The following is a 144,179-nucleotide window of genomic DNA, read 5'->3' as shown; positions in this document are numbered from 1 at the left end:
ACTCCACATGACAGTGTTACACTATCCTACTGCACAGAAACTTGCATTCAAGGATTCTTCTCAGCAGCTCTGGAAATTCTTACTGGAAAGATGACCCATGTTAAGTTCAAAATTATTTTAGAGGTCAGAGTCAAGGACAAATGCCTCACTATTGACTGCAGATCCTGGGCTAGTGTATTAACATATCAGTGGCAGACTTCCTCAAATTCCTTGTGGCATTATTGTACTCACTGAATGCTTGCTGCACAAGTATGTGGAGCCATCATCCATGTTATTTGCAGATAGCCCTTGTCCCTCAATAGGCCTTACCTGTAGTGATTATACATACGGAATATGTGGTCAATGGCAAAGTAAAGTCTCTCACAGCTGCAACAAAAGTTCCCTACAAAGAGTTAGCAATCCCTGGCAGGAATCTGCCCTTTTCCAATGGCTGTTGCTGAGATTGGTCGGATCCTGGGTACTTAGCCACTGTGATGCCATCAGATGATTTGACCACCCAGTTACAGAAAAGAATACTCAAAACCTGGGTAGCAATTTAAATTAACCTTTAAACATTTAACAGTGCCCTACTAAGCTTAGTTAGACAAATATGATTAAAGTAGAAGTTGAAATGTAAATAAATATTCTTCCTTAAATTTAAAATGTTCACATAAGAAAACTATGACTGAGGTCATTTAAAATGCATGTCGTCCTCATTCAATGCAGCTTAAGGTTTTCCAGATACTTTCCAGTGGATACAAAACAGTGAGTCCAAGACATTGTAATCATAAGCTGCTCTGGTTTATCACACTCCAAATTCACATGAGTTCATGTGATTTTTGGTTGACAGTGGTAGAAGAGGTTGCAAACAGCTCACTGCATTGAGGTATGCTGGATCAATGGCAGCAACTTCAAGATCTCCCTGCCAACCTATATGCTAACTTATAGTTAGTTGCTTGAGAAATGGCAAAAGACATGAATAGTTTCATTATCATTCCAAATGCAAAATCACCTTTTGTTCGTCCGTTTTATACGTTAAATTTTAAATATGTTAAAGAAAGAGAGCAAGGTTTTAGGTGGTATGATTCCTTAGAATCCCTGCTAAGACATCTTGAAATGAGATTATGTATTACACATTGGTCAGGGAGCCCACAAAGATTGACCAGATTTCCCACAGCAAATTCAGAAAAAAGCCCAGGCAAATTGGTTGCGAAGTAGTCACTTCTTGGGGGATTCCACTGCTTTTCTGTGAAAGTGACTGCGGAGGCAGACATTGGGTTGGGTGCAAAAGGACAATACCCAAATGTCTAATCCGCCCACAGAGTTGATTAAACTTGGCCGAGCCTTCTGCCTTGAGCCTACTTTTAAATTCTAGATCAAATCAGTAAGACGTGAAGGAGTGATGCCGAAGACAGTCACTTGGTTCAGGCATATTTATATGATAACTTAAATTTCTCTTCATTCTGTTGCAGACCACATGACAATTTAGTTGAACTTATATTGCCTTTACAACAACTGAACCCTCAAATTACAAGGAGTGAGCAACCCCTGCCAAATCTCAATTGGAAAAACTGTCTGGATTCAAAGCTTTGCTATTTTTAGACAATCTAGGCTGTAGCTAAAGAACAGAGCAAGGATAGATTGAAAACATGACAATCAGTTTGATTATTAACTCACCATTTATTAACAGTGCAATAAATGCAAAACATTGCAACCATAAGCTGGCATGGTGCAAAACAGAAAAGCTCAGAGTGTCGTTAAACAAGCATTTGGACTATATCATTGATCCTAATTTTATATTTCATGAAGGTGGTTGTGCACTGCAGCAAAATAATGTCACAGTTCATTTTTTTCTCAAAAAATAAGAACAAAGATTAACCAATATTACTTGATTATCAAAGAGGGGTCATGCCTTGCTATACCATGTGACTGTCACCCAAAAAGTACATGGGGGACCAGTTTAGATAGAAATGTATAATGAGGCAATGGCTAATTTTGTCAAATGTATTGAGTGTGAAGTTTAAGCAGTTTCTTCAATCACAAAGCTTCATTGATTTTTAGTCCAAAATATCCTTCTATTTTTCAGTGCAGTTAATCTTTGAAATTTGAGTTTTTCAATTAATTTTTTATCTTCTGTGGTTGAAGTTTTTTCAGTAATGTACCACTACATGGACTTTTTACTGGGCCACATATATATTCACTTATTAAGATCAAAGAAAACAATATAAAAACCATTGACCATCGCAGGGTGGCTGTAAGAGTGATGAAATGCACATTGGACATTGCTGCCACCCAGGAATATAGCAGCTACTGTGTTCTCCATGTGTTCCAGTTCCTTAGAAGAACCGTGCTTTCGTATATAGGATCTATGAGCATTTAGAGAATCATGGACTGATTACGGACAGTCAGCATTGATTTGTGAAGGGAAGATCTTGCCTCACTAGCCTGATAGGGTTCCTTGAGGAGGAAGATTGATGAGGGTAGTGCAGTAGATGTGGTGTACATGGATTTTAGTAAGGCGTTTGACAAGGGTCCACATGGTAGGCTTCTTCAGAAGGTCAGAGGGCGGGGATGCAGGGAGACGACCGTGTGGATTCAGAATTGGTTTGCCTGCAGAAAGCCGAAGGTTGTGGTGGAGGGATTGCATTTGGATTGGAGGGCTGTGCCGAGTGGTGTCCCACAAGGATCGGTTCTGGGACCTCTACTTTTCGTGATATTTATTAATGACTTAGATGAGGGGGTGGAAGGGTGGGTTAGCAAGTTTGCAGACACAAAGATCGGTGGTGCTGTGGATAGTGTGGAGGGCTGTCGAAGCTTACAGAGGGATATTGATAGGATGCAGAGCTGGGCTGACAAGTGGCAGATGGAGTTCAATCTGGAGAAGTGTGAGGTAGTACACTTTGGAAGAACAAACTCCAAGGCGGAGTACAAGGTAAATGGCAGGATTCTGGGCAGTGTAGAGGAGCAGAGGGATCTGGGGGTTCATATCCACAGATCACCGAAAGTTGCCACACAGGTGGATTGGGTAGTTAAGAAAGCTTATGGGATGTTAGCTTTCATAAGTCATGGGATCGAGTTTAAGAGCCACGAAGTAATGATGCAGCTTTACAAAACTCTGGTTAGACCACACTTAGAGTACTGTGTCCAGTTCTGGTTGCCTCATTATAGGAAGGATGTGGAGGCATTGGAAAGGGTGCAGAGGAGATTTACCAGGATGCTGCCTGGATTAGAGAGTATGGATTATGAGGAGAGACTAAAGGAGCTAGGGCTTTACTCATTGGAGAGAAGGAAGATGAGGGGAGACATGATAGAAGTATACAAAATATTAAGAGGAACAGATAGAGTGGACAGCCAGCGCCTCTTTCCCAGGGCACCAATGTTCAATACAAGAGGACATGGCTTTAAGGTAATGGGTGGGAAGTTCAAGGGAGACGTCAGAGGGAGGTTTTTCACCCAGAGAATGGTTGGTGCATGGAATGTGCTGCCTGGGGTGGTGGTGGAGGCTGATATGTTGGGCAAGTTCAAGAGATTGTTAGATAAGCATATGGAGGAATTTAAGATAGAAGGATATGTGGGAGGAAGGGGTTAGATAGTCTTAGGAGTGGTTTGAAGGTTGGCACAACATGATGGGCCAAAGGGCCTGTATTGTGCTGTATTGTTCTATGGTTCTATATTTTAATACAATATATCCATATTCACTCATTGTAACAATCAACATTGCATAACTGAAGGTTGATGAGCTTGAATGCTAATGACACCTTAATGATAGTGCCATTGTTTTAGAAGTATAAATTACATTAAAGCTTTTATTTAAATCTTAGCAAATCTTTAAGCAGTTTTTGACCTAATAAGCAGACACTGAAAATAGAGAAGTCCCTCTGGACAAGGAATTTCCCTAACTCAGATGACCATAGTATATATCAACTCAAATGTCCCAATACACCCACAAGTGTTGTGATTAAAGGTCAGTCATTTGTTTGGTTCTAAATCATCAGGCTCCACTCTGATCTGTAAACAACCTCCACAGCTATTGAGCCACCACACCAGCAGGAGTGAGAGTAATTTAAATTTCTTACCGATACAGTCATGTCCTTAACATTTCTGATTTAACCCAATTGTATTGATTATATTGGTTACTTTCTTATCAATGTGCTGTATTGGTACATGCTGGGGATTCACCTCTGCCTAACAATGAAAAACAAAGAGTGAAGTTTGCTGTTTCATATGCCTATTGTTAATCACTTGCCTGTTTATCCATTTATTTGCCTGCCACTTAAAAAGCAAATGATAAAATGTTCTAACAGAATGCTGAATTTGCAGCAACTGCACCAGAAGTCATTTGAAATGAAGCATGAGAACCTACCATGTAAGTGTGCAGTGAGCAGAGTTTGGCTATTTCAGTTTTTGTAGTTCTCCACGGTGACTGGGATAGAGAACAGGTTTCCTCAACATGCCTGAATAGCAATGTCTCAGACAAATCATGAGGTCAAATCAAGTGGGCTTGGATATCTGCAGCCTCCTTGAAGGAAGTTGACACTGCCGGTCCTACTGCTCTGCAATACCCACAGCTGTCACCATCATCCTCAACGTCATTGTCCCTGGATGCTTTGAGGGATCTGCCAGGGACATATCCAGAATCTGCCAGTCTAAAAAGGGAAAATACAGGTTGTTGATGGCTTGTTGTCAAAATCTGCATTAATGTCATTCAGAATGAAAAGGCACTCAGCTTTGCTCACCTGGATGCATGACACTGGATGTAGCCATCCAAGCACCCCAGGACAATTGGTAGTATATACCAACTGCTAGGGCTTCATCTCCTTCAATGTGCCTCTATGAATCTGATTGACAGCCCTGTCAGAAACCTGAGCACTGAATTTCAACAACATTGCCAGATATTAAAAAAGAATGCTAGAAATATTCAGCAGGCCATGCAGCATCCATGGAGAGAGAAAGGGAGTTAATGTTTCAGGTCGATGACAAGGTTAAAAGGTCACCAATCTGAAATATTCATTCTGTTTCTCTCTCCACAGAAGCTGCCTGATCTGCTCGGATTTCCGGCTTCTCTTGTTCTTATATAAAGTTTCCAGAAGCTGCAGATTTTTGCTTTTTGAGTACTGCAATGAATGCCAGATCTCTACCAGATGTCTTTCTGGTGCATGAACAGATGTGGCAAAGTTGTGCCACACATAGCAGACTATGCTAAGCTCTGCACATCTGATGGCTAGGTACTGTAAGGTGCCCCTGAAGTGATGCAGGCAACAAGAACTCATTTTCTGGAGACCTATGGGCTTTTCCACCACAATTCTGGTGCTTGAATGACTCTCGTTGTATCTATGGTCAGCATCTGTAGTTGAAGAGCATGCTGTGGGAATAGCCAGGGAAGCCAGATGGACCTTGTCCCCAGCATCCAGTCCTTCCCTTCACGTCACTGAAAATATCCATCAGTGCGTACTCCCTCAGAGGAATCATGTGTGCCTTCAAGAAACATGGAATTCTAATCTGCAAGTATTGAAAAAAGTGTGATCTAGGCAAATTGTATTTGTTAGACAATTGTTCAAAAGATGAAAAACAGTTATCAGTGAATAGATCACGAAAACATACTATTCCCTTCCTTTTCCATATGGAGAAAGCTGAGTCAACTCTGGATGGATGAAAGAAAAAATTAGATTGAATGGGACTTGACAGATTAAATTTATTCAATCCAAAAAATTTACATAATTGAAACCATATTCGTATTGTATGTTTAACAATTGGGTTAATCATGTGTTTACTTAATTTGGTAAGTGCAAAAGGGAGTGAAACTCCTAAAATAACAAATACAATTTGCCTAGATCACACTTTTTTTGATATTTGCAGATTAGAGATTTTTTAAAAGCTACTATACCCTCTTTTCCGACATCTTACAAAACTGAAACTACGGAAAAAATTTTAGGTCTTAGTCCTTATCAGAAGGGCTTGATAGCAATAATCTATGACTTAATTATGAAAATATGTCCAGAATCACTGGACAAAATTAAGAATGAATGGGAAAGTGAACTCCAGGCACCTTTACCTACAGAGGCTTAGAAGAAAATTCTTCATTTAGTTAATACATCTTCAATGTGTGCCAGACATTCATTGATACAGTTTAAGGTAGTTCACAGGGCCCATATGTCCAAAGATAAGCTAGCTCGTTTTTATAACCATATACATCCTATATGTGATAGATGTAAATCGAATGTAGCTTCTTTGGCACATATGTTTTGGTCCTGTCCTCTTTTGGAAAAATATTGGAAAGACATTTTTAATATTATTTCAAATGTATTGAGGATTGATTTACAACCTCACCCTATCACTGCAATTTTTGGATTACCAAGGATAGAGTCTGGCCATCTATCTGCTTCCGCTAACCGTATGATTGCTTTTGTTACATTAATGGCCAAACAATCCATTTTGCTTAAGTGGAAGGATCCAATACCCCCTACTACTTTTCAATGGTTCTCTCAAACTATATCATGTTTAAACTTGAAAAAAATTAGGAGTGGTACTGTTGATCCTTCGCTTAAATTTGAAGATATTTGGAGTCCATTTATTCAATATTTTCACATGATGTAGATCCCTTTTCAATAAATTTCCAACTTAGAGGAGCGGAATTGACAACATAATATTGCTCTGTTTCTACTGAGAAATTTTAGTCCAGTCTTTTTGTTTTCTTTTTTTTTGTTTGTTTTTTAAAATTTTTCTGTTTAGTTTAGTTTAGTTTATATTGTTTATACTTTTTCTTATTGACTTGGGTTTTTTTTTTCTCTTTCTTTTTTTAAATTTATATAATAAATCTTTTCTCTTCCTTTCTTTTATATTATATTCATTTACTAAGAGATCGTTGGATCTACAGATTTTTTTATATCTTATTGTTCTATATGATTATCTATGCATGATTGTGTATCCAGATCTCTTTGTATTACATGTACAACATTGATGCTATATATTAATCTGTATTAATTTGAAAACTAATAAAAGATTGAAAAAGAAAGAAACATGGAATTCATCTTGAGGAAGTTCATCTCATGTTCTACAATGACACATTCAGGGTGAGGAAACATTTCCTATTGATAAAAAGGTCTGAATCATAAAGATGAGCCCTCATAGGCATATGTATGTAGTCCAGGAATATTGGCAAATCACACTGGCGTTATTGAACCTGGTCCTAACCCCATCACTGCTTTGCTGTGTACGTTCTGCAAATGTTTATGGGGTCAGCTCATTTAAATACTCACTGCCGGTTCAGAGGTACAAGTGCAGGAGGATGTTGTGTGCTGACAGCAGAGGGGTTGTGGGTGCTGAGTGATCTTGTGGCTTAGAGTGCAGCCTTTAAAAAGCAAGGTCTAGACGAAGCAAAAAAACAAACTGCTGGAGGAACTCAGCAGGTCAAGCAGCATCTATGGAGGGAAAATGATGGTGGAGTTTCTGTTCTCTGATCTATATTTCCTTCTTTTTCCTATCTCTTCTTGCCAATTGTTGCTTCTTGAATATTTATATATTTCTCCTTTCTCGTTCAACTGACACTAACAGGTTTATTTCCTGGGCTCATCTCTTTCCTCGCATAATTGTATGATTACTTTCCTGTTCAACCATTTTGCCAGTACATTACCACACAGCATGTTCAGGTGTAGCCTCTCCATGTGGATCACTGGCTCCATCTACCTATCATCCTTCACCCTCCACCCCTGCGGTCCACCAATCATCTCTGTCCCCTGTCTCACCACTCACTCCCTCTCCTCTGTATACTGGCTACCTCCTCTCTCCTGATGCAGTGTTTTCAACCATGAAATGTCCACAATTCCTTTGCCCATGGATGCTGTTCGATCCACTGACTTCCCCAGCAGATTGTTGGTTTCTCCCAAGACTGGTTCCTGGGTCTTATTGATAATTGGGGTGAATTGCCAGGATCTGTCATGACACGGGGACAGCTGGCCACGTTCCATGAGTCAGTTAGCCTTCTGGCAACATTAGCATCTGCCTCGGAAAAGTTCTCCAAGAAGAGGGTGGAAGAAAAGAAGGTCAGGCACTAGCATCACGTAACAGTTTTTAGTGTGGGTAATCCACCCCTCCTGGCCCCACATTAAGATAACAGGAAAGATTCTGCTGGGGAGGTCTGCAATGTTGGTCGAGTTTTCTATTTCCTATTTATAGGCAGTCTGATCCATATTTTCCCCCTTTCCTATCTTTTGTTCCTAAATTTTCTTGCTTCTTGAACATTTTGATATATTTCTCCTTCCTCTTTCAACTGTCACTGACAGGTTTACTTCCTGGACATCATTTTTTTCCTCACGTAATTGTATGATTACTTTCCTGTTCGACCATTTTGCCAGTACATTACCACACAGCATGTTCAGATGTAGCCTCTCCATGTGGATCAGCTCCCATCTGTTCAAGAGCTGGTGCCAATGCTTAGAAAAGTCAGATCCCTTTTCCTTCTATCATGCCATTAGTGATGCACAGATTTCTAATTTTCCTAATCTTTCTCATTCTCGCTCTTGGCACTAAAATTATTCCTGAGATTTTCACCCACGAAATCTTGCTCATAAAAATCTTTATTCACTTCCTCTATTTTATCCAGAATTTCACGCTTTTCTTTATTGACATGGAATAAACTGATGGTTTGCTCTCCCTTCTCTTGCAAAATCGCTTGGAGTTTATGTAAAGCATCCTTTGCATTCGGGAACCAAAAAATGTACCTTGGTCTGTCTCTCCCATGCTATAGAATGAATGGCCCTTCCACTTATTGAATCCTTATCCCTGCAACATTACCAGCTATGTTACTAAGTTCCCCCTTAAGCCATCTGTTGATTGTTGATACCATTAATATTTATTTCATATCTTTACCCGATGTCCTCATGTATTCCGTATCAAGCTAAAAGCTTCAAATCAGTTGACAGCATAAACTGCTCTGGGCTCTCTTGTTCTAATCTTTCTGTTTCTCTCTGCCCTTCAGCTATTCACTTATTCTTTTCTCTCTACCTCTCTTCCAAATCTCTGACAACCAAGAGTTCAAGGACGTTGGTGTCCCTAATGTACCACATGGTCTCCATTCCTCTCTTGTGAACGAGCAGTGGGAGTTAACGTGACTTTCCACCGACCAGGTGCAGACCTATTGCTCACTATTCCCTTATCCTATACCTACAATTCATCAGCACTTTTTCCAGAGCTGAGCTTTTCATGTTTTGGTTGTTCTCTATAGTTGTATATGATAACAGGTTGCACCTAATGCCACTTTCATATCAGTTTTAAAGTTACGAAAATAAACAAAGTCTAATTTTGGGAGAAATGGAAAGGTGACTTTCCATATCATGCTATGTGCAGTCTTGATTTAAAAAATAGTTTGTGACAGTGTGTCGTTCACTGAACTAGTGAAAGGGTGATCGAATGAGAAGTTAAAAGGATTGTAAGGCTTCCATGACTCATCAGTGTGAATGATGTCGGTTAAAATCAGCAGGCACACCGTCCCTGCTCTGCTTGTGAGTTGGTCCCAGAGGCTGGACTGACTGTGACTCTTCTGGGAAAGAAGAGAACCAGTGCACCCCACAGTGGAAGGATTGAGAATGCAGAAAGAACCAGCTGCAAGCTCCCAGCAAAGGCATTTCCATGCACAGCACAGGATTCAGGGATAACCTGATTCTGTTCAAGACTCTGCAAAATAAAAAAACATATTTTCCAACTCTAGTTAGTTAGATGCAGTGACACAGTAAATCAGCAATCGCAGGGCAGTAAAAAATGGTTTGTGCTTGTAGAGATGCACAAGAGGGCACTTGTCACAACATTAGAACCATATTCTGCAGAGAAATATAACATGAGTACCTAAACATATCAGTTACTTGTTCCATAATATTTTCACATTGTGATGCTTTGCAGCATGTGAATAGGGCATCTTCGTCAATGGTTTCATTGTAGATGTGCAAAGTGGTGGAACTATTCTGCAGGTTGAGGAACATCTGTAGATGGAGAAACAGAGCTGATGTTTCAAGTCAATGATCTGGATTGGGAAAAGTTAAAGATTAAACAGTTACAGAAAGAGCAGGAAGAATTAAACAAAAGCTCCGCTTGTGCTGATGGAATCCCTACATGGCATCCTTGTGCTCTGGAAACATGACTTGTTGTTGAAGGTCACCAGCTGACAGTGCTGCCCATCGCTGTCATTGCTGAAACTAATATTTTGGTGCGGCCCTAATCACCAACATAGATCCCCTTAGTCTTCACTCAAAGGATAGGGAATGAGGAACCCTCTCCCCCAAAGGTCAAGGTTTGCCTGAGGCTAAGTTTCAAGGCAGGGATTTTTGCAGAGTAAGAATATTGAGGAGGTTGGAACAATTGTTAACAAAAGAAAGCACCAGGACAGAAAAAAACAAACACTGACATACAGATCAGTTATAGGGAAATGTTCTTTTCATAGATCCATGGAAATCTATAACATGGAAGGAGGTCTTGTGCATTCTTTCTGTGCTGGCTTTTTGAAAGAGCGGTTGTACTTAACCCTACATCACCATAGAGGTAAACCTCCTATGCACCCTCTTGAAACCTTTATATGTTTTTTTGTGCTCAGAGTTTTCCACAAGAGGTGAGGCAGCAATGATTTATAATATTTTATTTTTTTAATTAACTGACCTCCTCCCACCCCCCCCTCCCCATACACCAGGCTGGTATTTCAATCTTTAATTCATACTCTCTTGAGATGCAGATCCTCTTTATCAGTGCAGAAGCAATAAAATTACTTTTTTACTTCAACATTGAGGTTATAGTGGGCATGATGAATTCAGTCAGTGTAATTTCACACGTGGATAGAATGTTAAATAAATGGGCAGTGAATGCCTCATTCAGAAGAGACTGATGCATGACTATCCCAGCAGTGACATTGTTAAAGCTATTGACAGTGGTTCTGAAAATCCTAGGAGTCCCATTCCTCTCTTCTGTCTCTATGGCCTATGGATAATTTTTCCTCATGCCTATCCTGTTGCTTTTTGAAAGCCTGGACTGACTATTTCCAGCACCCAACAGGCATTGAGTTCTAAGGCTCAACCACTCTCTACATAAAATATTTTCTCTCCACACATCATTTTCTTATTTTGTCCATCACTTTACTTCTGTGTCCTGGTTCTGGGACCATTCCCAATGGGAACACTTTTTCACCACTCACCTTTCTAAATGTATCTTTGGCATCTCAACCAAATCTCCTCTCAATCCTCAATCTCTGTTGCTCCAGACAGAACAACCTACAACCTAGCTTCTCTAGTCTTCTATTCTAATCTTGAAGCCAAAATGTTTTGTCCCATTCTCATGAATCTTTCCTGCATCCTTTCTATCATCCTCACCTTCTTCCTACAGTCAGGACTTCAGAAATGATATGTGTGTGTGTGTGTGTGTGTGTGTGTGTGTGTGTGTGTGTGTGTGTGTGTGTGTGTCTGTCTGTCTGTCTGTCTGTCTGTCTGTTTCTGTGTGTGTCTGAGTGTGTGTCTATGTGTGAGTGTGAGTAAGAGAGAGAGGGAAAGAGTAAGATTGGTGTAGTTGGGAGTTTAATGAGAAGATCTCATGAGGTAAATTTTATGGCCAATTAGAACTTTGTGCTTTGTAAAAAGTGCTGCTGGGACTGAACTGTGCTTTCTCATATGAGTGTGTGTGTTTTGTGTGAACTTACTGGGAACAAAATAATCAAGTCTAAGATATTAGATATTGAGAGAACAAGCATAACAATTCAGATACAATACGTCCTCGCTGACAACAAAGTCTGATAAATTTTCCTGCTTCCTTATTGTGTTTCTCTTATTTTCTCAAGCTTGGAGTTCAGTTTTTACCTGACACCAGTATCAGGTTCATCTCACTAAATTTTTGCAAGCCTGAAGGGTGGCTGTTGAAAAATAATAGATTGTGAATGCCTTGTCAAGAATAAACAGCAAGGACTTGGTGGGAACAGGAAACAGTGGGTTGATGTAATAGTGTTGGACTGCAATCAGAAAAAGCCTTTTCCTGATAGGAACGGCTTGAAGATTAACACAAGTCACGTGGCGGCAAACCCAGTGCTGACACAAAGCCTTTGCTGCAACCCTCTTGCTGAATCCCACTCTGCTCTAATAGCACCAGGATTGCAGCCAACTTTTCCTCATTTTTGAAAGTTATCTCGAATTTTGTATTTTACTATTAAATGTTGATGCTTGTAAGCACTGACAGTATTATTCAGCGATGGATTTCCACTGAACTGCCATATTCTCCTGTTGTTAATGTTGTTTATAGTGTAAGTGCTCCACGTGTCATGTAGAAAAAGAAATTAATTACACGTTAACATTATCTTAAATTCACTCAAGAGAGGGAGAAAATGTATATTTTGTTTGCTACTAGATTGCAGGTTTGAAATAAGGTTTCAAAAAATATTATTGAAACTAAAGTTAATTGGCATTGTTGCAGACTTGAAATGTTAATTGTTTCTCTTTGCACAAATCTGCCTGACTTGCTGAGTTTTTTCCAATATTTGTCTTTATTTCAGATTTTAGGCATCTGCAGTTTTTTTGATTTTCAACAATGTGCAGGTTTGCTTCATTTTTCCATAGTGTTTCACACCTCTTCTATGTTGATACCATAGAGTCTTAGAGACATAGAGCATAGAAACAGGTCCTTCAACCACTATTTCCATGCTAACCATCAAGTACCTATGTGTTCTAATCCCATTTACCAGCACTTGGCCCGTAGCTTTCAATGTTTTGGTGATTCAAGTGGTCAAGCAATTCAAGCAAAATTGTGGGTATCTTCCAATCCTTTGCAGTTTAGTTGAAATGCCATCTCTCAGCTGTACATATACTAACTTTGGGTGGAGATCCACATGGTTTACTTATTTATAATGTCATTAGTTGGGGGAATCACATCTAAATTTCTATTATGTATTCATAATGAGCAAGTGTCCTTCCAGAATGCAGAAATCTGACTCTTCTGCTCCCATTGATGTTGGCATCTATTTTACTTTGCTCAGGTTGTTTTCATTTTTCATTGGAAGGGAACATCCAGGCCAGGTCTGCTTCACCTGGAGCCACTAGAGAGCAATCAGCAACACAACACCTAACTGCTATCCTTATCCCAGTCACATTGAAGGTCATTGTAACAATCCCACCTCCCTGGATAAGATCAAATGGGAGCAAACATACCGCCATTCTGTTTCTCTTGGTAGATCATGGAATGCTTTGCATAATCAGTGATCTCAACTTCCCCTTCCCACCACCTTCCAATCCAAAATATAACGTTCTAATTGAATTGTGTGTTGGCTTTACACTTTGAGCCAAATTCCATCAGGCAGTGAAATTGTCCTCAGTGATCAAAAACTATCAACCTGTCGGTAGACAATGCCTTTAGTTTGGGTATCAAGCAAGCAAGATCAATTTATTTTCTTTCCTTTGATAGTATTAAAAAGTCCTTCATTTGTCCTTTCAATGCAAATCATTCAGCCTATACAAGAAAGGGTATAGTTTATTATGAGCATATTGGAGAAAAATATTTTCGAGGAATTTCCATGGATAGTCAAGCCTGAGATACACTATGCAAGCTGGTTTTCCATCAGTTTAATGAAGTTATGGCTGCTAATCAGAATTTGCATTTATCTTGTTCATTGCCTGATCGTTGAGTGAACCGACTAGATTCAGAGCCATTGAATTATATTTGAATTCTCTACTCAAGAGGACCGTAGAGACTTGGTGCTGAGTATATTCAAGAAAGAGATCAATAGATACTTAGACATTCAATGAATTGAGGGATATTGGGTTTGTTCAGGAAAGTAGAGCTGAGCTAAAAGATTAGCCATGAACTTATTAAATAGTGGAACAGGCAGTAGAGAGATGAATGACCTACTCTTGCTTCTATTTCTTATGTTATCATAGGGAGATGCAACATGCAAATAGGTCTTTCATCCCATTTCATGATAGTGCAGCGGTTAGTGTAACGCTATTACAGCACCAGCAACCGGGGTTCAATTCCGGCCGCTGTCTGTAAGGAGTTTGTACGTTCTCCCTGTGACTGTGTGGGTTTCTTCCGGGTGCTCCGGTTTCCTCCCACATTCCAAAGACATACGGGTTAGGAAGTTGTGGGCGTGCTATGTTTGCGCCGGAAACGTGGCGACACCTGCAGGCTGCCCCCAGAACACTCTATGGAAAAGATGCATTTCACTGTGTGTTTCGATGTACATGTGACTAATAAAGATATCTTATCTTAACCATCAAAAACCCACTTACACTGATCTCTATTTAACCCTTTTTATTCTGCCCACATTCCAATCAACTCCCCCTAGATTCTACAAACTAGGGGAAATTTACAGTGGCCAATTAAGCTTTAGCTCACAGGTTGTTGAAACGTGGGAGGAAACTTGGACCACCCTAAGGAAACCAATGTGGTCACTGGGAGAAGGTGCAAACTCCACACAGACAGCTCCAGAGATCAGCCTTGAACCCTGGTCACTGGGGCTTGTGAGCCTGCGACTCTGATAACTGTGCCACATCTTTTCTTTATATTTGTCACCACTGTTGCAGTTGATAAATACTGAGAGATGTAATCACAGTTACTGGGAGAAGGTTGGGATCTAGTTATGTTTGGGTCACATATTTAGAAGACCAATGGAATTGTGCATTAATGAATATTTTACTATTTACACACTACAGGACTTCGCAAATTACTTATCAGAAGTGATCTGACTGCAACCCAAGGACTGTGGAGGATAGTCGAGGGATCAGAAACATAGCTGCAACCTGGAGGCAAAATAGAATAGCCAGTGAGATAGAACATAGAACAGTACAGCACAGAAAAGGCCCTTCGGCCCACACTTTTGAGCCTACATGGCTAATCTCTCCTACCTACAGAATGCCCATATCCCTCTCTTTTCCTTTCATTCATGTGCCCATCCAAGCCTCTCTGAAAAGCCCCCAATGAATTTGCCTCCACCACCCTATCAGGCAATGCATTCCAGGCATCCACCACTCTCTGAGTAAAAAACATACCCCTCATGTCTGCTCTGAACCTACCCCCTCTCACCTTAAATGCATGCCCTCTGGTATTACATCGCTCAATAATGGGAAAAAGATATTGCTTGTCCACCTGTCTATGCCCCTCATAATTTTATACACTTCCAACAGATCACCCCTCAGCCTCTGCCACTCCAGAGAAAAGAGCCCAAGTTTGTCCAGCCTCTCCTGATAGCACATACTCTCTAATCCAGGCAGCACCCTCGTAAACCTCCTCTGCACCCTCAGCATCCTTCCTATAGTGAGGTGACCAGAATTGCACGCAATACTCTAAATGCGGCCTAAACAGAGTTCTATAGAGATGAGAGCAACATTTTGTTTCAAAGCAAAAAGAATTTTCTTCTTACTTGATTCAGCCTCCTTATGACCATGCACTTAGTGCTCTTTCATGGGCCCAACTTTGTTGCCAGCCCTGTGGCCTCTCTGCCAATAGATAGTTATGACTGAACCATTAGATAATGCACAGGATGAACCATCAGAACTATTGCAAACTGTTTTATTTTCTGTAAAAGAAGATTGCCAAATGTTCTTCTAAGCAATGTGGTTGAAAATCTCATCAGAAATAAATTTCAACCATTGCCCCATTATTGATATCTCATGGATGAGCTGAAGCCAGGGACATGAATTTCTCCCACACCAAAAACTCCAGACTTATTAAAGACTAATGTTAATTCTCTCAGAAAAATCCACAAAATTGATTAAAACTACAGTGTCCTTGGGCTTTATGCGAACAAGTCTCTAGGCCATAATCTTTAATCTTTTAAATCACTTGCAGTTATGTGTGACTTACATTTACTAAAATGAAAGATTTACAGTCAGATTACATTACTGGTCAATTCTATTACAAATGGAGTGACAGATGTCCGACACATCATCAAGCACGTAGTCTTGGGTGTGCACTTGAAATGTCACATGCTTTCTAATCTTGACAAATCCCCCTCAATTTCACATATGCATTATATATCCTCAATGTGCATTTCCTGAGTTACAGCTTCTGTTTCCTGGTGAGGAAGGGCTGGTGACCCTGATCACTAACCACACTCCTTTGCGCAGCAGGGTGTTCATAGCCTAATGTCCTTCTGATGTACATTTGAAAATGTCATCTCCTGAAAGAGTGATGGGCTTGGCCTGAGGTTCCAGCTGCACAGGAACTGGTGGTAACGTCTTTGCCTGTTAGAATCTGGGCAAAGGGAAATAAGTCCAAAAGGAAGTGTGACAGGATATTCCACATAGGAAGCTGGATGAATGAACTGTCAGCCTATCAGGTAACAAGATTATCACCAGACTTAGCACGTCATCGTAAGTCCAGTCATTTTTATGGAACAGTGTGAGGCAGAGGGAAGGAGCCCGAGATCAATCACTTTGTAAACCACTGCATTTCTGTGATTTTCCGATGTCAGCTTAACAGCCACTAAATTACATAAAACCCAGCAGGGCTTTGAAAGGAAATTTCAATGTTCTGCATCTCTGTTTCTATTTAACACTTTCTTAGCCATCAATTTGCAAACTTTGTTTTCAGAAGGTTGTCAAGATGGTTTATGTTTTGTAGTTTTTTAAACATATTTGTAGACTGGATGTTAGACTTGAGAAACTGGATCAATTATTGGCCATTTGCTGACCAGTAGTTGCACAGAAACAAATTTTACCTGGATTAGATCATGGTAGTGATCATTTGGGGTTGAAATCATGATCAGTGCAAAATTCATCTGAGTATTTCCAGTCATGATCCACCCATTTCCAAATCTTCCTGGCATAAATTGATGTTCAAAGGTGCACACTGAACTGTCGTAGAGCAGCCTTCATAAAACTAAATGTTTGCTTTTCTCATTATTGGAAGGGAGACTCATAGAACATATGACATGGAACACTACAGCACAGGAACGATATCCATGCCAACCATGAGTCCAATTTAAACTAAACTCATCCACTTGCACATGATTCATATCCTGCCATTCCCTTCATATTCATGTGCCTGTCTAAATGCCTCTTGATCGCCACTATTGTGTCTGTTTTCCCCATCATCCTTAGTTGTGCATTCCAGGCACTTATCACTTCTGGCCCAGCACATCCCCTTTAAATTTTCCGCCTCTCATCTTAAAGCTATACCCTCTAGTATTTGACATTTCTACACTAAGATAAAGACCTAACTGGGCAGCTTCACAAATGACTGCCGGCAGCTCTGATAATTAATAGACAGTGAGCTCTCCAATAGTTAGTTGCTGAGACTCTCGTTCCATGGCTGTCTCAGTAGTGACACTGCTGACAGCACTCAGTTACTGAAAGGGTCACTTATGGACACCAGTGGCCACTTAGGGTGGATTGGGGACTTTGGCCAGTGTACAAGGGCACACCCATATTCAAAGAGTCTATTCTAAGACACCACCTCCTGCTTTGTTGTGGTATGTTGCAGATTCTACTGTCTCAGCAACAGGAGACAGCAGCAGGTGTAGTAGGAAGCGAAGCAAGGACATCTGGAGCCTGAGGGCCATGGGGCAGAGCCTGAGAACAGCAGAAACACTAGGTGCAGGATGATGCTGGCAGGTACCAGGAAGATGGGCCTGGTTAGCATCCAGAGACTCTTCCCTCACCTGAACGGAGGAAGCAGGCATTGACCTGATGAAGGAATACCTGACGGAAGGATGCTTCTCTGCACGCTCCCATCATTACCAATCACATGATAAGCCAATAATCAAACAGGGAAGCCCAAATAGCACATAATATCTTTCACATGCTGCTTTGCAATCCAAGGGCCCTGATCATAAATGGTTCAATCCTGAACTCAGGTGCTATCTGTGTGGAGTTTGCACGTTCTCCTTGTGATTGCATGTTTTTTTTTTCTCCCAGTTCTCTGGTTTCCTCCCACATCCCAAAGATGTGGATTTTGGCAGATTAATTGGTCACTGTAACTAGAGTACAGGTGAGTGGTAGAATCTAGGGGACTTAATGAGACTGCGGGGTGAATGGCAGAGACAGGTACAATTACAACATTTAAAAGGCATTTAAACAGGTACATGGATAGGAAAGATTTAGAGGGATATTGGCCACATGTGGGAAAATGGGACTAGCTCAAGTAGACAACTTGGTCAGCATGGATGAGTTGGGCCAAAGGGCCTGTTTCTATGCTGTATAACTCCATGACACTATGACTCTAATAAAACAACTAAGATGAATGTAGGATGATTGTAAATGGGTGGCGTAGACTTATTGAGCCAAAGGGCCTGTTTCTGTGGTTTATGACTATGACTCTATGGCATCAATGAATGACCTAGTGACTTAAGTTGCTAGCTACAAGTATTTCAATTTATCTAAAGACCACCACAACATATCTTGTCAGGAAATAAAATATACTTCCCCATTGCTCCACTGAGTGGGATTTCTCACCCCTGGAGAAGTTCAAAAATAGGTACCAAAAGTAAGTGAAATCTAATTGATAGGTATATCAAAAGTCGAAAGTCGAGTTTATTGTCATATGCACAAGTACACGTACGCACAGGTGCAATGAAAACCTCACTTCCAGCAGCTCCACAGGCACATAGCACCAGATACAGAACATTCACGGGGAAAACATAAATTAAGCATAAATTATACACAATTTTTACAAGAACACAATTAGAACAAAAAAAATGAAGTCCATTGTAGTGCAAAGTGGTTAAAGTGGTCTGATACTGCTATAGTTTAAAACTGGTGAAACACAGAGATATAACATTTCAAATGTTGTCAGCCAACACTCCAACAAATATAGTTCTGTAATAAGGTGGGAAATAGAAAATCCTAAATGTGCCTGATGGTGCTGATTGCCTGTGCCTCTATCCTCCCATGTGTGCTTCCATCTACTTCAACAAAACTAATGGAGTGGCTCTCACATACACTTAGCCCTAATGAGCAAAGGAATATTTCTTCATAGTAACGTACAGCAACTCCTTAATCAAAGTCAAAGTCAAGTTTATTGTCATATGCACAAGTACATGTATGCACAGGTGCAATGGAAAACTTACTTGCAGCAGCATCACGGGCACATAGTATCATATAAGCAGCATTCATAAAAATAATTAAACATAAATTAAACTATTTTTACAAGAAAGAACACAATTAGAACAAAAAACACCAAAGTCCATTTTAGTGCAAAGTGGTCAAATTCACACCGTTCATAGTTGTCATACTGTTGCTGAACTCTAGTGATTAGGGTTGTGCCAGTGGGTTCAAGAACTGAACGTTTGAAGGGGAGTGGCTGTTCTTGAACCTGATGGCGTGGGAATTCAGGCTTCTGTACCTGAATATCTGTATCATTCAATCCATTGCCAACCCCAGCCAAGAAAATGGACCTCCCATTTTTGGTGTCCACAATGGGCACTATATTTTGCCCTAACACCAAATCAGGTGTCACCACAAAAAATTATTGAATTAGCACAACCTCAAATGAAAACATTACTACTGTATTATTCCCCCATTCAAAAGCATTGGATGCCATTCACAGAAGGCAGTAAGCATCCATCCCATTCACACACTACCCTCTGTAAAGGGGGGTCAGTGCTGTTTAAATTCCACAGAGGTTCCCCTGGAAATTAGGCAAATTGGTGGTGGGGAAGGTGGGATGGGGGAGTGGAAATGATGAAGGGAAATAGAAGGACTGGATGGTAAAATCATTAGGGCAGAAAGTGTCGAGGGAGAGAGATAAGAAATCACAGCAGGGAGAGGATTAAGCAGGTAATTGGACTCCAACAGTGTGGAGAAGGGGAGAAAGAATAGAGTTCTGGAAGGAAAAAATAAGTTCTGTGGGGCAAGACCAGGCTGAAACACTGAGTCTATTTGACAGCTATGCCTGTGCATTTTGGGGAGGAGGTGGAAGTGGGTCACGTAGCATGGAGTAACTATGAGACTGGAAGCTATTGGAAGAACATTTCCAGAGAAAATGAGGTCAGTAAGGGCCTAGGAGCCATTGATTCCCCAATTTGATGATGATTTCTACCACACATTTACCTCAAAGTTTTAAATGACTCAAGAGTTTGACCTTGGAATAACAAATCCACCCACAGAAGGTATAGACATTTCCATGCATGTCAGCTGCCTGAGATTTCTTTTCCTTGCCCTTTTCCTGTCTCTTTGTTTCTCTTTGATTGCAGAGTGCTTCTCCTCAAAGTGGGCCACTGCCTGACGGAGGATGTGGCACCATTAATGCCGATAGCTGGCTTGCTCCTCCCAGCCTGTGATATTTATATCTATTTTCTTAAGATACGCCTTTAGCAGGTCTTTGTAGCATTTCTTCTGACAACCAAGGGATGTCTAATCGTGGGTGAGCTGGAACCAGAGGAGGAAACATGAATCCTGTTTCAACTGGAAGGACTGCTTGGGTCCATGGATGGTGGGAAAGTGTGATGTAAGAGGATATGTGGCATCTCCTGTGGTTGCATATGAAAATGCTAGAAAGCAGGGGAGTGGTTTGTAGGGCCAGGAGGGTGAATCAGTGCTTTATAAAAGCAGTGGTCCTTTTGAAATACTGAAATAAAACATAGAACATAGAACACTACAGCACAGTACAGGCCATTCAGCCCACAATGTTGTGCCGACATTTTATCCTGCTCTAAGTTCTATCTAACCCTTCCCTCCCACATAGCCCTTCATCTTTCTATCATTCATGTGGCTATCTAAGAGTCTCTTAAGTGTCCCTAATGTATCTGCCTCCACCATCTCTGCCGGCAATGCATTCCACGCACCCGCCACTCTGTGTAAAAAAACTTACCTCTGACATCCCCCCTATACCTTCCTCCAATCACCTTAAAATTATGCCCCCTCATATTAGCCATTTTCGCCCTGGGTAAAGGTCTCTGACTGTCCATTCGATCTATACCTCTTATCATCTTGTACACCTCTATCAAGTCACCTCTCATCCTCTTTCTCTCCAAAGAGAAAAGCCCTAGCTCGCTCAACCTATCCTCATAAGACATAAGAAATGGAAGTGGTGGAATCCTTTGGAAGCTGGCAGAAATTGCAAAGATTGATTCATTGAATGGTTTAGAAGATGAGGACCAAGGGAACTTTGTCCTTGCTCTGTCCAGGGGTAGAGGGATGCGAGCAGATGTGTGGGAAATAGATGAGACATGGTCAAAGGCTCTGACTGGTGTGTCTATGAACCACTGCACCATTATATTGATGCCCAACATCAGCCTGAGGAAAAAGCATCTCATCTTCTATCTGGACATGCTGTAACCTTCCAGACTCAATATCATATTCTACAGCTTCATGTAACTTGCTTTCTTTGTTTCAGAATGGGCATTTCTGCTGTAAGTCATCGATCTATGAAACTGACTCAGTTTCTCTCTCTCCATTAGCACAAACTGACCTGTTCTTGATGTGTGGTTGATAGACCATCGTGCTTTATCATTCTTTGAGGAGTCTAGGAATAATGGCTGCATTATCTGTCAGTCACAAGCAATGATATCCCATCAGAAATGTTCCCCTGTTGAGGCACTTGCTCATTGGATCCTGTGCTGAATGTCATGGTCAATATAAGCTCTTCAGTTTGAAAGCGGTGTCCAATGAGGTAAGCCATCTCAGCCCTGTGAGGGCTGTCCTTTAAAGGTAATTAGTGGTAGATCATATTCAAGGCCTGAAGCAGGTTGTTCGAGCACTTTTGTCTTCTTCATTTTAAGGGAGAATCCAAGGTTTGGTAAGTTTGTGGTGAAGATCCAGTGTGACCAGCAAGTCATTCAGAGTAGGCGTGAGAATGACACAGTCATTGACATACTGAATATTTAAATAGATGGCTTGGAGACTCCAGTCTGCATGCAGAGACACTGATGACGAAAGAGACATCCATCCATTCTGTACTGGACATTATTTGTAATTAGGAAGTGGTATTCAATGAGGGGAAAAAAATGAAAGGATTGAACCACTAACATAACCTTGTTTAGCCCAAATTTGGATGATGACTGAGTCCAACTACAGATCATTGCAGAGAACAGTGGTAGTCATTTGGTTTGGAAGAGGCCTTGGGACCTAAATAGGTTTTGGTGAGCAGTCAAATCTGGTCAGCAGCTTCTGCACAGCTTCATAACTTTGTTCCCAACATTTTTCCTGGATTTGGCAGGTAACAAAGATTAGGGCAACCTGAAACTGCATGGAGATTCCTGCAGGATTTCTTTGGCAAAGAGAGGCAATCAGTTTAAAAGGATACAAGCAAGGACTTTTCCACTGTAGAAGTAATACTTCAATCATCTCTACAATCTGGCTTATCTCCTTTTGTAAATATTGTAACAATGTTGGCATTTGTCAAGTCCTCATTGTATCAAATTTAATGCAAAAGTTGTGGAACTTCATTACATTTTTTTTAATATATCTCCAACCTTGTAGACTTCATCTGCTGTGCAACTTCAAAGGCATTGTTGTTCTTGGATTGAATTATGCATTGTCTTACTGCTCTGACGATGATGGGTATCGGTGTTGGCAAGAGACTTTCTTTCACAGTTCAATAGTGGCATTTGTCACCATTAACTCACATTTCAGGAGGGACCTAAAATGGCTCCTTCCATCTGTTTTGATATCTTTGCTATCTTAAGGAGCATCAGCTCATCTTTGAGTTGGAGTGTTGTGGGGCCATGGAAAATGTAGGCTGTAAAAGGTAAACAGTGTTTTGATGATTACCCAATAGATAACCAAAAAGTTCCTTTGAGTAAGTAGATGTTAGAGTTAAACATCCTTTAAGACAAAGAAAGCACAAATGGGACTGTGTGCAGGAAAATAACCAAGGGTTGTTTGAGCAGCAGTAATTAAGGTACAAAAAGAATGATGTTGCAAGGCAAAAGGAGGTAATAATGATAAATCTGCTAGTCTTATTAATGATTTTGTAACTGTATTGCGTGCAGTCTGGAACAAAATCACAAATAAAATAAAAATAAGGTTTTCATTTTGCAACAATCCTTCCCCTAATGTAACTTAAGATAGAAATGTTGCAGATTTTAAAAAGACACATTTTAATTAATTGAATTTTCATTTGATTGCTGGCTTTTAAATACAAGCAAAACATACAGCAACAGGGCAGATTTTAGTGTTATAGATTGGAATTTGAAGGACAGCACTCAAACTACTTAGAGTATTTTGGTTCAAGCCCAATTCTAGGATGTGACTGCATAGTAAAGACCCACACTTGAATACAATATGGAAATCCAAGATACATCTTTTCATATGAGATAGAACCCGAGGCTTCACCAGATTAGAGCAGAAAGCTCACCTGGCCAATAAAAAAAACATGCAATTCACTCACTGTATAAGGATCTTTGTTGTAAACAAATTGATCTTCATATTTGCCCGGGCAATAGTCATGGTTATATTACAAAGAGAAATTCATTAATTATTAAACAGGCTCAAAGTTAAATTTCAAATTTTTTCCTAATGTTGTTTTTAATACCACAAGATTTCAAATATAAAATATATGTTTGGATTCAGCCAATAAACTTCAAGTCATTATTAGGTTAAGGCGAGTTTCTTGTTCTGTGTCTAGGGATGTGGGTCACACAAGCTGCATCCTCTGACTAATTTGCCACACCTCTGTGTTTTGTTATGCTTCACCGTTTGCAAGGTTTCTTACGCTGGAAAGGAAATCTCAAAGGAAACTGCTAAAGGACTGGTTGCCACTTGCAAACTTTCAGATGACATTGACACTCTGAACCTTCATGCAAGCTTCCTGATTCTCATCTGGGCAGATACCAATGCTGCTCTGGGTGGTTATGTGCTGAGTATGTGTGTGTGTTCAGAGGTTATATAGTTTAAGGTGTCTGCTATGTGTTCAGCACTGCTTTATGTTCTGGAGGTGTTAAAATTCATGAGAATCACACCTGCTTTCTCTGCTAACATCAGCAGCAAATGATAGAACAAGATGAAACAACAACACATTGAAGACGTGAGATCTCCTTCTCTCCCACCCTCCATCTGTACATGAACCCAATTCCTTCGAGACAAGCCTGACAGCACACTTCAACCGAGATGGGATGTGAAGATGAAAAGTGTAACACATATATCAGTAAAATCCTGCAGAACGTTTTTTCTATTAATGCAGTTCAGCACTCCTGATATGCAACTCACAATGTTTATAATTGAGTCAGCTTCTACTGCACAGGAAAACTGATTTTATGTACAGAGTAACATCAAAATGACTATTATTTACCTTCTGTTCAATTTAATTCTCAAAAATGTCTGTTACAAGGAGAAAAATAACACCAGCTGCCATGACATGGGGACTGCCCGAAAATTCAATAGCATTACACAATCTAATTGAAAATTACCTTACTCACGATGGGAGAACAATGATATCCTTTCCAGGTGATTCTCTGTCCACAGAGATTTTAAATGGGTACTTCCTGTTATGAGTCACTCTCGTGACCTCGGTGAAATTTCCATGTCAGGGGCACAAGGCATGACCTAATTGTCATTGCAAGAGTCCTTTTGGAGTATTCCAGGGGAACGTGGTCCATGCTGGGCATTGCCAGTACAACGGGCTCTTACTCCTGCACCACTGACCTGCTAGGCCTGCAGGAAAGCAAAATGCTTGCCTTCATGACCATCACAACTCTCTCCCCAATAAATTTATCCCCTGACCACTCAGGTTACCAGGAGGGCCCTGACTATCCCAACCATTCCCACCCAAAGCCACAATCCTCTGCATAGCTGATCAACTGGTCTTTAAACACTGCCTTCCACCACCACTCACAACATTGCAGATGCAATTCCTTCCTCCCTTCCCTGCACAACATTACATGTGCACTTACCCCTTTCCATCCCATAACATTGTTGGAGCCATTTCACCCTGCCTCCCAACCATCCCATCCCAATCCCTCCCATCCACCTCCACAGCTTTGCTGATGCAATCCTGCCATCACACCCAAATCCCCAACAGCAATATAGGACTCAACAATATTCAAGCATGAGCTCGTAAGTGCCAGGTAACAGAGACACAAGCAACTACGGATGCCCACCATCGGTAGTATATACAGAGGGTGCTGCCTCAAGAAGGCAACATCCATCATCAAAGATCCCCACCATCCGGTGCATGCCATCTTCTCGCAGTGACCATCGGGTAGGAGGTGCAGAAGCCTGAAGTCCCGCACCACCAGGTTCAAGAACAGCTACTTCCTTTCAACAATTTGGTTCTTGAACCAACCAGTGAAACTCTAATCACTACAGTTTAGCAACACTATGACCACTTTCATCACTTTGCACTAAAATGGACTTTGTTTATTTGTTTTAATTGTTTCTTTCTTGTAAAAATTGAGTATAATTTATGTTTAAATTATATTTTTCTTGTGAATGCTGCTTATATGATCCTATGTGCTTGTGGTGCTGCACCAGTACATGCATGTGCTTGTGTGTATGACAATAAACTCGACATTGACTTTGACTTTGGAATCTGACAGGGGCAACCTTTTAGTTACAGATGGTGATGAGGCTGCAATTTGCACTGCTGGGGGCTAAGCCAACGTGGTGGGTAGGCAAGAGGAATAAAGGTTTATCTGATTAGGATGGGAATAAAGGGGTCAGACTACTGCTGATGTGGAGAACTGGCAGAATGAATTAAACAGATTCTTTCTGTGTTGGAATTTCTTCTTAATTCTATGTAAAAAAAAAGATATCTTTATTAGTTACATGTACATTGAAACACACAGTGAAATGCATCTTTTGTGTAGAGTGTTCTGGGGGCAGCTTGCAAGTGTCGCCATGCTTCCAACACCAACATAGCATGCCCACGACTTCCTAACCTGTACGTCTACCGGAGCACCCAGAGGAAACCCATGCGGACACAGGGAGAACATACAAACTCCTTACAGACAGTGGCCAGAATCAAACCCAGGTTGCTGGCGCTGTAATAGCGTTACGCTAACCGCTACACTGTCGTGCCAAGACATAGTGAAACAAGATGTACAGGCTTCTCAGGACTGTGAAAGTGGAAAACACCAAAAGATCCAGGCACAGGTTTGCATAAGCCTCTTGTTTCATTTGTCCAAATAGAAAACGGGTCCCAATTATTCCCTTTCTTGAAATAAAGGGCAGGCACAGTAGTGTAGCGGTTAGCTTAACACTTTACAGCACCAGTGACCCGGGTTCAAATCCCACCACTGTCTGTAAGGAGTTTGTATGTTCTCCCCGTGTCTGCGTGGGTTTCCTCCGGGTGCCCCGGTTTCCTCCCACATTCCAAAGACGTACAGGTTAGGAAGTTGTGGGCATGCCATGTTGGCGCCAGAAGCGTGGCGACACTTGCGGGCTGCCCCAGAACACTCTACGCAAAAGATGTATTTCACTGTGTGTTTCGATGTACATGTGACTAATAAAGATATCTTAAAGGACAGGGGAGTGTTTTGCTTCCTTAGAACAGACACCTTCTACCAGGATTAATGGCTTCTCCCAATTGACTGGCACTGTGCTTAGAGTGGAGTGAATCACAATCAGTAGTGTAACTACAGGAACCACACGCTGATCCTAATCCTGAAAACTAAATTGCATCTCTGGTGAAAGTTCCTAGAGGACACAGCTATATAACTACAAGGGTTAATCACACTTTTAGGTCATTTGCCATCCTGCGACTCTCAAGAAAAGTAGGTTGCATTAAACAGCACATCTAATGTAGTAAAATGCACCTAGTTGTTGCACAGTGATGTGATCAAGTGAAAAGCATCCCCTTCCTATATCGCTGCTAGATTGAAATCATTAGAATCAGAATCAGATTTATTATCACTGACATATATGATGTGAAATTTGTTGTTCTGCGGCAGCAGTACAGTGCAAAGATATAAAATTACCATAAATTACAAAAATAAACAAATAATGCAAAACAAAAAGGAATAACGAGGTAGTGTTCACACATTCAGAAATCTGATGGCAGAGGGGAAGAAGTGTTTCTGAATCATTAAGTGTGGATCTTCAGGCTCCTGTACCTCCTCCCTGATGGCAGTAATGAGAAGAGGACATGTCTCTGATGGTGAGGGTCCTTAGTGATAAATGCCGCCTTCTTGAGGCACTGCCTCTGGAAGATGTCCTTGATGGTGGGGAGGGTTGTGCCCATGATGGAGTTGGCTGAGTCTATAACCCTCTGCAGCCTCTTGTGATCCTGTGCATTGGAGCCTTCATACTAGGCTGTGATACAACCAGTCAGAATGCTCTCCACCACATAGAAATCTATTGAAATTTCTAAGAGTCTTTGGTGACATACCTAATCTCCTCAAACTCCTAACAAAGTAGAGCCACTGGCGTGATTACTTCATGATTGCATCAATGTGTTGGGCCCAAGACAGATCCTCAGAGATGTTGACACCCAGGAACATGAAGCTGTTCACCCTTTCCACTGCTGACCCCTCAATGAGGACCACTCAATGTTTTCTCCCATCTTCCCCTTCCTGAAGTATCTTCATGTACCTACACTTGTGCTCACATTTGCTCATATATCCAAAGAATTTCAAACCTCTGGAAGTCACTATCTCCCTCATTATTTCATCCTTATTTCTTTCCATCAGCTAATCCTTATTTCCTGATTTTCTTAAATTAACTTTTGTGATCTGCAGTTTGGGTTCTGACCCTTTCAGTCTGATTCCTCAGCAAAGTATGCTTATTTCAGCATCATTGCACATAGATAAAAATTTACTTTTAAAAAAACACCGAGAACAACAAGGTGGCTAAGAGTTGAAATTCACAATAAGGCTACTGAGATTAGAAGTAAACAATGAGCTGCACTGACCATTGTAGAGTGAACACTGCTGTTTATTCCCAAGCCTGGTGCTTTTGTCTCATTCTTCAAGGAAGCGCCAACAGTTCTATGTGGAGATATTGCTGTTTCCACATAGATGTGCCAGTCAGTTTGGGGTTCCTATGTACACATGCGCAAACCACAAGTCCCAAACTTTCCAATGGAAGTTTGACAGGACTTCCTGACTCCATTCTACAGCTGAACTCCACAAGGAGTCAATCAAGCATACTGCACTCGGTGTTCACAATGTGGTTTCTTCTGCATTGGAGAGAACCAAACATAGACCGGGTGATCACTTGGCAGAGCAATTGGGTTCATCTCTGTTGCCTGTCACTTTAGTTTTCTATTCCACTGAGACCTATCTGCGTATGGCCTCCTTCACTATTATAATGAGACCCAACACAAGCTTAAGGAACAGCACCTCATATTCCGTCTGAGCATTCTGCAGCCTTCCAGACTCAAAACTAAATTCAGGTCATTCATATTCTTCATTTACTTCAGAAATGGCTGGTAGATCATTTATCTATCGTTCATCTATCTGTAAAATTGACCTGTAATACTGATGTAATATTGATTCGTAATATATAGCCTGATCAGTTGAGTATTTCCTGCAATTTCTGTTTTCATTTTAGATTTCAAACATCTGCAGTTTTCTTATTTTAATGTTGTCTCAGTTTATTTCTTTCCACTGGCATTGCCTGACTGCTGTGCATTTTCTACACTTCTGTGTTTGCAGCTTTTGTGTTCTCTCTCTCTATGATTGCCCTCATTAACCTATCAACCAGATAACTTAATCAATCCTCGCTCTATCCAGCACAGATACTCCCTTTGTTTTATCCATCCACATACCGCACCCCCACCACATCCTCTCTGCAAATTAAGTTTTCACTTTTTCCCAGTTTTGACAAAGGGTCTTCATCCTGAGACATTAACTCCGTTTCTTCGTCCACAGATGCTGCCTGACCTGACGAGCGTTTCTGGCATTTTCTGGTTTTGTTTCGGATTTCCAGCAGCTGCAGGTTTCGCTTCTATTTTCCTAGATGAAGTATCTGATGGAAATGGGAATCTCAACCATCTGAGCCAGACAAAATCAATCTGAACAAGAACATTTGGGCATCAAGGGCTCTGGCTCTATCCCTCTGGTGGAATGTTTTGTGGCAGCGTTATGATGAGTTTTAGCCAGGTCTCCATATTCATTGTGTAAACCTAACAAGAAGGATCATTGGCCAAGAACTCATCAGGCCAGTGGTTTAATCCACCATGCTAATTGTTTATGGAATTAATCTCTGCTGAGTTCTGTACGGTTCCTGATCAGCAGGGCAGCAGACAAGTTGGAACAGATCACTTTTTGGAACTCTTAAAAGGTACTTAATTGGTCTAAGAGCTATTGCAAAAAGCTGAAGAGCTGCCAACTCACTATCACCCACTTTGTGCAAGAACGCTCAATCAGTATCTCCCCGATGAATCAGAATAAAGAACTAATACAAAAAAATCAACAAAAACACTCCCTTGGGAGCTAAAGAATTCAGTAAACAAAAGACAGTCAGCTGCAAATGGGTGATTTTTTGAAAAATATCAGAGAGAAACTCAATGAACAACATTATTATAATGGTAGAAAGCCTGTAATTAACCATCTGGTGCAAAAATGACCTATAAGAGACACAGGAAGAAACAAAGCTTATTAATTATGCACAAGATTACTTCTATAATTCTTGCTTTTGCTTTATTATTATAGCTTTTCACTATTACATTTCTTTGACAACAGAAAGAAATTTAATGTTTAAGACCTCAATAAAGTAAATTTTCTGGTCATGAGAAATAATGACCCTAGAATTGTGCACACAATGTTGGGACAAATTTGCATCAACAGTAGGGAATTGTATCGTTCAGTTCTTTACTGAGCTGAATCCAGCTCACAAAATTTTCATGGGGAGCTCATTTGTTTATTTATTAGACGATCTAGTATAAAGGCTGTGTTAAGAAAAAGTAATGTGAATATTTGATAGTTCCGGTGCTACTTCTGGCTTTAGATTACAATATTGTTAAAACAGTTATGTGAGGAGGATTAATAATGTGGCTGCTAATTTTAGAGTATGTGGAGTCCTCCGGTGTTAGGGTAGCCAAGTAAAAGAAGGGAAGTGGCTAATACATTGCCTTGCCTGCTCTGATCAGGCTTGCAACTAGTTTGTGTTTCTCAGGGTTTTAGGATTTGTGTTTAGTATCAACTGACTTCATATGGCACAAAATACGATTTTCTTATTACCAGCATGACGCACATTGACCCAGATATGCTCAATGTTACCTTTCATTCTGGAAAACACCAGTTGCTTAAAAGTGCTCTGTAATCCACAGGATTGATCCAATCCAGTTACTCACAAGAACAATCAGGGTTTTCTCAACCATTTTCTCTAAAACTGTGCTGTCTCAAACTGCAAAACTTGTCCTCACTGAGATCTATGACCTCAAGTACAACCTCAGACCTTTGCCTTGATTAGTTACTGCTAATCTCTGTCACATCTCACAGTTTGCTGGGCACTGTTGCTTTAGAATGGTTACCCAAGTTCTATTATGCAGGAAAGGAGACATCACCTTTTTTTCCCTTCAGCCCACAGGACGGGTAGAGGGGACATAGGTATTGAGGGCTTTTTGCAAGTGCAGGTATTCATAAACTGTTCTCCTGTCCTTGCAGAGACCTCCTAAGCAACCTCTAACTAGGAGTACCTGGCTGTATCGCTGCAGGGTTTCTGTGTCCCCCCTGTAGGTATGTTCTTCACCAGCCTGTCCAGATACCTCTGATTTTAGAGGCTCCCACCTACCTCCTCCCAGCTTTGAAGCATGAGCAGTGCTTGTATTATGGCATGTCCATTTAGGAGCTGCCTACAATAATTGCACCTGATAGGCTGTGTGCTGACAACAGTGGGAACCTGCAACACATCAATAGGGAAAGCCATGTTGAAATCAACAATATCAGTTTCATCCTAGCCTTACACAGGAAAATCTGGCACATTGTTCTGTGAACCTTGCAATTGAAGTTCCATTTGTGCAAAACAACATCAGGGTAACCTGCAATAGTGCTTTAATAGCAAAAAATTGGCTTTAAACAATTTCTAGGTCCCTCTCGCTTCACACCTGACCTATTTAGTTTGATAAACAAGTAACTCATACCATTCTGCATTCCTGAAACTGTCTCCAATATGTCTGATTTCCATATGCGTGTAATCGTTCTCTGTCCTCCAATAAGTGTTCACTTCGCCTATTCCATTTTGAGCATGGTGCCAACTCCATAAAGAAATTTATAGCATTTCTGCTGTGTTCCCGGACAAACCATGAGAAATGCATTTCCCTCTCTTTAACAATCCATTTTAAACTCCTAGACCTCAATTTCCAGCTGTATATTACTATGCTTTTAACATTTTTTCAAAATCTTTCCAATCAATAATTCTCTGATCTTTTCTCTCATTCTCACAGAGACTATTGGCTCAACCTTCCACCGATAGTCACATCCATTTATCAATAGTTCTTGAACAGCATCTTACTTTAATTAGTTTGTTCCTCACACTTCTAAACTGTCGATGGGTTTTGTTTCCTCTTTTCTTGCTGCTACAGTTATTAAAACCAAATCTTGGCATCATCTGATCATCGTTCTTTAGCATTTTGACTTGGACTAACGGCCTTTAATCTCTGTCTTGGTTTCTAGAAAAAAGGCAATGTTATACAAAGCTAAATTACAAATGTTTTTCTTATTTCTTGTTGCAGTTCTCCAGAACTGGTAGAAGTCACACATGTACAAGCCTCACACAATCTATTTCTGGTATTTGAAAGGATAATTTTTTAAATTCCACTGCTTCTCTAACCACCTACATATTTTCACTAATTGTTGAAGTAGTCATCACACCCTCAACTGTGTTTCAGGTTGCAAAGAAAACAGTCCTGCTCGGTCTCTTTGCCAAAGCCTTCACTTTACAGCATAGGCATGGCTTCCCACAGATGGTATTCAGTCACATTTTAAAGATTATTTTATGCTCAAATCCCGACAGATGCCGCTGGGACAAGTTCTGAAGCAATGCCCATGAAAATTTTGTTTTTGTTCATTTTTCTGCTTACTCTAAGTGATTGTTCTTAAACTAGTTCCAGCTTCAGCCCCTTGGCTTTACATCTGCAAAAGGTTTTAATGATATTCATTGATGTTACAAAATTCTATGAACATAATTTAAAATACTTGTTTTAAATCATTTGGTTTGACTGGCAAGCCATCTAAATTCTCGTGACAGTACAAACTGAACAAAGATAAGCATTTACTGAAACAAGGAAACATAAGTTTACATACCCTGCTATGTTTTTAATCCCACAAAAGGACAAGGTTCAGGGTAAAGTCATTAACCATTGCTTGTATTTTCAAACAGAATACATCTGCTTGCCATGGTTCGAAGGTCACTTCATCTATCTTAGCCCCGCAACATTAAGCAGCAGTTTAAGAATCCATCTGTGTTTGCATTCTGAGGATAAATTCTGCACTGCAGACGTAATTTATACACTGGTCAAAGCAAGGTACTGGGAACTCAATCACCCATGAAAGTTACAGCACATGAATGAGATTTTTACAGCTTCTCAGGAGACCAGCTACTTCAAAAGAAAATTTTATATATTACGCATACATGGTTCTGTTTCATCTGGAGCTTTTTAGTGCAGATAATATTTTGGATAGTATCAATAAGGTTTTCCAAAAGAGACACCTGGGAGAAATAAATCACGAGCAACAGATGACTGCTTTCGTATGTTAACACAAGAAGAAGTGGTTATGGAGTCATGGTAACTGCTCAGCCATCACTCTAGTCATCAAGATGTTTTGTCAAGTGTTATTCATTTGCTATGGATTCAATCATAGCAGCACAATTCAATCATGGACCACAGGCCTATGTTATAGCTGTTGCTTATCTCTGTCACATGGCTCCTCTTTTGTTGGTAGTGTTTGTGCAGTAATTGTTTTTCCTGCTGCTGTCACTAGTTCCAAGGTTGTTCGCTCTGTGTCTAGTAAACTTTGCTACAAACAACGCTAGTCCCACCATCACTACTGAGTGAACACATACTTAATTACATATGAAGCACCTTTAGACCCCTCTATGGCTATCAAGGGCACTAATTAAATGTAAAGTCTTTTGTAATGCCGTTGATAAACAGAAAATGCCGGAAACGCTCATTAACAGCTTATGACATGGCAGCCTCAGTCCTATCCTATCAGAGATATTTCTTTTGTCCTATCCATACTTCTCCCACCTTTTCCATAGCTTAAATCTTACCTGTTTTTTTCTCTTTCTCAGTTTTAACAAAAGATTTTTGATCAAAATGTTAACTCTGGTTTTCTTTCCACAAATGCTATTGGACCTGCTGAGTTTTTCAACACTTTCTGTTTTTATCTCATGAAATACCATTCAGACTTCTGTTAGAATGGTGAGACCTGGGAAGCCCAGCAAACTCATTGTAGTGTTGTTGGAATACATTGGAAATGTTACCTTCCCTCTTGAAGGAGATTATGCAAAGCATACCCACTCATCTGAGTTTATCTTGGAATTGTGTTAGTTTCCGAATGTAATCACATTTCTGCTAAATAAAACCTTATATCCTCACCAAAACCCCATTCACCTTCAGACTTGATGACAAAAAGGTTTGTAAGGTAAGGGATGCTGAGTTCCTTAACATAAAGGCATAGGGAAGCGGCTTGGTGTTGTAATTCTAGCTGTTTAATATTAAACAAGGGCAATTGGATCAGTTCTGAAGAAACTCAATGACCTGACATGTTAACTTGTTTCTCTCTCCACAGATGCGCCTCACCTGCTGAATATTTCCAGCATTTTCTGTTTTTTTTGTTAGATTAGTTATCCTTTATATCTCGGTCAAATTTCTATCCCACTGTAACAGCTCCCAAGGAGAAGACACTGGCTTGCTTTAAAACTTGCTGCTGGGTGCAAGTAGCTGCACATCATAGTGCAATATGCAATTACAGTTGGCATTGGATGTCAGAGAATGGGGCATGCAAAAAGCAAATACACTCCAACATTTGAAATTGTACTGCAATCAAATAGTTTGATGATTGATATGGGTCAGGGTGGAAGATTTAAGTGTTCTTCTGAACCAAACTATACCTGGAGTTGGGGCTGTAGACTGGAGTTGGGGGTGGGTCTTAATATGGGCTAAAGTTTGAGGAAGGGAATGGAAATGAACCAGGGATTCGATTCAAGGAATTAGGAAAGTCCAGTGCAATCTGAAGATCAGGGACTGTATTCAGGTCAGGGGAAGGTGGGGTTGAGAATTATGGTCTACATATGGACCTCAGGACTTTGTCGGATAAGAGGGAATGGAGAAAGTGGCCTCCATTGTTGGGAGGAGTTGGGGGAGGAACAGTGCAGCACAAGGAAAGGCCAGAAGATTGAAAGATAATCCAGTGGTCCTGGTTGTCCCAAGGGTAACGAAGGACAGTTGCTCACAGGCCAACTTGTGTTAGCCCACAATTCACCAAAAGGAGAGTTACACAGAGAATGTCGCCATTTTGTGTGACACTGACATGGGTGACATCAGGGACATAAGGGTAACTCATGCCAGGAAACACCAGCTGAATTACCAGCATGATGCACATTGACCCAGATATGCTCATTATCACCTTTCATTCTGGAAAACACCAGTTGCTTAAAAGTACTATGCAATTGGATTTCTAGGCAAAAATATTTTAAATCAGCTTATCTGCAAGATATCAGCCAACATCCTGCCAAAGTCAGCGGCTGGCAGTTGAAATCCAGGTGGGTGGCACTGAAGAAAGGTTTGGTTCCATCAAGTAATCACAAGTTACAGGAGGATCAAATAGGAGAGAAAAGGAGGGAAACCCAGATTAGGGGTTTCTCCTGGAGAGCCTAATGTTCCTGGTTCAAGGAAATAAAATGTTTTGATGACTGTGAAAAGCCCCTACATCCCACAGTTGTGGTGAATTCACTGCTCAGGCTGGGTTAAATTGCATCTGAGGTTCTAACAACTTTTGGGGTTTGAAATAGAATGCATTCAAGGCATTTATGTCTAGTGCTGCCAGGATCATATGAAGTAAAGGATAGCTTAGATTTCACACTGAGCATTGTGAAAACTTAAAGTGGAAGGTAGTCAGGATTTACTGCATTGGCATATTTAAGAGGGTGTTGAACTGAAGCACAGAGAATATTTTGATAGAGGGAGTCAAGAAGTATCATTGCACATCATTCTTGAACCATGAGATTCTCCAGATCAGCTGCAATGGCCCCCTATGCATTCCACTGTTTCTATTTATAAAAAAATTACTATGCAGGAATACAGGCAGAGGTTTACTTAGAGTGATTAAAAAAAACAATATTTATGCTCTTTTAAAACCCCAAATCCTTTCAGGCTGCATGCACCATTTAGTCTGGAGCTCTTATTTGCATTAGAATACCTCAGTTCTGCTGCCTTATATTGGTTTAGTTGTAAATATGGTAATCATACAACGAAGGATGACAAAGCCCATAAATATAAACTTAAAATGTGTTGAATTTAAGATAAACATAAAGGGAACAAAGTGCATGGAGATAGCAAAGGGTTTAAATGGAAGTGCTGGAGTCGATAATGAACAGCAGGCACTTTGGCTTGATTCCTCTGTCTAATGATGTACTGCAGGACTGATAAGGCTTTCAATGTTTTTAATCAGCTGGCTCTGTATAGAATCATGGAAATACCAGTTCTAAACCAAGCAGGAGAGACACAATGGGAATTAATCAGTGATACCAAGTGATGTTGACATGCAGAGGGTTGCCACATAACATCGAGAGTCAATGACATAATGTACTCAAGACAATTTTTGGAAGTATGATGGTCGGCAAGATTGTCTGAAGCAAAACTAAGAGAAAGGGCACCCCAGGGACCTGCAACAACTGAGATAAGCAAAGCAAGCTGATGTGTTTCAGACATCGCCATGTGTAACACACACAAGCACTATGTGTCATTCAGCAAATGGCACAGCACAGCACAGCATGAAAGATCAAGCCTTGACAAGAAGAGAGTGATTCAGATATGGAAAAATACAGAACCACAGAAATCTATTCCATTCAATTAGCCAATATTATTAGAGAAAGTTAAAAGGAAAATTGAAAAAGTGAAAATTACTGTTGTCACTGTTAATGTGCAATTGCTCATATTATTTAAATAGTGAATGGTTGTGTTCATGCCCAGCTGTAATTTTGGTGAGATGCAGTTTTCTATCACAAAATTATTTTCTGATCTGTGGACAGTGTCCAACTCTAGAGCATTTCAATAACAGGCTGAAATTATTTTGCACTTATGTTATGGCAGCATTTGAAACGCAGCCAATATTCAAATCATCAATGGCCAAAAGGAAACATTCCATTAACAATATTCATACATATACAATATGGAGTGATTGTAACTTGGGTCAAACAGGGAGATTATCATTCCCCCCAAGGATTCATATGTCTGAGTGTCAAAAAGGCTAAAGATTAGAACAAAACCTATTAAGACTCCCCTTTTGGTCATTATCTAGTCACTCATACTGGAAAATATAAATGTACAGATATCAGGAGAGAAAAGGACCAGACCTGGCTGTTATGGCACCGATAGCCAAAGAAGGCCCCCCTAAACTATCTCTAACCTTATAGACAAATGTACTTGAGAATCTCTGCTGCTGAAACCAAGCACAGGAGGGTGAAGTAGGAGGAAAGCTCTATAAAATGCCCAAGCTTCTTTAAGCTTTTGAAAGACTTTAATTTACAGGAAATTTGAAATTAACTGCTTTGGTGATTATGATTGATCACTTTCTCAATAACTTGAATTGCAGCGTTATTTATAAGACAAGCCAAAAAAGATGTAAAACTAGAAAGGAATTCAGCATAGCAACTTAGTTCAGTCTGGAATTGCAAGAACGAGTAGCAACAAAGCATTGAATCCAACGCACTGACACACATTCATTATCTGCAAAGGGTGGCACAGTGGCACAACCAGTAGAATCACTGTCTCACAGGACTAGGGACCTGGGTTCAATCCTGACCTTGGGTCCTTCTTACGTGGAGTTTGCTCATTCTCACTTTGACTGCTCTGGTTTCCTCCCACATCCCAAAGGCATGCAGCTTGGCAGGTTAATTGGTCACTGCAAGTTGCCCCTGGTGTGTAGATGAGTCTAACAGTCTAGGGGGAGTTCATGGGAAAACAGGGTTAAAAAAAAAGAGGATTAGTGTGCCTGATAATTGATGAAAAAGTGGGGAGAATAAAAAATGGGATTAATGGAGGATTCATGTAAGTGGGTGGTTGATGGTTGGCATGGACTTGTTGGGCTGAAAGAACCATTCCTGTACTATATCTCTGAGTCCATGAGCAAAGCAAACAAACTTTAAAGGGAACCTCTTGAAGCATGAATGGAATGCTAACAAAAATTGGAAGTGTTACTCTAATAACTATCCAAGAATGACAATTATTTTGTAACAGGTAAAATGTTGTATTATTCATTTCCTTGGTACTTTAAACATGTTCTTCCACCCAATACCTAGAGAGATAGAATTTGAGCACGTTTTTAAGAAAAAACAAGTTCTTGACCCTGTCACTGGCTCACCCCATTCTGTTTCTATTAAGAGGGAAAATTAAAGTTTAGTCAGAGGAATTTTTTCTGAATTTTGTCTTGAAAATAAAAACTATTTGCCTCCCATTCAAGCATGCCAGCTACGAATTTGGAAGTACTTAATTCCTATGAAATCAACATATAATAAAATTAATTATGGGGGAGGGGGAGGGGGAGGTGAGCAGGAACTGAGCTCCAAGATTTTGTTCCAGAATGTGAAGACTGCAACTATTCCTGCAATTGTCTTCCATCGTTGATACTGTTAGGAGTCTCAGGAGCAGGACATGGATCTAGGTTGCATCAGTGCCACAATAATTTCATACCTACTGTCCATCTGCCCAGACACCATGGAATGCAGAATGTATTTACCTTTGATAGGGTTTCCAAAAAATCCCACTATCCCCCAAGAAGTCCCCATGAAATCCCTGTATGAGGCAACAGGCAAAAAGTTTTAATTAGTCAGTCTTTGATTCTTCAGTGTTTTCCCCTCACCTTTGATTCTCCTCGTAAGACTCAACTTCGTCCACTAAATACTAGCATGCGCCAGCTCTCAAAATTGCTTTGCATCCTGACTTAAACAGGAAACCTAGGAATTGAAAAGGGAGTTTCACTCCTTGCTCTGCAGTCCAATGTTACTGATCTTCCAAGAGTCAGGCAGAGAATCGATTCCTGGAAATCACAGAAACTGCAAGCTCCTACTGGCATTTTCCAAAGGGATCGGTCAGACACAAAACAATAACAACAATGATATCAACTCATATTATGCCTAAGCATGGGAAAAGATTCCACAGTATTTCACAGAAACATTAGTGTATGGGTGAGTGGTAGAATCTGGGGGGAATTGTTGGGAATGAAGGGAAAATAAAATGGGATTTGTGTAGGTTTAGTGTAAATAAGTGGTTAATGGTCAGCACACAGTCAGTGGACCAAGGGATCGGTTTCATGTACTGTGTTGGTCAATGACTCTATCCTTTACAGCCCATATGTACTTTCAAAGTGTGGTCCTAAATGTAGGAAATACTTTAGCCGATTTTTGCATGGATAGATCTCACAGGGAGCATACTGATATATACCAAGGAATCTGTTTTTTTTAATGATATTGACTGAAGGTTAAATGTTGATCAGAATGCCAGGGTTAAATCTCCTACATCATTGAAAAATTGTCGTGGGATCTTCTACATCCACTTGACACCATTCAGGACCTTAGTTTAGTAACCAAAAGCCAGCACCTCCACCAAGCAGCACTCAGTCAGTACTGCAACAGAGTATCAGCATAGATTTTATATTCAATCCTCAGCAAGAGGATTTGAAACTACAAATTTTTGACTCAATAATCAGTTAGTTAAGAATCCTACTGAACCCAATGTAATTGGGGGCACATGCCATTTAATTTCATTTAAGAACATAAGAGTTTTTGGCATCAGCAAAAGCTCTTAACAAGCCTGACATTTATTAAAACTTCTATAAAAACTTTATTTATACAGCACGGTAACAAGGCCCAACGAGCTCACACCGCCCAATTACACCCAAGTTAACCTTTTAACCCGTACGTCTTTGGAATGTGGGAGGAAACCAGAGCACCCAGAGGAAACCTACGCAGTCACAGGGAGAATGTACAAACTCCTTACAGACAGCGGCAGGAATTGAACCCCGATTGCTGGCGCTGTAATAGCGTTACGCTAACCACTATGCTACCGTGCCACCCCAATAAATCTTTGATAAATCTTTCTTAATAGATTTGACACAGGCATCTTTAGTTGAGCTCTCAACTGAAATGGGAGTGTACTAAGATAGATTACAAATGAGACATTATAGAGAAAGGAAATTGTTGCTGTCCATCAAAACACTCATGTTCAAGGTGCAGCAACGAACACCATTGATTATCCTTCCCATTGCTGCACCATTGCATAATGATAGTATCCTGGGTTAGTGAGATTAATGGACTGAGACAGATTTAGTAAAATCAGAAAATTAACTGAATGTTATATAAAACTTCCAACCTGCTTGTCTCAAATTCTAATTTCAAAATAAACATTAAAAATGTATTCTAAAATGGACAAAAGACTTCTCAGATTGAAAATTAACTTAAATGCAGTTCTGTGCAATTGCAAAATTTAACAGAATCTATTCTGTAATAATGGAGTCACTTCAATACCCTATTAATATTGCAAAGTATGTTGTTTGCTACACTTATGTCAAAAATGAGCCTGTTTTTGGATTTGCTTTCCTGTTAGATTCAAAACTCTTATTGATTCTTTATTCCATTTTTCTTTATCAGCAAAATGCAAGATAGCACTGGAGCATAGCAACTCATTGCAAGCTGCTCTCTGCAGATCTACTCATTACCCACCACTTCCACAAAGCAATAACATCTTCAGAGTTATGCTGACTTTTTTTTACCCATTTCTTCTAAATTACAGCTAATTCTTCACCAGCTAGTTCCAATACTTATCTTTAAATTTGTAGATAAACTCTCATCTAATTTGTTACAAGAATCTGGATAAGACTATTCTTATGATTAAAGATCATAGGAGCAATTGCAAATTTGGCCAGGTTTTGGATGCAGGAGACATGCAAGCAAATGTGAAACAGCCTAAATTTCAGGCCTCATTTGTATTTGACTAGTGAGCACTTCAACCATTGCATTGGCAGGATCGCCAGCAGGGATCTGGAAACTAATTTAAAGCACCCAATGGAAGGTTTCATTCCCACCAGATTTTGCAGCAGAAGCATCCCACTCACAAACTGCCAAAAAATAGGTAGTTGGTGTCTGCAACCCACTAAGTTAACTTAAATGAGACCAAATATCATAGCATACCAAGCTCAGAGGTCACTCCTCATGCCTACTTTGTAGGGAATGCAAAAAAAAAGGCCTGAAAATCAACAGAAGAAAGGATCATAATGGCCCTGATATTTTCTGTGTGCAAGAGGAAATGTAACTATATGGGTGGAGGACTCATAAATACCAGACAGGATCCTACCAGATTCTTTTAGTCAACTTCCACATGGCAGTAAGAGAGTGGAGAGACTGGGAAAAGAGGTGGAAGGTGGTTTCAGATGGCAGTAAAAGAGGGAGGAAGTCAAAAAGAGGAGGACAGATCACCAAGAGGTAGCAACCAGGAAATCAGAGGCTGCAGGTTGGTGTGCCTACCAAGGAGAGATTGCAGACGTGAGATCATAAGGAGGAGCAATGAGGAGCAGGCAAGACCACAAGAAAGATTGTTCACAGAAGTGGGATTGGAATGAGACGAGATCATGGGGAGGAGGCAGCAGGATGGGGTAGTCAATGTGGCAGGTTTGCTTGAGAATTCAAGGGAAACACTCTGCTTCTCCTCAACCATAAGCAATGCAAAAAAAAAAAGTTAACAACTTATTTGTGGTTTTCCTTGGTGTTTCCTGAATTCCATTATCATACCAATGAAGGCAGTTGGTCAAGGATTAAATCTAGCCACTACAAGCATGATTACCAAGCCCCATTTTTATGAGCTGCTTTTCAGATGACTAATTTTGTTCTTTCTTTGAAGATGTTAATCCAACGCCCACTAAATCTAAATCTTTTGCAGTAACTTCTTAGGTGCAGACTGGCTGAAGTTCTAATTATTTAAGAATGTGGTTTTAGTTACAGCCTTTCAAAATAATTTGCAAGTTTTTTTTTCTTTCAACTGTAGCTACATAGCATTGGATTCTAATCTGGGGAGTATTTCCTCAGCAATCTGGAACTTAATGATAGCAATATTAAATACCATTGAAGAGTGTCATTAAAATGATCTCAAAGGACCCTGTTTTTCTTGTGGGGTTTAAAGTATATATTCTCTAACATGGGATTAAAGGCAGGTAGTAATTATATAAATGAAGTTGTAATTTCTCCTAACATATTAATTACATAAGTAGGTTGGATTTTTTTTCTCTTAGTCCATAGAAAAGAGTCAGTTGTTGACAACACAGGCAAAGTTGCAAATGTTGAAGAAATGAAGTAAGAATAATAAACACCACAGATTGTAATATCGTTGGACATCATTTAGAAGCAAGGTGAGTGGGATTTTCCACTATCCACCATAGATGATCAATGGTTTCATCACCAGTCTTTATCACAAAAAATACTAGCCTTTTCTCTTTCAGATGTTGTTTTGGGAGTAGGTGTGTATTTTCAGCAATTACTGATTTTATTTCCAAACAGATTTAAAATTCAGTGCCTCTTACCAATGTTTCTTTAATAGCATTACTGTTGCTCAATAGTAATAAACTGCCTTTTGAAATAATTTACATGAGTGATTACACAACCCTGAGAAATCTCAACATTGATATTTATTTTGATATTTATTTATTAGTACATCGAAACACACAGTGAAATGTGTCTTTTTGCGTTACTGAGAATGTGCTGGGGGCAGCCCGCAAGTGTCACCACTCTTCCGGTGCCAAAATAGCATGCCCACAGCTCCTAACCCGTACGTCTTTGGAATGTGGGAGGAAACTGGAGCACCCGAAAGAAACCCATGCAGACACGGGGAGAACGTGCAATCTCCTTACAGACAGCAGCCAGAATTGAACCCAGGTCACTGGTGCTGTAATACTGTTACGCTAACCGCTACACTACCATGCTGCCTCAGTCCCCTTCTAGCAGAAGTACCTTTGTAGAGATCAGATAGCAGTTCCAGCTCTAGGAAACCCCACTACAACATGTGACCAGGTCCTGTTGGAAGCAGCAGTTGTTCAGTGAACCCTCACTGATGTTCCAGAAAGAATTTGCTGGATTGGCAGTTTCCATAGGATTTTCAGCAATATCACATTTTTGATTGTATCGTTCATGATTTTCAATATGATATAAAGGCTTGTCATGATTTTTACTAAGGCAATTTCCATCAAATGAATATATAATACATGATATAAAATTAATGTGTCATGTTTCTAAATACAAGATTCTCTTGTTCAACTCCCTACTGAGCACAAGCTTTGTCAATCATCACATTAATAAAGTAAGTACCATAAAAATGAAAGAACCAGATATAGGCTTCCTCCATTTGTGAGGATTGTTTACTAAAGGAGGATAGTATCCCCTTAGTAACTGAGTCACCTCCTTGTTAATTTGTTCTCCTTTTTGTTGAATATTACCTTTTTTTCATTATTTGTGTTTTTAAAGGAAAAAGATGCGTGGCTCTGAAAGGGAACTATCTCTGCTTCAATCCTGAACACACTTTATTTCCATCAGCCAAATGAAAGTTAGCTATTGATTAAGGCACTGCTGACACTAGATTATCTGGAGAATGGCAATCAATGAACTTGACTTCATGATGTATCAGCAATGGCATTTCGTTTAACTAAATTCTTTTCAGTAGTTCATAAATCAGGACAGAAGTTCAAGTGTCCTGACCTAGTAACATGCTTATCAAAAGCAATAACTACTTGTATAAACTGAACCCCACACACTGAGATCAATATCCTCTTTCATCATGCAGAAAACTGTGTCTCACGCCATCACCCATTTTGTCGGAAGAAAGTGTATTGCAACATCTCTTTGTTGTGGATACAATGAACATTCCATTATATTTTATATTTGAATCAGAGGCAAAAGTCTGATTAGAGGGCTGCAGGCTACGCACATTGCATTGAGTAGTTTGGCAGCCTTTAATACAAAAAAGACATGATGGAGCATTAAGTATAGTCATTAGTGAAAAAAAATTAAAACCAAATGTGATCTTAAAACTTTAATATCAGAGCTTTTACATCTTGAATAGACTCCTGGGGTAAGATATTTAAGAGGAGTTAAGACTGCAGTTCTGGTAAATTAGATGACTATGTTTGTTATGTACCTACTGTACCTTTAAGACTTCACCATAGGTAATGGCATATGCTCCTGAGCAATATTTTTCTGCTTGTGTCAAAGGAATGAATTGTAAAACAGTACCTTGGCACAAATTAAAAAGAGTTCTAATAGACTTTGTAATGCCATAGGAACATAATTGGGAGATATTTGGCTTTTGCTGACCTTAAGACCCTTCAGGCTACAGGCTCCAGCTGCAACAAAAACAAATTCCATTCATATAGCACCTCTACTGGGTCGAGGAAAAATCCAGAGACTTCACAGTTATTCAGAGGGATTCATATTCCTGAGATGTGATTTATCACATTGCTTCCATGTGGAGCTTGGTGAATCAGCCAAAGTGTATCCAAAGTTGAAATGTTAGCTCAAATTTTCCATCTGGAAGCAGAGTACAATCCGCATGCAACTGTTCAGAAGCTTGGGATTCTTGTTCAAGTCCAAACCTGCATGAATACTCCTCTCCTCAGCTCGTGAGGTGTTGGAATTGGATGGGTTCCAAGTTTTAATTAGGAAAGTTGAATGGATGCAATGTCTCTGAAAATTATGGAGCTAGATCAGATGGCAACGTCAGAGTGAGGGGACTGGGCAGAGCCTATTTGAAAAGTGGGGAGTTGGGAAGTGTGGCAACAGAATTAATGATTCAGGTCAATGAATTGAACATGAATTCTGATGAAAGGTGGTCAACCTGTGACGTTAACTCTCGTTTCTCACTCTATAGATGCTGCCTGACCTGCAAAGTGTCTTCAGAATTTTCTGTTCCAGATTTGCAACATTTGCAGACTTTTGCTTAGAGTCACCTCATCTACTCCTCATCATAGTGGATTTCATGTTGTCGACACCTTTTTAGTTAAACTTTTCACCTGAATTTCCTCTTGACTTTATTAGGATTATTTTACATTTATATCTCCAAGTTCTGATCTCCCTGGCAACTGAAAACATCTGCTCTACATTTATCCTATCAAACTCTTGCATCAAGACCTCTACCAGTCCATTCTGTCTTCTCCACAAAAGAACCAAAGCATGCATAATCTTTCCAAATAACTCACACACAACTCACCACCAACACACAGATCCATGACCATTCTTCACAAATTATTGAGAGCAAGAAGAGAAAGCCTTAAGTTAGAGAAACAAGATTGATGATATTTTTCTAATAGTGCTTCCCTTGGAAATGGTGAATGTTTTTATCAACTGTGAGGGATTCTGGTTAATTTGAATCTCTATTAAAAAGGGAAAATAAATAACATGTAGGGTTTTTTTTTGGAGGGCAGCACCTGAGGCACCAGTCTCTTCACTGCATCTAATCTTCCCACAGGTCCAGTACTGTACTCCTTCTGGAGTTGATCATCTTCACAGAGATTCTGAACCTTTAACGTTGGACACTGAAGCTTCAAAGTTTTAAAGAGAAAGTGGGAGATAAGAAGCCTCATGAGTTTAGGGACAACACAGAGGGCAAAGGCCTCATGGTCTAGGGATAGTGGGACACAGAGGGCTCCTGGATTTAAATGCAGTTGTAGTGAAAACTGAACTCATAACCAATGAGTTGCAAATTCAGTTACCACTAACTCTGATACCAGTACTAGGTGGGTGGTTTACTCTAAAGCTTTGCTGGGAGGAGTTAGGGCTAGGTTGTTGGAAGTCAGAGGTGCTTGGGTTAGGGGATAGATGGGAAACTGCAAGGGAAGGAGATGGGGTAGGATCTGGGAAGGTGGATGAATTAAGGAGTGCAGAGAGGGAAAGCAGTGAAGAGGGGTGAACCTTGTCAGACTGACTCTCCCTCTGTAGGCTTGCTCCAACGGTGTACACCTTTTGCTCCAACCCATTGCTGGAGGGAACCTGCTCAGGAAATGGTACATGGGGGTTTTCCTCAGCACTGCCGGGGGGGGGGGGGGGGGGGGGGGGGGGGGGGGGGGGGGGGGGGGGGGGGGGGGGGGGGGGGGTGTGTGGTGCAGTGGTGAAGTGGGAGAATGAAGGTGAGCAGGGTGGAGAGTCAGGTAAAGTTGCAGCAGGTACTTGCTAAAACATATCTTTCAGCACTGTAACGATGAGTAATCTATCTTTACTGCATACTTACCAGTTAGTTGGTATTTCAGTTCAGAAACTCTCCGACTCCACCCTGAATATCAAAGGTTTGTATGAGATGGAGTTCTTCCCTGATGTTTCTACCACCACACCCTAAAATGACTATTTCTGATTATACCTTAAATAAAATAGCTTGATTTTCCTCACCTTCTTTCAATTTATATTACATGCTTCTGCATGAAACACAAAGTCCATCAATTGTTTCTTTAAAAAAAACAAAATACCTGACTACAAGTTGGGTTATGAGTGGGGTGCATACATAAAAGCATACTTCATTCTGTATGATTTGAATGTGGTGATTCACCAGTTACACATAATAATGTGTCACCAATGGCTACTAAATACACCATGTCTTAAAAAAAGTTTGCATTAATATTCATAAACTTGCCTTCTTCTTTTGTTCAAAGTTGCTTTTCATTTAAATTTCCTAGAATCCAATGAGATGGACCTGAAAAGTTCAATTTTAATGACACCAAAGGAGAGATTTATTCAACACAGTTAACACATTTATCATTATGTTATCATGCTTTTCTTTACAATCAATCTCAGCACTCCCTCAATACACAAATGAAAAATTGCTGTAACAAATTTGTAACTATCAAAACACACAGGAAACAAAACCATTCAGTCACAGATTAGTTCCTCTCACAGACCAGGTACCTTCCCTATCACTCACTCCACCCCATCCTTATGACCTCTTATAGAGAGCTTTCTTTTGAAGCCTTAAATTTATGGAAAGGATCTGAAAATTAGCTTTCTATTTATTTTTATCAGGTAAAGTAAAAACTTAAGGCAAAAAAAAAATCAATTAATTAACTGTTGTGAATTAAATACATTTAGTTAAGGGCTGGTGATTTACATAAATCCTTAGGATGTGACTAAATCATTCTAGGTTCCTACCCCATGAATATCCATCACAATACAAACCAGCTCTGTGGCTTTGGGGAAAAAAAATCACTCCAGGTTGTGACACTGGCAAATCTTTAGCTTGAATATACCTGCTAATCAATTCAAATATTTAATTAGTTCCAAAATTAATTAGAATACCTCACTATTGATGTGGGAAGTTTAGATAATTGAAAAGCAATCATTAAGGTTTAGTTATCCAGTACTTCAGGTTAATACAAGAAGTACTGACCTCAGATATTAAACGTCTGAGGTAAAATGTAAATTATTATTACCCGAGTGACAACATAGAAGGAATTTCCATCAGCTGTAACTTTGGTTGAGAAATGAAATAATCATTAAGTCACCAAGCTAAGAAGAAGACCATTTAACCCATTATGTCTGAGCTCATTCAAAGTGTCATCCAGCACCATTCCTCCTCCCTGCTAAAGGATCAAAAAAACTTACAGCATCAAAGGAGACCATTCAGCCCATTAAATGCTGGGAAACCAACAGAAATCTCTTTTTGTATTTTCCTTATTGTCATTGAGTCAATGAATAGCAGAACCTCTGTGGAAAGTACCACTACTCTCTTCACAAACTCCTTACAAGGAACCTGCATGCAGGTTCAGAGAAATGGATGTCTCACAAGAATCAAAGAAACAAACAATCTGCTGGAGGAATTCAGGACCTGATGCAGGGTCTTGATGCAAAATGTCAACAATTCCTTTCTTCTCACAGAAGCTGCTCAACCCACTGAGTTCCTCCAGCAGGTTGTTCGTTGCTCCAGATTCCAGTATCTGCAGTCTCTTGAGTCTCCAGGGCAACAATCATGTGATACACCCATCCATGAGTGGAAAATTACAAGTTTTAAACAGTCCTGCAATCAATATGCCAGAAGTTTTTATATTGCATTTAACCAAACTTTACTCCCTGTTCAACAACAGAGTAAAGATGAAGGGTCTTAACCCAAAGCATCAACTGTTCCTTTCCCTCTACAGATGCTGTTTGACCCATTGAATTCCTTCAGCTTCTTCTTTGTTTACTTTCTGTTCTTTTGCTTAGATTGGTTAAGAGTCAATCAGAATGTTCTTGCAATAATGCTGCTTAGTTAATTGCCCATCTGTAAACAATGCAAATCCTGCAGAAAGCTAGTATTCATTATGAGCAGTGCACATACAGCTTTTTAATTCAATCAATTAAACATAACTTGTTAGCTATATAGATTCTGCCTTAGCTTGTGATTGTGTTTGGATGGACGTGCTTTAGGATTTTATATGTAGACACAATGGTGTTTGGTAGAGATCTCTTTTTTGGGATGCTTTCATGCTATAAGAAAGCTGTGTCACAGAAATAGTCTAATAGGACTGCCTCTCAGTACATCAGGCGACAGGCAGCAGTGTGAGACTGAAAACACTTCCACATTTGGAGTTTATTTGAATGTATCTGATGAGCTGCAAGTGCTCAGTGAGTGCTGTCAGACAGCTTGCCAATTGGAAGTGGTTAGGTTACTGGACTTGCGTCTGGGTGCCTGGGTTATTAATTCAGACGCATGAGTCTCAATCCCACTACAACAGCTGGAGAATTCAAATTCGAGTAATTCAATCAGTAATGTTAAGGACTAGCATCAGTAATGGTGACCATGAACCACAGGGTTGTTGTAACAGCCCACCTAATGTCCTTCAGAGAAGGAAATCTGTCATCCTTACCCTACCTGAGATAGTGAATCCAAAGGGTCACTCTTAATGCTTCTTCAATCCAGGACAAACAAAGGATGGATAATAAATCCTGTTGATGTTTGCTTTCCGTGGCTGAATAAATAAAGAAATGGAAAATTTTATTCAACATGTTAAGTATCCATGCTCTGATTTTCCTGTGTTGTGCATTTGTTAAACACTCACTTTCTGGTCACAAAATAAGACCAGAGATTTCTCTTGCCAACTCTACATTCAGTTTACCTGGCCCCAGCGATTGCTAGGCGGGTCCCACACCCAAGCACTCCAATCCAATCAATGATGAGGGAGTAACATCACTGTTCCTCCAGCCTCCTTCTCCTTTGTCTACTCTGGGCAGGTGGATGGTGATCTCCCTGGTCGAACAGCCACAGTGGCTGCTATTAGGCCTACTCCACTCAGAGAAAGAGCAAGAAGGATGCCAAGAGCTTGATTGTATTTTTTAGAGTTTACTAGTGGCTAGGATATTTTGAGTTGATTTTCTAGCTGCCAACCATTGTTATTGGGTGACTGGAACAGACCAGTCTTTACAGCTCCTTGCTTTTCTACCATTTTCTCTTTCACTCTACCTTCTTATCTTGTTTTATTATTTATGTCCTTTAGCTCAGTGTTCCCCACGGTAACTTCACCAGCCGCTTATCCCAAACACACACACACACACACACACACACACACACACACACACACACACACACACACACACACACGCAAGCGCACGCACAAAGACACACACATATTACACACTCATACACAAATACATCCTCACACACATATTCACACACACTGACATACACACACCACCCAATGCTATTCCTATATTGTCATTTTCTTGTTGTCTTTTCCATTTGGAGGCTTGTCAATTCACAGCTGTTCTCTGTAGGCTCTTGGTCACTTTGGCCACCAACCTTGCTGTTCTCCATAGTACTTCTGTGGATTGCCCAAACACTAGCCCCAGCTTGGGACAGCGGAAGAAGCATTCACATTGCTGCCTCAATCAGGCTGTTAATCAGCCCATGAATCGCAGCAACACAGAAACAGCAGTAGGTTCACAGCTGGTTGTCCCTTGCACCTCTTTTCTGGGGTTGACTGAACCCATCTGGTTGGGGTAAAACTAATCGAGCCTCACAGAGCTGCACAACCCAGAACTCTTTTGAAAGCTTATTAAGACTGAGCAAACACCACAACTAAAATAATACATACAGTATACAAGAACTACAAACAATGTGATGTAAGATATTATATGAAACTACTGATGAATAAACAATAGAAATTACTACATTATTATGGCCTCCGTAATCTGTACCTTACAGAGATTGAACCTTAAATGCAACTGTGAGTTCCCCTCACATGCATTCCTCTCCAACTCTGTCTGAATACAACTTATATCTGCAATCACTTGAAGGAGCCTGTCCCCATTTGTAAAGGTGATCACCCCCCATCCTTAGTTCCCTGGCAAACTGCCCTTTAAACTAAAATTTACCATTTCTTAACTTTAGATGATCTTGAGCACAACTCACCACAGCAATCACTCAAAACAATGCATTCCCTGTGTACTGTTCTGTCTGCAGATCCCTACAAATTGCTAAAGTTTACCCTGGGCCTTTTGTTTAATATTACAAAAATTACATCCATGACAACTCTCTTTCATTACACCATCCCTATCCTGTTTGCTGCAAGACCATGAATTGTTCAATACAGATATGTTAGATGTTCAACCATTAACTCAATAGAAATGCTTTGATGGAGAAAGGACTGAATTAAGCAGCACTGTAAAAAATTGGGTTTTTACTCTATTCTGATGTTTATCACTTTCAAATGTTATTGTGATATAGCAGAACCAGACACTTATATGAGCACTTGTTAACCTTAGTAGACTGTCACTTCCAAGGAGACCGTTTGTGGTTGCTAAACTGGCTTCAGCATTTCCTCCCAACTCATAGCCTACTTGCAGAGGTCATTACAGAGCTTCTTGTCTCCTCAAGGCATGCTGGGATAGAAATTTTGGTCAATCTTTAATCCACATTGATTTGCCATGAGTTAAGGCAGAGTTGCTGCCTCTGAGTTGAATCGTAGCTGATCTGGGTCTTAACTCTATCTACCTGCATTTTTATCAAGTACTATAATACCTTTGTCTCGCAAAGTATATCGATTCTTGTACTAATACAGATCTGCTTCACACCAGTCTCATGTTGATGAGTACTCAGCAATCTCAGAAATGCAGCTGTGTCAGTGCTGGAAGAATGAATACTGGAACCACAGACAACAACATCTGCCAGTATGAAGGGACACTTAACTACAAAGCACCAGGTAACTTCCAACATCAGGGCAAAATTTTATATTTGCAAGCAGCTGTTAATTAAATCATTGCCAATCCCCTACCCAAGCACAAGATTAGAGTATGACTTTGGGATTGTGTGGTCACTTTTGCAAAACACTGCCAAGGGGAAGTTATTTCAGACCACTGCAAACGTGACAGTAGGGGGTGGATTCTCTCTGAAGTTGTTCTCCCGGCAGGAAGTCTTGTCCATTGGGAACAAGTACTGGAAAGTCAGATGCTCATTGCACATTATCTTCTGACCATCAGAGAAAATCGAGTGCACACATGGTCTACTTTCCTGTATGTGTTTCCAGTTGGCAAGGCTCCCTGCTGGAAGAAAGAAATCTGGAACGTGGTCATTCTAACTGTTTCTTTAGAGAGGAAATAATTGGATTCATGTTAAGATCATCCCATTTGCACCATAAACAACTGCTTAATGCAGAAGTGATAAATCAGAAATATTTCTACACAAAGAGCTTCTCAATAGATGTGAAATTGTCAGTGATCAACTAAACCTACAGCCTTTTTTTTGCAATTAAGTACTATTATTAATATGTCTGACTGATAGTAGTTTAATGCATTACCCTTTGTCAACTTACCTATTCACTTAATACTCTTCAGTAGCATTATTCTGATCTCAAGGCTGTTTGCTTTCACACCAATAAGAGAAGATAAGATGTCTTTATTAGTCGCATGTACATCGAAACACACAGTGAAATGTACCTTTTGCGTAGAGTGTTCTGGGGGCAGCCCGCAAGTGTCGCCACTCTTCATGCGCCAACACAGCACGCCCACAACTTCCTAACCCATACACCTTTGGAATATGGGAGGAAACTGGAGCACCCGGAGGAAACCCACGCAGACATGGGGATCCTCAAATCCTCGACTTTACCATTTTGTCTCCACCTTTGACCACAATCTCACCTTTGCCATCCAAATGTCTGGCTCCAACTCAAGCAGCCTGCCCAGGAAATTTTACAATATTGAAGTTGCAGATCAAGAATAGCTACATTATATACTAATAAGTGTTCAAACATCATCGTCTGTCACCCACACACCTTTTTTAACAGGTCTCATGCACAGTGTGAACTTCAATTGCAAAGCTACCAGAACCTTATCAGGTTGCACTATGCAATGCCATACAGTATCAGTTTCAGGGTGAGTAGTTCTTTTGGCCTATGGCAAGTTCTTACAACAGCTAGCATTTAACCTATTAGCTGTAATTTCAGCAGCCAGCCCTTAGTAGGACATGTCACAATACAAATAGCAGTTTCTTGCTCCTGGGAGAGTGGTAACTTAATGAATGAATTCTGTACTAATGGGTGAGGTTGGGAAAGTGCTCCCAGGGGTTCCAAGAAACCCTGAATGGATTAGTGAAGAACTGTACCCAAAGGAGGCATGTACTCTGTTCAAGGGGCCGCTGAGATACTCTAGGGCTACAACAAAGCAGTCCTGGCAGGGTGTTGCCAGTGAGATCTCTGGAAAGAACGATACTACATGAGTGCAGTTTATGAACATTCAGAACTATGCAATGAAGGCACTTGCCTGTACCCAGTCTGCCTGCTTCTGTGACTGAACATAGAACATAGAGCATAGAACATGGAACATAGAACACAGAATAATACAGCAAAGGAATAGGCCCTTTGCCCCCCCTCCATGTCAGTGCCAACCATGATGCCAACCTAACTAACCTCTTCTGTCTGCACATGGCCTGCATCCCTCTATTCCCTGCCTGTTGATGTGCCTGTCCAAATGCTTCTTAAATGTTGCTATTGTATCTGCTACTTCTACCTCTCCTGGCAGTGTGTTCCAGGCACCTACCACTCCCTGTGTAACAAACTTGCCTCATAAATCTCCTTTAAGCTTTACCTCTCTCACCTTAAACCTATGCCTTCTCGTATTTGACATTTCCACCCTGGGAAAAAGACTCCGACTATCTACCTTATCTATGTCTCTCATAATTTTTTATACCTCTATAAAATCGTCCCTCAGCCTCCGACACTCCAGAGAAAGCAATCCAAGTTTGTCCAACCTCTCCTTATACAATCCAGGCAACATCCTGATAAACCAGTTCTGCACCCTGTCTGAGGCCTCCACATCCTTCCTGCACTGTGGTGATGATAGCTGCACACAATACTTCATATGTGGCCTAACCAAAGTTTTATACAGTTGCAACATGACTTCCTGACTTTTATATTCAATGCCCCAACAGGTGAGGGCAAGCATGCCGTACGCCTTCTTTACCACACTATCCACTTGTGTTGCTACTTTCAGGGAGCTATGGACTTGCATCCTCTGTACATCAATGCTCTAAGTTGTCTCTACTTGAGTACAGAGTTGGCATTCTCTGGGGCAGTTTTACACCATAAAAAAAAGGCATAAGCACAAATGAAAATCCCACCAAAATGTTTGGAGTAAATTATCTGCCATGCACCAAGACACCAAGAAAAGGGTGCGCAATATTGCTTTACTACAGTTTAAACTCATTTTCTACTGTACACCATTGCTTTTTTCAGAGTTGTATGAAGGAATTTCCAGGTTGCCATCTTTTGTATAAGATGTCAAAGCAAGACTGCCTGTTGTAGCAAATTTAAAAATACTGTGGCATTCTTCACAGAAGAGGAATAGGGCTCCTTCAGTCCTGTCTGTTTTTAACCCAGGGATGGAACTAAGCATTGGTGTCATACTGCCAGCCCTATTATATTTGCAGCACACAGCCCAGGCAATTATGATGCATTCATCTCACTTAAATATGATGGATATACTGTCCTTGCAACTGGGCACTGAAACAGACAATCTGCCCACCTCATCCGGACTATATCCACTGCAACTCCTGAAGCCTCGTAAAGTGAAATTGTATCCTCTGGTTGCAGGTTCCATTCAACTGCACTGGAAGTTTTTGGAAAAAAGACTAATAATTTGTTTTTCAGGGGGAGAAGTGAGGGCCAGAAGAGAGAAATTGATCTCTACCAACCACATAAAAAACATCTATTAGAAGAGAATGAAGCAGCACTGGACAGAGGTGATAGACAGAGTAAATGGCACCAGAACCACTCTCGGAGTCTGGTGTCAATACAGGAGATGACTTCATTTGAGCAGCAGGTGTGAATATAGAGCTTACCCTCTCTCAATAATATCTCTTCACACTGATTCTCTCACCATTCTCGACAATTTCTCTCCCTCCATATAGCTTTCAACATCCTGTCCTGAGATTAGTTTGAACACTTTTCTTACCATCCTAAGTAAGCTCACCTCTCTCATCACATGATACACTGAAACCTTTCTTACATGCTGCTACCTGGACAAGCAGCATACTTTACACATACTCCTTACACATACTTTACATATATCATGTGAATACTTCATTTTCTTCATACTTCCCTTTACATACATCACTTCTTCCCCCCACCCACCTGCATTCAATTTTGTTCTTTCTACATTTTCCACACACCCACTATAACCAGAACTGTCTTGCCCATAGAAGACAAGAGGGTAGTGGTTGAAGGGACTTATTCGGGCTGGAGGCCTGTGGAGTAGTGGTGATCAGCAGGGATCTGTATTGGAACCTCTGCTGTTTGTGATGTACTGTACATAAATGACCTGGATGAGTATGTTGATGGGTGTGTTAGTAAGTTTGTAGATGATACCAAGATTGGTGGAGTTGTGAATAGTGTATAAGTCTGGCGATGGATACAGCGTGATATAGATCAGCTGCAGATGTGGCAGAGAAATGGCAGATGTAGTTTAACCCAGATAAATGTGAGATGTTGCACCTTGGTAGGACTAATGTCAAGAGGTAGTACACTCTTAAGGGCAAGACCCTTAACGGTGTTGAAGAGCAGAGAGACCTTGGGGTGAAAGTCCATGGCTCATTGAAAGTGGCTACACAGGTAGACCGGGTGGTAAGAAGGCTTATGGAATGCTTGCTTTCATTAATCGAGGTATTGAGTATGGGAGTCAAGAAGATATGATGCATCTCTATAGAACTCTGGTTAGGCCGCATTCAGAGTATTGCGTGCAATTCTGGTCACCTCACTGTTGGAAGGATGTTGAGGCTTTAGAGAGGGTGCAGAGGACGTTTACCAGGATGCTGCCTGGAATAGAGGGTATGTGCTACCAGGAGTGGCTGGACAAATTTGGGCTCTTTTCTCTGGAGCAGCGGAGGCTGAGGGATGATCTGTTGGAAGTGTATAAAATTATGAGAGGCATAAACAGGGTGGACAAGCAATATCTTTTTGTCATTATTGAGCGACCCAATACCAGAGGGCATGCATTTAAGGTGAGACGGGATAGGTTCAGAGCAGACGTGAGGGGTCCATATTTTACACAGAGAGTGGTGGATGCATGGAATGCGTTGCCTAATAGGGTAGTGGGGGAAAATTCATTGGGGGCTTTTAAGAGGGGCTTGGATGAGCACATGAATGAGAGGAAAATGGAGAGATATGGGCATTCTGTAGGTAGGAGGGATTAGCTATGTCAGCATAACATTGTGGGCCGAAGGGCCTGTTCTGTGCTGTACCGTTCTATGTTCTATGTGTGCAAGTGTACAGAGATAGTGTTGTTAATTTAGCAAGCCCATCTCGCCATTGGTATTCATGAATCGCTTCCGAGTTTTTTGATGAGGCTTTCAGTGCATTGGTGCAAAGCTTCCACAAAAAGGAGTTGCACAGTGACACAGCCAAGTGCATTGCTGCCTTACAGCTCCAGTGATATGGGTTAATTCCTGACCTCGGGTGTTGTCTGTGTGGAGTTTGCACATACTCCCTGTTTAATACCTGGCTTTCCTCCAGATGTTGTGATTTCCTCCCACATCCCAGAGATGTGCGAGTTGGTAGGTTAAGCAGCCATTATATTGTTGCTAGTGCAAATAAGAGTAGTAGAATCTGGGAGGAGTTGATGGGAATGTGGGGAGAATATAATGGCATTAGTGTAAGGTTCGTGTAAATGGGAGCTTGATGGGCAGTACAGACTCTGTGGGCCAAAGGGCCTGTTTCCATGTTGTATAATCCTATGACTATAAAATTACTACATAATATTAACAATGGCAAAAGTCACTCACATCATAATTTACAGGATATTTTGTAATTTATAATGGTGTATGGGACTGTTGTGCTACTGCTATGGCGCAAGTGTTTTAGCTCTGCTGTGTTTTCAGCTGATGAGGAAGAGGTCTCCAAAAACCTAGGTTTCTCAGAGGTAAGAGCCTTAGAAATGATGCCAGGTCAACATGGAGGACAAGAAGCGGTCACTGCATACTTCTCATTGTATCCTGGAAAATTTGTATTATCTGTGATTTAATTATTTTACAAATCTTATTTCCAGCACTAAACTTTCAGGAAGAGTGAAAGATTTCAAAAAATTGCTACCAGTAGGGCTATTGAAGAGCTGAGGCCACATTTTTTTAAACCAAAGTGTGGTAAGCATCTGGAACTTTTTGACTGAACACTAGTGGTGGTAGAAACCCTTTCACACTTGAAGAGAACCAAGAGGAGTATTTGCTGCAGAGAGGCCACTGAGCGAGAGCTGAGAAGCAGGATTAGAATGATTAGCTTATTTTGGCTGATGTAGACATGATGGACTTCTCCTCTGCCATAAATTTCTATGATTCTATGATGACATGCTGGAATTTAATTAGCTTTTCTTCTAGTTTTCATTAGTAGCCAATGATGCTGAGAGCCCAGATGAAAATTACCCAATTGCTTTCTAAGCAACAAGGAGCACATGCCCACTTACTTCAGAGTTGAAGACCCGTTTAACAGGCTGATAGTCTGACCCAAATCATTGTGCAGAATATTGGTCAGGGAAGGGGGTGTCACTTCACTCTTACCAAATATGAGTTAATTTGCCATTATCTTTCTCCTCCTATAATTGTAGAAACTATTCTTTAAGTTTCTGTGAACTTCTAACAGTGATAAGGCAAGATAACTAGCATTGTTTTGCAATTATGCAAGAGCAACAAATGTCTTCTTTATCTTACCTTGCTTACTTTGGAGACTTAGTTTGGTGTCTTGTTATTTTAGCAGCATTGTACAGTTTACCATCTGTAATCAAAATAAAAATCGTTTCAGTGGGCTTCTTTCCAAGATGCTGACTGACGACAATTGGATCTATTTCCTGTTGTTTCATGGGAACCACAGCCAAAGCCTATTCTTGTTCAACAAAACTCACTTTTCTCCAGAACAATTAAATACCTAATACTTTGAGCTAAGATGAAGTTTTAAGTGCTGGATTGTAAACTTCCTTTTCTCTACAACTATCAGCACTATCCTTGCAAAAATATTTAGCTGGATTGCACACCAAACTGAAACAAAAATATTTATAAAAGTTAGCTTTAATTATGTAGCAAAATATTAAAACTATGCAGAAGATTTTTAACTTGATTTTAATTTACTTTTGATTATTTAAAAATAATATTTCCTGACATGCTAAAGATGTGGTGACAGCTAAGGCGGTTTGATAATGTAAGGACGCAAATCATGTCTTTCCCTCTAATACAAAATATTTTGAAGGCTGAAAATATGAAATGAGAACAGAAAATGCTGGGAATACTCAGCCAGTCAGGTAGCATCAGTACAGAGGGAAACAGAGTTAATGCTTCATGATGATCTTTTATCAAATGAAAGGAATTTGGTTTTGTATCATTACATGAAATTATTGATGTCATTATTGGATCGAGTAGGTTGCCATGTCTCTAATCAAAAGATAAATCAAGCTTCATTGGAGAATATTAAAATGAGAGGTGATTGGAAGCCGAGAGTCATGACTGTGGACTGAATAGAGATATTCTGTAAACCAGTCACTCAATCTGCATCTTCTTTTCCTTAGGTAAATGGTAAATGAGCTCACAATAAGAGTAATGAATAAGGTGCATTAAATATAAATAAATGCAATAAATTAACGTTTCATCAGCGAAGAGTGTTTGCCCCCTGGAGGCTGGGAAGGCTTGTGGTAAATAAATAGTTTTGTTGGAGGGAGCCATTGGAAGTCGGTGATAACTGAGGACTGGATCCCAATGTCAGGAAGGGAATTATGTCTGGGTGGTGGTGGGGGGGGGGGGGCCGAGGGGGTGCGGGGTGGAGTTTGCATCTCACTGGAGCTCCCCAAACTGTTAGAGGGTGATCCATTGACCGTGAAGGCTGGTGAGGTGGAAGGTGAGGTGGAAGGCGAGGTGGAAGGTGAGGTCAAGGAGAAACCTTATGGTGGTTTTGAATGGAGGAGAGTGGAAAGTAGAAGTGGTGGGAAGTCTTACTCCTACTATCCATAAAAGACTTAACTTTTTTATTAATATTGAACACTTATTCTCTATAAATATTCCATGCTAATTGGCAATTCTGACCTTTATGCTAACTAATATTTAAATGCTGCAGAAATAATTCCTGCTCCAAGAGCCATTGGAATTAGAAGAAATGGAAGAAATCAGGTGTGGTGTGAAGCAGCAAGCACAGTTGGCAACATCGGCAATACCAGAAGAATTGGAATGGTGAAAGAATTACAACAATGGGTTACATAGAAAGGTCCAGAGGCAGGCTATTACATCACACCCAGCTGATAAGAAGCACCTGACAGCCTACAAACTGGATACCAGATCTACAGAAATCTGGAACTGAAGAGAGTCCTTAGGATATGTTTTGGACAGGTTTTGGGTAGGCAAACAGAAATGTGGGAGAGAGGGAAGACATGAGGGATGAGGGTTGGGGAGGGCATTGGCTTTGGGTGAATACACTGCTGTTATCATTTTCAGCTTGGGAGTGCTGGAATTCTCAGCCCTCATTTGCTTTTGAGTGGTGGGTGCCCCTTTGAAAACATCTGGAATGAACACCCTTTTCCTTTATGTTAATGTAACTTCTGTTAATGTAACTTCTGGCAGGCATTCCAGAGCCCAGTTTCACATGGGTTTGCATTAATAACCTTACATTCACTTTACACAGGACATCACACTATTTCCTCCACATTATACTGCAGTGATTACACTACAAATGTACTTAATGGTCTGTGAAACACTTGGGCATATCCTAAAATAACAACAGGTACTATGTTTTCTCATTCATTCAAGGGATGTAGCTACCACTGACAGGGCCAGTATTTAATGCCCATTCCTTATCAACCTGAAACAAATCGTGCTCCAACTTCCTAAACCAGACTGCAATGAAAGAAGTGCTGTTCGATGGGAATCTCCAGGATTTTGATCAGGCCACGCTGAAGTAACGGTGATGTATGGTGTCAGAATGGTGTCAGAATAGTGTAAGATTTTGTGGACTATTTTCAGGACATCCTTCCAGGTGGCAGAAGTCGCAGTTTTGGGAGATTCTCAGACAAAGAACCATGGTGAATGCTGCAGTGTTTCTTGTAAGTGAATCACTGTTTAGGGTGGTTCATGGAAGGCTTCTTGTAAATGAATGTTCAGGGAGGAGCATGGGGCCACATATACATAGATGGTGAAAAAGCTTAAATAATCAGAGGTGTGTCACTCACTGCAGAATACTTAGCCTCTGACCTGCTCTTACAGCTGTAATATTTACGCGAATGATCAAGTTATGATTCTGATCAATGACAACCCCCAAGAACGTTAATGCTGAGGTTTTGGTGAATGCAGTGTTGTTAAATATCAAAGGGATTTCATTTGCTGGAAAGGACCTTGCCTGGTGTGTATGTTATTGTTGTTTATCATCTTAAGCCTGGATGTTATCTCTAATGTCTCAAGGGTAGCACAATGGTGGAACAGTTAGCACTGCTGCCTTACAGCTCCAGGGGTTCAGGTTTGATTCTGACCTTGGGTGCTGCCTATGTGGGGATTGCATGTTCCCTCTGTGACCATGTGGATTTCTCCTGGATACCCTGGTTTCCTCCAAGGATGTGTTAGTAAGTTAATTTGCTCCTTAATGTAGAGAACTGATGGACACGTGAGATAGATTAGGTCGTAGGGCTACAGGGGAATAAGGTGAGGGGAAATTGGACTGATAGATCTGTGTTGCTTGGAGCCAGTATGGATACAATGGGCATAAGGTCTACTTCAGTGTGCAAATAAGAATATGAAAATATCTCACTTTAAGATGGAGGGATAGGCATTGATATACAACAGAAGATAGCTGGGCCTAGGACACTGCCCAGAGAAACTCTTATAATGATGTCTTCGATCTGAGATGATTGACCTCCAACAAATGAAATCACTTACCTTTGTGGTATGTACGACTCCAACCAAGAAGAGTTTTCCTCTTCAGAATTAGAATCAGGTTTATTATTACTGACTTACTGTATATGTTGTGAAGTTTGTTGTTTTGTGGCAGCAGTACAATGCAAAGACATAAAAATTTCTATAAATTACAAAATAAATAAATATTGCAAAAGAAAGGAATAACGAGGCAGTGTTCATGGGTTCATGGACCATTCAGAAATCTGATGGCGGAGGGGAAGAAGCTGTTCTTAAATCAGTGAGTGTGGGTCTTCAGGCTCCTGTGCCTCCTCCCGATGGTAGTAACAAGAAGTTGGCATGTCCTGGATGGTGAGGGTTCTTAGTGATGGATGCCGCATTCTTCAGATACTGCCTCTTGAAGATATCCTCGATGGTGGGGAGAGTTGTGCCCGTGATGGAGCTGGCTGAGTCCGCAATCCTCTGCAGACTGTTGCGATCCTGTGCATTGGAGGATCCATACCAGGCTGTAATGCAACCAGTCAGAATGCTCTCCACCATACATCTGTAGAAATTTGCGAGTCTTCGGTGACATACCAAATCTCCTCAGACCCCTAATGAAATAGAGCCATTGGCGTGCCTTTTCCATGATTGAATTAATGTGTTGGGCCCAGGATAGATCCTCCAAGAACTTGAAGCTCAACTGATTCTTATTGAATTCACTTTTACCAGTGCTTCTTGATGCCACACTTAGTCAGATGCTGTTTTGATGACAAGGTCAGATACTCTTATCTCACTGCTGGAATTCAGTTTTTTATCGATATTTGGACTAAGATCTGTAGCGTTGCAAAGGCTCTTCAGCAAGTGTTGGGAAGCCTTATTCTTGGTCCTTGAGATGAAGGCTCTCTCACAGTAGGGAGGTTCCATATCTTGACCCAGGCAATTACTTATAGCAAGCCTTTGACAGGCAGTATCCCCAAAAGCCTTTGTATTCACTCTCCTTATAAGAAGAGGCTGGAGGTCTTAATCCTCCTATATCCTGCAGCAAGTTGCAGTATTGGACTGGAAACAGTGTATCCAGGATCATACTGGAAAGGTAATGCAATATCAGCTCAAGACATGTTCAAGAATTTAACTGGCTATGATGTATATAGATACTATTCAAGCCATGACTTTTGTACCTGTTCTGAACGTAAATTCAGTTAGACTTGTCGGTTACCTTCACATAAGGACAGATTCTCTTGATGCTGTAGATGGGTAGATGGGTGTGATGAATTGTTTAGCAATATACAAAAAAGGAAAATCAAATGAGAGATCACTTACGATTTTTGATCTGGACATTCAATAGGACAGAAAATAGGCAAGCTCACATTCAGACCCATCTTCCCCCCAACATTAGACACAGAACACAGAATCTGCCAAAATTCACTCCTCACAGCAACCTATCTCCTTCTGTTCTTCACTGAATATAATTCTGTACCTCTGAATATTACTGCACCATATGTGTCAGATATTTCTATTTCTCACATCCGTCTTTCAGACGAACTCTTTATGTTGAACAATCATTTTAACTGAAACTATTCTAACGTGGAGTCAATTCTGTGGTTCAGATTTCTGCCTAACAGGAAGCGATTTAAGTTTGCCCCAAATGACTGCGTGTAGAACATTATTATCTGTTAACTATCTGATAATCACCAGTGACGAACAAAATTGATTTGAGGGGTCAAATGTGAAAGTACAAGTTTTTAGAGAAAAATTTCTCTCAGAAAAAAATTATATCAGGTCTTTTCCAAAAATGAAAGGTAATGGAAACCATGAGGCACTACAGCATCAATGGTCTCAGCAGCTATGTTTAAAGCAAATTATTGAATGCATAAGTATCCTGTTCCTGAATGCAAGTTCAGATAAAACCATTTCAACAAGGTAACTAGGTGTGGGAACCACAGTTATTTGCAAAGGAAGAAGGATCTGATGATTAATACAATCATAATTCAAACTAGTTGTAAAATTTTTCTCATAAATATTTGGGCAGCAGCTGTCTTCGAAATTGCTTTGCAAAATCTTGCAGAAAAAATGTTAACTCATGTCCACACAGGTGATGAAAATGAAAGGAATTTAGTTCCATAGATACTTCAGTCTTCTAACTAATGCATGTATATGATGAACATTAAATATCATGATGAGCAAATCACAACTTCTGTCTTTTAATCAAAACTCAGCAACTTGCATCACCTAGAATATATTACTTTATTTACCTGCCTAGCTCAACACTAAACAAATTTTTTCACAGTAGCAGAGTCAAAACACCCACGTTTGACAATTTGCAGACCTCCCTTGCAGTGTGGTTGACACCTGGATGTTATTGTGAGCCACACTGGCAAAGATTAATTCTATTTCAATCCCTATTGTCCTGATGCTGGGACACCTTTGAGAACCCTGCAGGTTATGAGGTGACAGCAGGGATAAACATATGCTGAGTGGAAACAGTTGTTTGAGTGCTCTAAACTGACACAGTCACTTAAGTGATATAGCAGAGCCAGATTCCCTATCCAATTCCCTCTAACTTCCTCTAAGTGAGCTCTAAAGAAAGCACATAAAGGGCCACTTGCAATAAAAGTCACCAAAGGGAAGTTGGATGGTTCTGTGGAGGGTGTGTGGGTGTACGATCCCAGTAGAACCCTGCCAGCAATATTAGCCCAGAGCAGTAGCTTCACAGTGTTTGAAAATAATAGAACATCATCCTGATACAATAACCAGATGTGATGCATAATCTGCGAGACAGTAAACAATGTTATTTGTAGGTGTTTCTTGCTGTCATTCTGAGATGAATAGAGGCTAGTTTTACATTAAATGATTTTTAATGACAAAAATCTGAATTTTTCAGTTGTATGACATAGGCAGTGTTCACCCACCAGAACAAATACTACTCATCACTGCCAACCCAGACACCACTAGAACACAAATGAATAAATTTACAAGAAAGACATGTTTTTTTTAATAAAGTGCTTTGTGAAAGGGATTGCCCAGAAATTGGTCCAATTCAAGCAGAAAAGCTATTGTGCACATGTTTGGACAGGATAGTAACCATTCCCAGTGGAAGTCCCGTCCTCCATGAAACTGGACTCAGCACTTCTCGGCAATATTCACCTCAGCACAGCTGAAGTGTTTCCAGCTTCATTCATACTCATCACTTGGCATAACATTCAACTCTACCTTGCTGCCCAGAACTGCGACAAAATGATGTAACCTACGACCTTTACTCATAGCTCCCAGTAAAACAAGGAGCAAATCCCACAGCAATTCAACAAAGAAACATGAATTAAGTGGTCCCCAGAGGGACATAATTGTGCTGCCACCTGCATGTACCTGATTGAGCTTTTCATTCCATGTACCCATTATTGCAGGGTCTTACTGAGCTTATTGAATGTTTTCAAAGTCAGCACAGAAATACTCCAATATCTGCCTGAATAATGAGGCGGTACTTTGCAATCACATGGGGCCACTTACTGAGCAGGACAATGAGGATCACAAGATGATGCAGAGTTGAGGTTGGCCACACGTACTGAAGATGTGCATCCGCCTTACCCTATGACCCCCATAGCAGCCTAGTATGTTGCTGCATTTCCAAGACTGTGGCCCGTTTCCAGTGAGCTCTCGTGGCAATGGCACAGCAGCTGCCGACTCTGCAGGCAGCTGCTGTCAGGAACCATGCAGGTCATGTCTTAACAAAGCAATCAATGGAAATAAACACCCTTATGCATTTTTAAAGGACAACTTTCCCAATTTCATGACACTCCTAGGGGAGTGTCCATTGGCTTTTAATACAACACTCACTTGATACATCGAATAAGATCTGGGAATGCAATATTTTGTCAAACTATGTAGTGGTTGATTAATGCTTAACTTTTTAGAATGAATCCAAGTTTGTTTTGTGAATTAGATTTCCAAAGAAGCAGAAGAAGATGCAGTTAATTCTGCAAAATATAATAGGACAAATAACTAAAATGACAGTAGGTGAACAGTTGGGAAATAGCAACCAGAACACTGCTTGGTTGAATGTACAGGAGACCCCTGCATTTAACGGCCATGGAAATTTGCCCTTACAGAATTCACAAATCACTACCCAAAAATCCGAGATAGAGAATAAAATTCACTCTCATGGAATTTCTGTAGAGAAAAAAATTTGCATAAATAAACACAAAATGCAAAAGAAACCACACATTTTACCTATTTTTATTCTTTCAATTGCATTTCTTGATTCATAGCAGGTTTTTCTTCCCAAGAGTTTTGCATATTATTTACCCTCAAGATGTTTGAAACAGGGCCAGCAAGTTTAAGTGCAACTTGTAAACCTAAACAACCACTGTTATTTGCTGTGACTTTTATCATTAAACTCCCTTACCTCAAGTGTGTATCATTTGATATGCATTTAAATGTGTATGTCTCCGTTCACATGGAAAGTGATAAGCATCTGTAGTCACTTTTGTCTCTAAATGCAGCTGCTGGCCACTGAAGAAATTTGCTTTGGAAACTGCCAAGGTAATCTGTTAAATGCCCCCTCCTCCCCCCACACCCCACACCGTGAACCAGCAGCTGTGGTACTATCATTACTGTTGAGAGAAAAACATCCCATAGGAACACATCTCCAATGGGAAATAGGGAAAAACGTGATAACAGATGGTTTTCTAGGAACACAAACCCTTCATAATTCAGGGTTGCCTGTAAAGGATTACAAAAGATCAAGTGCAATATAACAATTATAAATGTTCAATGAGATTAATTGGGCTGAATTAGTCAATAGATCAGCACTGGAAAATATTCAAATATAAGAAAGTAAAAGAACAAAGTCAATATAGTCATGTTAGAAAAACAATTGGATTAAAGCAATTCGGAAACTGGGAAGGGAACACGAGGAAAAAACTGAGGCTCACAAATCTAAAGAAAGTTATGAGGAATATAGAACATGCAACAGGAAACAAAAAGGATTTAAGGATTAACAGGGATTATTTGAAACAGCTAGAAAATAATAAGGAAATAATGAATCCCTAGGTAGGGGTGGGGAAGTTGAAGGAATGTTACCACTCCAGGCCCAAAGTACTTCAACTACCACCATTTTACAATTAGAGTATTTAAACTCTGTTCTGGTGTCTGTCACAGGCAGACTCAGGGGGAATAAATTTAAACCAGTCTTATGATGTTGTTGGCATTTTATCTCAAAATTCACAAGAGAATCCACCTAGACTTAAACCAGACCATAAAACCTGGTGGGATTGTTCCCATGCCATGATCAGACTGTTGTCACAGCAGTCATCAGCACCACAGGTGACAGCAATGGGTGCAGAGAAGCTGCAGTCTTTATTGCCCAAAACCTTTCAATTCACAGATGATCCCTCACTTTCTGCGCAGTTCATTCCTTGTTCAACATGAAACTACTGTATTACAAATTCCATCCTTCAAGGAAAGAAATCTGCCATCCTTACCCAGTTTGGCCTTGAGGTGATGACAGATTCACCAGCAAAGTTGATGCATAATTGACTCTTCTGGGAAAATTCAGGAAGCCCAATAAATGCCAGCCTTGCCAGAGATGTCTGCTTCATGTAAAAGAACAGCAAAAAAATTTGCTATATTTTTCTTTGTTGGTATATGATGCATGTAGTATAATGGATTATCTAAATCTGATCTCTTGAACATGCTACAGATTAATAAACTTAACTTTCTTGGGCATTGAATTTTGGTGAGCTAAAAGAGCACTAAGTAACATCAAGTCAGTAGTCACCAAAGAAAATTCAGAAAATTGGGACAACCTTGCTTTAAGACATCAATATTGTGGTTTTCTCCCATTTAAAAACATTAGAAGCCAACTTGCAGATTCACAAATGGCAAGCTTCCTTGGAGAGGAGGATAAGGAAGGAGGTAGTGGATAGAAAATGGGAAGGAGGGGTAAGTTGAGGAGAGAGGGGATAAATTGTGGGGAGAGGAGAAACCAAGGGGAGAGTGTGGAAAAAGTGGTGAGAGAGCTGCTTAATGGTGAGGTCCCTTATGCTATGGCTATGGAATATTTTCAGGTGCTTCTTTCTACAATGGACCCAGGACCTGGGTTAAGGGCCAATCCTTTTGGCATTCCCTGCCTGGGCCCAATTTACTATGGCTTCTCAGGAATCATTCTCCTTTCCCTTCCTACATTTCCTCCAAGCCAAAAGTCAGGTTGAAAAGTTGAGGAAAGAATATCATCGGATCTATTTTCACAGAAAGTCTTCTGGAGCTGAAAAACAAAATAATCCAAGCATGCAATTCAACTCTGCTTGAAGAGGCGTGGGGAACCGCAGAGTAATTGAAGTGAATGGCCATCATTTTCAAACAACTCTGATGCCTCATAAGGCCTGCTGCAATATGAATCAAACCAGGCCAGAACATGCCAACTTGGCACAGAGTTAGGAAGCCCAATTTCCTAACACTATAGTTCAAACAGTTGCAACATTAGAAGTTGAATTCCTTCAGCAGTGGCAAGATGATTCAAGTGAAAGTTGAATGTGAGGATAATCAAACCAGGGAATGCTGGAAAATCTCAACAGATCAGGCAGCATCAATCGGAAGAGAAGCAACCAACTTTTTGGAAAAGTGAGAAGACAACTATGTTTTAAGTGCAGGGATTGGGAAATGGAAAGAGTAGTGGAAATGTCTGTGAAAGGGTACTGACCAAAGTTATTAAGGTAACAATTTAGGAACCTGCATTGGGAACAAAATGCTACAAAGGCAGATTGAAACATAACAAATTGAAATAAAGGTACAGCCACATCTGTGAAATGTCTGGACAATGCAGGTGAAACAAGGATACCTTGATAATGTGGATGATATGAGACGGAGAGTAGCTGACAAACATGAAAGAAGAAGACCTGGACAATATGGGTGAATGGAAAACATTTGCTGCTATTTGTTAGCATCAGATGAGGGACAAAACTGGCATGAAGCTTAATTATGTTGGGCCTCACATATAGCAAAAGAAATGCGAGCAGGAAAAGGCCGTTACTTCCCCTAAACTTTCCCCCATTCCCCCCAACCTCACCCCACCTCTCACCACTGTTTCTAAGTGTGACAACTATCATTCAGGCCACAGAAGTCTCAGGCAATGACCATCTCAAATGAGAGTCTAACCACCTAATCTTAACATTCAATGGCGTTACCATTGTGAAGTCCTCCCAGCATCAACATTCTGGGGGTCAGTAGCTCAAATGGAGTAGCCACTTAAATCCTGTGGTACAAGAGCAGGTCAGAGGCTGGGTACCCAGCAGTGAGTCACTCAGTTCCTGACATGCCAAGGTCTCTCCACATTCTACATGGCATGAGTCAGAAGTGTGATCCTCCACATCATTGCATTAGTGCAGCACCAATACCTCTCAAGAAATTTGACATAGTCCAGTGCAAAGTAGGTTGTTTGACTGGCAGTCCATTCAAGTACTTTTCACATTCATTCCCTCCACCTCCAGCACATGAAGGCTGCAGTATTAACAACTACTCATTTAAGCTATGTTAAGGCACCTCCCAAATTCACAGCCTCTGCTATCAAGAACTTGAGTAGGTGCATGAGAATACCACCTCCTGCAGGTTCCCTTCCAAGTCTCAGACCATCCTGTTAAGGAAATATATTGTCATTCCTTCATCATTGCTAGGTCTAGATCCAGGAATTCAAGGAGGACTTCAGGAGTACCTTTTTTTGATGACTGCAGTGATTCAAAAAGGTAGCTCACCACCACCTTCTCAAGGGCAATGAGGGATGGGCAATAAATGCTGGCCTTATGAGTGACAGCCAGGTCCTGAAAAATGAATACATAAAACAGTGGCCACAAGAATGGTAACAACAATAACAGGAAAAAATAAAAATGTCCTTATGGATGATATAAAAAGACAAAAAATTGCATATGGTGAGGTAATGATCGATAATGAATCTATTCCTGATGTCAATGCACAATCAACTACAAACAAATGAAACAGAAAATTCTGAAATACTCAGCAGGTCAGGCAGCATTCGTGAAGAGCAAAACCCAGTTAATATTGATGACCCTTCAAAAGAGCTGGAAATCAAGTATATTTTAAATTGCAGAGAAGTTCAGAGAACAGAGGGAATGCCTGTGATAGTGTGGAGACAGAGGTTGTTCAAGTGCTGGAAATACCATTGGTGCTGCCTAAGAAAGGGCGATGAATGCCTGTTTATCACAGCTGATTTTTCTGGAGAAGGTGCAGAGGGAGATGAATGGGGGCACTAGAGGGAGAGAAGAAAATGCTGAAAGTATGAGATACAGAAATCAACAGTTGCTTAAAACTTGAAGTAAAAGAGAATGCTGAAAATATCCAGCAGATCAGGGGTCACACACACTATCCATATTCCATCTTACTAAATGACTAGTTAAAAAAAACATCCCTTTTATTATCAATTCACAGATTCTATGTTTTGTTATTAATTTGTCAAGAACTTCAATCCTATGGCATTGCCATTTTTCACCCTAACCTTGCACCTACTTCTTCTGAAATTCTTAACCAGTATCTGTGGTGGATAGTGATCTTGCCTAAGGGAGAAGGAAAGCAGTTTTGTCAAAAGAGTTAGGACTGACATTGTCTTGGCTTTCCAATGAGTTTGCCTTATAACTTTGGCAGGAAAGTAATAGAATCTCCCATCAAGCAAATAACCAGATGATAATATTTCTCCAATGGCTCCTCTGGTGAATTTATGCTGGGATGCCAAAAGTTATCCCATGATAATTTTGGGAACTTCTGATTAACTTGCACGGAAATTGAAAATTGTGGTTACTCTAAAGGTCTTCTAAATACAATAAGGTAAGATAAGATAAGATCTTTATTAGTCACATGTACATCAAAACACACAGTGAAATACATCTTTTGCGTAGTGATTTTGGGGGGCAGCCCGCAAGTGTCGCCATGCATCCGGCGCCAACATAGCATGCCCATAACTTCCTAACCTGTACGTCTTTGGAATGTGGGAGGAAACCGGAGCACCCGGAGGAAATCCACGCAGACACGGGGAGAACGTACAAACTCCTTACAGACAGTGACCAGATTTGAATCCGGGTCGCTGGCACTGTAAAGCATTATGCTAACCACTATGCTACCGTGTCTGATGAGTTTACAACACGCACAAAATGCTGGAGAAACTCAGCAGGTCAGACAGCATCTATGGAGAGAAATAAACAGTCGACATTTCAGGTCAAAACCATTCATCAGGATTTGCAAGGAAGAGGGCAGAAACCGTAATAAAAAAGTAGGGGGAGAGGGAGGAGCACATCTGACTTCTGCCCTCTTCATTTCCAGTTCTGGTGAAGGGTCTCCACCCAAAACGTCGACTGTCTATTTCCCTCCATAGATGCTGCCTGACCTGCTGAGTTCCCCCAGCATTTTGTGTGTGTTGCTCCAGATTCCAGCACCTGCAGAATCTCTTATGTCTACAATGAGTTTACATTTTTTATCTGTACATAGAATATTAAAACTGAATTTTAGAGTACATTAGAATATTAGAGCTGTTCTGTTTCTAATATGACTTTTTCCCTTAAATTTCTAACATCATTATGCAGATGGAACTCTTTGTCTGCAACTTGATAAAGGTCCATGCAGATTACTCATTGTATTGGTTTAAGGAAATTTCTGCAGCATTGAAAAGCACAGCTATCATTGTTTGCACAATCTCTCCAAAATCAAATAAATATCACCATTATTTGAACCAGCTTTGATTATTTTTGCTTTACTGGCCCTTCTGAGAGCTACACATTTTGTATAAACATTGAATTCTGATGAGCTCATTGAGGAAGTTGGCACGGAGGAGTTGTTGGGTCTGGTCACTTTGCAGGGCTAACTCAGTCAATTTGAAATATCCTAGGTTACTTTTATCTGCATCCCTCTTGACATCAGACTCATTTAGACCTTCAAGGTAGTTCACCCTCAAATGCCATCAGTGTACAAAAATATTCCAATATCAACATAAGCTGGGAAATAAATAAAAAACTGTTAAAAGATGTTAGTTTCTTGTGGTTGCTTTCTAAAAGCTATAGAACCATAGAACCATAGAACAATACAGCACAATACAGGCCCTTCAGCCCACCATGTTGTACCGCCCTTCAAACCACACCTATGACTATCTAACCCCTTCCTCCCACATATCCCTCTAATTTAAATTCCTCCATATGCTTATCTAACAATCTCTTGTCCAATGTATCAGCATCCACCAGCACCCCAGGCAGCTCATTCCATGCTAATCATGGCACCCATTCTTAAAGTTACTTCTATCATGTTACTTAAATTGCCCATGACATTGATAAAACTTATGTCCAAGTATTGGTTAAATAATTCTCGAAATAATGTTGCAGTTGGCCAGAAATAATATTTACACAATTCAAAATAAATCTTAAGATGGCTCTACCCTCCATTAAAATAGTAGGCCCTGCATGGCTTTGTCAAGGGCAGGTCCTGCCTTACAAGCCTGATTGAATTTTTTGAGGATGTGACTAAACACATCGATGGATGGAGAGCAGTAGATGTAGTGTATATGGATTTCAACAAGGCATTTGATAAGGTACCCCATGCAAGGCTTATTGAGAAAGTAAGGAGGCATGGGATCCAAGGGGATGTTGCATTGTGGATCCAGAACTGGCTGGCCCACAGAAGGCAAAGAGTGGTTGTTGAAGGGTCATATTCTGCATGGAGGTCGGTGACAAGTGGTGTACCTCAGGGATCTGTTCTGGGACCCTTACTCTTTGTGATTTTTATAAACGACCTGGATGAGGAAGTGGAGGGATGGGTTAGTAAATTTGCAGATAACACAAAGGTTGGATGTGTTGTGGATAGTATGGAGGGCTGTCAGAGGTTACAGCAGGACATAGATAGGATGCAAAGCTGGGCTGAGAAGTGGCAGATGCAGTTCAACCCAGATAAGTGTGAAGTAGTTCATTGGTGGGTCAAATATGATGGCAAAGTACAGTATTAATGGTAAGACTCTTGGCAGTGTGGAGGATCAGAGGGATCTTGGGGTCCGAGTCCATAGGACGCTCAAAGTGGCTGCACAGGTTGACTCTGTGGTTAAAAAGGCATATGGTGGATTGTCCTTCATCAATCGTGGAATCGAATTTAGGAGCCAGGAGATATTGTTGCAGCTATATAGGTCCCTGGTCAGACCCCACTTGGAGTATTGTGCTCAGTTCTGGTCACCTCACTACAGGAAAGATGTGGAAGCCATAGAAAGGGTGCAGAGGAGATTTACAAGGATGCTGCCTGGATTGCGGAGCATGCTTTATGAAAGCAGGTTGAGGGAACTCGGCCTTTTCTCCTTGGACCGATGGAGGATGAGGGGGGACCTGATAGAAGTATATAAGATGATGAGAGGCATTGATCGGGTAGATAGTCAGAGGCTTTTTACCAGGGCTAAAATTGTTGCCACAAGAGGACATAGGTTTAAGGTGCTGGGGAGTAGGTATAGAGGAGATGTCAGGGGTAATTTTTTACTCAGAGAGTGGTAAGTGTGTGGAATGGGCTACCGGCAACGGCAGTGGAGGTGGATACGATAGGGTCTATTAAGAAACTTTTGGATAGGTATATGGAGCTTAGAAAAATAGAGGGCTGTGGATAAGCCTAGTAATTTCTAAGGTAGGGATATGTTCGGCACAGCTTTGTGGGCTGAAGGGCCTGAATTGTGCTGTAGGTTTTCTATGTTCTATGTTCTATTATCGCACATTTCAGTAATGTTAAGACACTATTCAGTACACACTTTTGATTGTGCATTTTCCTCCTTTACTTTCCACAATAAACACCATTCTTTAATCTCAGAGTGATAAACATTTTTAAGCAAAGACAGGAAAGATTAGAGAAATAAAGGACTGCAGATGCTGGAATCTAGATGAAAAACACAATGCTGGAGGAACTCAGCAGGCCAGGCAGCATCCGTGGAGAAAAGCAGGCAGTCAACGTTTCAGATTAGGACCCTTCTTAAGGTTCTTAGGACCCTTCTTAAGGGTCCTGACCCGAAACATTGACTGCCTGCTTTTCTCCAGGGATGCTGCCTGGCCTGCTGAGTTCCTCCAGCATCATTGTGTTTTTCAACAGAAAAGACTATTACGAAAAGCATGTATTTTTTGGATACAACATTTCCACTCTTAATACTTTGCAAGGCATGGGGAGGGACAGTGTTGGAGTGTCTTTCTGACCAAATAGTTCTGAACCAACCAAATATGTCATTTTGATCCCGATAAGCATGGCTATAGGAAGATGAAAATCACCCCTTGAATCTACAAATGCGTGATGAGTGTAGGGTCAAAAATTCTCACCCCTTATATATCTATGTGGTTAATTATTACATTTGGTTTGAATAGTAATGATCATGACAGATGACTGACCAAATACAAAGGTTGTGGTGCAAAATAAGATATCTTTATTAGTCACATGTACATCGAAACACACGGTGAAATGCATCTTTTGCGTAGAGTGTTCTGGGGGCAGCCCGCAAGTGCCGCCATACTTCCGGCGCCAACATAGCATGCCCAAAACTTCCTAACCCGTACGTCTTTGGAATGTAGGAGGAAACCGGAGCACCCGGAGGAAACCCACACAGACACACGGGGAGAACATATAAACTCCTTACAGACAGCGGCCGGAATTGAACCCAGGTCGTCTGTGCTATAATAGCGTTATGCTAACCGCTGCTCTACTGTGCCAAGCTGCAGCTAACAGACTACAATTGCATGTGAAAAAACTTGCAATGAATAGTTGGTTTACTGCAATTTCTTATAAAGACCGAGAAGCCTTTCCACTAACGCGCCTGGGAAATATGATACAAAAATTAAGCTATGAAAGCTGGAAATATCAGAAGCCCACAGTAGGTCAATGAGAAAATGTGTTCAACATTTTGAGTGAGTTTCTTCATTAAAGACCAAAGATTTTCAGACAATGCAGTTTGGTTTATGACTCAGGTGATTTGAGCTCCATTTAAGTATTTTTCAGTGTTGTGCATGTTATGCTGAGGGTTATATTTTCACAAGAATCTCCAAGAGATTTGCACCCAGTGTCATCTTCATAAGTTATGTTAGATAGAATCCACAACGTTGTTCATTGATCACTTTTTAAAATGGATCAAGAAAGTCCCAGGATCAAATGGTGCTCAGAGTCTGTGGCATTTATAAACAAACTTAGTGTATATGAGTCAGGAGCAGACATCAGTCACTCCAGCCTCTTTTATTATTCAATAAGATCATAGTGCATCTGACTGTAGTCTCAACTCCACATTCCCACCTACTCCAGGTAATCTTTCAACTGTCTTGCTTATAAAGTACTGACTTGCATCATTCAAACTTACTTCCATCACCCTCTGAGGTAGAGAGTTCCAAGATACATGACCCTCTGAGAGAAAATCATTTGAATCATTCCTGTTTTAAATGGACAACTCCTTATTTTTAAACAGTGGCCCCAGTTCCAGATTTTCTTACAAGAACAATCCTTTCCATGTCTACCCTAAGAAGACCCCTATATGTTTAAAACAAATTGCCTCTCACTCTTCTGAAATCCAAAATGTACAAGCCTAGCTTGTCAAACCTTTCTTCATAAGACTACCCAGCCATTCCAGATGTCAGTCTAATAAATTCCTTAAATAAGGAGATCAATACTGTACACAGTACTCCAAATGTGATTTCACTAATACCTTGTATGACTGAAGTATAACTTATCTACTTCTGTATTTAGTTGCCCTCACAATAAATATCAACATTCTGTGAGCTTTTCTAATTACTTGCTGTAATTAGCCTTGTGCAAATTCTGCACTAGAGCACCTAAATCCTGCTGCATCTCAGAGCTCTACAATCTCTCACCATTTAGATGATATGTTATATTTTTATTTATGCTTCCAAATGGACAATTTCACATTTTTCCATATTATTCTCCATCTTCCAGATCTTTGCCCCTTCACATAACCTATTTATATCCCTCTGTAGTTTCCTTATGTCCTCTTCATAACTCATTTTCCTACCAACAGCAAATTTAGCTACCATGCTTTTGGTGCCTTCATCTAAGTCATTTATAAAATTGCAAAAAGTCTGGGCCCAGCATCAATCCCTGTGACACAGCATTGCCAACCAGAAAAAGAAACATTTATGCCCACTCTCTGTTTCCTGTTGACCAGCCAATCTCCTAAGAATGTTATCTCCAACATCATGTATTTTATTTGCCACGATAAACTTTGATGTGACATCCTGTGAAATGCCTTTTGGAAATCTGAGTATCTATCAGTTCCCCTTTACCCATGGCACATCTTATTTCTTTGAGGAACTCCAATAAGTTGATCAAATATAATTTCTTTCACAAAGCTGTGCTGACTTTGCCTGATGGCCTAGAATTTTTCTAAGCTCCCCTCTATAACATCTTCAGTAACACACATGATCATCTCTGGGACTTCCACCTGTGTTAAGTTGAATGAAGTGAAGGAAGTAATTCATAACTTTTAATAAAACAAATTCTCTCAAAGTATGCATGAACAATTAAGCAACTGGTATGTACTTCAAATGAAGCAGTGATTATAAGTTTCTTGGAAATGTCTAATCTACCTGCCCTGAAGGAAAGGATCTTGCCAGAGGCAAATACATTATTCTATGTACTTAATTAGTTTGATCCCTTGGAATGAATGGCAGTTTAAAAATCTATTGCAAAGCAAACTACTTTGGCTAACAAAAGGTCCTGTTCCTATGCTGCACTGTTCTACATTCTATGATTTCTCTTTCATTTTTAAGAGATTTATGAGGAACACCAAAGGCCACTATCAAATTGACCTTCATCCCCAGGAACAATTCCCATGGAATTTGTTAGATACAAAGCAATGTTTACATCACAGAATTTGAAGGAGAATTGAGCAAATGGATTCATTTAACCTGATTGATTTAGTTAACAAGCTTTTATCAATTAATCCAGATGTTATATTTCCATAATACATTCCAGAGAGCCAATCTAATTGACTGAAATCTTACTCCAGTTTGGAGGGAAGCCCTTAGGAAAAGGTGGATTGGTTATCATCAGAACTTAGAGACACAAGAGACTGCTGAAGCTGGAATCTGGAGGAACTCATCGGGTCAGGCAGCATCTATGAATGAACAGTCAACGTTTCAGGTCGAGACCCTTCATCTGGACTGAAAGGTGGAGGGAGGTGATGGAGCAAGAGCTAGCAAGTGATAGGTGAATCCAAGTGGGGAGAGGTGATAGGCAGGTGGAGGAGGGGAGTGTGGAAATGGCGACAGAGGCTGGGAGATGATGGGTGGAGGTGACTAAGGGCTGAAGGTGATGAAATCTGATAGGAGACAAAGGTGGTGCATGGAATCAAGTGAGGAAGGTGGGGAGGGCATTCAGAACTTCGGAATTTTCTATTCAGAACTTGCCTTTCCCAAAGTAAATTATCACCCTGTAGAGCAAGTGGTGAGCATAAGTAAATCCAGTGAGTCCGACTTAAGTCCACTTCACCCAAAAAAAAAGTTAATTTCAAATTTTATGAAAGGAATCTTGAAGATACAAGATTCTGAAGATGCTGAATGCTGGAGCAAAAAACAAACTTATTGGAGGAACTCATCAGGTCAGGCAGCATCTGTGGAGGGAAATGGACAGTCAATGTTTCAGGTCGAGACCCTTCATCTGGACTGAAAGAGTAGAAGGGACATAGCAAGTTTAAGGAATCTTGCTTGTTTTTGTCGTAATTTATGTGGCAATCCTCATTGGGAGAGGGCCCTTCAAGAGGTGCTGTGATTCCATTGTTATCAACTCCATCTGGTGGCTGGATGATGTCACAAAATAAAATGGCTTCATGTGTAGAGAAGCACATGGTGAAAACTGTTGAAGCACGTGTGTTATTTTCATTCAACGTTTGTGTCCATTGAGTAATGCTGTTGATAATTGGCAGCATGGATGAAAGAAGGTTAACCAGGATGGTTACAGAAGTAGACACAAGAGATTCTGCAGATGCTGGAATCTGGAGCAACACACACAAAATGCTGGAGGAACTCAGCAGGTCAGGTAGCATCTACGGAGAGAAATAGGCAGTCGACATTCCAGTCGAGACCCTTCATCAGGACTGGAAAGGAAAAGGGCAGAAGCCAGAATAAAAAGGTTGGGGGGGGTGGCAGGAGCACAGGCTGGCAGGTGATAGGTGAGTCCAGTTGAGGGGGAAGGTAGGTGGGTGCAGGACGGGGGATGAAAGGGAGTGATGTAAGAAGCTGAGAGGTGATAGGTGGAAGAGGCAAAGGGCTGAAGAAGAAGGAATCCGAAAGGAGAGGACAGCAGACCATGGAATAAAGGGGAGGAGGTGGGGAATGAGAGGGAGGTGATGGGCAGGTCAGGAGGGTGGGGAAGGGGAAAGAGAAGGGGTGAGAGGCCACAGGAATGATAGAAAGCAAAGGGGGGGGAAGGGGGGAAAAAGGGGAAAACAAAGGGGTGTGATTGCCAAAAGTTAAAGAAATCGATGTTGATGCCGTCAGGTTGGAGACTACCAAGGCGGAATATGAGGTGTTGCTCCTCCAACCTCTGTCTGGCCTTAACATGGCAGTAGAGGAGGCCATCGGCAGACATGTCAGTATGGGAATAGGAAGTGGATTTGAAGTGGGTGGCCACCGGGAGATCCTGGCTGTTGCGGCAGACGGAACGAAGGTGTTCGACGAAGTGGTCACCCAATCTGTGTCGGGTCTCACCGATGTAGAGGAGGCAGCACCGGGAGCACTGGATGCAAAAAAATGACACTCTTGGATTCACAAGTGAAGTGGTGCCTCACCTGGAAGAACTGTCTAAGGCTCTGATGTTGGTGAGGGAAGAGGTTTCTCTAACTTTCTCTAACTTCCGGTAACCCCTTCCCTCTGTTTTCCCCTGTGTCCCCCCCCTTCCCCCCTTTGTTTTCCCTCATTCCTGTGGTCCCCTCACCCTCTCTTTCCCCTCCCCCACCCTCCTGACCTGCCCATCACCTCACTCCTATTCCCCACCTTCTTCTCCTTATTCCATGGTCCACTGTCCTCTCCTACCGGATTCCTTCTTCTTCAGCCCTTTGCCTCTTCCACTTATCACCTCTCAGCTTCTTACATCACTCCCTTTCATCCCCCCCCCCCACCACCTACCTTCCCCTCTCACCTGGACTCACCTATCACCTGCCAGCCTGTGCTTCTCCCCCCACCTTTTTATTCTGGCTTCTGCCCTCTTCCTTTCCAGTCCTGATGAAGGATCTCAGCCCAAAACGTCAACTGTTTATTTCCCTCCATAGATGCTGCTTGACCTGATGAGTTCCTCCAGCATTTTGTGTGGTAACAGAAATAAATGTTTTTGCTTTTTTTGGGATTTTGAATTTTTCCTCCTCTGGGGCAATAGAGCATCGTGGATTACTGAGACCAAGTTGTTAGATTCCACTGATTACATCTTTTACGAACAGATGAGTTCGGAGCAAAAGAAAACCACTTGGCCCATTAGACCTTCTCCGTCATTCAATAAGATCATGGCTGATCCGACTGTAACCTGAACTTTGCGTTCCAGTCTACCCTCAGTGTCCTTGTGTTGTGTCATAGTATGACTGTAGATTCCACAATGATATTTTTGTTTCTTAAATGCCCCTTCAATTCAGAGTCAATTAGGAATGTACAATCAATGCTGACATTGCATCAATGTACACATCCTGTGAACAAATAATTAAGAAGTGCAAAGGATGGAACCTTTTTATGGCATTGAAGAACAGGAGAAGTAGTCCTTTCTCTTCTCAGCTATTCGTTCTCGGACATATACGTTGATAAAAGCTTTGCTGCCCCAATAAAACCAGGAATCATTTGAAATGTTGAAAAAGTAGTCAAACAGCAGAGCCACCTACCCCAATGCTGTGGTGCAATGGCACAAATTAACAGCTGGAATCAGCATCTAGCTGAAACTGTTGCAGACTTTGTGGCATTTTTGAGACAAATTACTGAACATTGTGAGTATGGTAGAGGTTTGTGAGAAGTGTGATGTGCATGCTCAAAGGAAGCTACTTAGTGCAAAGAAACTGAATCTCAAGCAGGCATCTCCCTGGCAATGGAGGGGATTGCAACATTACTCAGTGAAGGCCAAGGATGCTAACTAAACTGGGTCTAACTTCTCCAGCATCTTTGCGCAAAAGAACTACATGAAGGGGAGATGTCGTCATTGCGGCAAATTCAAGCTAACAGTTTAGGCACAGGAGATCCATTTGTCATAATTATAGTAACAAAGGACAATCGTCAACCTTCCTTGAAAGAAAATCAAGAACATGGCAAACTCTAACAACTAAGTACTGTGAAGGTTATTGGAAAGATTAGAAAAATGTATGAACTAAGTAAGGAAGGAGGCAATCTATTGACTGTTCACATTATGCCAAAATTCAGCTGAACCTTCCTATACTTCAGTAGTCATTGTCACTGGACCAGCTTTACTAGAAATCCAGATATCCCATAAACAAGTAAAGGGAGAAGAGGCACAGCATCGCTTGTTAGCACACTTCTTTCCCACTTATGTCTCTGGCAACTGGAAGTACACAGGTTGGGGAGAACGATGTGAGGGATACAACACGGAGATGGAGCAAACTATTCTCATCATAAGTGAAGAGTGGGAAGAGGGGCATGGATGGGTTTTGAAGTATTCCTGGGGATTTGTGTAACTAACAATGCAGATACTGCTAGACTCATTTTGGGGACGTTGGGACAGATGAAAGTGGAACCAGCCAAGGACAATTCAGTATTGACTGCACTGCACTTCCAAATTTAAATTAAGATTTTTCCCCTTTTATGTGAAAGCCTAAGAGGCCACCAGATTGCAACCTCTGTTAATCAATTGGGATCTCCTTCTTTAAACGCCAGGCTCTGTTTGACACCCCTTGGCAGTTCAGATTAAACCTGCTGGCTGGAAAAAACATCCTAACTTTTCAGCCAATAAACAACTGTTCCACTTGATTGTATATAAATAGTTCAGACAGTAACAATTGGTAGTGTATCCCTTAAAAAGACTGAAGACTTCATTAATTTTATTGGATTGTACAGGTCAATTAGAGATCAATGTTCTCTTTAAATACCTAACTGTACATCTATGAATCAAGATTTGTAGAAGGGTCAGGGAAAAAATGCACAATGAATACTGTGGGAAAGTGATGGATTTTTCTTTAAGTGGAACACACAATAAAGCTGTGTGGTTTGAGATGCCTAAGCCAAGCACTGGGAAGGTCACAGCAAGTACTGTTGCTTGTATATGTCAATTAGTATCAGCCACAAAGGAAGCAACCCAAAAGAGAAAGGTTTGGTATCTGATTCATCAGAAATGATCAGGTTAACATGTAAAAACAAGCCAGCAGAAGGTATGTGAAGAAACGACTGCACCACCTTCTCAGGCCATGTAAAGGACTTCCTGTGCCTTTCTATTCATTTCCCCACCTCCTCTGCTGCTTAAACAGAAGACAACTCCCCTTGCCAAATGGAAACACCAGGGAAGTTGCATGCCAAAGAGATAACACTGTGAAATGCTTGTGCGTGGTCTCTACCTCTACCCTTCAGCCCACAGGTGAATAACTGAATGGAAGATGCTTCAGTGTGAACACAAACTGGAAGGTGATAAGATTTTTAGTAAAGCAGGCCTGATATTTTCACAATTGATTTTTATCCAGAATTATCTAGAAATTGAAGTTTCAGTTCAGTTTTAGTTTGACAACTTGCACAGTTTTAGTTTGATAACTTGCAACGGTTGCATAAATTCTTAATAATTATTGTTCCATGTGACTTAAAGTAATACTTAGCCTCATTATTAAATGACATTTTATTGAAAAAAATCAGTTTACTATTGAGCTGTTGAAATAAATATTGCATATTGTATAAAGCTTTAAAAGAAGTTGAAAAAATTATTCTTTCCTTTTAATGAAAATTTTATTTCCTTTTATTTTTCTAATGATCTTCTTCCTATCTGTGGTCTTCCAACTATACACCACATCCCCTTGGTTTAATAGTTCTGTCAAAGCCACTCGCCATCTGACTGTTAAAAACTATGCAGAGTGGGGGTGCTGAACAAAATCCGGAGTAATGGGGCTCATCCTAGTGGTTTCCCAGTCTGCCAGAATAGTGTTATGAAAATAAGCTTTTCCTGGGACTCTGTAACAATGGGAACTCCCAGGAAATTATGAATTAATTTCCTCCATAATGTTACAAAAGAAAGGAACAAGGAATGGCACTCTTTAATGAGCATCTGATGTAAAACTTGAGACAGGCATGCAAGCACAACTCACATTCAAGGTGCAGATGTTTATCATGTTGCACACGTTGACGTGGATCTGTCCAGAAATGGTCATTATGGTCTTTGACTCTGGAAAATGTCCATTTTCATTTACATAACACTGAAATAAATTATGCTAAACAATCAAATCTTTATGCCACTGTATTACCAGAGTAAAATCTTCTAAAACATTGCAAGAGTACATAATCAGACAAAATTTGGCACAGAGTTATATGAGAAGATATTACTAGGGATAGCCTAAAACTTGTTCATCAACTCTCACTGGTCTTCCCACATTAAGATAAGATATCTTTATTAGTCACATATACATCGAAACACACAGTGAAATGCATCTTTTGCATAGAGAGTTCTGGGGGCAGCCCGCAAGTGTCGCTACTCTTCCGGTGCCAATGTAGGATGCCCACAACTTCCTAACCTGTATGTCTTTGGAATGTGGGAGGAAACCCACGCAGTCACAGGGAGAACGTACAAACTTTGCATGTCATGATCACTAAGCCTTAAGAATCCAAGGCGACTGGTGATGAGTCAGAGGCATCAATCATCCTCCTCTTCATTGTTATCAATCACCTCCACCCACAGTCCCAGTCGATCATTTCACAACTGTTCCCCATCATCTCCACAGCTCCTTCCCAACCATCTCATGGGCCACATCAGTACCCTTGCTAAACATTTCTCCAATCTCCTTAATCTTTCCAATAACCTCCAATTAACTTCACAAAACCCAAATCATCGGTCCAACTGATACTTCTTCACGGCTCTCTCCCTCCCACCTCCCAAAAGGATTGCCTCCCCTGCCCCAACTTCAACAGCCTCACCCCATCTCCCTGGTCTTCTCTTTCCTTCTCACATCTCTCTTCACCCTGCACCACCCTGCCTTTATCTTCTCCATTGACTATCTCCCTCCCCAACCTCCAATCTACTCACCCAACACCCCACTTCATGATCACTACTCTGCAATAGCAGAAGGTTATGGTGGAAAGCTCTTTGTGCATACTTGTATGATCAAGGCCCATTCTTCCACTCACGAGGCCTTGAATTCTGAAGTAGACTTTTACATCCAGAAGCTGCTTCACTCAGCAATATAACATAGTCCATCCTCAAATAGCAATGGTTTAGTATATGTTTCTTTCTGCAAAAAAATTGTTGATTACATTCTTTTCAGGCCGTACGAGGTTCTTGTTACTGCTCAAGTTGCACTGTGAACTTCATTAGACTCTGCGATATTTGGAACATCTATTTGATTAAGTTGCATCAACAGCAGCAGAAAATGATGATGCAGAAATACTGATAGGAAGCAGCGTTCTATGAAACTTGCTGAGACCATTAAATTACATCTTAAGACATTGAATGCCAATAGGTTATAAGCTTTCTAACAAATTGGTTCAGGGTGACTGAATAGTGACAGTTTTTCTCTTTCTATCTTTGCAGTTTCCTCCGGCCCAAAAATCCTCTGAGGTTTCTGCACTCCCCCATTTCTGGTCACATGTGTAATCCTGACTTCAGCACTCTACCGCTGATGGCTATGCCTTCAGGTGCCAAACTGTAAACTCTGGAGTTCATTCCTTAAAAGTTTTTGGCCACATTACCTTTCTCACCTCCATTTGAATGATTTTCAAAACCCGGCTCTTCGACCAAATTTAGCAAGCCAGCATAATCAAAGACCCCCACCCACTCGGGACATTCTCTCTTCTCTCCTCTTCCATCGGGTAGAAGATACAGGAGCCTGAGGGCACGTACCACCAGACTTAAGGACAGCTTCTACCCCACTGTGATAAGACTATTGAATGGTTCCCTTATACAATGAGATGGACTATGACCTCACGATCTACCTTGTTGTGACCTTGCACGTTATTGCACTGCACTTTCTCTGTAGCTGTGACACTTTACTCTGTACTGTTATTTGTTTTTACCTGTACTACCTCAATGCACTCTGTACTAACTCAATGTAAACTGCACTGTGTAATGAATTGACCTGTACGATCGGTTTGTAAGACAAGCTTTTCACTGTACCTCGGTACAAGTGACAATAATAAACCAATACCAATATCAAATTTCAGGTCACCTGTGGTAATATCTCTGTGCGTGCCTTTGTGCTAAGTTGTGGTTAATAACACTCCTTCGGAAGTTACCTCAGGATGTTTCCTCTATTAAAGTATTCTCTAAATGCAAGTTGTCATTGCTGTATATATGACTGTATAATTTTTTCAGATACTATTACTCCCCTTCTCCAGGCTTGAGCATAAAATCTAAGCTGAATCTTCACTACAGTATTGAAAGAATAGTATATTGTTGGGATGTTGTCTTTGAGATAAGGCACTAAACCAAGGTGGGCATAAAATATCTTATAGCTCTTCTTTAAAAGCAAGGGTGCAGTCCTTGACCTCCTAGCCAATATTTAACCCACAATTAATATCATTATAAAACACTTTACCTGCTCTTTTTGGGACATGGTAATGCACAAATTGGCCCTGCAAAAAAGGACGGCAAGTTTTCCCTACTTTATAATAGTAACTACACGTCAAAAATGAGGTTGTACAAGTGCTGCAAAAGGACAAGTCTCTCTTTCCTGCTTTCTATGGTTGTAAAAGCTTGCTATCACAGAGTAACTGAAGGCAGAGAGGCTTTCTACATTCTTAAGACAGATGCATAATGGAGTTCATTATTTTTTTAAATGAAATGTGACTGCTTTTAATGGGTGCATTTTCTTATCACTAAATTATCACCCACCTTTCTTTTTCACAAAGGGAGCATAGCAAACTACAATATTGACTACAGATTCATCTGAAAACACCCATTTCTGTGGTAATGCTGAGCAAGACTGGTAAAAAGGAAAATGGCGGAACATTCTTTCTCACTGTCAGCGGGCGTAATAACCCTGGAAATAAATGGGTTTGTGATCAGAATAACAGAGCAGAGGAAAGTAACTATAAAATGATTAGTCCTTATGTTCTAGACTCATGCAGCTTAAATTTTGTATAGTTGTTTTGATTTATAGTTTACTGCTGCAGCTTCTTCATATTAACATCCTGTTTCTATATAAAAGGAACATGGACAGTCACGTAACATCACGGGAAATGCAGTTTCCTATTGCTGTAGACTGAAAAGAATGGAGGTTTTCAAGTAACCTTGAGGGCCCAAACAATGCAAAATTAGATATATATGTAAAAATATTCGGTAGCTACTGAGTACTACTGAGTGGTAACATGGTTATGAATTCGAAAGTATTTTGTAAAAAACAATTGTCATTTTCAAACCTGACTTTTAGGAGTATACGCAGAACCACTGGTGAAATGTTCTGTATATCTTATCAGTTGAAAAATATTCCTTATAGATGGACATTGGTACATTTTGGAGGCAGTTTTTGGAGATATAATTCTGCTCTGAGTATACATTACTACTTCAACTCATTGTCACTTTACCTTCATAACGTATCAAATAATAATCTACCAGGCTCTCTAGTGCTTTAATGGAATAGAGTTTGTCTTTTGTCTCTTTTTACGCCTTAGACTTGGTACTGTGTTTCCACCCCACTGACAGCATTGGAACCACACTGAGTGCTGCTGTTTGTGTGAATGCTTATCATGTTCAAATCAAGCTCCTCTCTCTGCTGTTTATACAGTGGCATTAATTGCCTCACTTGAAATGAACAAACACCTCTATAAAATGGCAGAGGGAGCAACTTGATTCAATTGTGTTTAATGCTGTTGTGCAATTATATTGCTCATAGTTACTCCCAGGCTGAGTGCTATCAGTTCAGGCAGTCATTTTTCACCTGTGAGAAAGCCATCAGCTGCAAATCTCCAGCCTACAGCTTCAGCTACATTTCCCTGTCATGTCTTTCAGTAAATTTAAACAGCCAGCACCCTGATCAATCAGCTCTTTGTCCTCCTATCATTAGAACTGTCAAGTTCCCATGAAATTTGCTGCACTTTGGGACAGATGTACAGGAAAAGTGAATGACAGGCCCCTACATTATCTGCCCCAACATAAGAAAAGTGCATATTTAAGTGCAAACTGGCTCACTGTAACTGGCCAAGTAAAATACGAGAAACAATTCAATTTGGCAGCTGGTAGGAAATTAAAATAAGCAAATAGCAATTTTTTTTTGTTCGCAGCATTTTCTATCCTCCATTTAGATGTGTTCCTGAGATTGTACAGGATATAATTTCTCAATCAACTTTAGTAATCAACTTCCAAATTTTAATGGGCTAATATTCAGATGATTACAATCATGTTTAATATGCATTCTTGCATCTTTCATTTGACTAATGCTATTGCACTGATTAGTCATTCTTTAGTCATGGTGTGTGATAAAGAATAAAACAAAATGCTGAAAGAACATAGAGCATAGAACAGTACAGCACAGGAACAGGCCCTTTGGCCCATGATGTTATGCCGAACTGAATAACGCCTAACTAAACTAATCCCTTCTGCTTACACAATAGTTTAGTTAGACCCTCCTTCTCTGCACACTCATGTGCCTATTAAGAAACCTTTCAAATGCCTCTATTGTTTTGCCTTCACCACCACCCCTGGCAGCACATTCCAGGCACCCAGCACTCTCTGTGTTAAAAAAATTGCCCCACACATCTCCTTTGAACTTACCCCCCTCACCTTAAATGCATGCCCTCTAGTATTAGACATTTCGACCCTTGGAAAAAGACACTAGCTGTCTACTCCATCCAGCTTTCTCATAATCTTACAAAATTTTATCAGATCTCCCTCAGCCTCTGCTGCTCCAGAGAAACAACCAAAGTTTGTCCAACCTCTTCTTATATCACATGCCCTCTAATCCAGGCATCCTGGTAAAACTCTTCTACCACCCTCCAAAGCCTCTACATCCTTTCTATAATGGGGCGACCCAGAATTGAATGTAATATTCCAGATGTGGCTTAACCAGAGTTTTATAAAGCTGCAAAATAACTTCCTGACTCTTGAACTCATTGCCTCAACTAATAAAGGCAAGCCTGCCATATGCCTTCTGAACCACCCTATGAACCTGTGCAACCACTTTCAGGGAGCTATGGACTTGGACCCCCAGATCCCTCTGTACATCAACACTGTTAAGGATCCTGCCATTAACTGTGTACTCTCCCTTTGTATTGATCTTCCCAAAGTGCAACACCACATTTGGCGGATTAAAACTCCACCTGCCATTTTGTTGCCCATATCTGCAACTGATCGATATCCCGTTGTATCCTTTAGCAATCTTTCTTCCCTATCCACAACATCACCAATCTTTATATTGTCTCTGATCTGAAGAGGCAAAGGGATGATTGACGTGAAATGTTGACCATCCCTTTAACTCCCCAGATGCTGCCTAACCTGCTGAGTTCTTCCAGCAGTTTGTTACTTCAGATTCCGGCTTCTGCAGTCTCTTGTGTGATAAAGAAGTTCTGTTAGTACAATAATATTCTTTTTTTATACATAGACTGGGACTCTGGACCCATCACATAAGCAGAAGCAAAGGGAATGGGTGTGGAAAACGTTTGCTATGCCAATTAGACAGCCCTGTAGTTAGCTTTATATAAAGCTGCGAGCATTCTAATAGGAGTTATTCATGGGGTCCTTGCTTGCCAATCACCAACTATAGGATGGTCTTGGGAAAAGTTGCAGTCTAATTCAATATCTAAATGTAGGCTGAAATGTAGCTACAAATGTGGCCGTGAAATGCAAGTCCTGATAAGAAAAGTTGTCTTAGCCCTGCCTACCAAGGAAGTAAATTGAGATGAATCAGTCTTACACACAAATGTGAAGCAGAATTCTGGAGAATGATGATTGAGACAAAACATTTAGGAGGAGGGGGAAACTGGAGATTAACACTGGGAGAAAAGATGAAAAAATTGTTGTGAAGCCTGGATGGCACATGAGGGGGATGGGAGATGGGGAGAACGAAGCAAAAGCAATGAAATAATGTCTCTGAATCATAAAAGCACTTAAAAGAAGGAAGCCATTCAGCCCAAAAATGTCTGTTGCTACCTAGCCTATTGTCTTTAACTGAGCTGTCCTCCTGGATTCACAGCAATACTGCAGGTCGCAGACAGTCAGTGTTTTGGTATTGGTATTGGTTTATTATTGTCACTTGTACCGAGGTACAGTGAAGAACTTGTCTTGCATACCGTTCGTACAGATCAATTCATTACACAGTGCATTGAGGTAGTACAAGGGTAACAGTAACAGAACACAGACTAAAGTGTCACAGCTACAGGGAAGTGCATTGCAGGTAGACAATAAGGTGCAAGATCAAACAAGTTAGATTGTGAGGTCAAGAGTCCATCTCACCGTATAAGGGAACCATTCAATAATCTTATCACCATGGGATAGAAGCTGTCCATGAGCCTGGTGGTATGTGCCCTCAGGCTCCTGTATCTTCTGCCTGATGGGAGAGGAGAGAAGAGAGAATGACCTGGGTGGGTGGGGTCTTTGATTATGCTGGCTGCTTCACCAAGGCAGCGAGAGGTATGGACAGAGTCCATGGAGGGGAGGCTGGTTTCCGTGATGTGCTGGGCTGTATCCACAACTCTCTGCAGTTTCTTGAGGTCCTTAGCAGAGCAGTTGCCATACCAAGCCGTGATGCATCCAGATAGGATGCTTTCTATGGTGCATCAATAAAAGTTGGTGAGTGTCGAAGGGGAAATGCCAAATTTCTTTAGCCTCCTGAGGAAGTAGAGGCGCTGGTGAGCTTTCTTGGCCATAGCGTCTACATGGTTGGACCAGGACAGGCTATTGGTGATGTCACTCCTTGGAACTTGAAGCTCTCAACCCTCTCGACTTCAGCACCATGGTGCATGTACACCACCCCCTTTCCTGAAGTCAATGACCGACTCTTTTGGTTTGCAGACATTGAGGGAAAAGTTGTTGTCATCTCCATTCCTCCACTCCATTCCTCTTCACCCCATACCCTCACCCCCTGCCCTCCCTTGTAGGGTGGCTGAGCCTCCCAAACGCTGAACACCAGTGCACCTTATTGACAGGCTGGGAATGATGCTTGAGACAAACTTCAGTTGTGAACCTTGGGTCTCTGTCTTTGGCTGTTCATCCCAGATGCAACACACACGTCATCCCAGGAACCAATGAAAAACCAGATTCTACCCCATCCAAATATGGCAAGGGGAATTAAAAAGTGACCGATAGCATCAGTGATTAAATTGGAAAAAAAGAGAAAATACTTAAAATAAATCCATCATTCCCAAAGTAATGTGTCATAGGGTCACAGGGTCATCCATCACAGAAACAGGCAATTTGGCTCACCATGTCCATGCAATCATTGTACTTATCTCCAGTGCTCCGGTTTCCTCCCACATTCCAAAGATGTACGGGTTAGGAAGTTGTAGGGTATGTTGGCGCCGGAAGTGTGGTGACACTTGCGGGTTGCACCCAGAACAGCCTACATAAAAGATGTATTTCACTGTGTGCTTTGATGTACATGTGACTAATAAAGATATCTTATCTTATCTATACCAATCCATTTCTCACATTAGATCCATAACCTTTGCCTTTGCAATTCCAGTGCTTGTCTAAACACTTCTTAAATGTTGTGAGCGTATCTGCCTCTCTTCAGGCAGTGCATTCCAATCTCCAACCACCCTCAGTGTGAAAAAATTCCCCCTCAGATCCCCTCTATACTTCCTATCTCTCACCTTATACCTATGCTCACTTGATTTAGACAGCCCCATAATGAAAAAGGTTCTCACTAACTAACCCCCCCCCCACCTCATAATTTTGTATGTCCTTCATCAAATAAACAGCTGCACAGGTTCTTTAACTAACATGAGAATGTTTACACGTAGAAAGGGTGGGAACAGTAATGGGAATCTGGAGGATAGTGAATTGCTTAAGATACGTGGGACAATGTTGATAAACTGCTGCACAGGAAGAAATAAATCCACTTCAAAGTAGAGAAGGAAATAATGAGCTAATGACTTTCAGTCCAAAGCACTCAGCTGGTTCAGACTGGAACAAGAAGCTATCCGAAAAGAAGTGCTGCCAAACATGCTGCACAGGGAGGCCCAGAGAAACATCGGCAGCGGGTCCTGGGTTCAATTCCCAATCTGTACTGAATTAGCTGACTGAGAACATTACCTGGAATTGTGCTGAAATGCTGGAAGCCTGCAAGTTTTTCAAAGGATCTGAACCCCAATAAAGACTGAGCAATCATGGCTGACATCCAGAGAAAGGGAAATAGAGGGAACTAGGTATTCACCTAAATCAAAACACAAAATATAAGAACACACAGCAAAACAGAATGAAAAAAATAATCATTTCAGTCTCATCACTTTTTATCAGAACTATAAGAAGAGTTCTGAGCAAACACAGTGCCAGGGAAAAAAGCAAAGATAAAATATCCTTATTCGTCACAGGTACATCGAAACACACAGTGAAATACATTTTTTGCGTAGCGTGTTCTGGGGGCAGCCTGCAAGTGTCGCCACGTTTCCGGCACCAACATAGCATGCCCACAACTTCCTAACCTATACATCTTTTGGAATGTGGGAGGAAACCGGAGCACCCGGAGGAAACCCACACAGACACAGGCAGAACGTACAAACTCCTTACAGACAGTGCCCAGATTTGAACCCGGGTCGCTGGCACTGTAAAGCATTACACTAACCACTACACTACCGTGCCTGCCTGACTGGAGTAAGTAGGGAAACGTGGGAGGAGCAGGAGTTGGGTGGGTGCATCAGCACTCCAAAGCAGTGATAAGAGGGAATAACAAAGGGAAAATGCTATAATAGGATGGAGAGTTTAAATGCTGAAGGGACAATAGTTAATAAATGCTGAAGGGACAATAGTTAAAGAGAAATGAAGGTGATGATGGGGTGTAAAAAAACAAAAGGCACGTTGAGGTTGACCTAAATAAGTCTATGGGTGGAGCTGAGCAAGCGAAACTGACTAAACCAGCAAAAGGCTTCTGCTCCAGAGGTCACAGTTTGCTCACTCCACCTACATAATGTGATGTGTTTTGCCAAGCTAAGCAGAAATCCTACATTTAAGAAGGTTGTTTCAGAGGAAGCTTCAAGAAAAGAGGCCTTCCTGTTGGGTCAGCACTCAGCTTACATCCAGATACTGGGAAAGTTCAAGCCCAGGAATTCCTCTGCAACAAAACTCACAAGGAGCAAGAAACAATACTGTGAAAAGTTGCCAACACCCAGGTCATCGAGTGACTGACACTATCAATCACCATGGACCTGTGGTGGAGTAGCACGTCCGTCAATGGGAAGGCAGGATGTAAACTGCTGTTCAGCTTCAAAAAATTGTGATTCAAAATCAAAGCCAATCTGCAGTCCCCCCTTGGGAATTAATATAAAGAATTGTCCACGGGTTAATCTCTGCAACATTAATTATAGAACTAAGATCTAACTGCAAATCAGATTCAGAATTTCAGCACAGTCATTTTATGTAAAAAACCCTTGGAATCGTTCCAGTGTAAATAATTTTATTAATACAGTGTAATTTGCATTTTGGACAATATCTAAGAGTGATCCACATCACACCAGAGTTGTGAGTGTAATATGTTATCCTCCATTGAATGTCACAATTTAAAAATATCTATGCAAATGAACAGAAATATAAAAAAATCAGCATGGGAAAACCCTTTTTTTATACAATTTAGAATATCCTAATGAAATGGTTTCTTATAATGACACCATTCATTCAAATGATAATTCAAGAGAAACAAAGGACTGCAGATGCTGGAATCTGGATGAAAAACACTCTGATGCTGGAGGAACTCAGCAGGCCAGGCAGCATCCGTGGAGAAAAGCAGGCGGTCAATGTTTCGGGTCAGGACCCTTCTTCAGGACTGAAGATAGGAAAGGGGGAAACCCAATATATATAGGAGGGAAAAGCAGAGAAGTGATAGGTGGACAAAAGAGGGAGGTGGGGTGGGCACAGGGTGGTGATAGGTAGATACAGGTAAGAGATAGCGATAGGCAGGTGCAGGGGAGGAGGGGAGAGCAGATCCACCGGGGGATGGGTCAAAGGTAAGAAGAGAGAGAAAAAAAAAGAGGCTAGGAAAGGGAAGAAGAGAAGAAGCATGGTGGGGGGGAGGGGATTGTGGGGAAGGGGGGGTGGGGATTACCTGAAGTGGAAGAATTCAATGTTCATGCCATTAGGCTGCAAGGTTCCAAGACGGAAAATGAGGTGCTGTTCCTCCAGTTTGCACTTGGAATTCTTCTGGCAGTGGAGGAGGCCGAGGACTGACATATCAGTGATAGTGTGGGAGGGGAAGTTGAAGTGACTGGCAACAGGGAGATGCAGATCGCGGTTTCGGATGGAGTGCAGGTGTTCTGCAAAAAGGTCACCTAGTCTGTGTTTGGTCTCACCAATGTAGAGGAGGCCACACTTGGAGCACCAAATGCAGTAGATGATATTAAGGGAGGTGCAGATGAATCTCTGTCTCACCTGAAAGGACTGTTTGGGTCCCTGGATGGAGGTGATGGAGGTGGTGTAGGGGCAGGTGTTGTACCTATGGTGGGGGCAGTGGAAATTTCCCAGGGTGGGAGTGGGATGGGTGGGGGAGGAGGAGTGAACAAGGGAGTCGCAGAGAGAGCGGTCCCTGCAAAAGGCAGAAAGGGGTGGTGAGGGGAAGATATGCTTGGTGGTGGGGTCCCGTTGGAAATAGCAGAAGTGGCGGAGAAAGATGTGTTGGATACATAGGCTGGTGGGATGAAATGTGAGGAAAAGGGGGATCCTATCCCTGTTGGGTCTGGGAAGGGTGCGGGTGAGAGTGGGGGTGCGAAAAATGGCAGAGGAACAGGTGCGAGCTCTCTCGACCACAGTCAGGGAGAAGCCCCAGTTAGAAAAGAAGTTGGACATCTCAGATGTCCTGGAGTGGAAAGCCTCACCATGGGAGCAGATGCGGCAGAAGTGGAGAAATTGAGAAAAAGGGATAGCATCCTTGCAAGGGACAGGGTGGGAAGAGCTGTAATTGAGGTAGCTGTGGGCGTCAGTGGGTTTGTAGAAGATGTCGGTGGATAAGTAATCTCCTGAGATGGAGATGGAAACATCGAGGAAGGAGAGAGAGGTGTCAGAGATAGCCCAAGTGAATTAGAGAGCTGGGTGAAAATTAATGGTGAAATTTATGAAACTATCGATTCTCCTGGTGGCCGAGGCAGGAAGAAGAAGGGACCGGCCAGAGAGAAAAAAAAAATTATGAAACTATCGAGTTCTGCACAGGTACAAGAGGTGGCACCAATGCAGTCGTCGATATAGCGGAGAAAGAATTGAGGAATGGGGCCGGAGTAGGTTTGGAACAGAGAATGTTCAATGTAGCCAATGAAAAGGCAGCATAGCTGGGGCCATGCGAGTGCCCATAGCTATGCCCTTGGTCTGTAGAAAGCGAGAGGAATCGAAAGTGAAGTTGTTAAGAGTGAGGACAAGTTCAGCCAGGCGGAGGAGAGTGTTAGTGGAAGGGGACTGGTTCTGTCTCTGGTCAAGAAAGAAGCAGAGGGCAGTGAAGCCATCATGATGGGGAATAGGGGTATATAGGGGACTGGACGTCCATGGTGAAGATGAGGGTGTGCGTGCTGGAGAACTTAAAGCTATGGAAGAGAAATGGTAATTCATCCATATAGCATGATTGATCAGAATTATTGGTCTGAATGACTTTTATTTATTTGATCTCATTTCATCCCTTCACTCCATCAAAATATTGATTTCACTGCCATTGGGTTAGAATTCTGGAGCTCTGTCCCTAATAATGACTGGGAGTATCTTCACAACAAGGGCTGAAGTAGTTCAAGTAAAAAATCAGCACCATCCTTTGAGGTGGTAATTATGGATGGGTAATAAATGTCTCTGCTACGTACGTCCCAAGGATGAATCTTAGCAATTATTGTTGGATATGGTTTAAGGTTCAGTGGTTATTAATCACTCGCTAATAACCAACAGAATGGTCATTATGTTATGTGACAACTGACATCAGGCTTCTGTGGTCAGAGGTTTTCACTGTCAAACCTGATTCTGTCCTTACTCACAGTTTAAAAGAGCATGACCAACCAGGTTTCTTAGATAATGATCAAAAGCAACATCACTGGCCATTTCTCATCTCCCCAACCCAGTGGAATTGATATGACTTATAACGTAACAACCGGAATTCAAGCCCCAGGAGAATTTCTGGCCAGCTACTCATTGAATAGCAAAAGAAGCAAACTGTTAGAGGAACTCAGCAGGCCAAGCAGCATCTGTGGAGGCAAAGGATGGTCAGTATTTCGGGTTGAGAGCCTGCATCAGGGACTGAGAGTGTAGAGGGAAGACAGCCGGTATAAAGAGGAGAGAGGAAGTGGTGAGATAGGTGATAGGTGGAACCAGGTGAGGTGGGGTACGATAGGTGAGGAGAGGGGGAGAGGGGTGTTTGAAGACAGAAGTTGGTGTGTGTTAAGTGGAAACAGATGAAAAAAAATATAAGGTTAGGCAGATGAAGCCAGGTGGGAGAGGGGAATGGAAGGTAGAGACAAAGACTGCAAGGTGATAAATGGAACCCTATGAGTGAGGGATGATCAGCAGATGGGGGAGAGAAAAGGAAAGGTAGGCCAAGGGAGAAACCCAGGTGGATAGGTGTGGGTGACGGGCAGAAGGAACCAAGTGGGGGAGGGTAATGAATCTAGGTATGGAGAGTGGTAGGAAAGGTGAACGAAGGGAGATGGAACCTAGGTGGTCCAGCAGGAGTGGGAAAGGAACACGGGGGTGGGGGTGGGGGGGGGGGGGGGGGGGGTGGAGTTGTGGGTTACCTGAAACTGGAAAATTCAGTGTTCATACCATTGGATTTCAGGCTACCCAAGTGGAATATGAGGTGTTGTACTCATTGAATAAACTCACTGATGAATTGGACAGAAATTCCATCTGATTAATAGCTAGAATCGGCAGTAGGAATGATTAAGCAGAATAATTTACAGTGTTACCTAGCCTAGTTATTCAGCTTGATTATTGAGGTTATTTAGAACAATTATATCACAGACAACGTTACCACTTCTGCTTTGTCACGCACGATACACATGAGCTGATAGCTCAAGATATATTAAAGCACTCAGTAATATGACAAAGGGCCTTTCTCGCATTTAGCTGATGAATTGGCTTTTGTCCAAACAGGGACCAATTTTAAACATATGACTTCAAGTTCCAGAGTGCATGGCAAAGACTCAGAGAATAAGTAACTTGAGTAAAATATTAAAAATCTAAGTAAAATTGAAGTTACATGTATCCCAATTAAGAACCACTCTCCTCCCCCCAACCATTCCACAGCCTGGTTATCCACCAGAATCCCCGACAGGGGAAAATGAAACTTTACTCTGCAGCACACAGTCTCCGAGTTTAGCCTAAATTGAGAGAGGAGCCCTTGATTTACATGGTAGCTGCAACGTTTTGAAAAGCTGAGACTGGTCCAACCGTCCTGACCCATTATCTGCCCACCTGCTGTTAGCAGGCTTGTGTGCAGTGGTTGGTGATGTCGTCAGTTAGTTCCATTGTGGTTTCTGAGGTGTTCTCACAGTCTGTGCGTCAACACGAACCAGGATCAAAAATGAGAGCCGCAGTTACCCACCAGACTTTATTCTCCACCAAGGGAAGGGAGGTAAAAGGCATACCAGGTAGAGCAAGTAGAAGCAAAGTTATTTTAACTTAGATTTTTATGTAAAAGAATTTGAAATATGTATTTTGTCTTTGAAATATTGCTACTGTAGGGCAGTACAGTTATGCAGCTAATAGAGCTGTTGACTCACAGCTCCAGTGACCCTGGTTCAATTCAGTGTTGTCGGTGTGGAGTTTGGATGTTCTCCCTGTGACTGCATGGGTTTCCTCCAGGTGCTCTTGTTTCCTCTGACATCTCAAAGGCATATAGGCTGGTAGGTTAATTGGTCACTGCATATTGCCCCTAGTGTGTAGGTGAGTCTGACAATTTTCGGGGGGGGGGGGGGTTCATGAGAATCTGGGGAAAATCAAAGAGGATTAGTGTAAGTGCATGTCTGATGGTTGCTGTGGACTTGGTGGGCTGAAGGGCCTGCTTCTATGCTGCATTGCTCTTTAGAACATATAACATAGAACACTGCAGCACAGTACAGGCCCTTCAGCCCACAATGTTGTGCCGACATTTTATCCTGCTCTAAGATCTATGTAACCCTTCACCCCCACATAGCCCCCTATTTTTCTATCATATAGTATTATTATGCAAAACCACTGTCTGCCGTTCAGTTTTTCTGTGATCATAATTTCAGGGATTTAGAGCTTTCCACATTTGAAGATAATTCTCAAGAAATTAACTTCAGGATGTGCAGAACTCCTTTGAGCTATCAGTTGTCCAAGAATTAAATTGCTTCAAACCTAACTCACAGTAATGATCTTGAATCTAACCAGGTGAAATATCCATAAGAGAAGCCAGTTATGAATGAGGAACTGTTACTGAGTGAAACATATTTTCAAAAACAGTTGCTTGTCAGGATTGTCAACATGGGGAAGTTCCAGCCACATGACCCCAGTCAAACCACACAGTAAAAATATCACTGCGGGATAAACTTAACTGACGTAAATAGCACCAGTCAAACTATTTCGCACCCACCAGCCACTGGTTACTTCTCAATCACTTCTTGCACGTACCATTTATTGGGTTATTTTAAATCCTGAAACAATGCCAGAAATGTTTTCCCGGACAATAAATAAAGGAAATGCAATGTCACAAGGGTGTCATGGGAGAATAAAAATAGGTGTGCTGTGTCGGTCTAATAAGTTTCAGATCCAATTATTTTCCTGCTGTGATGATTTTAAAGTCTATTTCTGAGCTCCTTTGGACAGATAATGTGTTTACTTGGCTTAGGCAACAGGTTAAAGGTACCTAGAAACAAAAATCTTGGAGCAGTGAGTTTGTTTTCATGAACTAGAATGAACAAAAACATATAACTACTGTATATATAGGTACTCCTCAGTTTACAAACTATCAACTTGCAAACTTTTACTCTTTATGGTACTTGTCCTCTATTTACTGAGCTTTCCACCAGAATGAAAAACACCCAATCCACACCTTAATGCAGTTCTTAATGCCTCCCATGTTGATTTGTCTTGGCTAAAGTCAAAGAGGCCCACTTGTTATTGGGATTCATCACAATTTATTCTCTGCATCCTTCGAGATGTCTTCCCAGCATCAGTGGTTCTGAGGATTGCACCTCCTCTAAGAAATGATGATAAGCTATTACTACCAAGCTGAATGAAATGAATTGAAGCAAAAAGATGAGTATCTGGTGGACATCAGCCGTTTGTTAAATCTTGTCGACAGTCCATACTATCCTTAATGATGCTGACAAAATAAAACTTAGTGCCCAAAATGTTATCCCTGGAAGCGCATTGCATGTTATGAAGGACAAAGATGTTATAATGAAGAGAATGGAAAAGGGAAGATCAGAACCAACAGCATGTACCCCCTGAGTTTGTTGATTAAGGATAAGGTGGGGTCACTATGGCAAGACTTGAAAGAACGTGAGACAAGTGATGAATCTTTTGAAATTACTGATGTGTAAGAGACCGGCATAACTGGTTTGAAGTCTTTGAGAAACATGCAAACCTGCACAATATTCGTCTTGGCACAGATACAGTTGTGGCAGAAAATCTCCGCAAGGAACTGAAATGAATCATTCAGGAAGGTGGCTACTCTCCCAAACAAGAAATGAGACAGGGCTCTATTGGAAGAGTATAATCTCACTCATGTTCATCTCAAGGGATGAGAAAACTCTTTCAGGCTTCAAGGCAGCTGAAAAGGCTGGTATTGATGAATAGCTCAGGATGGTGTGGAAGTGTTATTGGCATTTCACGGCAAAGAGCTTACAAACAAAGAGTAAGAGGTCACTGACAGAGAACCACCGCAACTAAAACAGCTCCAGCTTCCTCCACATCGATGAGACCAGGCTCAGACTAGGCAACTGCTTTGCCAAGCACCTGTTCTCCATCCACCTTGGCCTTTTGGAGCTCTCAGTTGCTAGTCATATTAATTCCCCTCCCCATCCCCACACCAGCCTATCTGTCCTCAGCCTCCTCGACTGCCAGAGTGAGGCTAAACGCAAACTAGAGGAACAGCACCTCATATTCTACCTGGGTAGTCTACAACCCGACGGTATGAACATTGAACTGCTCCCCCTGTCATTTTTAAGAACATAAGAAATAGAAGCAGGAGTAGGCCACCTGGCCCATCGAGCCTGCTCCGCCATTCAATAAGATCATGGCTGATCTGGCCACAGACTCAGCTCCACCTAGCTGCCATTTCTCCATAACCCTTAATTCCCCTACTATGCAAAAATCTAACTAACTGTCTCTTAAATATCTTTAATAAGGTAGACTCTACTGCTTCCCTGGGCAGATAATTCCACAGATTCACTACTCTTTGGGAAAAGCAGTTCCTCCTCATCTCCATCCTAAATCTATTCCTCCCAAATCTTGAGGCTATGTCCCCTAGTTCTAGTCTCACCTACCAGTGGAAACAACCTTCCTGCCTCTATCTTGTCTATCCCTTTCATAATTTTAGATGTTTCTGTAAGATCCCCTCTCATTCTTCTGAATTCCAATGAGTATAGTCCCAGGTGACTCAATCTCTCTTCATAGTGTTACGGACTCAGTGAAAGTCCCTTTAAGATAGAGAGTGTGTGTGTATGTGTGTGTGGGGCATGCTTACGTCAATAGAAGATAAAGGACGTAATGACATTGTTGAAGAGGTTAGAAGAAGAAGAAGGAGAGAGAGAGAGAAGGGAGAGAGACACCAGCCTGCTTGTTTTCTCTATCGATGGATGAGAAACAATAACTGTGTTTGCCACTGAAATCCATGTATGGAAGTTGGAAGTAATCCGGTGGAGTTCACTTTGTTGCTGACCTGTAGAAGGAAACAGGTATTTGTGTGTGGACGACCACGGTTCGGATGCTTTCGGGGTGAGGAAGTCACTACCGAGTAAACACTGGAGTGTCGTTTGGGTTCCATCGTGGAACATTTGGATTTCGTATGTACTCTCTCTATGTTTTTCTACATCTACATCTTATCTTCAGACAACGGTGGTTGTTGAAGAAGCCCTTGCTCATGTTTCACCTTATGGCTTGCGGAACTGAACTTTAAGAACCATTCCGGAACTGGGAGTTTTGGACTTTGTCACACACACACACGACAAGTTTAGTTTTGGGGTTAACGTTCGAGGTTTAACATTTTTGAATTCTAACATACTAACATTTTTACTTTTATTTTACGTATTATCATAAGTAGTGATTAATAAAATAGTTTTTAACACTGAATCATGCTCAGTGTGTTTCTTTTGTTGCTGGTTTGTGACAATAGGTTAACGCCCTCATCTCCAGAATGAACTTGGTGAACCTCCTCTGCACCACCTCCAAAGCCAGTATATCTTTCCTCAAGTAAGGAGACGAGCTGCACACAGTTCTCCAGGTGTGACCTCACCGGTACCTGTACGGTTGCAGCATAACCTACCTGCTCTTAAATTCAATCCCTCTAGCAATGAAGACCACGTTCCATTTGCCTTCTTGATAACCTGTTGCACCTGCAAACCAACCTTTGTGATTCATGCACAAGCACTCCCAAGTCCCTCTGCACCATTTAAATAATAATCTGATCTTCTATTTTTTCTACCAAAGTGGATGATCTCGCATTTACCAACTTTGTACTCATCAGGACCAGGGGACTTGTCTACCTTTAGGTCCACTAGTTTGCTCATCACTGCCTCTTTAGTGACAGCAATTGTATTGAGGTCTTCACCTCCCATCGCGTCCATAGCATCTCTCTTTGGCATGTTAGATGTGTCCTCCACCATGAAGACCGACACAAAATAGTCGTTCAAAGCTTCAGCCATTTCCACGTCTTGGAACCTTGCAGCCTAATGGCATGAACATTGAATTCACCCACTTTAATAATCTACTCAATCACCCCACCCCACACACCATCCCACCCCCAACCATGCCTCTTTTTTTTCCCCTTTCCCAGCCTACCCCTGTTTTTTCTACCCTTTTTTCTTCCTTACCTTTGACCCATCCCTGGGTGGATCTGCTCTCCCCTCCTCCCCCCGCACCTGCCTATCACTATCTCTTACCTGCATGGACCTATCACCCCCTTGTGCCCACTCCGCCTCCCCTCTTTTATCCATCTATCACTGCTCTGCTTTTCCCTCATATATATTGGGCTTCCCCTTACCCTATCTTCAGTCCTGAAGAAGGGTCCTGACCAGAAATGTTGACCGCCTGCTTTTCTCCATGGATGCTGCCTGGAGTGCTGAGTTCCCCCAGCATCATTGTGTTTTTCATCTAGATATTCCAGCATCTGCAGTCCTTTGTTTCGTCACATTACTCAATATTAATTCCCCCTTCTCATCTTCCAAGGGACCTATGTTCACTTTAGCAACCCTTTTCCACTTTATATAATTATAAAAGCTTTTACTAATTATTTTTATATTTTTTGCTAGTTTACTGTCATAACCTATCTTTCTTGCTTAGTGGTTCTTTGTTGCTTTGTAAACTTTTCCTAATCTTCCAGTTTCCCACCACTCTTGGTGACTTTGTATGCATGATCTTATAGTTTGATGCTTTCTCTTATTTTCTTAGTTACCCTTACTGTGCTTGCTTTTAACTGGAATATACTTCTGTTGAGAACTGTGAAAAACCTCTTTGAAAGTCTTCCACTGTTGGTCAACTGTCCAACCATATAATCTGTGTTTCCAGCCTACGCTAGCCAACTCCTACCTCATCTCATTGTTGTCTCCCTTGTTTAGGCATAATACACTAGTTTTAGATCAAACTGTTGCACCCTCTATTTGTATGAAAAATTCAATCATACTGTGATCATTCTTTCCAAGAGGATCCCTACCTACAAGATCGTTAATTTTACCTGTCTCATTGCACAGGACCAGATCTAAGATAGCATTTTCCCTTGTAGGTTCACTAACATGCTGTTCAAGAAAGCTATCATGGATGCATTCTATGAAGTTCTCCTCAAGATTGCCTTGACCCACTTGATCCGCCCAATCTATGTACAAGTTAAAGTCCCCCATGACAGCTGCTGTTCCCTTCTTATATGCATCAGGTATTTCTTATTCCTATCCTGATCTACCCAGTTCCTCCAACACCCACACAAGCACTTCATCACCCTGCTTCTTTCCCCTCCTCCACCCACTCTATTTGCTCATCACCTACACACTCTTCCCACTGAGTACCCTCCCCCTACAGTTCCCATCTGCCCACCTCACCTTCTTTATTTGATTTTATGCTCCACCTTCCTTGTCTATCAGATTTCATCACCTTCGGTCCTTATCCCCTCCACCTATCACCTCCCACCCTCTGTTGTTATTTCCACCCTTCCCTCCTCCATCTGCCTATCACCCTTCCTCACTTGGATCCACCTATCGTTTGCCAGCTCTTGCTTCATCCCTTCCCCTCAGACCTTTATACTGATCATCTCCCCTCCATCTTTCAGTCCAGATGAAGGGTCTCAACCTGAAACGTCAGCAGTCCATTTCCCTCCACAGATGCTGCCTGACCCACTGAGTTCCTCCAGCTTCGTGTTTGTCACTGTGAAAAGGCTTTGGAGGTATTCTTCCACAATGAGAAAGTGACAGCCATCTTCAAGAACAACTGTGGCTCTATACAGTGCAGCATTAGGTGTGACTGCATGATGGAAAATGACATGGTTTTGCTATGAGGAGATTCATCAGATGAAGGAGAAAACTGTCTAGATTTCTGTTGACATCTTCTTTAAGATTTGTTCATCAGCCACTCAGTAGTAGTCACAGGCCTCGCCATGAACATCGCAAACTCCCTCGAGCTCAGGTTCACAGAAATCAAAGAATTACAGATGTTGGAAATCTGATATAAACACTGAAAATGCTGGAAACACTCAGCAGCTCAGGCAGCATCAATGGAAAGAGAAACAGTCAACCTTTCAGGTTGAAGGCCATTCAACAGAACCAGGAAACATCCCAGAGAAGATAGGGAGATGGATGGTTAGGACAAAGAGAATATTTGTGATCATCAGGTCAGGATTGGCTACGGTCGCCATGGGGATAAGTAGTGGTTGATTGGTTAATGTCAGTGGTTAGAGAGTGAAAGGAGTGCAGACTGTTGTGAAATGCAGGGCAGTTGGACATGCCCGGCTCAGATTCACCAACAACCAAACACCAGTGACAACTCTGCCTCTCACCTCCTTGAGCAGCTGGTAGGTCACCAGCCAATGTCTTATTTAGACAGAGGGAAGGGTGGTAGAGCAGGAGATCTAAAGCCATAAAGAAGCAGAGTGATCCTGGGACAGTGCTTCCAGCAGCTGACGTGAAAGTTTAGAGAAGGACATTGGAAGATTTAGGAAGATGCATTTGGTGTCCACAGTTGAAAGTTGCAGAATCAGATAATCCTGCTACATTTTAACTACCTTTATAGGTGTAAACTTAATCTAAAAGGCAAGTAACATTAATGAGTAAACTGTGAGTCACAGTGTCAGGGCAATCCAGTTGGAGTAATTTTATCATTCATCCTTGAAAAGGATGGGGTGCGATAATGGCAAACCAGTTTATCCTGCTTTGTTTAAATAACAAAGAAGCAGTGAGAGTGATGTGGAAGAGCACAGCAATCCTCATTGACTGGAGTAGGCCACAGAGACCTCAGCAGTCTGTCTTTCAGCTGTGTGTCCCCTGATATTGCAGGCACATGCATTACATATCATTACTGCTCCCATACCCTGCTCAAATGCTGATTATTCACTATGAAATCTTCACAGCCAAACCAGATCCTTTTCTTGTGCATTCTGATGAACATCATGAAAGCAAGCCTTCTCTCCATTGACTCAATCTACACTTCTCACCACCTTGGAAAAGCAGCCAGCGTAATCAAAGACCCCTCCCACCAGAGTCATTTTCTCTTCTCCCACCTTCCATCGGGCAGAAGGTACAAAACACACACCACCAGGCTCAAGAACAACTTATATCCCACTGTCAAAAGACTTTTAAACAGATTTCTTGTATGTTAAAGATGAACTCTTGACCTCATCTTCATCTACCTCATCATAGACCTTGCACCTTATTGTCTATCTGCACTGCACTTTCTCTGTAACTGTAACACTATATTCTGCATTCTGTTACAGATTTTACTACCTCAAAGTACTTATGTTTTTGAAATGTATGGATTGCTTGCAAAACTAAGTTTTTCACTGTATCTCAGTACGTGTGCCAATAATAAATCAACACTAATGAATTAACTGAAAGAAGTCAGGAATGAGAAACTTGGTTGATGCCATTGTATCTGGGTGTAGGTCCGTTTGCACAGTGCAGGCTAGAAATTGAGACTAGGCCATTCCTGGAGTATTCCTGGGGTATGCAACTCAGGGGAATGTTTATTGTGTTGCAATCACATCCACTGGACATCATGATAAGATTTTCATTCCACTTCAAATCTGTGGGTGAATTCTTTGTAAATTCATGAAACTACTTTCAGAAAAATGGTGTAGTTTTACAATTTTCCATCCAGCCTTAGAAGTGCTGACACAGAGCAGCAGTCAATTCAGATATACCAAATTTTCATTTCTATTGCGATTGATTTCTAAAATGAGCAGGTTAACTACTGCACTAAATTATTACGCACTAGTGCAATGAAAATCCATTGGCCTTTTTCAGAGAAATGGTAGATGGAATTCAGTGGGAAAACCTGTGTGAGTTGTATCTACACAGTCATTGTGGAGCAAGTGGCTTCACTCTGCATTATCATCCTTCAATGTTGTAACTCACAAGGATACATCAGAAAACAGCTAGGTCTACTCCACTCAAGCACTGGCTTAAAGCTATAACTTTGTATCTGAATTGAAATTCTTATGAGGAATCGCTGACCTAATATGTAAGACTGTATACTTACAAGGGTGAAATGTGCAGGAGCAGAAGTTCAAGCAGACAAACTAAAATTGAGATTTCATCATAAGCCCTGGTGCCTTTTGGGGCTAGAGGTTAGCCTGATTGAGACTTGATTTCTAGTCAAGGAACTGGAAGGTCCAAGATCTCACCTACAAGTATGAGGATGTGAGGGGTGGGCAGGTAATAGGGGACAAATCATTCCTAAATTACAATTCTGGCAGGTGTTCACTTGACTCTGTGGTTGGAAAGGGGAAGTGGTCTGATTCCCTACACATAGGGAGGTGACCCTGGAGAGGGCTCTCTATCCAAGAGTCTGAGGATCCAACAGGGTGAGATTTGATACCCGACATTGGGAGAGGTCCCAAGCTGGGGGATTTGTATGGGATGGGAGCACTTTGTGATAGTGTTGAAGTATGATTCTCTCCAATTCACCTCCTTCCTTCACCAGGCACCTGGTCACCCGCCCAATATATCCGATTGACACAGTCAAATTTTGTTTGATAACTCTCTTTAAGATCGCTTTGGAAAAATGTGCATTTTAAAGATGTTATATAAATACATCTTCTATTTTTGTTTTGTGAGTTCCTGGTTTGCAAGAATTCTTCAGAGTGATTAGTTGTTCAACCAGCCTTACGACATCATACACCAAGGATTCCCCTTGAACAGATGTCTGGCAGTAAGAAAATTGTAGGGTAAGGTCCCACCACACGGACATCTTCATGGGTGACTTGCATTGAAATTAGCTGGAAGTCATATCAATACAGTTGACCATAAATTCCAGGCATAAGTTCTAATCCCACCACAGTAGTTAGGGGACTTTAAGTAACCATGAAAGAAAGAAAATCTAGTTTTAGCAATGGGGGTGACCATGAAACTACCAGATGGTTGTAAAACTGCACCTAGTTTACTTTTGGAAGGTAATCTGTTTGCAATCCCTGGCCAATATATGACTTCAAACTCACGCCACAGAAAAGTTACCAAAAATCAAAAACACTGCAAATGCTGGAAATCTGAAATAAAAATAGAAAGTGCTGGAAACATCCAGCAGGGCAGGCTGCATATAAGGGAGGGGAAATCGAGTTAATATTTCCGGTCAATGAACTTTCATTAGAACCAGTGAAGTGTGAAAACAAGTTGCAGAGATGGGGAGTGAGGATGGGGGAATGTAAGCAGAGGGAATGTCTTTTTCCGTTCGTGTCAGAACTGACCAGTCGGCCATCTCTCCACAGATGCTGACTGATTTGTTGGCTTTTTCCAACACTCTCTTCTGTTTCAGATGTCCAACAACTGCTGTGTTCTGCCTTTCACAGTTCCAGCAGTGCCCTCTACTTGCCCTCCTCTGTCTAATAGCCAGATCACTCTGCAAGCATTGTTTCACCTGAACAAATTTGGTCCCCACCCAATCACAGGCGTTCCGTCAGTTCTCCCCACCTGCATTCTGCCCCCTCCCCCATCCCCAGCTCCTCTCTTCTGAATTGTTCTTGACTTGAAACGTTTCTTCTCTCCACAGAATGCTGCCTGACCTGTTCAGTATCTCCAACCTTTTCTGTTCTTACCACAGGAATGAGTTGAATTTTAACCATTTGCTGAAATGACCAAGTAAGCCTTATGGTTGAATCAAAATTGCCACATACTTCATTTCAAGAGCCAAGAATTGGGATGAACTTATGAGTTCAGAGAGACAGTCAATGCCTACTCAAAGACCTCATCAATTGCGACTCCACCCGTAACGTGAACACTCTTTACTCCGTCCCATAGCAACCTATTCACTCTTGATGGGGTGGGGACTTGGATGTTTCATCGTAACACCACTGAAGCCCTGCGTACGTCATGGGTGTTAGAGAGTTGCTGAGCCTCTCCCCACCATCTCCTGTCTTTTTGGTTTCTGGTTTTCTGTCTCACTTCTGCTTTCAGGTTTCTTTTCCCTTGAAGCTGGTGGAGCTTCCTACCCAGGAACACCTGGTGTTTGCGGTTACTTAGTTCTTCCATCTCCTGATCGTTCTCACCAAACCAGCCTTGCCGCCACTCCTGACCAACAAGAAGCTGAAAAGGCCTCTTCCCAACTAAAGAACAAAAAGTCCTCAGAGGTAGAATGTTTCCTCACTGTAATTTTAAAACTTGGCAGTGAATCCATAACCACATCTAGGAAGAGGAGGATATGCCAGAGGACATCATGTTGCTGCAAGCATGACCTAGCTACTACCATGGCACTGCATGCCACCGCTGTCCTGGATTTTACCATAGTGTAGGGTATTACCACAGCACTGGATTTACCCAAGCACTGCATGCCATCATTTTCCCAAATACTACTGTACCGATAACAAAACACTTCTGGATATTATCCTAGCACTGAATATCACTACAATTCTCAATATCACTACAGTCTTGGATATTACCACAGCAGTGAATACTGTATTACAGGACTAGATACCACTCAAGTTCTGGATACATCCATAGCACTGGATACCATTACACTACATTCCCTCTCCTTTTATAATAATATCTTTAACCCTGTCCATTCCTTTGAGCCACTCTTGAACTCATCAGATTCTTACACAATATATCTTTAAATTTACCTGTCCATTTACAGGGAAGGCCCTTTAACTGTCATGTCCACACTAAGGAGCAATCAAGGTTCTTGATCTTGTTAAGTTCCACATTTACAAATCATTGAGTAGTTTACCAAGACTTCAACGACAAATAAATAGCTTCATGCTGTTAAATGCTCTCAATTACTGAAGCATAGAAGCTAAATTAATGGGATTGGTTCCTATAACTTTAGGCTTAGTGATGCTCCAAAGAACTGCTAAATAAGTAGTTATTCTTGATATTAGCAAAGTCTTGCCATCAAGGCCCTTCCTTGAACAACTACCCATTCACCAATCTTTTGGAGTGTCAATAAGTCCAAAATTATAGTTGTCAATCCCACCAACCTACTTTTCATGTTTTGATAAATGTTTCAGTAATTGCACCAATTAGAGAAATTTATAGGAATTTGAAATGGAAGGAAGCAGAATAAAGATGGACAATTGAGTCCTAAGGAGAACTAATAGCTCATAATAATTAACCAGGGGATGGATGCAATTAAAAAGGAGCACTGAAGGATAGCGTGACTGCCAAAGTGAAGATACAATTGCCACTTTCCAAATCCCACCAACTATTTGGCCCCAGATCTCTAACATTGCTCAAAAGCCCAGCTTCAGCAAAGCTATATCTGATCTCTTTAATCTTGATGAGAACAGACCTTTATATTAAAACATTTTATCTGAGATGTGTCTCTTCCAAGATCGATGTCTTGCTGATGGGCAAAAGTGAATGGCTCTTCAAAGGTCACACAAGAGATGCTAATTCAATACCTTACAATATATTTGAAATGCTACTTAATGACACGGTTTCAAAAATTGCAACGTACAGAAAGCTATGATGTAACATCTAATCCAAATGTGGGCATAAATTCCTTAGCCTCACTAACCATCTAAGGTCTACCAAAGTTTCTTCATTTCAATGTCACTCTATTGAGTCACATCTAGCATTTCAGGTTATGCTGGTTTTCAAGTTGCTATGCTTCTTCCCTCCCCCATCAGATTTCTGAACAGTCCATGAACCCATGAACACCACCTTGTTATTTCTTCTTTTTGCACCATGTATTTATTTTTGCAATTTATATTAATTTTATGTCTTTACACTATATTGCTGCCACAAAACAACAAATTTCACATCATTTAAGTCAGTGATAATAAATCTGTTTCTGATTCTGATTCTGACTGACACCTATTATTCAATGCAAATTGACCATGTTTAGTACATGCTAATTCACTTGGAACCAATCATATATGCACACATATTAATATCCCAGCATGAGGCCACAACACCAGCCATTCTTCATTCTCTGGTTGATCTTATCAAAAGTTCATATTCACATTTCATATTTCCTTACAACAAAGAAAGGGACTCTTCAGCCCATTGAGTCTACGCAAACTCTCCGAGCAATCCGTTAATCCCATCTCTCCACTTATTTTCCTGCACACTATTCTCTCTCACATCACCACCACCAATTCTCCCACCAACCACCTAACACTAGGGCTAACTTACAGTAACCAATGAACCTACCAACCAGCATGTCTTTAGAATGTGCAAGGAAACCAAAGCACCTGGGGGAAATCTTCACAGGGAGATCTTCACACAGGTCATCCAGAAAATGAAGGATAGCTTGTGTTGGATGACACATGTGGTCTCACACTGAGATACTGGTGTATGTGCAAGTATTATTGGCTCAATGGGAAGTAGCTAATATGTAGTAAAGAATGTCAATGTGCACTGAATAACGGGTCTTGGACATGGCACAGTGACCTGAGAACAGCATAATATGAAATGCTCAGTGTAACTCAAAAGAGTGAGATAGCATCAAAGCAAGTCAGAAGATCTTTGCTTATTTCATCTTATTGACCCTAATGCATCAGGCATTGGACGTATTATCAAACGCATACCTCTTAAATTAACAATGTCCGTAGGCAAGAACACAATATTTCCAAGAGAAATTTGTCAACTAAGCCTTGTTAATAACTCTTTCCTGACATTCTTACAATGCATTTGTGTGCATCTTTTAATCCCCCGGGTAGATTGATTTTCCAGCTTCTATTTTGAAATACCCTCAATCACACAAGATACGTGGAAGAACTTTACTATTCACTGTCGTATTTTAATAGCCTTTGTACTAATCAATGAACAGGAACCTCTCCTTTAATCATTTTCATAGCTTAGCAAAGTAAATGCTTAATGGAAAAATAACTCAGTACCCTTCTTCAAAAGAAACCACGGATTTTCTTTGATTTACAAATGTTCAAATTGTGAATTTTCATATAATGCCGTTAACTCTTTCGGGTATAAATCAATTTCTTGCTACTATGAATATCACGTCATTCTCTGCCAACAGGAATAACTGCACTAAAGTACCCTTAAGACATTTTATCCAGCTTTTTCAATTTATGAAATTTAGCTTAATAAAACAGATTCCAGCAATGCATCCCTTTTTTTAAATCAAGGAATCGCTGTACAGTGTGGAGTCTAAGTAGTGGAAGGACGTATTGCATTTCCTCAGAATATTACAACTTTCTATGCCTGCTTTATTCATGAGCCAGATTTCCTTTTATATGTAGGGGCTCAGATCCCGTAACCTGCCTGAGTCACTTCCCTCCCTCCCCCATGTTACCAGAACGGAGGCTGCGCCTATGACATCCTACTTCATCCTTGATACACAGACCCCTGATTATTATGCCAGGTTCCCTGTATGTTTCTCTGCCCCTCGCCCTGAGGGGTGACGTAAGAGGTCTCTCAGTGGGCCCTCCAGGAACTCCACTCCCAGGAACCATGACAGGACAATTCTGACTAAACTGATGTGCATTATTACTTAAGTCTCTGCAATGTGACATTTAGTAATTGCTGTCATCTCCGGTGTTATTGTCAATTATTCTGACTGTTAACATCAAATCAACAAGAAAGTGGGGCTAGGGTGAATTTGGAAGAAATATGCAAATTTGGCTCTCCCTGCTGGTGAGTAGGAGCATCTCCTTCTCAGGTTGTTGTTGGTTGAGTTCGCCAACCTTTCACTTTCCCAAGTCACAAATTTAATGGTAGATAATTGTCACTGGGTACGACGTACCACACTAGGGTCCAAGTGCCTGAAGAAGATGGAAGTCAGTAAAGATGGTAGTCTTTGTTTGCCTCAAGTGCAAGAGTGAAAAGTTCAGGAATCATCCATCCATGAAACCATACACATGCTAGAATCAGATAATGAAGTGGAAATGAGACTGCTAAGCAGTATCTATTGCACACCCAAGCAGGGTCTTTAGGACTATACACTGAAGGTTGCCTTGTTGATTGAAGAGGCAAACATACACTATCCCTGTAGCAAGCCATGGGCCAGGATGTGTATCTGATATAATTCAACCATTTTTCATTGAGGCAGAGCAAGATGTTTTTGAGCATGCATGTAAGAAAGATCCTCTGTATTATGGGAGAGGTGAACTGTTGAATCACAGATGGGAATCACAGATGGGTATTCTAGCCTGTCATTGTTCTGGGCTATAAGCATTAGCCAGGGATCATGGACATAGGTAGGATTCGAGTCACTCAGACTGAGAGACTACGTTCTTGATAAGGAGCATAGCGGCGGGAAGCAAAGGGACCTAAGAAGCACTGTGGTGCATTGGCTCTACCCCGGAAAATCATTGACCTGGGGCTTCTTGGGAAATGCAAAGAAGTCTCTAGATTGCAGACATGCAGACTAAGGTTCCAGGCTGCTGCTCCAAAGAAATAGCTATAAAAAATGGTCATTTGATAAATGCAATAACTTGTACAGTGAGAGAAAATGCAACCCAGGAGGACAGCGCAGATGTAGCTCTCTCTACAGCAGTGCTGATCAAGGTACAGACTGTAAAAGGAAATCACTGCAGAGGGAATTTGATGATCTTGGCAAAACACGAGATCTTCTTGGGAGGAGGTAAAACAACATTTTGGCCAAAGGTTGCAGATATTGGGCACTAAAGCAAATGACAGAAAGTCAACAAATAGACCAAATCAAAAGCATGATTTATACAGTAACTTGGATAATGGTTGAATGGTAGCATTCACAAACCTTGTTGGCAAGTAATTCAGAGGAAGAATCCATAATCTGTTTGAATAATATAAAAGAGGCAGGTCACAGAAGTTTCAGAACAGCAGCTGCTCCAAGAAATTTGGTTTGTCCCCTTTGACTCTCATCAACTTTTACCAATGTACCATAGAAAGCATCCTATCTGGATGGATCACGGCTTGGTATGGCAACTGCTCCGCCCAAGATTGCAAGAGGCTGCAGAGAGTTGTGGACACAGCCCAGCGCATCACGGGCACCAGCCTCCCCTCCTTGGACTCTGTCTTTACCTCTCATTGTCTTGGTGAAGCAGCCAGCATAATCAAAGACCCCACCCACCCGGGACATTATCTCTTCTCTCCTCTTCCATCAGGTAGAAGATACAAGAGCCTGAGGGCACGTACCACCAGACTTAAGGACAGCTTCTACCCCACTGTGATAAGACTATTGAACGGTTCCCTTATACAATGAGATGGACTATGAACTCACAATCTACCTTGTTGTGACCTTGCACCTTATTGCACTGCACTTTCTCTGTAGCTGTGACTACTCTGTACTGTTATTGTTTTTATCTGTACATCAATGCACTCTGTACGGACTCAATGTAACTGCACTGTGTAATGAATTGACCTGTACGATCGGTTTGTAAGACAAGCTTTTCACTGTACCTTGGTCCAAGTGACAATAATAAACCAATACCAATACCAATTAACCCTGTCCACACACAAGGTGAGAAGCAAAAAAATTCAGCACAAAGTGCTGCAGTAAGGTAATATTAATTGAGCCTGACATGGAGGATATTAATGAAGATTAGACTATGCAAGTTCTGGGGAAGACACTTGTTCTGAGAATTGCTGCATGGTCTAAATCAAGTGTGGATTGAGGCAGATGCTATGTGGAGGTAAATCAAAAGCTCTAAAGATCCTATGCAGAATCTCAACACAGAAAAGGACCTGTTAATGTCAGCCCAATACAGGGCAGCCTGTAAAACAGGCCAAAAATAGTCACGGTGGAGTTGAAAGCAGTGGAGATAATCCAGAAAGGAAGAGGCAAAGGAGAAGACATTATGACTGCACATGTGACAGCAAGAAAGAGAAAGGTCTATAATGATTCGGAGTTGGAGACAAGGTTCAGGATAATGGAAAGCCTTAAGAAGTAACCAAAGAAGAGCTTGTTGGAACTGAGTTTATGGTATCTAGAAGTATACCAAATGTACTGTGTAATTGTAACTACTGTAGTAGTTGTTAAGACACATTATTTTCTCTGTTAAATTTTGTATGAACAGTTAAGTGTATACAGGTGTCACCAAGAAAATTTTCATCAAAAAAATTCACAGTTGAGGAGACAATTAAGCTGAAACAGTACTTGCAAAACAAAATGTTGAACCAGATGTGTAGGAAGCCTGTTGGAGAGGTTTTCCACCAGAATTATCAGTGCCTACAGCAGATACTTCAGATTGCATTCAGGAGTTCAATACATGAAGAGACCAAGAGTTTAAATGAATTTAAAGGAGGTTGAATTTATAATTATATATAGGTGTAAATAGTTAACTGATTGTACAGTTACCTACATGAAAAAGGCAATGGTTTGTATGGATTTATTACTTGGAACACACAGAGGCAAATGAGGTGAGGTGTCAGTGATTGCCCTTAACCACAAGGCGCAATTTGAGGGATCAAGAAGCCTCAGTGAAACTGAGAACAACAGACACTGAAGACGCAATACTCCAGTAGGTGGAGTCTTATTTTGCACAAAGCAAAATGGTTGTGGTTGTTGGAGGTCAATCATCCATTGCAAGTCTTAGGCCCAGTCATCTTCAATGATATTCTTCTCATCATAACGTCATTGATGTAGGTATTTCACTGATGATTGCACAATGTTCAATTCCATTTGCAAATCTTCAGCAAATAAATCAGCCCACTCCTGCATGCAACAAGATCTAGACAACATACAGGCATGTACTAAGTGGCAGTTAACATTCCTGCCACAGAAGTTATCACGAACAAGAGAGAGTCAAACCATTTATACTTGCCCTACCTTTGCAAGGACCCCACCGTCAGCTTCCTGGGGGAAACAACTTGTTCCAGCACTAGCCATCCTGTGGCAAGTTACTCATCTCCCGATATCCCAAAGCTTTTCCATCATCGACGAGGCACAAGTCAGGAGTACGATGGAATACTGTCCATATGCCTGGATGAGTACAGCTCCAACAGTACACAAGAAACTCAGCACCATCTAATAGTACTCCATTTACCATCCCCAGACCTTTATTCACTCCACACGGATGCACTGTGACTGAAGTGTAGACCATGTACAAAAGACACTGCTGGAACTTAATCAGGCCACTCCAATAGCTTCTCCCAAACTCACAACAGGAACAAGGGCAGTAAGTGCATCACCTTCAAAACCACCACCTTGACAAAGTCAATTAAGGATAAACAATAAATGCTGGCCCTAGCCTTCCATGCCCAGATCCCAAAAATGAATAAATTGGAAAAATATTTTACCTCCCTGGCTCCTACATCAGTACCCTCTCCAGTTGCAGCAGTTGAACAGAGATATAATGAGAACCACACAAGTGCAGAAATGTGGTGGAAAAAGCCATTAATCTCACCAAGGGAAGACTTCATTGCCTGCAACAGTCTGGGGCACCCTGCATTATATGACAGTGGATGTGGAGACTCCATTCTGGAGTGCTGCAAGCTGTACAATCTTTAAACTGAGGATAGCAGCCAGTACTGGAGGAACAGGAATAAGGTGACTCAGAACCTAAGGCCTTGAGACAGGACTGGAGCACAAGGATCAGGAATAAGAAGACCAGCAGGGAGATGTCCCTGCTCAGCAGCAATACCTTTGTCTCCTAACTGAGTAGGGGAAAGACGAATGGACTGCAGGAGGTATAAGGTGATGCTAACTGAGTGATGTTTCTCCTGTAAAGTCATAATGCTCAATGCAAGCCAAATGACTTAATATACACAACAATCATCACCACCAATATAGTTCACCAACAATCAAGCAAAGCTAGTCCTGATAATGCAAACATCCAGTTTTGCAGCTGCACAGGATTAAATGTATCCCTGTCTCAGTTACTTAAATGTCTTGCCATAACGTCTCCTCTTAAAGAACATTTAAAAAAAACAATAGCAGGAATTGTGTCTCTTAGGAAAAAATTCCTGTAGTCATGTCTGTCAAAATGTTTTTATGGTATCTTGGAGGGACAACTGCACCCCTCCACCCACCACCCCAATCCCACCAGGCCTTCTGACTACTGATGTGGCTCATTGACCAGAACATGCATGATCCTTGCGAATGTCAGAACTATCTCACTCTCCCCTGTTGCCTCAATCTCAATGTTTAGCTGCCATTGGGGTGTTTGATCACCTTCTTCGATTGCTGCATGGTAAAATGTCAAGAGCAGTACAAGTATGGGAGAACTCCTGACTGGAATTGCACCAGTTCCCTTTTAACACTTCTTTCTGGGTATAAACAGCCAGAATGCAGTTTCAAACTTTTTATTTAATCAGTTTTGTAATTTTTCATTTAGGTCTTAGCACTAAACATAACCATGTGTTAGAAAACAAAAGTGGGTGCAATCCAACTTATGGGCATCTATATCTAAAAACTAAGGAATATATACAATTAGAAAAGACTTGTAGAATAATTGTTAACAGGTGCATTAACTAGAGAAATACCGAGGTCATAATTTTGATTTGGTGCTGACTTGTTTAATTGGCAGGACCAGTTTCCAGTGCTCTTACACCTTGACGAGAGAGTGCAGAAGCCCAATTTACGATTCTCCTCAGTTGCATTTAAAATTCCATCATCTTTTGCGCTGGTTTAGCTGATTTCAGCCAGATTGTGATGATGAAGCTAATGCAAATGTGTAAAATCCAGGCCAATGTATCATTTAGGAGCATTAATTAAAGGCTAAAAATACTTTATTGTGTTTAATTTGTTGCAATGCTCATTATTCTTGGAATGAGATTGATTGATTATTGCATACCCTTTGATTGTTATTTGGTCTATGTAATCAATCAGTTTCCAGCAACCCCATCCTTCTTACTTAATCTCATTTCTGCTTTATGTCACCCTGTCTGTCTTTGCTTATCTGCAGTGGACATGATTTATTTCCTTGTTATTCCTGTCAGGATTCCATCATGCAAATACATATTCATACAATTCTATTCAGCAGAGGTAATATCAATTCATAAAGTTGTTTTAGATAGACGTAAAAGACCCTTGTTTCCAAACTGGTCTTGACTATGATGAGAATGTACGTTTGGATGAAAGAACTTTGAACAGGTGTGCAGTTGGGTCCAACAGCCAAATTGTCAGATAATTATGTCAGTAACATAATTATCTCCAACTTTAAATGTGCTTTATGCAATACACAACTTACATAAACCTTAGCATAAATATCTATTGATTTGAATTAATAACTACTACATAATATTTTTAGCTCACAAACAAATATCATGAACTGAATGGCAACAGTATCTAATTTGATCGAATTTTACTATTCTCTCTTCTTTTCCAATTACTAAACCTTGCTTCCTTTCTTTCCTTGTTTCTCTTTTTAGCCTTTGCTACAGATCCACCCACTGCTTTCCTCTGTAAGGTGCATATCTTGGGCTCTGCATGTGCCAGAATAAGATAAGATATCTTCACTAGTCACAAGTACATCGAAACACACAGTGAAATGCATCTTTTTGCGGTAGAGTGTTCTGGGGGCAGCCCGCAAGTGTCGCCACGCTTCCGGCGCCAACATAGCATGCCCACAACTTCCTAACCTGTACATCTTTGGGATGTGGAAGGAAACCGGAGCACCCAGAGGAAACCCATGCAGACACGGGGAGAACGTAAAAACTGTCCTTCTGAGCTAGATCTACAACACACTGAGAGGACCAAGGATCCACCAGTTGCCTTCGACTTGATCCTCTCTCACTCTGCTTTTGAATTATACTCCTATGCTTTCATTACATGTTGTTCCATTTGTGGCCTAAGTGACCTCAATATAAACTTTCCTGAGCAACACAGTGATCCGACATCCTTGACAGGTAACCTGAATGTTGGGACTCTGGGTCAGTGATTTCTTTAAACTTCCTTTGTTTTCTCAGAGCCTGTTTTTTGTTGCACCACTTTACGTCTTCAACCTCCTTCACAGCCTGGCTTCATAACATAGACTCCTTGCCAGCTCTAGGGCCACGCTACCGCTGTCAGTACTGCCTTCATTCTCGGGGTCATGGAATAACAGGGAATATATTCACAGTCAATCATTGGTCTCTTTTATACTGTGCCCAAGTCTAAAAACAGCATGGTGCTAAAGCTTCCTAAAGCTATTTTGGGGAACAGAGCTGGTTAGTACAGTGGGGGCCAGCCAAAGGAACAAAATTTCCAAAGCCAGAAGCATTCCATATCCTCATCCGCATCCCCAGCCACACTGACATTCAGACAACAACATGTCTAGTGAAGATATTTTTTTCTAGTATTGAAGTCACTTCCACAAAGAGGTAGAAAATAAACTGATCATTTTAAGGCCATTTCACTTTGTACAGCGAATACCTTGGTCACAAAATCTTTTCTGAGATGTGGCCCAGGGGATTATTCTTATTCTGACCTACTTTTTACCATCAGAGAAAACCACCAAAATACATCAATTGGTGATTCATCTGTGCCACTTGTGGGCACTGGTATGAACAGGCTGGCTGATATACTTATCTGCATTGCAACAGGGATTGCACTTCAAAGTAACTCGGGGCACTTTGGAGAACCCCTAAAGCTGTTACAGGTTATTTTACAAATGCAAGCTTTTCTTCAAATACTAGAACCCTTTTATTCTGCTTCCCCGGGATCTGAGGAAACCTCTCACCATCTTAAGTATATAAATCTGTACTTTGACTTTGCTTCTTGTAACACATTTAATGTCTTGGAATACTTCAAAAAGTAGACCTCAGAATAATATACAGATCAGTGGAATTAGAGAATAAGGAATATGTAATGTTCAGATTCATTTTCCTAATGAAGCCTGCTCTATCAGACAGGCAAGAGCAAATCTAAATGAACAAAAATTACAGTATAAGAATTCATAACTTTTATCAGTTATTCTGGGCCACTGATAATATTAAATTATTGGCATAAATATTCATTTAATAGCTGGGCAGTACAAAATTCCAAAGATAAGGTATTGCAATAATTTTCAATCTAAGGTTGACTTCTCCCTTGCCCATTTCATGTTTCTTGTCAGTGAGTTCAGAAATGAACTATGGAATGTAACTATGTATATGCTTTCAAAGAGAATGCGACTGCAGGTCTAGTATATTAATAATATTTTCCATAAAACATTAAAGCCTAATGTTTTATGGAAAATATTATTAACATACTGGACTTGCAGTATTAAAGCAAAATCCAATGGCACTACCTATTCATGTTTTTAATTAGATACCTGATTTCTAAGGCCTATTTATGGCATATTTGTGTCAGAAAGTATAAATGAATCACGTATAAAAGTAATGGAATGATGTCATTATATGTGAGGTATGTGGCAGTTGTTTGTCTGCCATAAAGTATACATCTTTTCTGTAAGCCCATGGTTTTGCTAGGAGATTATTATAGTTAGCATTTACACACACTACAAGTTTACACTTCACCTGGTGACAAGGATAGTTAAAATAGCTGATGTTTATCTGCTCTAGAACAAAAAAGCAGTTTGAACAAACTCTTAGAAGCACCTACTGGGAGCATTGCTGATTGAAGGCACAAATCAGAGGACCTCAAACACTGCAATTGGGGAGAGATGAAGGGTCAGGTCTCGAAATTTTCCTAGGTGTACAGTGAGTCAGTAAATCTGTGCATGTGGAGGAAATAAAATAAGACACATATAGATTGCAACACTGTGATAAACATTGGTAACAGGAGAATTAACCACATGGGAGAAATGAACACAGGGGAGAGAAGCCAAGAGTGCAACAGTATCATTGTTATGTGGAAAATGGGACAAAATGGTGGCTCAATCACAGCCAAACCAAATAAGCATCCTGGGTGTGTATAATCAAACATGTCAGTCCTTCACATGCAAAGGATAGAAGTGTTCTTCATGGTTAACAATGTTCCTAAAATAGAGAGCAACAAACACAAAATGCTGAAGGAACTCAGCAGGTCAGGCAGGATCTATTGGAGAGAAATGAACAGTCGACATTTTGGGCCGAGACCCCTCATCAGGAATTCTGATGAAGGGTCTCGGCCCGAAGTGTCGTCTGTTCATTTCCCTCCATAGATATTGCCTCACCTGCTAAGTTCCTCCAGCATTTTGTGTTCATTGCTCCAGATTTCCAGCATCTGCAGTCTCTTGTGTCTCCTAAAATAGAGAATCATGTCGAAAATATGCAGGAAATAAATACTGTTACCAAGGCTATTATATTGATGGAGATTGGCTCTGAGATCGATCACATGCTTGCTAATTCTGAGAACCAATGATGCTCCATTATCATATGTACTACAGAAGTTGGAGGATTATTTGAATCCACGGCCATTTGAAGCAGCAATAAGTTTGACATGAGGAATCAAACTGCGGGAGAACCTAACCACAACTATATTATTGCATTAAAAGATTGATCCAGATGTTGTAGTTTGTTGAATTCTTAAATTGTGCACCGTGGAAAAGATTTGTGCGCGGCTTCAATGTTGAACACACTTAGTTGAAATTGTTAGGCACACAAAGTTTCACATTTCACCCAGCTTACCAGACTGCAATCTTGATAGCAGTGAAAATTGCAGAATATTTTCTTCCGTCATCAGGTACAAACATGATGGTAGCTTCTAGTCATAAGATAGCAGCAAATGTTTCACGTCCAAAACAAGATGAGCATTACTTGAATGCCAGTGGCACCAATTCTTGTTACAGATGAATGGCAGCCACTCACCAAAGTCTGTTCCTTTAACACTGCAACATGTTATATGTGTCAGAAGAAGGGACATAGAGCAACAGCATGTAAATCCAAACCACATCTACCCAAGCAGTCCTATGAATGCAGTCCCCACATGGCGAGAAAATGTATTGAACAGAAAAATACGTGGAGGCAATTTGAATTATTTGGGAACTTATTCTAATGAAATAATACAAGTGCCTCTGCCTCTGCTTCTGATGGAAATGGAAGCAACCAGTTTGATTGCAATAAATGACCAGTCAGTAGAAATGAATATTGATATAGCAGCGGATTGTTCTAATACGGATGGAGATACCTCCTGCGGGAAATTCATCCATTTCCTTTCACAGTTAGTGTCAAGACATATGTGGGTGAAGTAATGAGGGCACATTGTGTTGGCAAATGATTACAATTACCAATAGGCAAAGCAACCAACATTACTAGAAGAGCAGAGACTGATTGGGCAAATATGTTTACTGTTCAAGAAACTACTCCATTCAAGATCCAACATAGGTAACAAGAATGTGACTTTTACCTTAGAGTATGACTTTCCAGTCACAGCTGCAGAAATCACTAACACAACGCAGCAAGATATGTTTCTGAAATGAGTCCCTGCACATACGACAAAGATTGGATCAGTGCAGATGAGTGTCCAAATATGGATATACAAACATTTTGCAATAGAAGATTCAAATTGTCCACTGCTCAAGGATGTCAGAAGTAGGGACAGTAATCCCCAATATCTTGAGAAAATGAATCTTAGATGAATTGCATTCAGAACATAAAGGCCTTGTAAATATGAAGACAATTTCCAGAACCTTTATATATTTTCTAGATATTGACAAAGATCCAAAATATTTAGTGTCATTGTGTGCTGTTGGTCAAGAGGGCAAAACAAATCCATTAAAGACGGCCTCACAGACATGGAGATGACTGACATGATGTTTTCAGAGAATCTGCATCACATTTTGTCAGAAAGGCACCAACTTTCTAGCTTTCTAGTCATTTTTGTTGCTCATCCTAAATGGGTTGTGTTTTTACACACAGGATCATGACCAAGAGCAGAACATACAGCTGGGGAGCTAAAGTTGATTTTTGCAACTCATGGTATTCCTGAAGAGTTGATGTCAGATAATGAACCTGAATTTACATGATTTCTGTCTGACACTTCATGAGGTTCGACGGTTTCAAACATTCATTAATTAAAACTGAAAACGTTAAAAACACTCAACATCGATGGAAAGAGGTGAACCTAGGAACTTTTCAGGCTTCACTCAGGACTCTTCATTAAACTTAAATTACTAATTTATATTTTAAAAAAAGCAGTTCTCTTGGGAATTGGGAACTGAATCCAATGCTGCATAAATACACCTAAACTCACATGTTCACCTAACCCTTAATCTTCTGGGTCACGGGGTGCAGGCTCCAACTGGTGTGCCTGTGCACATGATGTCAAAGACTGTACGTGAACGATCTGAAGCCTGTTGTCTGTGGCTTGAAATGGTGCAGGGAGGACAACTTGAGAAGTCTCAGATTTGTCTTTTTATTTTTGAGGCCTAAATGAAACAACCACTCACCTGGTGCTCAGGTTTTTAGTACAACAGACACTTTCCTTGTCTCAGATCAGTGCTACACTGGAGGCTTCAATGCACAAATATACAGACTACCTGATGCTCACAACTAATTAGGACAGGGAACATCACTTTACAGATGCTATAATCTATTTCTTTACTCCATTTGAAGTTCTACAGTAATAAATGGAATCACAGGAAAATATACTACATACAAGTAACACCACAGATGCCCACCTGTAATAAATAGCATTACTTTTACTACGTTCCTTTAGTAATGTCAAAATATCTGAAAGCATCCGTGCAATAATTTACTTCTGAATCCATTTTTATGAAAAATGTGAGTGATTTAAATGTGCAATCTGCCTTGGTTATTATTTCATTTAATTGCTTAGTTTAGTACATTGATAGATTTAGTGCATTTTGGTGTTACCTGAATGTAGATGTTGTATTGGGTTGCTTGCAATTCAAGCCATGAGAAAAAATGATCTAATAACATGTTCGTGCAATGTAACGACATCATAAACACAAATATTAAACAATCAAAAAAAAGATGGCAATGGAAGTGGTTAAGTACTAACAAGGGCACAACCGCAACCTGAGTTCAAATTCACGCCAGGCTAGTGGGATGAAAAATCTCCACCCCTCTGGCACACCCTGGTTTGCTTATGTAACAGGCCTCTGTGAGATGAACATGGGCATTCTTGATCTAGCTCTGACTGGAATATCACACACAAGTGCACCAAACTGATCGGATGAGTGTTGTATCAAAGTGCTATATGGGAGTAAATGAGATGCTCTTTTAAAGTTAGAGCTCAAGCTACGCATCGCCACAACACAGAGCAGGCTTCTTACTGCATTGAACTGCACCACTCCTGATTTAAGAGTGCTTGATGCTGACGCAGCCTGGCCAGAATGAAAAGTGTTCAATTCCTCACAATGTTATTCCTCATCCAGATGAGCACAAGGTATAAACAGAAAAGGATTCAAGCAAGATCAGAAATTAGATTCCATTCAGGCCCTGACCTCAGATAGTGCCCTTGTGTTATAAACTCCCAGAGAAGACTTCACTTTAATTGACAGCTTGGAAAGGGACAGGGATGATTATCTATTGAGTAGAAGAGAGGATTTGAAAGATATTGGCAGGACTTACTGATAAGCTATCAGGTAAGTTAGATAATAGAATTTAATGACATAGGAAATCTTTGAAATTGCATCAGATATACAGGTGTAAAACTGGCAGGCAGCAAGGCATCCACTTACTTGAGCAGTGTGCACCTGCACATTGCACATCGTAAATTTGCTAACAACTGTATGGATGATGGGGTGGGCATAGGCTCCAAGAGCTCAATCCTGATTCTTGGTTATTTGGATATGCAAATTAAGAACCCAGTGTCTGTTTCTACTGGCTATATGTGTTCTACAGTGTTTAAATTAATGGATTAGCATTAGGAGCCCTGGATCAGTGATCTGGAGGCATGAGGTTGAATTCCATTCTGGAAGCCCAAAGAATTTAGATTCAAGTAATTAAATAATTCTGGAATCAAAAACTAGTGACAACAATGATCACAATAAACAACTGAATTGTTGTAACAACCCTTCTGGTTTAGTCGTGTATTTCAGGAAAAGCAATCTGCTGTACTTATTCTGTCTGACCTGTATATGACTCTTGGCTCAACTTTTAAGTGATTTCTAAAATGGCTCAGCAAGTGAGGAGTCAACCAGGGATAGTCAATAAATTTGGGACTCAACTAGGGATAGTCAATAAATGCTGGCCTTAGAAGTCCATCCGGCCACAAAAATAGAATTAAAGATTCTGCCTTGCTATTGATAATGCATTCCATAACTTCACATGATAAAACATAAATCATGGAACATGAAGCAAAACTAATGTGGTTGCTTGAATCTGCTTTGCTATACTTTTTGAAGCTGTGTTCTCACATTCATTCTAACCTGATCCATCACCTTTCAGTTATTTTCATTGGTAGCATTCATTAACATTTGAACCAATAAATAGCAGAGATTATCAATTAAATCCAATCAAATTTTTAAGAGTCTAATTAACCTTTTAGCAACATCCCCATGAAATAATGTTCCATAATTGATCAGATTTGCTTTGTATGGATCCTGATAGGTATATGCATAAGCTATCTGCTTCCTCAATGTTTTCTTTCGGTTGTGATGCAACATAGCAACAAAGAATAAACTCTGCAGAATAAAAATAAACATAAGTTTCAATTACAGAAATCATTTCATCATTCACAAACAGAAGAGCAATAAAATGATTACAAGTAAATGGATCTGAAAGCCAGGATGAGAATCATTCCAGACATGTCCATGTTCTGATGGTTGGTTAATATGTCAAAAGAAACACAATGGAGAAGTCAATGAGGTTAAAATATTTATCACCACCCAACATTCCAGCTTATATTAGTAACACAAGTGAATGCAGAACAACATCACCTCCCACCAACAGTGAACACATATCTCCTGATTGGTAAATGGTACAATGCCTACTCTTCTTCACAAATCCTTTGAACAGCACATATCTGCAGCTGAAGCAGACTGCTGAAATTACATAGCAACATGTGAACGTAGGGATGGTATTGTAACCTTCATTAAACATGTCAATCTGCAGCTCAAAGAGATGAATATTTGATGCAATCTGGTGCCTGGAAACATCAACATCCCTACATTGTTTACTCAATCACATCAAGTGATTAAATCATGAGCATCTGGAAATTGATGAAGTATTTTGTTCCTTCACTCAATCCAAAAGATATTTTCATAATATAAAACTCTGCTTCATAAATTAACATCAGAAGGGGTTGATTTTAACCCTGTCTGCCCAGTGCAAAAGCTGTAAGTGGAGTTATTATGATGCTGGAGAAGGCCATATTGCATTCTCACACATCTCAGTTCTGCTGCAGCATCTCACCACAGAACAAGTATAGAAAAGCCAACCATTCCAAGAAGGAGGGGCAGAATTTCCAGCCCAATTATGCCATTTTAAGAAAGGGAATTCATGAAGTCTGTACTGGACAAGATCCACAAGCAAGACACATCAACGGGCAAGGAAAAGTGGTCATGAAGAAAGTGCTCTTGACTAACATTGCAGACTACCTTTGCGACACACCAGCCTTGCATCAGACCTGGTCGAGGTGGTGGTGATTTGCACCTGACTGCATGAAGTACTGTGATTGCCATCCCTCTGAAGAGCAACCCAGAATTAGGATTAACCAGACCTTCACACGTCATGGGTGTATTATTGCAGGATTCACTGAGAATTGGTATCCTCACATGCATTTTTGGGATTGGTGTAGATAGGTGCAACGGGCAACATGGACATGGTGGGCCGAAGGGCCTGTTTCTGTGCAGTACCACTCTTTGACTCAATGACTCTATGAGTATTGCTCTGTCAAAGTCGAAAAGCTGAAGCTGATTATCCTCACCACCTCCAGTGACTCACATTCCTGCCTACCTCCGTCCCCTCAGATCGACTCGGGCTGAATAAGCCTGCTGGCAGCCCTGTGGTCCTATTCAGTAACAAGCTGAGCTTTTGACTCCACACCCTGACAATGGTATTACAGCAGAACATATTCATCTCAGAAGTGTGTAAAGACGCTGTGTCAGAATAATGACGCACAACCTGATTGGAAGTATTTGAAGAAGACACTGGGTCACAACAGCAGAGAAAACATTCCATTCTCCAGCACTCTCGTCAATCTCTAAGGAGCACAAGATTACCAACAGCCTCTGCAGTACTTCAGATTCACTAGGTTATATTATTTGATTATATAACTTAGTTGCTGTCAGAAACATTAAATCCTAACACTTGGTTATCTCCTTTTTCAGCATTGTAAGATCCATGCAACACCCACCTGGATGAAAAGTTGTTTTTCTGTATGTGTGCTTCCAACCCACAAGATCAAATTTTCATGCATGTAAGAAAAGATGATTTGATAGCATAACATTTAACCATTGACAACAGTCCTCATCATTCAAGAATTAATTTAAAAGTGTATTTTAGAGACACAAAGCGAATATCTCACTAATGATGATTTACTACTTTAGTCCATGACAAAAGAAAATATGCATATTTTAAATTGTACTTTATTCACTTTGATGTTTTTCCAGCATTATCAAAAATAGATAAATAGTTACTACTTTGTTTGGCAGGATACTGAAAGGTACACGAACTAGTCATCTGCAACAAAAATCATCAGCCATCTTTGTAGTTGGGATTTGATTTCATTAAGTATGGGGGATTGGAGAAACACCAAGAGAAAGAAAATCTTCTAGGTAATCAACCACAACAAGAAAATGTAATCGAAATTTGAAATAGACAAAGCCAAAGAAATAGCAATAAATATGAATGATAAATAAGAGAAATGAATGACCCTTCTAAAAGCAGGAGCTCAACTGTTAACAGCCAATGTAAACCCAGAGGCTATTACTCAACCAAACTGCAGGGGATTGCATATATTTAAACTATTTTACACTGGAGAATTTTTAAATCAGTTTTTAGGGATTTGTTAATGCAAATAATTGATGCTGAGGTGTTTAGAAACCATCAGCTTTGCTTCTTGGTGATGGCATTAGCTGGACTGCATATTCTGCTCAAACAAAAATTAACATAGTGCAGATGTTGGCAATCTGAAATAAAAACAAAAAATGTTAGAAATATTCAGCAAGTCAGACAGTACCAGTGGAGAGAGAGAGAGACGGAATTAAGGTTTCAGGTCAATGACCTTTAATCAAGAAACAGCAAGGAGGTTATGTTACAGGGAGGTACAACATCAGTTAGGCTATGTGCATTTTTGATCACCACATTAAAGGAAGGATGTGTGTGCATTGCAGAGGATGCAGAAGAGATTTGTAAACATGTTGCCAGACCTTGAAATTTGTAGCTTTGAGAATTGGATAAGATTCGAAAAGCCAGGTTTGTTTTCTTTGAAACAGAGGGAGCTGATGAGAGATAATTGAAGTATATAAAGCACATAAGGATCTAATTCCCTTGGTAGAGGAGTCAAAGGGCTAGGTAATGTAATTTTAGCAAGGCAAGTTAAATGTAATTAGGAGAAGGTTTATACAGGATGTGAGGGAAAAATAACACCTAGAGATTGGCAGGAGTCTGGAGCTCTTTTCTGAAGTGGTGGAAGAGGCAGAAACATTCATCATATTTAAGAAATCCTTGGATGTGGATGTGTACCTGAAGTGCAGTGACCTACAGGAATACGGACTGGGTGCTGGAAGGTGAGATTTGGTTGTGTAACTCTTTTTTCACCAGCACAGACATGATGGGTTAATGATTCTACTTCTATGATACAACATCCAATTGGAGTTAGACTCCTTACAATGGTACCACATCACCGAGTTAACTTTGATTCCAGAAATAAAACAGATAAATTGCACAGTCTGTCTTACATCAGTGTGAAATGAAAATGAGCAATGCAAAAATGCAGCAAAACTGACCAGTTAAGATAATTTTTCATAACTTTCTACATTAATTATTGTTTTTTATTATGTATTAATGTTATACTTAGTGAACCAGTTTAGAACAAATAGCCCTCAATTTTTTGAAGATTGATGAGTTTAAGTAGATTGCATAGAAACCATTCCCATCACACTGCTGTCCCAACCATTAAAATATCTTCTGCATATTCAATTTAAGTACAAGTCAGTACAATCACCTTTAAGGGAAATTTGAACAACTCCCCACATACTATGCATTCCTTAGTGGGAACACCTATGCAATGGCATTTCACAAGATTTCTAAATGGCTCTCCACTCTGAAACTTAAGGTTTAAGAGTAGCTAAAAGTGTTCTTTTTTTTCTGTTTTACCTTTCAAACATGAATTTCTTTTTCTCTCATTTTTATGACTTCCTTTACGTTACCGGTAGAATGCATTGTGTTGCGATTGGATTAAAGTTGTTTCACTCCATGTTATTGTTTTCACAGTAACTGCAGCAAGTAAAAACTTATAACAAGCCTGTGGCATTTTTCTTGCTGTGGTTACTGGGGGTGTTGCTGTTAGGTGCTGGGAAACAGAACACATTACACCTAGTTTCAGCATCAACTACTTACAGGTCAAAAGTGCAGAAAGGATTAGATGTGGTGTAAAGATCCCTTTACTTTATGGCACTCACTGGCCTAGACTTTCTTCTTTCTCCCACTGCTTTTTTGGAGGTGTGGGAGGGAGTGGAATTAGGAAGACAGGGTTAAAAGTTGCAGCAATGAGCTGTTTTGCCACCTAACCAATATCTGCTACCACAGTTATGCTTATCTATTGAGGATGCAGTGGTAAGTGAACAAATTTAGGGCAAAGGCAGACAATGTTTTTCTCTTCAATAACACCTTTCATGCTGTTATTGTCACTGTTGTGTTTCTGGTATCCAGTGAAACATAGTTAGCAAAGGAGGAGCTCCAAAATTAAACAGAGAGTGAGCAAAATGGGTCCTTTTCAGATTGGCAATAAGTAGCTAGGGGAGTGCCACAGGAATTAGTACAGGAGCTTCAACTGTTTATAATCTATATTAACAACTTGGAAAAAGGGACTGAATATACTCTAGTCAAATTTTCTGATGATTCAACAATTAGGTGGGTTAGCAAATTGTTAGAAGATATTTACAGCCTACAAAGAGATACAGAAGGATTAAGTGAGTGGGAAAGAAGTTGGCAGATGGAGCATAATATGGGGATCTGTGAGCTTTAGAAGAAAGAATAGAAACAAGAAAATTATTATTTAAATAGAGAAAGAATATAAAATGTCATGGTACAAAGTGGTCTGAATCCTTGTGCGTGAAACACTAAGTGCAGATTCAGCAAATAATTTGGAAGGTTAATGGATTGCTGGCCTTTATTACAAGGACTATGGCACAAAAGTAAGGAAGTTTTAATGAAGCTTTACTGGGCACTGGTGAGAATGCACCTGTAATACTGCATACAGTTTAGGTCTCTGCATTTAAGGAACTGCTTGCATTGGGGACGCTGCAGAGAAGGTTTCCTGAATTGATTCCAGGGATGAGGGGGTTGAAGAAAGGTTCAGCAGAACTTCAGGTGAACTTATTGAAACATATGAGATTCTGAGGGGGGTGGACAGGGTGGATGCTGGGAGGATGTTTCCCCAAATGGGTATATCTAGCACCAGAGGGCATAGTTTCAGAATAACATGCAGCCTATTTCAGATAGAGTTGAGAAGGAATTTTTTTTCTCTCAGAGGGTCATGAATCTTTGGAATTCCCTTCCCCTGAGAACTGTGAACACAGAGCCATTAAATAAATTCAAGCAAGGATTTGCAGGGATTTAAACTACACGGGAGTCAAAGGGTATAGGAAGAGTGGGGGGGGGGGGAAGTAGTGTCAAGGCCAAGGTTGGATCAGCCATGATCTTATTGAATGGTGAAGAAGGTCCATGGGGCCAACCAGCCTAAGAAGCTCCTGCTTCTTATGTTTTTTTAAGCATTTCTTCTGTCCAGTTGGAAGAAGTACAGAGCAAGTACTCACACTCGGCAATGCCTGCCTTGAAGAGGTTCTGCTGTTCACCAGCAAAGTATCTACTTCTCTTTCTTGCCCTCTTCCCTTTCACTGCTACTGTCTCCTTGTGTTAATTCCATTTTGCTCCATGTCCGTGGATACTGCCTGACCTGCTGAATCTTTCCAACATCTCTTTTTACTGGTAACACTTCAGGAATGCTAACAGTTTTGCCCAGTAGAAGCCAAAATTTCGCAAATCACTTCTGAACCCACTATTGGTCCTTTGTAATTTGTACATATTTGCACCAGAGCTCAGTCAGGCATGTGCCTGTAAAGAAATCTGCCATGCACGGGGCAGATAATGTAGCTTTCATTGAAATCACCATAATGGCACCGATGGGAATACCTCAGAGGCTGCACTACACCATTATCACCTCTATAGTCATGGGACAACTATAATTTACTTACAGCTACTTGTCCCAGTTCCACTGGGAAATGCGTGCACTTGCATACAAGGAATCCAAAGCACTAAAAGAAGCCACATCTGTCATAATTCTGTTCCACCCTGAATATCAGAATATAAATAAGGTGAGTTTTCAAGGTGACATGTTCATTCTTTGAAGTTTTTTCACTTTATCAGAAAGCAAAAATAAAAAAAAACTGCAGATGCTGGAAATGTTAAATTGAACCAGAAAATATTAGAAAGCCACTGTGGAGATAAAAGTAATGGTAATATTTCAGGTTGACGACCTTTCATTAGAAGTAGGAAAAGGTTAGAATACTAATGTCTTTTGAATTATAAAAAATGGGGAGGAGTGGAGAGGACAAAGGGAATGTCTGCGATAGGGTGGGGACCGTGAGAGACTGAATGACAACAAAAGGTGGCCGAGGGAGAATGCTGAAGGATTGTTAATTGCCGCTGTCTGGAAGAGATGTAAGTAGAAGGCAATGAATGCAGACAGTGTTAAATAAAGAAAACAATAGAAAAAAATGAAAATAATGCTGGAACTGTGAGATATAGGCACAGCAGTCACGAGAAATCTGAAATAAAAAAGAACGCCAAAAGTACTCAGTAGGTCAAACGACATCCATGGAGAGAGAAGAACAGAGTTAATATTACAGGTTGATGGCTTTACATTGAACTGTCGTATCCTATGGGCTCTAACGTGCTCAGTCAGAAGATGAGATGCTGTTCCTCAAGCTTATTTTTGGCTAAATTGGAACAGCATAAGAGGTTAAAAACAGAGAGTTCAGAGTGAGAGTAGGATAGACAATTGAAGTGACATGCAACTGGAAGCTTGGGGACACCCCTTTAGACTGAATGGAGGTGTCGTGCAAAGTGGTCATCTAATCCACCTTTGGTTTCCCCAATGGGACAGAGACTACATTGTGAGCACCAAATGCAATTCATAAATAGGAAGAAGTATAAGTACAAGTATATGGATGGCAGCGCTCTCCACAGGAATCTTCCACATTCAAAGGATCACCTGCCATAATTTCTGCAACCTTTAATCTGATGCCACCACCACACATCTTCCACTTTCAGTATGGTAAAGGGATCATTTGCTCCAGCACTCCATCGTATGTGCTTTCATCTCCACCATTTCACTTCTCACAGCACTTTCCCATGCAGCCATTGAAGATACAACACCTGTCCTTTTACCTCTTCCTTTTCCACCATCCAGGGAGCAAAATATTCTTTCCACGTGGAAGCAACTATTCAGTGCTTATGATATGGTCTCTCCTTTACACTGGAGAAACCAAATGCAGATCGGGTGATCACCATGTGCAGCACCTCCATTGAGTCTCCAAAGATAACACTGAGCTTTCAATTGCCCGTAACTTAATGCCATCCTGCTCTGGCTCTGACCTCTCTGTTTATATTTTCCAAATGTATGCTCAAGGAACAGCATCTCACCCTCTGATGAGGCACATTGCAATCCTCAGAGCTCAATGTTTAATTCAGCCAGACTTCAGATAACCAGCCTTTCCAGTTTGTGTCAGAATTGATGTTTCTGTACCCTACAATCCAGCATTCTTTTTGCTTTTTTTTATTATGTCCCTTCTGTTCTCATTCATCTCCTTCTATTTATATCCTTTCCAGACACATCAGCTGCAATTAATAAATATTCACCAGCCTGCACCATTACCATTTGTTCATAGAATTCATAGAGTTATACAGCACGGAAACAGGCCCTTTGGCCCAAATGGTCCATTTCAGCAAAGATGCCCTATCCAAGCTAGCCCCACTTGCCCACATTTGGCCCATATCCCTCTAAACCTTTCCAATCCATGTACCTGTCCAAATGTCTTTTAAAAGTTGTAATTGGACACACCTCTACCACTTCCTCTGGCAGCTCATTCCATATATGAACCACACTCCGGGTGAAAATGATGCCTTTCAGGTCCCTTTAAATCTTTTCCCTCTCACCTTTAATCTATGTCCTCTAATTTTAGACTTCCCTACCCTCTTTTCCAGTTCTCATGCCTGCCTCTCCTTATGTTTCCTTGCTGCAGCTTTAGCAATTTGTGCTGCATGTTATCTGGTGGTTCTCAACAAATGAGTGTCATGTCTCCTCATATTGAAAAGGGAGTTAATTTCCAAAAGGACTGCATGTTGTTCATATCTACCAATACTGTCGTTGGCAGTTGCACCTGCAGCAGATAATGAAGGAGATTGCGTAGGTTTTCTCCCCATGTTAATTTTTTCACCACAGGCAGCAAGCTTTCTCCTTTAGGGGCTTTTCAGCTCAGTAGTGGTGGCAATGAACTGCTCTTGTGAATGGGCTTGCTACCCTCAGTACAGGAGGAGTACTGCTTCATCGGGTAAGGAAGATTATGGGGGAAATCAGCAGAAGGGTTCCTTGTTTGTGTTTGATTTGATGGCCTAATTCTTAAAAAAATTCCATGATGAGAACACCCAAAGCCACACTCTCCGGTGTGTAACACTGCGTACCACCCTTGTTGTCTCTGTTTTGCAGGAGATAGGGAGAGAAACTTAAGTGCAGTTTGAATTTGAGAGGAAATACATGAACAGAGAGATTGGAAAGAAGGGTCTTATGGCAATTCCAGGCGTGCATTAACTTCAATGAGAATGATGCTTTGGTTCAGCTTGACTGAGTTCTGAATAAACTTAAGATGACTGGTCAGGGTTGTGCAGAGCAGCAGCCGTTTCTTTGTGTAAACAGCTTCTTTCACAAACACTGCTGACATACAGCAGAGTCATATAATTAGCTTTGATGCAATCACTCACCATAATCATACAGTAATTAAGACCCTTATAATTACATAAAATATTTCATATCTTATTGCTGGAAGGAGCATTTTTTCATGTTCTTACCAATTAATAAATATGTGTCACATTTAATGTAAAGTTTTGCATAATTTGTATTCTGAATAAATGGCAGATTTTATACTTAAGGTCAATGTTCAGTGAAGAGCTCCAAATTATCCATTTACAAGCTCACTTATCACTAGTCTGTCCTGAATTATGTACTTTCCAGGATAACCTAGATCTGACTTCCAATGCCATCCAGTATCACCATGCTAGATCTTCTAGGTACGTTGTTTTAGAATTCTACACTTCAGGGCAATGAGGAGAATTTTTTTGAATCTGCAGCCAACACAGCAAATATAATTGGGTTTATCCCTGGCATAAGTTGGCTATTTTTATTTTGAGCATAATTAACTGCTTCTTAAAGAGAAGCATTTAGTTATGATCAAAGTAAAAATGGGACTGGAATGCATTGTGGTTTTCACAGTATTTGTTGACAGCTTCACAGCTTGGTCAGCACAGAAATGGTGGGCCAAAGGGTCTGTTCCTTTGCTGTGCTGTACAGTTCAATGTTCTGTGTTCTGAAGCTGCACATCAACCTTATTGCCATGATAGGATGAATCATAGTTGGTTCTGTGACAGCCCCATCACCAGATGCCACCAAAATTTCTACTATGAAAATTGCTGCCTGGGCTGGGCTTAGAAACAAAGTTCACTAAGATTTCTCGGCTGTATAAATGGGCTGAAATATTTGTACATTGGCAATTCATTGAAATACTTCTGGGATGTATTCATCTTAGTAATTATATTCTATTGCACAAGTTAGTTGCCGCTTTGAGCTTCTGAAATCAGGTTATGACCCAACATTAATACCAAGCAATGAAAGTTACCTGAAAACTGCCAGAATATTGGAAAATTTCAAAACTCCCATTTCACTCACCAGAAGTGGTATATTGTAAAACTGCTCTCCAAACTAATATTAATCTTAAAACTTGAATTTTGACTTGACTAGTCATGATAGCTGTATTAAGGTGTATTGGGTTGGAGTCCAAGGAATCTGAGGAAATCCACTCACAAAGAACACCAGCTGAGGGACCGGAGGCAAAAACGGCTGCAACTCTAAGGCCTCAGCACCACTGTCCTTGACTATTTCTGAGGACATCTGATGGGCATTTCTGCTCTGCAGGTGCACACCTGCTGTGCAAATGATTTCAGCCTTACCCTAGCTAGGCCTCTTTGGCTCCATTATGCAAAGAGCCAGTCAGAGAGTACATTGTGTTCATTTCCGACCTAAAACAGGAATCAGGGTTCCAGATCTCAATTTGCATATTAGTATACACTTATTGCCTGAAGCAGGCAGACAGTTTTGAACCTACTTTAGTTAGCATGCTGGTTCCAGCTCTGCTGACGTATGTTGTCGCACAGCTGCTTGTGCAATATATTGCCACACAGCTTGCTGACAACTTTCTATAATATAATATATTTTTGCCAGAAACATACAGCCAGAGCACTATTGCAAGCATCGGCAGCTAATCTCCTTACCACTCGGTTCGAAGTTAGGTTTGGTTTGGTTTGGTATTGGTTTGGTTTGGTATTGATTTGGTTTATTATTGTCACTTGTACTGAGGTGCAGTGGAAAAACTTGTGTTGCATACCGATTGTACAGGTCAATTCATTACACAGTGCAGTTACATTGGGTTAGTACAGAGTGTATTGACGTAGTACAGGTAAAAACAATCACAGTACAGAGTAAAGTGTCACAGCTACAGAGAAAGTGCAGTTCAATAAGGTGCAAGGTCACAACAAGGTAGATCGTGAGGTCATAGTCCAGCTCATCCTATAAGGTAACCGTTCAATAGTCTTATCACAGTGGGGTAGAAGCTGTCCTTAAGTCTGGTGGTACGTGCCCTCAGGTTCCTGTATCTGATGGAAGAGGAGAGAAGAGAGAATGACCCAGGTGGGTGGGGTCTTTAATTATGCTGGCTGCTCCACCAAGAGGGGAGAGTCCAAGGAGGGGAGGCTGGCGTCCGTGATACACTGGGCTGTGTCCACAACTCTCTGCAGCTTCTTGCGGTCCTGGGCAGAGCAGTTGCCATACCAAGCCGTGATACATCCAGATAGGATGCTTTCTATGGTGCATTGATAAAAGTTGGTGAGAGTCAAAGGGGACAAACCAAATTTCTTTAGCCTCCTGAGGAAGTAGAGGCGCTGGTGAGCTTTCTTGGCTGTGGCATCTACGTGATTTGACCAGGACAGGCTGTTGGTGATGTTCACTCCCAGGAACTTGAAGCTCTCAGCCCTCTCGATCTCAGCACCGTTGATGTAGGCGGGATGGTGCCAGAGCCGGGGTTGAATGTGTGGTCCCAGTCAGAAGTCAGGAATGTGTGGCCAGAGCCAGAGCTGGGAAGCTGTGGTAGGTGTCCATCCAGAGCCAAGGGCCTTATAAGATGCAATGTGTCTGTGATGCTGCTGCAAGTGAGTCTTTCATTGCACCTGTGCATACATGTACTTCTACCTATGACAAGAAACTCAACTTTGACTTTGGAATGTGGACAAGGTGTGCAAGATATGCAGTTGGAGCCAGGGGTCAGATACAAGGATAGGTGTGTGGCCAGAGCCAGGGTATGGGAATGGCAGTAGGTGTGTGATCAAGGATGGGGTTGGAAACATGGATGGGTTGTGGCCAGAGCTTGGGTAGGGAATGTGTGATAAGTATGCTCTCTGAACTGGAGCAGGGAATGTTGTTACGTGTACATCTGGATTGGGAACACAGACCACATATGTGGCCTGAGGCTAGGCCGGAAACATGGACCATGTATGTGGCTGAAGCCTGGAACATGGTCCGTGTGCGCAGCCATAGCCAGGAATGTGGACCATGTGTGTGCCTGGAGCCAGGTTGGTGCATTGGTGTGCCCCAAATCCAGGAGGCAAGAGCACAGTAGGAAAGTGGACCAGTGCACAACCCTGAACCAGGGTCAGGAATGTGGGACAACGTTGCTGGAGTTAAGTGACATGGTTCGAAGTTACAATTTCAAAATCTGACTTTGCCTGCTTCCCCTGAATCAGATTTATTATCACTGACTTAGATGACATGAAATTCCTGATTTCATCAATTGAGAATGTCCAGAGCTCAGTTAACTTGTGGTCTAAACCTCACTGCCATTCCATTCCACTCATCTCCAGGAGAGTGAGCTTTCAGCAATGACTGCAACTCCATCCAGGCTACGACACACTGAACATTGAGCAGATACTCTGAGTATCCTTCACTTACAATTATTGCCAAATCCCAATGTTGTGTCAACGAGGCAGGCATAGAAAGCTCACCAGAACATAATGACTGAATCATTTATTTTTAAACTAAGTTATCTGTATATATGAATAACAGTGAGAGCTTGATCCTGATGTTATACCTTAACATATTTTTGTTAAAATTACATATTTGTTTATTATTGTCACTTGTACTGAGGTACAGTGGAAAAACTTGTCTTGCATACCGTTCATACAGATATATTCATTACACAATGCATTGAGGTAGTACAGGGTAAAAACAATAACAGAATACAGAGTAAAGTGTCACAGCTACAGAGGAAGTGCAGTGCAGGTAGACAATAAGGTGCAAGGTCATAACAAGGTAGATTGTGAGGTCAAGAGTCCATCTCATCGTATAACAGAACCGTTCAAATAGTCTTATCACCGTGGGATAGAAGCTGTCCTTGAGCCTGATGGTATGTCTGTAGTTTACATTGGGAGTGGAATGTGTGAAAAGTAAATCACTCTTGCTCAACTCTACTACAGGGATGAGGCCTGCATTTTAAAAAGAAATGACCATGATCACCATATGACAAAAGTTTCTGCTAAAATAAGATAAGATACCTTTATTAGTCACATGTACATCAAAACACAGTGAAATGCATCTTTTTGCATAGAGTGTTCTGGGAGTAGCCCGCAAGTGTCACCACACTTCCGGTGCCAACATAGCATGCCCACAACTTCCTAACCTGTACGTCTTTGGAATGTGGGAGGAAACCTGAGCACCTGGAAGAAACCCACGCAGACACGGGGAGAACATACAAACTCCTTACAGACAGCAGCCGGAATTGAACCCAGGTCGCTGGTGTTGTAATAACGCTATGCTAACTGCTACACTACTGAATACAGGGGTCCCTGGATTACAGAAGACCCAAGGAATGGAAATCTGACTCTACGCAAATTCTCCCAGACTCTGTTCTCAGGTACAGTACTCGAACGTCTTCACCAGAAAACAATGCAGAAATCACCCATCCTTCTCCAAACTTTCCTTCAGGTAAGATCAAATGTCACAAAGCCCGAGCCACCTCTTGTTAGCACAGGCTTTATTTTATTAAACTGCTGATAGTTTTCTCATTGATGAGCAGATCAGCTCTCCCAGTCACTCCACCCAGACTGCATTCAGACAAACATCTGCCACAGTTCACTTCCTTGTAACAACTCCTATCATCTACACCGACCTTCCCCAGTCTACTCTTTTCAAATCAGTCCCCAAGAACTAACGAGGCTAAAGATTTCACATTACAATTTTGGGTCAAATTTGTTTATGACTTATAGAAAATTCAGTTTATGGACAGTTCTCAGGAATGGAACCCTGCCATAACACAGGGAGTCCCTGTGTTAGGCTTTAACAGAAAACAAAAGCCTTACTGTTACCTGCACTAAATAGGGTGTGTTTCACATTATTCAACTGAATTACATCCCAGTGCATGAACTTCCATTTAATTTCAAGCCTATATGCATAAATCCAGCAGAAAAAACTAGCCAAAAACGGCAAGGACCTTTAAAATTGTCCACATCAGCATAGGATAGCCAAGTCCAGACCTTGATATCAAAAGGATTGAGAAACACAGCCATGGTGATTTACAAGTACACTGATTTCAGATTGCATGAATATACTGGCCCAGATCTTCCACCATTGCCTACCCCTGAAGCCCCGCTCTTACCCCAGGCTCAGTTTTCCTCCAGGAAGCTGGTTAACAGCTAATTGTTGAAGCCCAATGTAAGGGTCCTTCTAATTAAAGCTTTCAGTCTCTGCTCCCAGAATTGCTTTGGCAGATGATCAAGTCCCATCCCACAGTCTTACCAGCTGTCAAAACCATTACAATGATTGAATGCTTGTGAATATCTCTGGCAATCAAAAACATTCAAAAACGCTCAAAAGCAATTAAAAATTTTAAAATACTATTTAAATGATTACAGCTGTTTTGTAAAGATCTAAAACACAAAGAAAGAATTAAAGCTAATTAATTACATTTAGATCAACAGAATAAAATCAAATTTTAACCTTATACAAGTTCAGAGAGATGTATTGATTTCAGCTGGAAGCTGAAATCAATGGGTGTTGATGAACTTGTATCATGTTAACCTGGTATAAGTTCAACAAGCACATTTCCCAGCCTAAGTGCTGGGAAATCTGTTGAAGTTTGCACTCCATGAGGACTTCAGAGACAGAGGGCATTGGTTCTGAGATTGGCAATCAACTGTGTGGACGTTCAGAACTTTTAGTTTCACTTGGGAGGCCCAAACTTCTGCCCTATTACAGAGGTACTGCCAAATTTTAAATGGAAGTTCTGGGCCTAAATGTAGAATTTATCAACACCTGTTCATTTCTTATTTTGTGTCAAGCTCCAACATGAAACAAACGCATCATTACACCACTGCAGACATTTGATATGCATAAGTATTACAAAAAACGTTTGTAAAAAAATTGAGAGAACTAGTTTTGTCACTGATTATCTCTCTTTACGGATGCTGTTTGTTACAGGACCTCTTGTAGCTTATCTGCCCCATTTAACATGAATCAACATACTCTTCCTGAAGAGAATTGTTAATAAAAGACATGAAAGACTCTAAGGATAAGAAGCAACATTTAACAATTGTAGTCTCCCTATATCTCATCTCACAACCTTGAAGTTCTCATAGCAGTACTGCAATGTGCCGAGAGCACCAATTAAATATGTAAATAAGGATACTGTGCCAGAACAAGGGGTCATGGTTTCAGAACATATTCGATCATTTTGATTGAAATTAGAAGAAATGTCTTAATTTTCAGGGTCATGAAACTTTGGTATTCTCTACCCCAGATAACTGTAATGCTTAGCTACTGAGCCTATTCAAAACGGTAAATAATTTGGCCACTGTGAATCCAGGGATACAGCTTATATCAACAAAATGTGATGATCCTATTGGACAGTGGATCATGCTCAAGGGGTCATTTGGCTAGCTGCCATTCCTATTATGTTTTAAAGTCTATTAATCACAATATAAACTCTTCAATGACAGTCAGACCTGTGGACCATTGCTACTTGAGTATAGTGAAGCTGTAGAAATGTGTAGAATTACACCAACAGTTAGAAGAAATATTCCAGCATGAAACTTACAACCAGATCATTGGTCCCTTTGAATAGTGGAAGGTGAGGGTGGGAGATAGTGCTGATAGAGCCTGTATTCCATGCCATTGAATACATCTTCAGTTGTGGGTAGTTACCAGAAGGCATTGGAATGAACATGGTTTTTGGAAACAACATCAAATCAGCTCTACTTACTAACTGATTACATAAGCTATTAGTTCTGCATTCTCTTTGCAAGCATTAGTTGTACACATGCAAACTACTTCGATGACACCAACTCGTTTCCAGATGGGAATATGCATAGAACATAGAACAGTACAGCACAGGAACAGCCCCTTTGGCCCACGACGTCTGCATCGACCCTGATGCATATTAAACTAAACCTACATATCTGCCTGGACATGATCCATATCCATCTATTCCCTGTGCATGTCTAAATGCCTCTTAAATGCCACTATCGTGTCTACTTCCACCACCACCCCTGGACATGTGTTAAATGCACCTGCTACTCACTGTGTAAAAAAACTTACCCTGCATATCTCTAACTTTTCCCCCTCTCACCTTAAAGCTACTGTATGTCCTCTAGTATTTGGCATATCTACGCTGGGAAAATGATTTGGACAGTCTACCTTATCTACGCCTTTCATAACTTTATGAACCTGCGTCAGGTTTCCCCTCAGGCTTCGATGCTCTAGAGAAAACAATTCAAGTTCGTCCAACTTCTCCTTATAGCTAATACTCTCTAAACCAGGCAGCATTCTGGTCAACCTGTTCTGCACCCTCTCCAAAACCTCCACATCCTTCCTGTAATTGGATGACCAGAACTGCAATACAATACTCCAAGTGCAGCCTAACCAAAGTTTTATGCAGCTGCAACATGACTTCCTGACTTTTATACTCAATGCCCCAACCGATGAAGGCAAGCATGCCATATGCCTTCTTTACCACCCTAGGTACATGTGTTGCCACTTTCAGGGAGCTATGGACTTGGACCCCAAGATCCCTCTGTAGATCAATGCTCCTTAGGGTCCTTCCATTTTTGAATACTTTCTGCTTATATTTGACCTCCCAAAGTGCAAAAACTCACACTTGTCCGAATTAAAATCCATCTGCCACTCCTCTGCCTCTTTCTGCAATTGATCTACATCCTGCTGTTTCCTTTGACAACCTTCTTCACTATCCACAGCTCCACCAATGTTTGTGTCATCCGCAAATTTACTAATCAGCTCAGCTCGATTTTCTCCAAGTCATTTATATATATGACAAAGAACAGAGGTCCCAACAATGATCCCTGTGGAATACCACTGGTCACAGGCCTCCATTCATAATAACACCCCTTTCACTATGGATCCTATGCATTTTAACCTTCTGGATCAGCCTACCATGAGGGGCCTTGTCAAATGCCCTACTATCATCTATATAGACAACATCCACTGCCCAATCCTCAATCATCTTTGTCACCTCCTCAAAAAAAATCAATCAAGTTTATATGAATGACCTGCCCCGCACAAAGCCATGCTGACTGTTCCTAATAAGCATATGCTTTTCCAAATATAAGTAAATGCTATCCCTAAGAATCCTCTCCAGTAGCTTCCCTACTACTAATATGAGGCTCACCAGCCTATAATTTCCTGGATTATTCCTATCATTTCCTGTATGTGCATTTGGGACCCGGCTTTCAAAGTTCACAAGGCCAATTACCACCTAAAAATCAAGTTTTACACATTTCAATTTCCCTCCTGTAACGTTTACTCTGAAGTTCTCTCTCAAATCCATTAATAGTATTTATTTCAGTGACCACCACTAGTCTACACATGGAATCCTGCACAAATTTTATAGCGTTACTCATGCCTTGATACACTTGCTTGACTTTCAGCACCCAGCAAGGCACTGCACCTAGAGGGAATATACCATGGCTGTTTATTGATTGCAAGAATACAATGTGGTAATTATTTTGATGAGACATTATCAAACTGAAACTATTCCCTTCCTCCAGCTAATATCTGACCTGCTGATTTATTACAGTGTTTTCTTTATAATTGCTCTGAGTTGTTGTGGCAGTTCAAATTATGTTAGGAGTATATGTAAAGCAGACATAAAAAGGTACATTAACATATTTACTTGAGAATCATTTATTCTGACCCAAAATATAAAAGCTATTAACATTACACTTCATATACCACCCAATGCCAGCAGAATAAGGTATGTTTTGCCCACATTGGATTGAAGAGGGAGATTGTAATTGATTTAACTCTAGAATTTATAAGTTAGATTCTGATTTATTTGGAAGATGGCTCTGCATTGTTCAAATGAAAAATTGACTGGAATGTCAAGTAACTTTCCACTCTAATGCCATGGTACTGCTGAGTTGACTGCACACTGAAGAGATAGCAACCTTCTTTATATATGTTTATCACACGTGCAAAATCAAATCTTCACAATAGTTAGTTTTCTTTCATTAAGAAAATAAATTCAGAAATCTTGTACTACTAAAGACACTAGGAAATAGAAATGTTGGATCAGTAGATCTCTCTTTTTAACTTATTTCATTCACCACTCTCTAAAGCTGCTATTAAACTGGAAAGGCCCGCAGTTTCATGGATTCATAATGTATTTCTGATTACGGCTAAAAAAATTAATTATCTATATCTGGAAATATTATAAATATCCCAGAGTCTCTCATGTCACCGTAGTGTTGTTCCAATTAGATTTGCAAGCAACTGTGCCAAATTGAAAGTCAGTAAGGATGTACTAAGAGACGGAATTTGTACACTGGAAAAGTGAAATTCTGGACAATTCCTAATGGCCTTTCACAAGGTGATATGGCTGAATCTATTGCAATATTCTAGAATGCACTTGCTTAAGTCCAACTTAAATATGTACGATGTATCCTATCAATAAAGGATATAGGTTATCTCAAACCACATGGTTTAGTAAAATTGTAAACTTGTTCTTAATTAGCATGTGCGTTATGGACTTCGGTTATTTGGTAGTGCATCTGCTCCCACTGAATAAACCAGAAATGCTGGCTTATGCAAAGTCAGCAAATGAGAAACAGTACAACAAGTTATATGCCCCAACAAAGTAGCCACTGAACAAAAGGTCCCCAATGATACCCTCACTGTGTTAATAAATCAAGATAGGAAGGATCTGCGATATGCTCCTGAAATTGTGAACAGCTTAGTGATAACCTTATGTGCCATGGAAAAGATTACCATCCTGAATACCCAAGACTTGAAGATTCCTAAAGGATAGCATTGAGTGCATTATCAAGCAGCCAGTCACATCAGGGTCTTCCCAGATCACAATTCAATTTATGAATGATATTCTCATTGTTTACATCTCCTTTTGTCCCACTGACCTTGTTTCATTTCCCTCTGTTTGATGCAAGTTCCAAATTATATGTTGTGACTACAGGAACACACATGGACCCAAGTTACATCTGTCTTTTTGTGAGATATATGGAACAGACATTGATTCAGTCCTACTCTGGCTCACTCCCCCAATGCTTTTTCTGATACATCGATGACAATGTAGAGTCATCGAGTTATACAGAATGGAAATAGGCTCTTCAGCCCAACTCATCCACGTTGACCAAGTTGGCTACTTGAGCTTGTCCCATTTGCCTGTTTTTGGCCCATATCCCTCTAAGCATTTCTTATCCCTGTACCTGCCTAAATATCTTTTAAACACTGTGATTGTTCCCACCTCTACGGCTTCATCTGGCAGCTCGTTCCACATACACACCATGCTCTGTGTGGAAAAAACTGCCCCTCAGATTCTCTTCCTTTCTCCTATCAGCTTAAACCAATGCCCTCCAGTTTTAGACTCCCCTACCCTAGGAAAATGTCTGTGAACATTCACCTTATCTATGCCCCTCATGATTTTATATGCCTCTGTAAGGTCACACCTCAGCCTCCTATGCTCCAGGGTATAAAGCCCCAGCCTATCCAGTCTCTCCTTATTACTTAAGCCCTTACATTTCGGTGACATCCTTGTAAATCTTTTCTGCACCCTTTCCAGCTTAATGACATCCTTCCTACAGCTAGGCGATCAGAACTGCACACATACTCCAGGTGCAGTCTTACCAACGTCTTGTACAGCTGTAACATGATGTCCCAACTCCTGTACTCAGTGCCCTGACCAATGAAGGCAAGCTGGCCAAATGCCTTCTTTACATCAGTGCTACTTCCCGCATTCATGCGGAACTGAAAAACATATATCATTTTTGTCAGCAAAACCCACCCTGCTCTTACCTTCACATGGTGCATCTCTGACTCTTCCCTTCCTTTTCTGGATACCTCCGTCGCCATCTCAGGGTGTAGGCCACTCACAAATATCCATTACAAGCCTATGGACTCCCCCAGCTACCTTGATTTGATCTTCCTCCTACCATGCCTCCTGTAAGGACTTCTTTCTATTCTCCCAGTCTTTCAATCTCCATCAAAATTGCTGTTATGGTAAGAATTTCCACACAGGTGCCTCTGAAATATCTTCCTTCTTCTTGAACCCTGGCTTTCCACAGTGTATTGTCCTGAGCCCAATGTGACATTAAACAGTGACTTTGTCTGCTTTCTGAGGTGGTTGGAATATATCCTATGGTACCATTCCAAAAAAAGTCTGAGTTTCACATAGTGTCATGTCCAAGACTTGTCCTTTAATCTACATCTCAAGATCAACAAATTGTTGATTGTATATTAATTTATTGTTGTAGTTTCTGCATTGTATTAATGATTGCATTTCAATAAAGTACTTCATTGGTTGGGAGACAATGGGGACATTTAGAAAGGGATTTGGAAGGTACTATATAAATACAAGTCTTTCTTGCTGACTTATTTTAAATTCTTATTTGTCACGGCTTCCACTAGCTCATTAGCAAAGTTCAGTGGCTACCTGCACTCGTACAATAAGCTCGTTGCTGCCGGAATGTTTTGCTTGGGCAAGCTTGCTCAGTAGCCTGTTGAAGGACAAATGCCTGCAGCAGACCACCGCTCTGCAAACTTCCTGTGAGGCCATCAATCCCGAGTACACAAGGAGTGATTAGTTATAGCCTTGTGGGCTTAGGTGATCATATCATCAATTTCATCATTATATAAATAAAATCCCATTCCAATCCCTTAATGTTTGGTTCAGCTGTGACCAGAAGTGCCTTAGGTTGTTGCTATGCCAACAACATCACTCACAAATGTCTTGGTGGTGCATTTCAATATGATTATTTCATCTGCTTGTAAGCAAACCAAAAAGCAATTTTGCTCGGGGGACAGCAAATAGTTACGTCTTTCAGAGCATTAGGGAATATTGGTTGCAGTTTTCTTCCTCTCTCCTCCTCTAACTCAGGTTTTGAATTTCCTGTCTGAAATGTAATCTGCTCGGCACAGTCTGAGCGCTGGGTTCAGTTCAATCAAAGTTTGCCTCTTGTACTGATTCAAGGGGAAAAACCCAGCTGTTGCTTCTAGTCAGCAGTATTGGTAATAGCCAACTTGGCAATCCTCCAGCTTGAAGCTTCCCTGGTCTAGCAGCTTGCCAACGTCAGATCTGAGAGGGCACAGACATTAGATCTATCACCAGTATCTTCAGGCATCTCCAGATGTTTAGTGCCTGAAGGGAAATGAGACAAGAGGCTTCTGTCAGTCACTGTTTCCGTGGTTGATGAAAAGTTGAGCCTGCTTCAGGTGCAATCAGAGCACACTCTCCTCAGGAAGAAGTCTGAGGAAATATGTAATGGGCCGAGGTCTGTTAAAGTGATTTATGCTGGCATATTTCTGCCCTGTGTTTTAAATATAGGCAGACCAGTACTTAAGTAATGTTCAAAGGCAAAAGCTGAAGATGGTTGAAATCTGAAATAATAACTGAAAATGTCCGCAGGTCAGGCAGCATCTGTAGAGAGAGAAACAAGGTGAATCATTCAGGTCAATGACCCTGCATCAGAAATGCTGGGTAAAAGTGACTGACCAGATTTATTGGTTGCGGAGCCCGAGTCCTATCTCATTCTTTTGTGAATCTGACAGCAGCTTTGGGATTTCCATGTTTTAACATGAGTTTCAGAAGTTACTACCAGTAAGTCAGTGCTCCTCCATAGGCTGTACTGCATTCCAGCTTCTTCCACTACAGTCAAGGGAAATCAGTGGACTTAATGAAGATTTCATATTTCTGTGAACTAGGGTCTTGAACATGGGGACCCTACTATAAGGGAAGGGGCCAATAAGTTTAAACTGAGGTACATAGAAATTTCTTCTCACAGAATCTCCAGAATTCTCTGACCCGGCAGGTGGAGGATTTAAAATAGAGGTGGCGAAATATTTGACAGATCGACGGGTATGGAGAAATGGCACAGAAGAGGAGTTGAGGCCAGCATAGATCAGCCACAATCAAATTAAATGATGGAACAAGCTTGAAGGGTCTGATGGCCTACTCCTGCTCATGTTCTTGTGTTCTAAGTCCAATGTAAAGGTTACACATTTTTGCATAAGTTGAGATGAGTTTTTAAATATATGTTGGACCAAAATTACTATGCAGTGACCCTTCATTACTTATACGCTAGTCCCATCCATGATGATTGTAATTCCTTCAAATAAATATTTCAGAATATAATGGCCTTTAAAAATTAACAAGGATTGCATAATTTTAAGGTTTGTGATATTGCATCTTCTACCTTAACCATTATGTGCATATTGCAGTCTTTCTTATAAGCTCTGTAAAATGCTTAATGTGCTAGCTCGATGGTATTATAGAAATGGGAGATCGGGGGCAAGATAATCCCATCTAGAGTAAACAGTTTCAAATCTCAACTCCAATATTGAAAGGAAAACTTGTTAAGCTTTGGCTGTTTGTATACGTTGTCTCAATATGTAATGCAATGGCTGCACAGGGAAGTTCTTCATTATTTGTTACGCTATACAAGCACTAAGAATTTTAGCCATGACCCTGCCTGTGCAGGTGTAGATGGATTTACTTTCCTTCCAATAAGCCTCATACATTAACTTTATGCTGACATCACAAAGAAGCTCCAGAAACCTGGCAAAATGTCATAGCTAACCTACCACTCAGAGTTTGTGCCATCTGTGGCTCACATTTTCTTGTAGTTGAATATCGGCAAACAATGCACAGCAAATAGAACATGTTTTTTTTCAACCACACAATCATCAAAGGCAGTGGATTATAGGTGGTTATTAAAGAATATATCAATACCACAACCAGGAATATCTTTGTTATCTGTTAATAAACTCGATTTTTCACGACCTTGCACAAACATTCTCTGTTGGAACGCTGCGGATATAGATCATGGCAGGCAGGAAATTAGAAGCATAAATACAACTACTAGCTGATGTGTTGGAAGCTTTTTGATTTAGGAGCCAACAGGCCAATTGCAGAAAGTGCACGTGGAACCAGCTGTATCAACACGTCATGACCTGTCCTAGGAAAGAAAGGGAAAGGGAAGGCACTAGTGTCAAACAGTTAAAAGCCTTGGATAAGTTACTACTTAATAAGAATATAAGAACAAAAGAAATAGAGGCAGGAGCAGGCCATCTGGCCCTTTGAGGCTGCTTTGCCATCCATCAAGATCATATCTGATCTTCTACCTCAATGTGGTTTTTCTGCACTATCCCTATATCCCATTATCACCGTAATAGCCACAAATCTATCAAACTATTAACTTAAAGTCTGAGCCTCTACAGCCCTCAGGGGTAGTTAATTCCAAAGATTCACCCCCATCTTGGTGAAGAAGTTTCTTCTCAACTCAGTAGTAAATGGCTTCCCCTTTATTCAGAGACTGAGTCCTGGTCATTGATGCCTCAGCCAAAGGAAACTATCTTCTTTTATCTAACCCGTCAAGCCCTTTAAGAATTTTGTATGATTCGTTAAGGTCTCCTTTCATTCTTCTGAACTCTAGAGAAGAAAGACCGAATAATCTCAATCTCTCTTCACCTGACAAACCAGTGCTTCCCCACTGCCATTAGACTTCTGAATCAATTACCTCTTTCGCACCCCCTTCCCAGTGGTGTTGGCACGGTCTCGTACTCTTAACTCTACCTCTCTTTTATTCCGTTATTGTCACTTTAGAATCTTGTTTTGCACTACTTCGGATTGCACTACAATCTTTGCATCATTCTGCTGTTTTGCACTCATTGAATTTATTATTGTAGCTATTATTACCATGTATACTGTTTACTCTATGGGCTTCATGCAACCAAGGAATTTCATTACATCCTGGTGTATATGACAATAAACTAATCTAATCTAAACACATTATACCTGGAACCAGCTAACGATTCTTCCCTGCACTCCCTCAATGGGAAGTACATCCTTTCTGAGGCAAGCAAACCAAAACTGTGCAGTAGCCTTAAGGCATTAAAAAAAAATTAAGTAAAACTTTTTTACCCCTGTAATCAAACCTCTCATAATAAAGGCTAACATACCATTTACACTCCTACTTGTTATTATACCTGCATATTGGCCTTCAGTGATGTGTAAAAGCACACCCAAGTACCTTTGTACATCAACACCATTTAAAGGGGGTAGTATGAAAGGCCAGGGGTCAGGTGACAGTGACAACACTACTGACCCCCATGGTCGGATGATAGCATTGCCTATTAGGTCGGAAGCTACACCACTGTCAATCAAGGTTTGGCTTCACCCCATTAGGTAAACACCTTTGTCTTGCTGGACCACTCGGATCGGTCTGTGTGAGCACCTTTGTTTCTGGGCACATCTACTATTGGCCCGTTTAAAACACCTTTGTCCTGCTGGACCACCCAGCCCCCCAGCAGCATAGAAGTGCTGCATGTTTGGTTTTCTCTCTTTCTGTCTCCAAGGATGTTGAGGTAAGCTGTGCACTACTTCAGGGCAGTTAGTTAAGGACTCCCGAGACCAAAGAGCCAATGTTTGTCCAGAATCAGGGTGTCCAAACATTGTACTGTTTATTCCTTGATCACTTGTACCCAGTTATTGTGTGTGTGTGTGTACCTCACCCTCTGTCGTGACTTCCCTCCACATTCGTGATCTCCTGCTTGAGAGTGTGTGAGTGTGCATCTGTTCCCATTCATTCTGTCCCCGTGTTTGTCTTTGTTAATAAACCATTTTTAAATTACAAAGACTGTGTGCCCAGACCTTTATCTTTAAGATACCAAAAGAACCTTTCTCACAACAAAGGGTCAGCTAACATTTCTATTAATCTGATTTTTGAAAAAGTATCTTCAGTTTGGCGACTACAAATACCAGGAATTTCACAAAACATTTGAAATAAACAAAAGAATGAAGGGAAAACCTGTTCACAGTCAATAGCACTATTTGCATTCTGCTTCCAAAATTTAGTTCCACTGAATTCAGTGGACCAAAATTTCAGAAGCAGAGCACATGAAGCAACCACTACCATCTTGCCCAAACAGTCTTTCCAACCAAGGACAGCATTTCTGCTTCCTGATTCCACAGACCTGATGAAGGGCCTTGGCCCAAAACGTCGACTGTTTATTTCCCTGCCACAGTTTTTGGT

Source organism: Pristis pectinata, chromosome 2, assembly GCF_009764475.1.
Source record: "Pristis pectinata isolate sPriPec2 chromosome 2, sPriPec2.1.pri, whole genome shotgun sequence".
In the NCBI taxonomy this organism is placed as follows: domain Eukaryota; kingdom Metazoa; phylum Chordata; class Chondrichthyes; order Rhinopristiformes; family Pristidae; genus Pristis; species Pristis pectinata.
This window is presented reverse-complemented; position numbering follows the sequence as displayed.